Source organism: Spermophilus citellus, assembly GCF_964194105.1.
Source record: "Spermophilus citellus genome assembly, chromosome: 13".
Taxonomy (NCBI): Eukaryota; Metazoa; Chordata; class Mammalia; order Rodentia; family Sciuridae; genus Spermophilus; species Spermophilus citellus.
Window position 1 is genome coordinate 78,359,342 of NC_138193.1, and position 144,179 is coordinate 78,503,520.

A 144,179-nucleotide genomic window follows, 5' to 3' on the forward strand; every position below is an offset into this window, starting at 1 on the left:
CTCATCTAGTAGCTACTTTTATTCAATTTACAATAGTTACATTACCCTTTTTTTTTTTTAGATAATACGAAGTTTACTAACATATTTTGCCTTGAGGTATAATACTAACAAAAAACTCCACAGTCTGGCCACTGGAACCAAAGAAAGAGGCTACTCAAGGAGTGTGAATAAAAGGCTCAGGAGTCTGAGGCAGAAGGATGGGGAGTTCAAAACCAGCCTCAGGAAAAAAAGCAAGGTGTAAGCAACTCAGTGACCCTATCTTTAAATAAAATACAAAATAGGGCTGTGGATGTGGCTCATGGTACCTGAGTTCAATCCCTAGTATCAAAAAAAAAAAAAAAAAAAAAAAAAAAAAGTGAGTTGTACAAGTCCATGTCTCAGATAATTCCTGAGAAATTTATTTTTTTCAAAGTCAACCAATCCAATTTTTAATAGATGTGGGACACTCTCTAACTGGGTATAACTACAAGTTCCTTGTGCTATGATTTTAATTGAAAATCCCAAATTGATTAAAGCATAGGAGAATACTTCTTGCTTCAGAGATACTACTTATTTTGCATTATTCTTGTAATCTTTCTGGGAAAATAACAATGTATCTTAAAAATACTATTTGAAAAATAATGTACAGTTAAAACTTTAAGTATCTTGCATAGTAATTTTAAGACAATAAAAGCAATGTCTTTACCATATAAATTATCATGTTATCTATAATATTCTACATATTTTATAGTGACACAAATTTATACATACTGCTACTGGAAATAGGGAATATCCTTTTGGTCACCTATAGTAGGTTGCAAGTTTTAAAAGGAGAAGTTTTGAATTTGTGAAGGCAATATAAGGAAGAACTTTATTGAAACCTCAAAGTAATCTCTCAATTTATCTTCATTATTTATAGCAACACAATTCACAATAGCTAAACTGTGAACCTAGATGCCCTTCAGTAGATGAATGGATAAAGAAAATGTGGTATATATACACAATGAAATATTACTCCTCAATAAAAGAGAAAAAAAATCATGGTAAATGGATGGAGTTGGAAAATGTAATGCTAAGTGAAGTTAATCAATCCAAAAAACCCAAAAACAAATGCTGAATGTTTTCTCTGATATAAGGAAGCTGATTCATAGTGGGGTTGCGGGGGGAGCCTGGGAAGATAAGACAAACTCTAGATAGGGCAAAGGGGTAGGAGGGGAAGGGAGGGGGCATGGGGGTAGAAATGAGGGTGAAATGAGATGGACATCATTATCCTAAGAACATGTATGAAGACACAAATGGTGTGAATATACTTTGTATACAACCAGAGATATGAAAAATTGTGCTTTATATGTGCTTAATATGACTTATAATGCATTCTGCTGTCATATATAACAAATTAGAATAACATTTTTTTAAAAAGTTATCTACATTATAAAAAAGAGTCGAGATGTTTGCTTTGTTCTATTTATTTCTTTGAGGGGTGGGAAGGAGGTTAAAAAAAGAAAGTTTGTTATCTGCTTCAAAGAGCTTTTCCAAAGGAGGGGGGATTCATGTTCAATACACATCAACATGGATGAACACCGTTCTCATAGCTTTCATATCAATTTGAATTAAAGCGATTAATATGTGTAATGTTTTCGGAAAACCAGTGTATTCATATGGACACACAGGTACTCCTTGTATTCTTGTTCACATATGAAAGGAACTGGCACTTTGACTTCAAAAACAATTTTTTTTTTTTAAATCACAAATCCAACTTGTCTTTGATTTGGGTCTGAATTAATTACTAAGGAACTATTCAGCAATCAAGTGGCCTCAAATATTTAAATATCTTCTGAAACTACAATTCATTAAGGGACTGCTGACTCTTAAGAGCTATGCCATCAGTAAGGGAATGAGGTATGAATTTTCATTCTGGATGCCAAGTTCAAGGCAAAGTATCAATAATCTCCTCACTTTTAAAATATCTATAAATAAGAGTAGATGGAGGGTTAAGATAAAACAATGTTAAGTTAAAAAGTGCATACAGAACTCAGAAATACTTTTTCATTAAATTTGCCACTTTAGTTAAAAAATGCTCATAAGAAAAATAACCACTTAAAGGAACATATGTTACATTTTTGCTGTTTAGAACATTTTGAGAGCAAAAGAATGAATACTGAACAACTTTCCTGGCTAAAACTTAATCACTGTCCTGAAATAGGTTATTTTTAAGTTGAACATCTATTTATGCCTTGAAAATTCAAAGCAGAAAGAAAAATCACAGAAAGCCAGTAACTTCATCAATACATCTACACAGATGTTTGCTTGTAGTTTTTGGTATCCAAAACCTTTTTTCCACACATTGCACAGATGCCTGAAACAAAAGAAAACATGTAAGCAATCAAATCATAATACCAACTGAATGGATTATTTACCGTCAATCCTGAAGCTTAAAATATTATTTACCAGCATCAGAAAATTGAAAAATAAATATCTACTTTTAATCATGAACATGCTTTAAGTTCTATTTTGTCATGAAGTAGGTTAGGAATAGAAAAATGGTATTTTAAAAAACTTACCCTTTTTGTAGGCACAGCCCTGGCAGTAATGAGAACCTGGTTGGTGCACAGAACTTTTACAAATTCTGCAAGTGGAGAACTTATTCTTTCCATATGGATCAAATCTAGGGTTTGATTTTAAAGAAAGAAAATTGTATGTTACAATAGAAACTTTCAACTTGCTTAAGCAACATGCAGGATTAAGTCATACTCATCATTCCTTCTCTCAGATTCTATAGCTGACAGGCAGACCTCTCCTGGGTGACTATGGTCTAATAACTCTGCTCCTTTTATGTAAGCTGTATGCTTAGGAAGAGCTGTATTTATTCTCAAATGTGGTTCTGTCAAATTTGTCATTCTATTTGTGTGACATAAATATTATGAAAACTGATAAAATGTGAATACAAAGGAGTGAATGATTCCATAAAAACCAAGTACGTACTTTAGGATGACTGGATATATGTGAACCATTAACTCTGCTATGAAAGTAGGTATGAGTAAACAACTGTTAAAACTGGGGGAAATCGTAAGTGAAAGGGCTCCACATTTTCCAAGTGTCGATTTTTGCTCTAATCTAAAAATACAAAAAAAAAAAAAAAATCGGTTATGACTTATGTGAGGTAGATGATGTAGAACTTGTCAGAAGAATCATACTCCAAAGGTCTTTTCTCAACACCAAATGATGGATGAATTCATCTATACTTATAAATAAGTAACTTATAAATAAATAAGTTATATGCACCTAAATTTATCAATAACGTATGGGTATCTTTTAATGATTGCCTGCTTTGATTGACATTTTCAATTAACTGGCCTAATACCTTTGGATAACAGGGCTTCTTCTGTATAAAAATAGTGATTGGAGTGCAGAATAACCTTAGAAGAAATAGTTCCTCTTAAATGGACAAGAAATACTTTGATTTATAACTGCTTCTCTAACTACAAAATGATTTTTTATAAATCCTCACACAGTGTCCTAGATGCTGGTGCTTTTTCCTAGGGTACAGCCCAACAGCTAATTTTCAGAGGTTAACTTTTCCAAACCCAGAAGATTATTATTTTACTCCTCACAAGAGAAGACAGACACTATTCTTCTTTTCAATAAGCTCTTTGTTTTGACCTGTACATCTAGAGATTACTTTTTTAAAAAAACTGTATTTTATAATTCTAAATACATATTTTAATCTCTGAAATCTTACAATTACTTGGCAGTGTTTTTTCTTTATTAAAGTAATGATGCACCTCATAAATAATGCTAGTGTAGATTCAATGCAATATAGTGGTACACATTCCAAAAAGTAATAGCTACTTTTTAATGATAATAGAGTTAAATTTGGGATCATAAAGGAAAGTATATAAAACTATATAATCTAAGCAAATAGCTTAAGTCAAGAAAAATTGATCCTAGTACACACTAATAAGTTGGTCAACTATACAGAGTTTGATGCTGTACTGAAGAGTAAGTCTACTGTGTTGTTTTGTATTAATTATTTAATAAGTACCCAGCATGTGCCAGATATTGTATGTAGGAAAAGCTTTATTATTTTTATTATTTCTAATCTTTGGGATAATGTCAAAAAATATCTATTCACTTAGCAAATAAAGTCTTTGCTCTCACCAAACTGATATGCTAGTGGAAAGTGGTGATTAATAAGTAGTAACAGATAATCCAATAAAACAAGTGTTTTTCAAGCAGTAATGACTCTTATTAAGAAAATTCAACAGAATACTGTAGTGGAGATATAGGGAAAGAGCAAAGACTAGTTTAGATGCTGATTACGGACCCATCTGTAAGGAGGTGACATTTCACCTTCGACTCAAGAAACAAATATGTAAGTTTTGAGAAAGAAGCAAAGGAAGGAGCAGCAGTACAAACCTTTTTAGATGGAAGTGGGCTTGTAATATCGAATGAGAATGGTATATAATAAATGAAGAGGAATGAGGTACAACAGAAAGTCCAGAGTGAGGGAGAGGTCACATCATGGAGCACCCTTTAAGAACATGGTAGGGAACTTAGATTCTATTCTACATGAAAAAGAAAATGATTAAAGAATTTTAAGCAAAGAAATTACAAGACCATTATGATTACTATAAGACAACTGCAGAAAATGAGAGAAAAGGCAGGATGATAGTTAGAGTATTATTTCGGTATGCAAGCAAGAAATATAGTGGTTTGGAATAGTGCAGTAACACTGAAATGGACAGAAACAGATTTGAGTTATATTTTAGAGGCAGATCCACAGGACTTGCTGATGGATATGCAAATTGGGGGTAAAGGAGGAATATGAGTAGCTTTTAGGCTTGAACGACTGAATTGGGCAGTTTATTATGAGAAGACTGAAGAAAAAAGAGGCTCTCTGTTAGACATCAAATTAGGTGATTCAGGTAAGCAATTGCCAAAGAACTGAAGTCATGCTAGGACAGTTTATAAATTTATAAATGGGGGAAACAACTATTAATACTGAGTCCTGAGTTACTCAATTGAGAAAGAATAGCAAGAATTGAAAGGAAAACCATGAGAATGGGGTATTTCAAAAGCCAAGAGAATAAAGTGTTGCCAGAAAAGAGTTATTAACCCACTTTGTCCCAATATACCAGATATATTTTCTCTAAGTGTTATAGAATGTTTTATAAATATAAAAAAGATATTCATATTGTCTCAATATCCTATTTATAGGACAATGTACTTTTGGTTCTTAATGATAATAAAAAATATATAAGTGCTAGATTATGATTCCCAACCACCTTAATCCATCTTGTCAATTTAATTGAAATATTCAATTAAAATTGAAATTGAATTAGAATTGAAAACTTGGAACTTAATGGGTTAATGAAGTAAGATAAGAATAATGGTTAAATGGTTCTTAGCTTTAAATGTCATTTCTGACCCTGATAAGCAGCTTTAAGGTTGTGGTGGGGATGAAAGCATGACTAGAATGGGTGTAGGAGAGAATAGAACTGAAGGATATTCAGAAAGTATCCAGATAAGGCCTCTGAAAACTTCTGACTTGAAGCAAGCAAATGGTGGCACCTGGAAGAGTTCATGGAATTTTTAAAATTGGATATAATAAAGCATAGTGTCAAAAAAATTTTTTTTAAAGATAGGAGATATTTTTATGCCCATTCTCTAATAAAAAAGTAGAAGTTCAGAAAGGTTAAGAAAATGGTTTAACTTAAGGTCACAGGGCAGGACAGTGATAGAACCTACACTCAAATTTAGTTCTAGCTCAAAAGGTTATGATCTTTCCACATTTCCCTAATTCTTATGATCTTTGGATAATTAAGAAGTAGATAAAAAGGTCATATTTTCTGATAAAATTATATAAAAGAAGTAGCACTAATATCTTAATATATTGATACAGTAAAGATACAGTGAAACTAGCAGGTTAGAGCAGCTATCTTGTCTCTGGATACCAAGAACTCCCTAACTCTGTTTTACCATAATGGAGTGATGGATGACATATTTACTTCAATAAGCTTAATAGTAAAGGAGTGTGGAAATTTACAACTCCTCTATGTATGATCTTACTCACCTTGCTTTTTTTGAAGTTAAAGCTTTATTTTCATTCAGCTTTCTTCCACCACTTTCTGTATCAAAATATACATATGTTTTAGTGAGTTATTTCTATGCATTTTACATATAATATCTAATAATAATTAGAATAAAATAAATTAATAATAATTAATTTAAAAGTCCATTCTTTGACCTCTTATCAATAGAATGGCCTATTCTAAATTTTTAAAATACTTATTTAATAGCCAAGTTCTTAAGACACTATTTAAAAAGAAAACAACTATTAAGGAAACTGAAAACTTATATAAAATGCAATAATTTTATTTCTTAATCAAAGTAGTACCTTTAGAAGGTTCTCCATTTTCTCTGTCTACTGCAGAATCTATAAGTTTCTACTATGGTGTCATAGACCTTGAATACAGTGAAAGTACTTCTTTTCCTTCTCTTTGAAAATATATTTCACTACATGCATTTAATGATAATAAAGATGGAAACAGTTTAAATTTGTTAAAAAATATTAAAAACTAGGTGAAAGGGGGAAATTAAATACAAAACTGAGATGAAATCATCATTTGAAAATCACTTAATAATTTTGCTATCTCTTGCTTACTATATTATTCTATACATATAACTCAGAGAACTAAATGAAAAGATATTAAATTATTGAGGGACTCAGTATTCTTTAGTGTTCAACAGATGAAATATACTAAACACATAACATTTCATATTACAAATAATGTAAAAGCTAAAAACGTATTCATAGGAAGTACTTGATTCAATTTCCATTTTCTAAAAGAAAAAAATACCTGTGGTATTCCTTGCACCATCTTTCCACGTATCTGGAGTGATAACAGTACCAAGTTTCTTTTCACCTGTTACAAGATAGTAAAAATGAAAGTAGAATTTACTATTTAATAAATATTCTACATCATGCCTAAGGGTCACAATGTTATCAACAGTCATAGTATAGTAGGAGTCTGTGAATGGTAAAGGCCAGTAAATTGAGACTCAGGATATCAATTGTAGCCAATAGATAACTGACCCTTAGTAAAATTTGTAAACTAACAAGATGTTTCTTTTTTCTTTCTTTGTTCTTTCTTTTTTCTTTCTGAGCTCAGGGGCACTCAACCACTGAGCCACATCCCCTCTAAGTAAAATTTTGTATTTTACTTAGAGACAGGGTCTCACTGAGTTGCTTAGTGCCTCGCTATTGCTGAGGCTGGCTTTGAACTCGCCATACTCCTGTCTCAGCCTCCCCAGCCACTAGAATTTCCAGAGTCACTGGGATTACTGGTGGACTTCACTGCACCCAAGAACAAGATGGTTATAATAGACTTTCACTGTTTATTTATACTTTAAAGAAATTTGATAAATCAACTCATTTCGTAGACATTTACTAAATAAACATCTATGATCTAAAAGCCACTACACAAAGTGCTGAGAAAAATAAACCATGAATTGGACAAAGCTCTACATTTCAGGTAACTTATATTTAATTAAGTTCATTAGTTTCTCTAACAGCAGTCCTTAATTTGAGTTCCACAGGCACACATTAGGAGATAAATGAACAAAGTAAAGTTTGTGTTTGTGGTGTGTGTGTGTGTAGGAAAGATATAGATCTTTACTAGAAAAAAATATATACACAAAAGGTACACACATACACACACACACACACACACCTTTTATGTGTATATATATATTTTCTTTTTTTTACAATTTTGACTTTTTTAATTTTTGCAACTGATACATTAATATATATATTTTTTCAGTAAAAGTCTATATCTTTCATCAGAGTCTCAGGGGACCAGAGACTTCCAAATAGTTAAGAACACTTCAACCCAAAATATAAGCTAGAAAATAAAAAGTATAATTGTGAGCTAAAATAAATTAAGTACTAAAGTAGTAAGAGAAATTCCATGCAGGAAGAAATAACTCTGATTATGGGAAGCTCAGGAATGCCTTGTGGAGAATATTACAGAGAGGGTTTCAATATATGGAAATGGGATGGTGAAAAAGGAAGCAAGAGGATGAAGTTAAACTAGAGAAAGGATGCATCCTAAGGAAAGGCATGGAAAGTTCAGGGTACACACGAGCACAGAAAGTAGTGTGGCTGGCTCAAGTGTGAAGAGGGTAAGGGTCAGTGAATATGAGGCTGGAGAGATATGCTGGGGCTTTATTGGAAAGAGTCCTGAATATGAGGCTCCAAAATAGCCAGGATTATTTCTTCCTGCATAAGAATGAGCAAAGTCAGGCTGGAGATGTGAAGTAGACATTCATTGGAATGGATGTGCTACTTGAAGTCAAACACGTTGGAGAATAAAATAAGAATCCCCCCAAAAAGCTCTTGAACTTGGTGATAAGGAGATCACTGAAAAACTTCTGAAAGTTATTTCAGTGTTTTGTAGAAAGTCAGTTTGTAAAGTGCTAAGAAATAATTCTGAAAATGTGAAGACAATAAACAAAACCAAGTCTTTAAAAAAATTAAGGTACCAGGAAAGAGACAGTTAAGAGTGTAAAAGGGAAAGCTAAAAAGTGTAGTTTTGTTTTGTTTTGTTTTGTTTAATGTATGAAAGAAATCTAAGTTTACTTATAGGGTGAGTGGAACGAACTGATTGAGAGATCAAAAACAATGGAATGTTAGACTTTTCAGAAAAGCAGAGAGGTAGAAAGTAGTAATAAGAGGGAATGACCTTCATAACACATATCATACTCTAGAATCAAATATATCAATTTTATTTCAATAACTACTCTGGATCTTGGATTCTCAAAAATTTTATGTGCCTTGAGAAATTAACTCTCATAAATTCCCCAGGATTCTTAATTTCCTTTGGGACAAAGTACTTACAGTATAAAAAGATTTATAAACAAGTAAAACCAGGCAGAATTCTTATCTCCCCAAATAAAAATTATAAAACTGACGAAAATTACAAAAAAAATATTTAAAAACTCTACAACATAAAAGACACCAGAGCAGGAATAAAATCTAAAGACATTTAAGCCACATTTAATCTAACACACAAAACCCCCCCAAAACTGCTTACGGGTGCAGTAAAGGTATCAATGCCAAAAAGGATGATGTGAGGGGTGATGAAAATGTTGTAAAATTGTGGTAATGATTGCACAACTCTGCAAATATACTAAAAACCACATTTTAAATGGGTGAATTGTATGGTGTATTAATTACATCAGTTATTTTTATTTAAAAATTTTTTTTTGGTGTTGGGGATTGAACCCAGGGGTACTTAACCACTGAAGTCCCTTTTATTTTTTGAGATAGGGTATCACTAAGTTGCTTAGGTCCTCACTAAATTGATAAGGCTGGCTTTGAGCTTGCGATTCTCCTGCCTCAGCCTCCTAAATTGATGGGATTACAGGCATTCGTTACTGTGTCTGGGCTTTAAATTTTAATGTAAGATGATAATTGTATATGGTATGTAATCTAAAAAGAGGAAAGTGTTATCTCCACTATGTCCACACAGAATGGTGCAGTTTAATTCTGAATGCCACATACACAAGGAATAGGTTATGATAGAAATAATCAGTTTTTGAGTACATATTAAGCTTACCATTTTGTATTAGACATTATCTAAGTTATTTAATTTTCACAAAATGACATAAATTATGTTTTTCAGGTGAGAAAATGAGGTCCAAGAAATATTAAAAGTGGCTCATCTGAGAACATTCTTTAATACAAAACTGAAAACCATGGGTTTCTATGTCTCAAGTTTTACCTACTGAGGAGATATCAACAAAATGGATCATGTTCATTAGACAGTAAATGGCATAATAAGAGGAGTTGAAACTTTTGTCACAAAAGAACCAGATATATCTAGCCTGAGGAAACAGAGACTTGGAGATATGAAAGCTGTTTTTAAACATAAATAGATTGCAAGGTTAAAAAAAATCCAATCTTTTCTAAAAATCTCAAACAGTTTGCAATAGAATCATGGGTGGTTAACTACAGGGGGGAAAGACCTTTCTAAAAGCAAGGGATGGCGGCGCCCGCCTGTAATCCCAGCGGCTAGGGAGGCTGAGGCAGGAGGATCACGAGTTCAAAGCCAGCCTCAGCAATGGCGAGGCGCTAAGCAACTCAGTAAGACCCTGTCTCTAATAAAATACAAAATAGGGCTGGGGATGGGGCTTAGTGGTCGAGCGCCCCGGAGTATAATCCCCAGTAACCTCCCCCAATAACAAAACAAAAACATAGTCTTCTTTGAAGATGGTGAGACTTCCGGCTCCCCTGTCCCAGTGCTGTAGGGATTCATGCCAAGCGTTATATGACATTGGACTGGATGCTGACTGTGGGTTACCAAATAAAATAGAGGATGCCCAGCTAAATTTAAATTTCAGGTATACAATTTTTAAATTAAATACTGTACGGCACAAGGCAGTTACTGAAGTTAAAAACATTACACAAAGCCGTCTCAACTATTGCACGGGGAACTTAGTACTAAAAAGTCATTCGTTGTTGTCAACTGAGCATCCGGGATTCTTCCTTGCTGTATCTTGCAACTCCCGATGCCACTGAAGCGATTTTGAAGATTCGTTTGAAGCCTGAGAGCGCTAGTCAAGAAGCTGAAATGGATGAGATTCGTGGGTAGGGGGAGGAAACGGAAATAGAAGTGCAGAACAGAGACCACTCTGAACACAAAATAAATAGGACTAAATGGACACTGGGGAGGGGCACCGCAAGAGGACAAAGGTTAGACTCGGAGCCCTGTGAGAAAACAGATTCAGCCAAGTTCCCAATAAAATCCAGTCAGGTTTTCCTAGCCTGCTCCTCCTCAGAAGCGGGTCCTTAACTCACATTTTTCGCACACCATCCTTCTGTCTACGGTTCCCTCAGTCGCAGAAGCAGCAGCAACTCAAAAACATCAACACTACCGCCGGAGAAGGAGTCCCCTTCCGGCTACGTCAACCTACTTCCGTCTCTAAGCCCTCGATTCCCGCCTACTCTACACCTGGAAAACCGCGGGAGGAATAAACGCGAGCAGGTGGGTGGGGCTTCCTATTGACCCCACCCACTCCCTTCTGCGATTGGCTGCGCGGTCCTGGGTCTCCACCTCCGGGTCCAGCGCCTGCGCGAGGGTCAATGGCAGCCCGTCGCACCTGACAGTGGGAGGCAGTGCCTTCCCCTTCCCCTCTGCGGGCGGGACAGTTAGGTAAGCCCTGCTGGACGCCCCCGGCACACTCACCTCTCGCGGCTGCACATCACCCCGCCAACTGCTGGAGTGGCCGCCAACCTCCGCGATCCGGCCTGCCCTCGGCGGCCGGCTGCTTGAGCGCCACCCTTCCGGCGTTGACCCAAGGACTGCTCTGATAAGCGACCCTCTTTCGAATCCGAGTTTCTGTCTCTGTCCTTCAGTTTTCCCTTGTGTCCAGCGCCTGTATTTTTAGATTGTTGCCCCTCCACTAATTTATCTCCGTTTACAAGCCGGCCGGCTGAGGCTGGGGTAGTGTCCCGAGCGACCCAGCCTGAGGTGGGTCTACTGCTGAAGGTCCAGCATCCCCGCGAAGGCTGCTCTGGGATAGCTCAGAAGCGCTTTCTCCGCTGCCACACCTGTAGACCTGGGTCTGGTCAGCTCGTAACGCGGAGGCGGCGGCCTCGCGATGGAAGGCGTGCTCGGAGGCACTCCCAGGCCTGACAGTGCCGGTGTCAGGAAGGGTGCACAGTTCACCGACTCCATCCAGCAAGCCTCTGAGCCTGGGTGCTTAATGATCACTCTTTTATTTTTTTTCTTTATTTATTCTAATTCAGTATATATGACAGCAAAATGCATTTTGATTCGTTGTACACAACTGTTCACTCTTTTGGGTCCACATCTGCAAATGGTAGCTGGGATTCCAAGGGTGGCCCAGAAGGAGTCTGTTTACACAGGAGTTTCCTGATTTCTCCCCTGCCCTACCCGCCATCAGTGGAGGGTAGAATCTTGAAGAAACTTTTTTGTCCCATTTTACTATCCATTGTTTTCCCAAACCCTGGTGTGTATCATCATATTAAAGAGGCTAGGAGTTGAAATGACTAGCATGTGAAACCTTGTATCTGGCACCTAACTAGTTCATCCTGTTTCCTTATCAGTAAAGTATGCGCCTTTGAAAAATGATTTGTGTGAATTAAATGAGAACCATTAGGACAAATCCCAGGTTTTTCCGGGATGCTTTTTTTTTTTTTTTTTCTGGGATGTTCACCACAGTGTAACCTATTGATAAATACTTAATATAAAGTCCTCACTTAATACTAGTCAGTAAATACATAAGCTCTCTGTAATTTAAATATATGTATTTAAACACAGTAAATAGCTCATTGCTTATTTTGGAGGTTGAAACATGTAGAACAATGGGAAAATCATTTACATGTTTTTCTTAAATATTAAATATTTCTTAATTCGTTTTTTATTAGATAGCCACCAAGGAAAACACCATGAAAGATACAGATATCAAGAGACTACTGTATGCCCATCTTTTGTGCATATTTTCAATTATCCTAAGCATCTTCATTCCATCAGTATTCTTGGAGAACTTCTCAATATTGGAAACACACTTGATGTGGTTGTGCATCTGTTCTGTTTTTGTAACTGCTGTCAATCTAGTATTATATTTGGTAGTGAAACCAAATATATCTTCTAAAAGAAATTCATTATCACATAAGGTAAGGCTTACTTCTTAAGCAAGTTTTGGATGGAAGTTGTGTTTCTTTTAATGAAAGAATAAAGAATTTGTCCTCGTTGGCATGTAAAGAAATCTGATTTTTTTTTCAAATCAGTAGCTTGTTGGTTGCTGTACCCACTATGTTTGATAGATCCTTACTGTGCATTCATTGTGAAATTATGACTTCTTCAGTGGATATTATATCACTGTGAGCTTGTATAATCCATTGTTTTACATCACCATTGAAGATAAGTACATATGGCTGCCTTGAAACCTTATTTTTTAAGACAATGCAGTTCATTTTCATTTACTTTTACATTTCTGAAAGAAAGTGGGCTTTTCAAAAATTACAGAAGAATTCACTGTGGTAACTGTTGTTTCAAACATGGTCTTCCTTGACTAAACAGTTTTCAGATATGACGATCAATTTTCTGAAATATTCTCTATGTTTGACTATTACTTTAATAAAGTTCTCACTTAACATTCAATATCATATATAAGCTCTCTATTAGGTAATTTAATTTAACATCTTTACTGCCATATGGTTTTAAAAGCTTAATGTGTATTTTATAATTATACCTTCTTAAGTTCCAAATCAAGTGAGTCCTACATGTGCTATTTGTAGATGTTCAGGTCTTTTTTCATATGATTCATACAGTAATATGAATGTGGCTTAGAAAATTATATAGTATTTTGTTTTTGTGTTGCAGTTGTCCCGGGAGTTTTGTTTTAAAATGAAAAAATAAAAAGTTATATTCTGCAGTGATTTCATGTATTATTATATAACAAGTACTGTGTGTATTTTATATTCTAGCACTCTGTTATCAACAAGTATTTCATAAATATGGATTAATAGCATAGCTCAATACATATTACAGAAACAGAAATCCATTTGACTCATGGGTGGGTAGAATGTGGGTGTGCATTGTATTTACCTTTTAGAACATTAAGCTATTTCACACATTATGGGAAAAAGTTGTATTTGTAGATAAAATGGAAGAATTTATCCTTTGTCAGTGTCTTGAGTCTTCAAATTATTCGTTTATTTTTTAGGTAACCAGAATTTTGAAATGTTGTATCTACTTTCTTATGTCTTGCTTTTCCTTTCATGTGATTTTTGTTCTATATGGAGCACCACTAATAGAGTAAGTTTGAAATTTTTACTTTTAACTTCATATTTAAAAAAAACTTAATATGTTAACTCTGTTGGCAATAATAGAAAAACTGTGGTGTGATTAATGAATCAAGGCAGGAGAAAACATAATTTTTCTTCTTTAGCATTGTATTCTACTGTATTTTAAAAAGTAGAATAACAATTCATAACTTAGTTCATTAAATGCTTCTATTATTTAGCCTTCTGTTGCCCAAATACATGTTGGGAGGAGGAAGGGCAGGTGAGGAACTGTGTGTGTATGTATATTTAAAACATTAATTAGTATTAATATGCTAATGTGTCTCTTTTAGACCTCTAAGGGAACTCACTGTCATGATATGTGTAAGTTAGTTATAACATATCAGTTCTTAACAAATGTGATTCTGAATTAGTTGAAAGAGTTTGTTTTCCCAAGGAAAGTCAATAAATTTTTATATTAAAATAGTTAATAAGCTAATATTTATAGGTCAAATTAAACTCAATACTTTTTAAAAACTAACCAATTTCAAATCAGTGGAATGTTTATTACAGTTTGGAAAACTTTAGTTTAGCAGTGATTAATGATCATGATGAAATTACTTTTATATATATATATATATATATATATATATATAAACACATACATATACACACATCTATAACCATGTATATAGTTATATATATTTATATATAACTGTATATATATACATATTTTGGGGGGGAGGCAGTACCAGGGATTGAACTCAGGGGCACTTGACCACTGAGCCACATTTCCAGCCCTGTTTTATATTTTATTTAGAGACAGGGTCTCACAGATTTGTTTAGTGCCTCACTTTTGCTGAGTCTGGCTTTGAACTTTCTGTCCTCCTGCTTCAGCCTCCTGAGTTGCTGGGATTACAGGCATGTGCCACTGCACTCAGCTTATATATATATATATATATATATATATATATATATATATATATATATATATATTAAACTAACAGATTTATTCTTTTTTAGGGAGAGGACAAGATCTTTGTCATCAGACATGATAGCGTTTGCCTGATCCAGCACAGACTAGAAATAAGAGTTGAATCATTGGTTGTAGAGAAAATTCTAGAGACTGTTGAGGAAGAAAGCTAACATCCAGAAATGGAAGTTTCAGTATGAATCTTAGGGTTTTTCACATTTTTGACATTTATCATTAAAACTAGATATTTCCTAGATTGGCTTTTAAAGTTTGTATTTTAGCAGTAAGATTATTTATAGTCATTTTGATGGGACTCATGTAACTTTTCAAAATATCAGAAAATATTTTTATATTAAATCTGTTCATGTGATAAAGATTTTGTATGTGTGTATATGTGTATCTTTAACACTTTTTAAGAAATTAATGAAGTTTTGTTTGTTTGTTTGTTTGTTTTAGGTTGGTGTTGGAAACATTTTCATTTGCAGTTCTTTTGTCTACTTTTACTACCGTACCTTGTTTATGTTTGTTAGGACCAAACATCAAAGCATGGCTAAGAGTTTTCAGTAGAAATGGGTAAGTTTTAATTTTATATTTTACTGATTAGTAATTTTTTAAAAATTAAGAATTGTTTTTCTGTTCTTGGCAGTTTGCTGATTATTCCATGAATGTTTCTCAGCACTGTGTGGTTCTCAAAGATGCCAGAAGGGGCCAATGCATTTGGGGAATGGAGGCAGAGAACAGATGGTTTGAGAGGGACCCAAGCAGGCAGACTACAGCCCTCTCCCACCACATTAGCAAGATATATTTTTTGTTTTTTTCCATATGGTAGAATTCTACTATGCTTTTTGTTTGGAAAAAGAAAAAATTTTTTTTCTGCTACCAAAAGAAAGCTTTAAAAACCACTGGGATAATTTGGCATTATGATAAAGTGCTTCAAAATAAAATTGCTTACATATATTTCATAATATGCAAATGCCTACTTATAAAAATGTTTCGTGTAATAACAAGAATTTCTTGTTTGGCCTTTGTCGTGATAAAATATTGGAGTGCAGATTGAACAGATTTTATTTCCTTAGCAACCATAAATATTTTCAGCAGAGCCAAGTTAAAATTTTAGCTTCTTCAAAGACATTGAAATACCAGAGGTGGTGGAGTTCTAACTAAGAAAACCAGAAGATATTTTGGTACCTGTAATTTTGTCTTGTTTGTTACCTAGCAGCAAAAACTCCTTGAGCACTTACTCTGCTCCACATGCTAAGCTCTGTGTGGATTTCAAAATATTAGGAAGATTTTTTTCCCCCTTGAGGAGCTTACACATTCAAGGGATAAGAATGAAATGAACAAATAGTATGAAACTAAAACTATGTAATTGAACAAAAATCAGGGCTGTAGGAACTCAGAGGGATAGGGAGCAGTGAAGAATGGAGTTGGTGAGGGGAATAAATGATTTGATGAGACCAAGAAGAAAAGATACCTTGTGCAAGGGGAATGGATGAAAACTGAATTGAAATTGGTATTTTTGTGTGATTTGGAGGAAACAAAAAGCCCAAGGAGAGCAGGGTATGCATGCTGAGTAGTTTGGTTCCATAAATTACTGCCTTAGTCCTTGGGAAATGACTGTGTTCTTTTTCTTAAGAACTATCTTCTATTCATTAAAAACTCCAGAAAACAAAAGTGTAACAACTGAAAATGTCTTTCCACATTATTATCTTAGCATTTGAAATTAATTTCTTTTAACTTCTTAATTTGCAGTTTTTAAACAGTGAAAACTGGTTGAAATCTTATTGGTTTGTATTGCTGATTTATCAAGCTTTGAATTTTTCTAATAGTTAATAGATGTATTTGGAGAGGATATTGTCATTTGATTTTTTACAGTTAGTTCTGGTATAAAAGGGTGTATTTGTCCATAAAAATCACTGAATTTAGCAAAATTGGACAATAAAAATCACAAACCTTGTGAGAAAGATGGGGCTAGGGATGTAACACTTTGCCAGTGACACATAAAGAGAAGATATAAACTTTTTTTTATTGGTACCAGGGATTGAACCCAGGGGCTGTTAACCACTTAACTATGTCCTCAGGCCTTTTTTGTGTTTTATTTTGAGAAAGGGTCTCATTGAGTTGCTTAGGGCCTTACCAAGTTGTAGGGCTTTCTTTGAACTTGCAATCCTCCTGCCTCAGCCTCCTGAGTTGCTGGGATTACAGGCATGAATGAAGATAGGAATTTAATGAAAATGGTAGCACCATTTTACACATGTTAAATAGTTACAAAATACATAAATATTGCATCAAATCAAATATAGCTCTTTGCTTAAGAAAAGATTTGAAGTTTGCCTTTGAAAGTAGATATGGGAAGAATTGTCCCTTGTGAGTTACTGTGAAGTGGTGAAGAATGGTTGTTGGAAATCTGAGCCAAAGTTAACACCAGATGTGGATGGGTAAGACTTGATATATTTAGTAAACTGAGGTTGCTGTGAATTGACTTTTTAAAAAATAGCATTGAAGCTGGAGCATGATAGTATTCGCTAATAGTCCCAGCTGGTCAGGAGGCTGAGACAAGAGGATCCCTTAAGTCCACGAATTTGAGGCTAGCCTGGAAAACATATGCTAGGAATTTGGAGAAGCAAGTGTCAAACTCTCTGGAGAGTAAATTGGTTCAGACTCTGTGAAATACAATTCGGTAACATTTATAAAAATTTCAAATGAACATCTTTGACCCAGCAATTCTTCTTCTGGGACTTTATTCAGTAGTTATACTTGCACATCTACAAAATGTTGAGTGCATAAGATTACTCACTGTGGCATTGAAAATAGCCTAAATGTCCATTAGAAAAGGGTACCGTTAAATAGCATTTAATGCACACCATGAAATATTATGCAGCTACAAATACATACTGTCCTACACATTCTCTCTCAATTTTTTGTTTATTTACTCTATGTTAAGTAGAAAAACAGTGCAGTTAAAAATATGTATTGGGGGGCACTGGGGTTGTGGCTCAGTGGTGGAGCGATTGCCTAGCATGTGTGAGGCACTGGGTTCGATTCTCAGCACCATATACAAATAAATAAAATAAAGGTCTGTCAACAACTAAAAATATATTTTTAAAAAATGTTCATGGGATGCTACCGTCCTATGTAAAAAGTTGGTAGGGGGGAATAAATACACCAATGTATCTACAGGATTTTTGGGTGCTACCTAAGCTTCGGTAGACTGCAAAAGTTATCCTTCCAAAATTTCCATCATACGATCAGAGAACAATTCAGTAGCTAGGACTGTGCTAAAAATAATCAATTTGTAATACAAAATATTTAATATCATACAGGACATGATATGAAATGGTAAGAATATGAAAATATTTTAGTAACTTTTAAAGCATTTTCATGAATTTTATGGCATTTCTCAGAGCAATCAAGTGAGATACTCCTATTTTCATTATTTTATACATGTGCTGGAAAACTAATAAGTGATAGCAAATAACTGATATAACTAAGACTTGAGTCTAGATCATCTGATATACCATATACAAGTTAGATGACTCTTAATAATTAGGAGTCAGACTTCAGAATGGCCTTTTTTTAAAAAAAAAGGAAGTGTGATTTGGAGGAAACAAACAGCCCAAGGAGAGCAGTGGCAAAAAAGTGGCATCTTTAAAAAAAATATTTATAAATATAAATGCATGTAAATTACAAATTATAAATGCATATAATTATAAATGCATAAAAAGGCCACACTAAAGGCCAAAAGTGGCATCTTTTAAAAAAATATTTATAATTATAAATGCATGTCATGTATTCATTATTACAGTAACATGCAGAATAGGTTCTCTGACCTAATAATACCCTGTGTTACTGGCCTTCACTATTCATTGGCTAAATGATCTTTGACAAGCTCTTTAGCTTCACAGATCCTCATACATAATATGACTAGAATAAAACGAATATGTACTTAGCAGGGTTATTGTCAGAACTGAGTAAGCTAATAAGTGAAATCAGTGTAGGTGCTCAAAAAATGTTTGCCAAATGGATTAACAAATGTCAGGGAGCATCTTTATATGTCATATTTCTAATCCTAATGGGTTTGTCTCAGTACTTCTTAGGTCAGATAACAGACCAAGGACAATAGTCCACAGACAACTACAGAGGAGTAATGGTTTTTTCAGTTAATTTAGTGTGAAGTTCATTTGAACTTTGTTGTGAGAGAGAAGCCTCAGTTTTCATGTCTCCACCATACATAATAGTTTAACTAGTGATAGTTGAGTTTCTTCTTAGCATTTTTATCAGGAGAATTTAGTATAGAAAACATGTCAATTCTTTAATTATCTAGGAAATAACTAATGTGGTAGATTAACTTATTTAACTTTAGAGTAGCCTTCTTTAGAATATTTTTTATAGTTGTACATGGACACAATACCTTTATTTTATTTGTTTGTTTATATGTGGTGCTGAGGATTGAACCCAGGGCCTCACACGTGGGAGGCAAGTGCTCTTATCACTGAGCCAAAACCCCAGTCCCTAGAGTGTCCTTCTTTAATCTTCACTTTTTTAAAAATTCTGAACTTTATTTTTTAGTACAGTTGTAGATTTACAGAATTGAGCAGATAGTTCAGAGTTTCCATATACTTCCTCCACTGGCAGCTTCCCCTATTAATGTCATGCATTAGTGTGGTATGTTTTTTATAATTAAGGAACCAATATTGATACATTGTTATTAACCAAAGTTCATTTACAGTTCTGTGGATTTTTATAAATGCATGTCATGTATCCATTATTACAGTACTATGCAGAATAGGATCTCTGATCTAAAAATACTCTGTGTTTCACCTATATATCATTTTTTGTTGTACTGGGGATTGAACCCTAGGACTTCCCACATGTTAGGCAAGTGCTCTAACACTGAGCTACACCCCAACTCTTTTATTTATTTATTTATTTTTGTACCAGGGATTGAACCCAAGGATGCTTAACTACTGAGCCACATCCCCAGCCCTTTTATGTATGTTATTTAGAGACAAGGTCTCACTGAGTTGCTTAGGGCCTTGCAGAGTTGCTGAGGCTGGCTTTGAACTCTTGATCCTCCTATCTCAGCCTCCTGAGCTGCTGGGATTATAGGTGTGCAACCACCATGCTCTGCTGATTTTTTTATTTTGTTAAGTTGCCGAGGCTGGCCTTGAACTTGCAGTCCTCCTGCATCAGCCTCCTGAATAGCTGGGATTACAGGTGTATACCACTCTACTTGGCCCACTGATCTTTTTACTATCTCTATAGCTTTTCCTTTTCCAAAATTGCATCTTATTGGAATCATATAGTATGCATATAGCCTTTGAAGAAGAGCTTCTTTCATTGAAATATGCATTTAAGTTTTCTTCAGGTCTTTTCATGACTCAAGATTTCATTTCTTTGTCACTGAACAATATTCCATTGTATGGAATATAGTTTGCTTATCCATTTACCTATTGACATCCTGGCTGCTTCCATGACTTGGCTATTGTAGTAAAGCTGCTATAAACATGTGTGTAGATTTTGTGTGGGCATAAGTTTTCAGCTCAATTGGATAAATACCTAGGAGTGCGATTGCTGGCTGGTATGGTAAGATTGTATTTGGCTTTGTAAGAAATTGCCAAATCGTTGTTCTAATCAGCCATACTATTTTGCATTTCTATCAACAATGAATAAGAGTTCCTTGCAAATATTTGGTATTGCCAGGTATTTTTCTTTCCCTTTAAATTTTTCTTTTTTTTAATTGGTTGTTCAAAACATTATAAAGCTCTTGACATATCATATTTCATACATTTGATTCAAGTGGGTTGTGAACTCCCATTTTTACCCCAAATACAGATTGCAGAATCACATCGGTTACACATCCATGTTTTTACATAATGCCATATTAGTGACTATTGTATTCTGCTACCTTTCCTATCCTCTACTATCCCCCCTCCCCTCCCCTCCCATCTTCTCTCTCTACCCCACCTGCTGTAATTCAATTCTCTCCCTTGTTTTTCCCCCCTTTTCCCCTCACAACCTCTTATATGTAATTTTGTAAAACAATGAGGGTCTCCTTCCATTTCCATGCAATTTCCCTTCTCTCTCCCTTTCCCTCCCACCTCTCGTCTCTGTTTAATGTTAATCTTTTCCTTATGCTCTTCCTCCCTGCTCTGTTCTTAGTTACTCTCCTTATATCAAAGAAGACATTTGGCATTTGTTTTTTAGGATTGGCTAGCTTCACTTAGCATAATCTGCTCTAATGCCATCCATTTCCCTGCAAATTCCATGATTTTATAATTTTTTAGTGCTGCGTAATACTCCATTGTGTATAAATGCCACTTTTTTTTAATCCATTCATCTATTGAAGGGCATCTAGGTTGGTTCCACAGTCTAGCTATTGTAAATTGTGCTGCTATGAACATCGATGTAGCTTTGTCCCTGTTGTATGCTCTTTTTAGGTCTTTTGGGTATAGTCCGAAAAGGGGAATAGCTGGGTCAAATGGTGGTTCCATTCCCAGCTTTCCAAGGAATCTCCATACTGCTTTCCAGATTGGCCGCACCAATTTGCAGTCCCACCAGCAATGTACAAGTGTACCCTTTTCCCCACATCCTCGCCAGCACTTGTTGTTGTTTGACTTCATAATGGCTGCCAATCTTACTGGAGTGAGATGGTATCTTAAGATGGTTTTGATTTATATTTCTCTGACTGCTAGAGATGGTGAGCATTTTTTCATGTACTTGTTGATTGATTGTATGTCCTCCTCCGAGAAGTGTCTGTTCAGGTCCTTGGCCCATTTGTTGATTGGGTTATTTGTTATCTTATTGTTCAATTTTTTAAGTTCTTTGTATACTCTGGAAAAATATACCCTGTTCATGGATAGGCAGAACTAACATCATCAAAATGGCGATATTACCCAAAGTTCTCTATAGGTTTAATGCAATGCCAATCAAAATCCCAACGGCATTTCTTGTAGAAATAGATAAAGCAATCATGAAATTCATATGGAAAAACAAAAGACCCAGAATAGCAAAAGCAATTCTAAGCAGGAAGTGTGAATCAGGCGGTATAACGATACCAGATTTCAAACTATACTACAGAGCAATAGTAACAAAAACAGCATGGTACTGGTACCAAAACAGGTGGGTGGACCAATGGTACAGAATAGAGGAGGACACAGAGACCAATCCACAAAATTACAACTTTCTTATATTTGATAAAGGGGCTAAAAGCATGCAATGGAGGAAGGATAGCATCTTCAACAAATGGTGCTGGGAAAACTGGAAATCCATATGCAACAAAATGAAACTGAATCCCTTTCTCTCGCCATGCACAAAAGTTAACTCAAAATGGATCAAAGAGCTTGATATCAAATCAGAGACTCTGCATCTGATAGAAGAAAAAGTTGGCTCCAATCTACATATTGTGGGGTCAGGCTCCAAATTCCTTAATAGGACACCCATAGCACAAGAGTTAATAACTAGAATTAACAAATGGGACTTACTCAAACTAAAAAGTTTTTTCTCAGCAAGAGAAACAATAAGAGAGGTAAATAGGGAGCCTACATCCTGGGAACAAATTTTTACCCCTCACACTTCAGATAGAGCCCTAACATCCCTTTAAATTTTTCATTTTTTTTTATTTAAAAAATTTAATGTATGTATTACAGTCAGATGTAATAGTGGAGTTCATTTTGACATATTCATGAATGCATATAAGATAGTTTTCTCCGTTTCAATCCTCAGTACTACCCCCTTCCCTCCGCCCATCTCCTTCTGCTACTCTTTTGATCATCCTTCTATTTATTTACTTTTTAAGTTGATGTATTATAGTTATATATAAAATTGGAATGAATTGTGGTATATTCTTACATGCATCTAGCATAATTTAGTCAACTTCATTTCCTTGTTCTTCCCTTTCCCTCCTGTCCTCCCTGCCCCTTCATCCCCTTATTTCTATTTACTGATTGCCCTTCTGTTTTTGTGAGATTTCCTCCCTTTTTATTCTTTTTTTCCCTCTAGCTTCAACATATCAGAGAAAACATTTGACCCTTTCTGAGTCTGGCTTATTTCATGATGTTCTGCAGTTCTATCCATTTACCTGCAAATGACATAATTTCCTCCTTCTTTTTGACTGAGTACAACTCCATTGTGTATGTACATTTTCTTTATCCATTTGTTTGTTAGTAGGCACCTATGTTGGTTACATAACTTGGCTGTTGTGGCTTGTGCTGCTATAAACATTGGTATGATGTTTATAGCACTATAGTAGGCTGATTTAATTATTTTGGATAAACATCAAGGAGTGGGATAGTTGGGTTATATGGTGATTCCATTCTTAGTCTTGCTTTCAAAGTGGTTGTACTAATTTACAGTCCCAACAACAATGTGCAAGTGTACCTTTTTCCACATATCCTCACGAGCAATTATCATTATTTTTATTCTCGATGATTGTCATTCTAAGTTGAGCTTTTAGTGTAGTTTTGATTTGTATCTCCCTGATTGCTAAGCATGTTGAGCCTTTTTTTTAATGTATTTGTTGAATATTTGTATTTTTTCTTTTTAGAAGTGACTCTTTAGATCTTATGTCCAATTATTGAGTGGCTTATTAGTTTTTTTTAGTTCTTTATATACTAGGGTTATTAAGCCCCTGTCAAAAGACTAACTGGCAAAGATTTTCTCTCATTCTGTAGGCTTTGTCCTCACACTCTTAATTATTTCTTCTGCTGTACAGAAGTTTTTAATTTAATGCTGTCCTACCTATTGATTCTTGGTTTTATTTCTTTAGCTTTAGGAGTCTTATTAAGTAGTTGCCAAAGTTTGGAGTGTTGCCCCTATGTTTCTTCTAGCAGTTTCATTGTTTGTGGTCTAATTCCTAGGTCTTTGATCCACTCTGAGTTGATTTTTATGCAGGGTGAGAGGTAGGGATCTAGTTTCATTCTTCTACATATGGATATCCAGTTTTCCTAGCATTAGTTGTTTCCCCAGTGTATGCTTTTGGCACCTTTGTCAAGGGCCAGATGACTATTTTTGTGTATTTATTTCAGTTTAAATGTTCACTTATATGAAAAAATATTTTAAAAATTGAAGATCTGATGGTTCTGTAATGATAATATAAAATATATACAAAACCTATTTAATTGTGTGGTGCACTGCACTTGTCCCACTGTGTTGTTACCATTATTCATATAGAACTTCAACTTTTTTTTTTTTTGGTACCAGGAATTGAACTCAGGGGCACTTGGCCACTGAACCACATCCCCAGCCCTATTTTGTATTTTATTTAGAGACAGGGTCTTACCAAGTTGCTTATCGCCTCACCATTGATGAGACTGGCTTTGAACTCCAATCCTCCTGCCTTAGCCTCACGAGCCACTAGGCATGCACCACTGTGCCTGGCTTGAACTTCAACTTTAATTCCAAAGAATTCTATTGTTACTTAAGGAAGTTATACAAAATAGATGAATAATGCATTCTTTTTCTTACCCCCAAACAATTTAGAGCAGAAATTAATTTCTAATTTAAAAAGTTCTCATGCTATGGTTTGAAGGTATTTTAAATATGTTGAAGTATTGATTGCAGATTTTAGAGACTTAAATATTATTAAATATTATTTATGCTGTGTTTAAGTAGAATACATACAGTAGAGTTTTGTAGTTTTTAAAATTTAAAGCTAGCTCTTTCAGCGTTGCAATATTGAAATAAGATTTCAGTAGGAACAGGCCAATTTTGAATTGGCATGACATCTCTCATAATATTGAGTCAATATAAATGTGTTATGCTGTTTAATGTATTTATTTGCATATTTATAGGAAATTTAAAAATCATGAAGACTGAAAACATAAAAACTTTGAAGTTGTAAGCTTTATGGTAATCAATGTTGTAAGAATAAAGGATCAATTATGATACTTTTGACATTTAATATAGAATTAAGTGACAATATTTTAACAAGATTTTTCCTTAAAGTAAATGTAAAGTTATTCCAGGAGAACAAAAGAATGCTATCATAAAGAAACATGAAGGTAGGAAAGTCATTCAGCTTCTTAAAATATTCTGCCAATTTCTTATTGATATTTTTTTTTTACTGAATATACTCAATTTGTACTAGTATAATTCAGGTTTTTTTTTCTTGCCTTAGTGTTATAATTGGTGTGAGGTTTTTCTTTTTTCATTTGTAGACTGTCTTATAAAGGAAAGTAATAATTTGCTTACCATAGACCTGTTATTCAGTGAAGTTTGCTTTTGGATTTATTAGTTCTTTTATGCTGCTCTTGTGAATGTGTAAGTTAGAACCTGATTGATTACCTTTGGTGAACTGAGAAAGTTTCTGAATAGGATTAAACACAAATCTGGGATTTTGGAAGGTGAAAATACTCAGATCCATTTTTATAGAGAAAAACACTTTGTATTAAAAAACCACAGTGGCCAGTAAGAGTGAAAAGATAGTGAATGACCAAATACACAAATATACAAAATATGTAATTTAGAGCTGGGTATGGTGGCATACCTGTGAGGCTGAGGCCAGAGGATAGATTGAGCCTACAAGTTTGAGACCAGCCTGAGCAAAGTAGCAAGGTCCTGGTCCCTGCCCTGCCCTCAAAAACAAAGGCAATTTAATCTGAATATGGATACAAAAATTTAGTTCTGAAGAAGCATTGATTTTAATATTCATTAAGTGGGAAATGGAAATTTCTATTAGAATTGCATCAAATATCTTTAGCCACTGGGAGGAGTTGTAGAGTTTCTTTTTCAGATGAAAAAAATCAACAGTTAAGAGGATCAAATCCATTCAAACAAATTCTGTTTTCATGAGTAGATCTAAGCCACAGGCATTTACTGTTAACTACTCTCAGGTGCATGATACACAGTCTGGCATATAGGAGGCACTCAAAATGGCCTATTTTAATTAGAATTGGTTTAATGAATTTCAGTAGTCAAATAATTTGGACAGGTACTTGGACCCCATTGTCATGAATACTGATCTGTAACACTATTTTAATCACTTTTTAAGTTTGTTCACAGTAGAACAGCAAGCCATTTCTGTTCTCAGACCTATTGGCTCTATGTACAAGTTCCATTACTGTGACAAAATTAGCCAATAACCATACAATTTAAATGACATTTTTATGGAAACCTATGAAATGAGAATAAACAAAGTCATTGCTGTAAGAAATTAGTTAATCAAGTCGAATTTATCTGTTTCATTTTATCTTCATTCTTTACTGCAAAAGAATGCATGCATTTTTACTACATATTATAAAAATTTATTCATTTTTATATATTTCAAGTGAAAATTTCCAATAATCATAAAACATAGAAAGTTAAAGATCCTAATAATCTTATTGAAGAGTCAGTGATTACAAATAGATTTTATATGTTCTTCTAATTTTATCCATGCATAAAACAAATGTAATTTTAAAACAAAATGGCAAATCTAATCACTGCTTATAACTTTTTGTTCCATTAATATATTATGAACATCTTTATTTGTGTAAATATAATCTACCACTTCTTGCATAGTACCATTAGTTGGTACATCCTTAAGTAACATAAAAGTCCAGCCTATATTGTTTTGAACTGATTATGTCGGTAATAGTTTGGGTGGTTCTAAATTCAGTTAGGGTGTGGCTATGCTTCTTAGGGATTCTCCTGGATCCTCAGGATGGGAGGGAGATGAAAGCAGTTTACCTTTCTTGCTTATTCCTAAACTCTACATTAGGAAGAATGGGATCACCATGATTGAATTAGCCTAATTATCAGAGATAAGATAAATATTGAGCAGTTCATTTCCATTATGACTGCTCCACATACTACAATTTATTTAGTTTGCTATTGGATGTTGTTATCAGATTTTCATGATTATAAATAATCTTTTTATGAACATCTTTGTTCCATATAATTTTTTTTTGGGGGGGGGTACGAGGTATTGAACTCAGGGATACTCGACCACTGAGCTACATCTCCAGCCCTATTTTGTATTTTTATTTATAGACAGGGTTTCACTGAGTTGCTTAGTGCCTCGATTTTTGCTGAGGTGGCTTTGAACTCCTGCCTCAGCCTCCTGAGCCACTGGGATTACAGGTGTGCATCACCACACCTGGCTGTTCCATATAATTTTATATACCTGTGCAAATATTTCTGTCAACTCTATTCCTGGAGTTTGGAAATCAAAGGAAGTTCATAGGTACTATGAAACTTCAGTTTAATTTGAAGAATGTGTATATATCTACATAGATATTCTACCAATAGAGTGCTGATTCCCTCACTGACCATCAGGCCTGTTTACTTTTTAACAAAACAGAGCAGCTTCTTACTGAGGCTCTACTGAGAAGGAAGACTATGTGATACTGGTTTCTAGTGGAAGGCATAGCCCTGGCTGGCTGCTAGTTTTTAAAAGTTTGATTCATGGAGCCACCATTTAGTAAACGTCAGCTGAATATTACTGATTGAATTGCAGAGGTAACATTAACCTTGCCCTATCTCTTCCATTGTCTCCCTTTACCTCCAAGTTACAGAAAACTGGATAGAAAATAGCATCCAGTTCTCAAAATGCATCTTTGAGACAGCAAAAATTGGCACCAGTTACATGGAAAGACAGCTTCAAAGATAATTCACTCATCTGAGCAAATAGGTGGTCTAGACAGCCTGCCAACATGAAGTGTGAAAACGATGAATAGAAATGGCACAACAGCCTTAAAACACACCATAGAAGAAAGGGTGCGGGGAAAGTTATGCAAGACAAAGAATTCAGTATGAGGGAAAATGCTACCCAAGGAACAAAAATAAACAAAGAACTCCTCAAAAAAATGTTATTGATGATATGATGAATTCAATTAAATAAAGGCAAACATGAAAAAGTGAAACAAATGAAGGAGAGGAAGAGATCGAAAAATTGATGAGATAAATTGAAAATCCAAACCACCTTACTATAGATCATAGATTATAAACATCAATAAATAGACAAGTTAGAAAATTAAATTTTACCATGGAGGAAAGGTTTGCGCTAATCAAAATGAATGATGAGTAGGGAAGGGGTTGGAAGGAATAAAGTAATTAGAGAATATATGATGGATATAGAGAAGATATAAAGGAGTGTCAAACATAAGACCAGTTAGTGCCCCTATAATACAAAACAAAAAATTCAAAGATGTGATAGAAGACAATTGTCCAAATGAAGGAGCTGTTCAATTTATATATTAAAGGGGCTTACTATGTCAAGAAAATAATCAAATGAATTAGCATCATAGAACAGAATGTAAATACTATAAAAATAATATAAGCAATAAAAATTGTACCATTGGGGAAGAGATAGAGAAAATATCTTTGTATTCCTCATATCCTCAACTATTCTGGTTATCCCTAGAAGCTAAGATATTTGTTCAAACTCTTTAGGGAACAGATGAAGTGAAATTCTACATACTGTACAATGAGTCGTCTTACTCATGTAGGGCGAGCATCCAGTCAGCTGTTCAGTATTTCATTTTGTTGTTGTATTAAAATAGCTTTATTTAGATGTAACTACCTACCATAAAATTCACCTGTTTTAAATGTATTATAATTCAGTGATTTTTTTTGTATAGACACAGTTGTACAATTATCACAATATTATAGAAAAAAATTAGAGACAAAGTTGAAAAGGTTCTTCAAGCAAAAAAGAGAAAGATATGAAAAATGAGGGAAAGGTAAGACAAGCAGAGATTAGTTCAAAATAATAGTATTTCCAGCAAGAGTAGGGAAAGCAAAATTTCTAAACGTTTTGGGCAGAACAAGAATTTTGGTTTTTGCTTTTTTGGTACTGGGGATTGAACCCAGATTACTTTATCACTGAGCTATATCCCTAGCCCTTTTTATTTTTTGACAGAGGGCATCACTAAGTTGCTGAGGCTGGCCTTGAACTTAAGATTCTCCTGCCTTAGTTTCCTCAGTTGTTGGGATTATAGGTGGGTACCTCTGTGCCTGGTCATTTTTGTTTTTTGGTACCAGGGATTAAATCCAGGGGTGCTTAATCACTGAGACACATCCTTGGCCCTTTTTATTTTTTATTTTGCGATACGGTCTCTAAATTGGTTAGGGCATCGCTAAATTGCTGTGGTTGGCTTTGAATTTGTGATCATTCTGCCTCAGCCTTCTGAGTTGCTGGGATTACAGATGTGTGCCACTGCTCCTGGTCCAAGTTTTTAAATAAAGGAAAATTTCAATAACCAAAAGAATTAAAATTCTAGAATGAGGCCCATATATTTCATATATAATGATTGAAAGATACTTCAAGATACATTTTTGTGAAATACTAGATGCTTCCAGAGTAATAGGAGCAAGTTACCTATAGAGGATGGGGACCTAGAATGGCATGGAACCTCTTAGGTGAAAATCAGAAAACAATGGAGCAATGCTTTCAAAATTTTGAGGCAAAGTTATTTCCAAAGTCATTTTCAGTTTTAAAAAATCTCTAAAAATCTGAACAGCTGACTGCATGCTCACCCTACATGAGTAATCTATTTAATTAACTGAGAGGGTGAGGAAAGAGAGAAAGAAGGAAGGGAGGGAGAGAAAGGAGACTTAGAATCCAGGAGAACCAGAACCAAGACAGGCAAAGGGAATTTACAAGATGATGGTCTAGAGACAACCTAGGACCCAGCAAGTCTGCAGGCCTAGAGAAGCCAGTTCAGATAGGAACAGGTGAAGGAAAGGAAGAGAGAGCATTTAGCAGAAGTACTATTGTGCTTTTTTGGATATTTGAAGATGATTTAGTGACAAGTACATAAACAGCTAGGAGAGGGGAGAGGCGGTTTTTAACATCCAAGAACAATTAAAAATCATATTTAAAATCATCATAACAAGAGAAAAAGAAATGTGATTGTGGTTTACTCTGTGGTTCATTGTGATTAGCATCTGTGGAATCACGGCCATGGAAACACTGTTATTCAGCTGAAAAGGAGAGGTGTTACCATTGAAGTAGGGGCAAAGAGTCAGGGAGAAATGTGTCCGTGGAGGTGGGGTACAGGCCAAAAAATGCTAAGCCATCTCCTGTAGTAAAATTCAGGAAGTAACTAAATCTTGAAAAAAATCAAACACTTAAAGTATATTTTAAAATTTGAGTTAAATAGAAGAAAAGCAAGAAGAATTGAAAGTATTTGCTTTGGGTTTAGAAGTCAGGAGTAGGGAGAGATGGAAGGGGAGAATATTTTTATTATTAGTCTAATTGTCCTTTACTTCAAAGATATTGCATATACTGTTTCTATAAATATAATTTTTTATTTTAAAAAGATAGGCTTTGGAGTATTTTTTAAACTAGATCTTGCTTCCATTTTTTCTATATTCATTATATGCAGGATCATAAATACTCTTGAATATACCATACAACCAAAATAGAGGATAACCTCTTGGATGTTTGCATTTTTATTTTAATAAACATAAGTTAGCCACAAGTGTGCTAGAACAATGAGATATATGAAAATTTGTGTTTTGCCCTTAGTCCAGTAAACTTGGAGCCTAGAGGGTAGAGAAGATATGTACATAAATCTTATTGAAACAGCATGATCACATTGCTGTCTTCTTTTAAAACCTTCAATGTCTCATTTAGTATTGCATTTGACTTTTCTTAAATCTTAAATCTGAATCTGTATTGAGATATATTTTCACACCCACTAGGATGACTATAATCAAAAAATAATAACAACAAGTGCTGGAAGGATGTGGAAAAATTGGAACCCTCTTACACTACTGGTGGGAACATAAAATGGTTCAGCTGCCTTGGGACACATTCTGCAGTTCCTCAACTGATTAGACAGAATTACCAAATGACCCAGCAATTCCACTCCTAAGAATAACCTGAAGTGAAATTTAAACACACATCCACGCAGAAACTTGCACATGAATATTCGTAGCAGCATTATTTATAATAGCCCCAAAGCAGAAACAACTCAGATGTCCATTAGATGTTGAATGGATTAATAATATGTGTAATATCCATATAGGGCAATATGATTGAGCCAAAATGTATGAAGGAACGAAACATTGATGTATGCTACAACACAGATGAACTTTGGAAGTATTCTAAGTCAAAGAAAAACAGTCACAGGTGAAAGCATGTATGATTCCATTTATTTGAAATATCCAGAATAGGCAAATTCACAGAGATAGAAAGTAGCTTAGTGGTTGCTTGGGCCTGGGGAACAAGAGAGAGGGGAGGAGAGTGACTGCTAATGGTTTATTTTTAGAGTGATAAAAATGTTCTGAAAATGACTGTGGTGATGGTTATACACAACTGTGTGAATATACTAAAAACTATTGAATTGTGTGCTTTAAGTGGGTGAATAGTATGACTGAAAAAGGATTTTCTGGCATTTGTGCTATACTTAATAAAGATGTTATTTTAAAAGTTCCAACTCTAACTTGCTTTTCCAGGCTTATTTACTGTTCTTCCACTTGGCCTCTACCAATTTTATGTATGTTCTCTTGTCTGCATTGCATCTCTTTCTCCAGTTCAAGGTCTAACCCTACCTGTTCTTTCAAATTCAGCTGAACTTTTCTCTTTTTTCATAAAACAGAAAAAGTAAACTCTTCCCAGCAGAAAGGGAATCCTGCTTTCAGTCTCTCCCACACTTTGTCTCCTGGCACCTCACTTTTTTTTTTTTTTTTGTATTGCAATGTGGAAGAGTCAGTCATGTGTGACATAGGGGCTAGGCACTGTTTGTCAGTCACATGTAGGCAAAAATTACCCTACAGAATCCTTAACATTGCCTGAGCAGTATAATTCTCTTTTTATATTCAGCTCAGTTAATTCTTTTCTTTCTCTAATATTGGAAGAACTCTCTGTTCTGCTGAATGCTAACTGAAGAAACTGACTAGTAATTTTTGACTATATGTGGCTGACAAATGTTGACTAACCTGTATGTAATACACGACTCTTCTATATTGGAATACAGGAAATGATGCGCCTGAAATACTATAATAGCTGTTAACAAAGGAAAACAAAAAAAGCAAATTTTGGTCTATAATATGATGCATTTGAGGGGTTTTTTTTTGCTTTTTAAAAATTTAAAATTTTTTTTAATTAGTTATACATGACAATAGAATGCATTTATGCACTTTGATATACATTGATGGGATATAATTTCTCATTTTTTCTGAGTGTACATGTTGTAGAATCATATTGGTCATACAGTCACATATTTACATAAAATAATAATGCCTGTTTTGAGTTTTGTTTTAAAGCTTACATACACAATTACACTTCATTTATGCAAATATGCATAAATCCTTCAAACAAAATTGTGTGTATATTTGTACATGTATAAAATATCTCTTGAAGGTTATGTAGTAGTTTAGAAATAGCAGTTGCCTCTGGGGAAAGGAACCAGAAATTGATGATAACAGGTGGGAAGAAGATTTTGTTGTCATTGTATAATGTTCTTTTGTATTGCTTGACTTTTACTGTACCTTTCCAATTACTTTTCCAATGGAAATACATTTTTTTTTACCAATTAGTTTTTAATAGTTCATGGTAAATACCTAAATCAATTTGAGATGCTCATTTTAAATGAACAGAAAATGTATGAATAGTGTTAATTTGTGCTATCTGATTGGTTCTCCAGCAGCTAAGATATAGACCACCAATGATTTGTATCTATGTGTTTTACAGAGTTACATCCATTTGGGAGAATAGTCTCCAGATCACTACAATTTCTAGTTTTGTAGGAGCTTGGCTTGGAGCATTTCCTATTCCACTGGATTGGGAAAGACCATGGCAGGTTGGTTTTAATTATTTAAAGCAACAAAATATACTTTGGTATAATGATAATAAAAGTAATAAAGAAAACTAGTATGTAAATATTAAATTTTGTTGTTCAGTTAAGTAGGGATACCAATTTTTCTGTTGGTATAATCTAGGTGGTTTCTTATTGGGGCCTGTCCCAGTTCCAGGGCATCTAGGTTGACCTTCATCTGTTTTCCAACACTATTTTGCTACATGTAGAGGTGAATAAACAAACTTATTTTGTGAATATATATAGGAGGGTTTTTGTTTGTTTGTTGTTTTCACCATTAATCTAGAAGTTGTAGACATTCCCTGTTTTCAACTTTTTTTTTTTTTTTTTTGTACTGGGGATTGAGCCTACGGCGCTTAAACACTGAGCCACATGCCCAGCCCTTTTAATATTTTTATTTTAGAGACAAGGTCTTGCTGAGTTGCTTAGGCCCTCACTAAATTGCTGAAGCTGGCTTTGAACTTGTGATCCTCCTGCCTCAGCCTTCCGAGTAGCTGGGATTACAGGTGTGCACCACCAAGCCCAGCTCTGTTTTCACCTTTTATATTCACTGTAGCATAATTTTATTTTCTCTTTAAGCCTAAGTTCGGATGGCTATCTTGCTTGATGGCAAATTGAATGTTCATCTTGAAATATATTTCAAAAGTAGATAGCAAAGTAATTTTTAAAATATGTGGTATCAGAGGAAGCTCACAAACATCATATTTTTCTTTTATTATGATAGGGTAAAGCTGATATGCTAGGGAAAACAGAACCAAGTAAGAGCTCTTTACATCCCCCTTTTTACTGACAAGGAAACTGACCTGTAGAGAACATTTAAGTAACTGAGCTTCGAGATGATGGATGTATTTTTAATTTTTAATGACTTTTTGGCATGCTATAATTTAGTTTATTAAATTTCCCATTGATCATTTAGATTATTGCTAATATTTTCTATTAAAAAGACTGTTGTGAAAAATGTCTTTGAGTCTGTAGCTTCATGAATTTTTCTATTTTTTTAGGGTAATTTGTACCAGATTGAATTATAGTATTAAAAAATAAATATACTCTTTTCTTTTTTTCTTATTTTTTTTGGCTGTAGATGGATGCAATACTTTTTTAAATTTTTTTATGTGGTTCTGAGGATTGAACCCAGTACCTCACATGTGGTAGGCAAGCACTCTACCACTGAACCCCAGCCCAAATATACTCTTTTCTAACATGAAGATAACTTTTTTTCTGATCAGAAAGAGAATATATACTTATTTTAAAAATTTAAGCAATATGAATCATTAGAAAGAAGAAAATTTAAATTACTGTTTAATTTTTTCATCTACCCAAAGGAAACCGCCATTAGTATCTTGATGGTAATTTTTGCATCTCTCTCTCCATGTGTATAATTGTTCATAATGTACATGTTATTTTTAATTTTCTTTTCCCCCCCACCTCAACAGTTATATTATGGAACTCATTCCATGTCAATGAAAATTTACACATATGTAATACTCCAGTATTTGCATAAAATAATATACCAGTTTCTCAAACAAATGAACATTTAGGTTGTTTTCACTGTTACAATTTTTTTTTTTTTTTTTTGGTACTGGATTGAACCCAGAGGTGCTTAACGACTAAGTCATATCCCTAGCCCTTTTTTTATGTTTTATTTAGAGACAGGTCTCGCTGATTCACTTAAGGTCTTGCTAAGTTAATGAGGTTGGCTTCCAACTTGCCATCCTCATGCCTCAGCTTCCCAAGCCACTGGGATTATAAGTGTGTGCCACTGCTCCCAGCTCACTGTTAATTTATTATTATTATTATTGTGATTATTGCCATAATTAACCATTTATCTTTGCATATTTGTGGGGTCTGGATTCTGTGTTGTGTTCTTCATTGCTTATTGTTAGGTCCATTCTTTGTGCTTTCAGGCAGATGTTGTATCTCCAAACAGTTGAGTTGTTCTTTCACACTTTGTAATTCTGGTGTGTATACTTTCCCTATTCTGATTATTCATTCACTATCCCTGGAGGTTTGGAGTATGTAGTGTCGCTGATACCCTTCCCAAGGTTTTAATACTAATGAAGGGTTCCTTTATATTTTCTTGGCCATCTTAGTGATCAAGTTGGCATCTACTAGACTTCATTCATACTTGATTTTATTCAGTAGAGTGTCAGTGATTTCTAAACTGGAGGACAACAATATTGAAAAGTATACATAGAAAATTGTTTTGAACTGTAGTAGATGATTACTTTCAAGTAATGCAATTAAACCTAAATACAAAGGACTGAAAAACAAATACACCATGGGCCATCAGCTTTAATAAGCTAGTAAAATAATGTATAATTAATTTATCAGTCTGTATATACATGGAATATTTTAATTTTAGAGTGTCAAAGTGTGATGTTTTACACACATCATGTCTTCTGTTTGTAAGACTATATGGAAATACAAACTGAATCATGGGGAGTTGCTATGATCTGTAAAATGTGGATTTGGTTTGCTTAGAAAATATATGTTAATCATTTATAATCCAATTATCCATTTTTGGATTGTTCAGGTTTTTAGCAATTGGCCCATATTTCAGCCTCACTGCTTGTTTACAATAATGGGTAAGCTGGATCCAAATTGATATATCAGATTTTTTAAGTTAATATAACATTTTCACTTGAAATATTAACCTTTTAAAAAGACTTTCTAGCTAACCAATTTAAATATGTAACAAGTTGTTGGTCTTCATCCTTAAGATGTTTCCTTCAGCTGGAATCTTACTGGCTATTTAGTTATTATTACTGTTGTGTTGTTTTTAGAGTATTCCAAGTTAACAATCCACTTATTCACCATCATACTTTTAAATTGTGATACATACTGATGGGGGAATGATGAATTGATGTGTAATTAAAAATCTTTTGTTCATTTAATACTTACCTGCCCCTCTTCTAGGAGTTATTTACTAATAAACCAGAGAAATTATGAGGTTTCATTTTTCTTTCACCTTTTACTTTTAGCAAACAAGTTTTTCTGTGTGTATTCTTTGTTGTTGTTGTTGTTATTATTATTATTATTATTATTATTATTATTATTTAAAAATTATGGCTATACAGAACAAGGGCTTAATGTGGCTCATAAAGCTGACAGAATCTGCCAGAGAAGCAATAAATCAGATAAGGGTGATATGACATTCCATAAAAATGGAGGTTTTGCTAGAGCAGAATTTCATGAGAAGATAATACTGTATACTCTTTATTATCTAAAGTATAACATGTATTAAAAGAGATCTTAGTCCTTTGTTCCTTGTAGCCCAATACAGGTTTGATATTTGTGGTAAAGCAAGCTTTTCTGGATTGTGATCTGTTTTTTTCTAGTCAGAGAAACAGGAGTATTTAATCAATTACACTTTAAAAAACACATGCACACATGGAGCCCCACAAAAACTGTTTTAATCCCTTTTCTCTACCTTTAACTCAAATCTGACCTCATGTAATGTTCCTGAGGCCAAGCATAAGGTTACAATGTGAGTTCCATAATGAGAAATTTCAAGCATGTTTTTTTTAATTGTTTCTTTATTAAGTGACTGGAAAGACCCATTGAAAATATGTAAATGTTTTTTCACTTAATATGAATTCTAAGTGATTTTAAATAATGACAAGTGATGAAAGATAGTAGGTATCTTTAAAGATGGAGGAAGCCTTCACATTATGGAAAAAAACAAGAGGGTTTGGTGAAAGAGACTGGTAGGGTGGGTACCTACTACATCACTGGCCATCTTTGTTTTGTTTAATATTCAATATGAATCTTACCCTCTTCACTGCTAGAGAAAGCTTATAGATATTGATAAATATTCAGAATGCAGAAAACTTTCTACATTATAATTTTGATTCTTTATCTGATGTAACTAAGTAATCAATAAATACATTACTATGTGCAAAGCATATACTTTATGTAAGAATTACAAGATACTTTAATATTATCAGGACTGGAATTAATGATTTGATAACAATAATTAGATTCAGATTTAATATGCTTTATATATTTTGTAGAATAGGTAGCTATGAGGTTTTTTTAATTTTTCTTTTAGTTGTAGATAGACACAGTAGCTTTATTTATTTATTTTTATGTGGTGCTTAGGATTGAACCCAGTGCCTCACACATGCTAGGCAAGCACTCTACTAATGAGCTACAGCCAAAGACCTAGCCATGAGTTTTTTGCCTGGAAAATGTCTTAATTCTTTATCAAGCATGGGCTAGTATTTCATATTGTAAAACATCAGTGGGAAGTTAAGAAATGTTGGTTATTCTCAGCAAAGAAAATTGACTATGAGGTTTTTAAAACCCACATGTGTTATTAATAGGTAGGCAGACAATGATTAAGAGTTTTGGCATCGTATTACTGGGTTCAAATCCTGTCTGTACCACTTGCTGATAAGGATTAAATAATAAAATTCTGAAATTCTTAGTTCAGCATTGACACATAGTTACTGCTTAATGTTCTAGGCATTTCTGATGTATAAAAGGAGTAGTTTAAAGATTGTTTCTTTGCAACCCAAAAAAATGCAAATTCTATTATTTATTGAGTTATCATGTGTTAGTGCCTCACATGTCTCAGTTTGTCATTGTCTTCTTCCTGCCCAGCAGTCCACCAGCTGTTAGAATGGACTATTAAGTTCTTTCTCAGGTATTTTGTTAAGCCAATTTAGGGTATTTGGTTTTCACATAATTTTCAATATTGTCTGACATTTCAGATAACAGTAGGAAAAAAAAAACGTAATGTTTATAGATCTCTCTATGTACCAGACAGAAGGCTTGGCACTGTCACAGAATAATTTGATCCAAAGAACTGTAGTGCAAATAAATTTGAGTCCCATTTTTACATGCTGGAAAGTCAGAGTGTGGTGGGGAGGAGTAAAAGTATTTTTGACATTACTAAGCTGCTGAGAGGAAGACTTAGGATTCAAACAGAAGCGCCACTACAGCATGATTCTTCTCTTCACTACTAGAGTATTAGAGACTGAAACAGCTTTTTTTTTTTTTTTTTTTAGAATGGTCATAGTTTTGGTCTCTTTGTAATAGCTTGAGTAGTTTTTAAATTGCTTTCTTTCCCCACATTGATTCCTCTAAATGCCATGAGCACTCTGGTGATATTTGTATTTTAGAACATAATTTAATACATTTGTAGGAGAGTATTCAAAGCTAATATGCAATGCTTTTGTGCCTGAGAACCCCACAAATGCCTTTATACTGTGGACTTCAGTGCAACTATCTCTAAAAGGAATTGAACCAGATACAGTCTCCTGTAATATACTTACTTTTTAAAAGCAAAATGTATTCTAAACAACAGAATTTGAAACTTTTAAATTTTAGATGCTGGAGATTGAAACAATTTTAAATTGTTTAAAAATATTTGCCCTTCTTCCCAGTAGATAACAGATAAATGTGTCTCTGTTATATTTAAAAATCCTTTTGTGTGTATGTGTGTTGTGGGGGTAGGGGGTGCTGGAGATTGAACCAGGGCCTTTGCATGCCAGACAAGCACTCTACCAACTGAGTTATATCCTCAGCCCACTAAAAATTCTCTTTTTTTCCTTCAGTTTTACCAGATCAAAAATTTATTATTTGTGAAACATATATTCATTTTAAAAAATCACAGATAATTCTTTTATAATTTGAAACTAGAGATCTTACGGGATTATAACGAATTATTACAAAATGCTAGAGGGAGGGATAAAACTAAGATTATGGATTTGATTGATTGAAGAGTTGTATGTTTTTAGGTTAATAGGTATTACTTTTACCAAAGGTATTATACCATCTTAGACAAAAATAAAATATTCACTAGTTTGATTTATATGTCTCATGCATGGGGAAAATGTATAATAAACTTACAGAGATGGTTCTGGATTTAAAAAGTGTGTGTGTTTACTGTAGGGTAATTGTGTTAATATGCTCTGCTAGTAGTACTCTCCTCTGAAAGAGAATAATGCTGGCCAGGTTAACTCTTTATATGTACATGGCCAAGACCATTTAGTGTGCCTTTAACAAGAATTCCAGTCCAGTAACTACACATCTCTCCACAAATAATTTTTCCTAAATCTGTCTTTGTCATAGAGTGGACAGATCAGTAGATTTATAACTAGAAAAATGTAGCCAAGTGAGCAGATTCATCCATACATGTATTTCTCCATCAGAGAGGCAACAGCATTTTCTTGAGCTTTATTAGTTCAAGACCAAATTCCAAGGAAAATATAAATGATTGTTTAAAGCCAGTATAAAGTCAACAGGCTTTGAAAGACGAATGCTATCACTCATGCAAAATCAAGTTTGTGGTAAGCACAATAAACAAACACCCATATTGAAAAGTGGCATGTGAGATTTAGAACTAGCTGCCTGGGTTTTGTCTTCCTTTATCAGAAAAGAAAGTAGGTAACCCTAATGGTTGGGTTGTCCTAAATGTTTTGAGGTATGCTCATCAGCTGACAGGTCTTTCCCTTGTTATTTGTAATGGTATATAACCCACTCCCCCACACAATTGTAAGTACTTTATTATATTGGAGCACATATTGTTAAGAATTTATATTAAAATTTACTCTAAATTAAATGCTTTAATATTAATTTTCACCTTAATTGCTTGGATTATAGATCAATAAATAATTTTTAATTTTGAGTGAACGAAATCATTAATATGAGACTTTAAAAATTATACAATGCTGAGAACAGTGGCACCTGCCTTTATTTGTAGGTGCTAAGGAAGCTGAGACAAGAGGAGCTCTTGAATTCAGGAGTTCAAAGCCAGCCTGGGCAATTAGCAAAATAAGAGAAAGAGCACAAATGTCTACAAGTATTTAGTTTAAGCCCCATATTAATACTTAATTTTGCTTCTTAAAACTTATGGAAAATGAGCTGGGTTTGGTGGTGCCCTGTCTCAAAAAAAAAAAGACAAATGTTTGAAAAATTATAACTGTTTAAAAAAATATTTTTTAGTTGTAGATGGACACAATACCTTTATATTATTTATTTTTATGTGGTGCTCAGAATCAAACCCAGGGTCTTGGACATCCTAGGTGAGCACTCTATCCCTGAGCCATAACCCCAGCTCCTGAAAAATAACTTTTTAATCCTAATGGTTGAGTTGTCCTAAATGTTTGAGAAAAAAAATATAACTTTTATAAAAAGTGATAAAAAGAGCAGGGAATTTCTCTATTTTTGAAATGAAGCTTCAGATGGTTAACATACTGCTAGTATGTTGTATAGCTGAGAATTTTATTTTGTAAGCCTTATATTCCTGAGACAGTTAATGTGAATAATGGTATGTATTAAAGATGATTACATAAAAGGGTAAGGGAATAGTTCCTACCATACAATATAACATTACTCGTGAACTATTTTATTTCTTTAGACTGAGGGTTCTACTTATTAGCTAGCTGTGTCAGTTACCTAAGAAATATGTGTTCATGAAAGTTCAATTTCTTTGAGTTATAATATACAGGATAATAGTGGCACATGGTACTTTACATTTTTCATGACACATTGCAGAATATTCATCTAATAAAACAGTCTACATTTTAAGTACAATAGGTAATACTACATCTGTTTTGTAGATTGGGAAACTAAGTCTCACAATAAGTGATCTGGCCAAGGTCATATGGCTGAACTGGCCCTGAAACTCAGGAACACATTAAACTAATTTCAAAAATATTATCATTTCATAATTTCAAATAATCATCATTATAGGAAACCTGTGTCAGCTTATATCTGCCACAGTCAATAATGATATACCAAAGCACTGCTATGTAGAGGATCAAAAGTTGTGGATATCACAAGTTTTAAAATCTGTTTGGGGCCTGGGGTTGTAGCTCAGAGAGAGAGTGCAGGTAGAGCACTCCTGGGTTCACTCCTAGCACATGTGAGGACTGGGTTTGATCCTCAGTGCCACATAAAAATAAATACATAAAATAAAGGTATTGTGTCCATCCACAACTAAAAAAAAATTTTAAATCTGTTTGGTTTCTTCTTAAATCATGCAGTTTCATGACTTAAAATTCTGAAACCCAAAGGTAAAGGGTCACTATTAATAAAAATACTTGTACTTGTTATGGTAGAATGATGTAGAGTACAAGGATTCTTAACCAAGAGTCCTTAGATGAGCTTTGGAGGTCTGTGAACCCCTGAAAATACATGCAAATTTATTATCTGAGAATTATATTTGGCAAGTGAGAATCAAGAATTCTGGTAAGTGTAATTATAAAAAGTATTTTTAAAGTACTTATAGGAGCAATTCTAGAGGTTGTATATTTGGGGAAGGATGCTACTCTGGATTGTGGTGGCAATTTAAATGTGCCTATTAGGAATAAGAAGTAAAAGATTATGATAAATTAGAGTTCAGATGTACTGGTCACTTGTGCTATATGCCAGATACAGTTATAATTATGGTTATAGAATGCATATGCATTACCTCATTTCATCATTATAGCAACTTTGAGGTAAGTTTTATGGCAGTCCTCATTTTTCAGATAAGGAAACCAATGCACAAAAAGGTGAGATGACTTGCCCCAGGTCACATATTTAGTAAACACCAAAACTCAAATCCACTGTCTGGTACGAAATCAGTGTTCTTAACCACTGTTCTGTACTACTTAGAATATGCTTTGAGGAATATTAAAAAGTGCATAGATATGTGGTGCATTTTCCTTTCCTAAAGTGTAAGCAGAAAGTTCTGTAGCAATGTCTGATCAAAAGAGAAGTATGGCCAGGCCTGGTGGCACATGCCTATAATCCCAGCTATTGGGACACTGAAGCAGGAGAACGGCAAGTTCAGGGCTTGCCTGGTCAACTGAGCGAGACCCTGTCTCAAATAAATGAAAAGGGGTGAGGATGTAGCTCAGTGGTAGAGCACTCCTGGGTTCAATCTCCAGCACCACAAACACAAAAGAAAAAAACCCCACAAAACAATAACAAAACAAGCAGTATGGTCTTCAGGTAGAAATACACTTTTATAATTTTGAAGTGTTTTTCAATAAGTGATAAAACTGATTTGTATAAAACAGAGAAAACAAATAGATATTTTATGTATTATGATGTTTTTTAGCTTAGGAAGGAAAATTATTTCTAAGAGAAAAAAGCTTATTACTAGTACTGTGTACTCAGACCCTATTCTATGGAATATAAGACCTTTATTACTGTTGATTATTTTAAGAGAACACTGGACTTTTTTTGGCTTAAGTGATGAAAAATACATAAGGAGTCATTTGATTTAGAGATCAAACCCCCAAGGTGACTTATGGCAGTCTTCACTTTGCAGGTGAGAAAAACCAAAGCACAGAAAGGTTAGATGGGAAGGACAATAATGGTGCCCCAGGCACAAATTTTTTTTTCATATGATCTAGCCACTTACCTTTTTAAATAGGTTTTTCTTTTTAATGGCAATTTTAATAATTATAACCAATTGTATTGTATTATATTTTGTTATGTAATATGAATTATTTCTTCTATATAGTGATTAAAACATTTTAAATTAAAGTGGATAAAATAATTGTCACTTCAATGGCTAGCACCTGTGAATGACTTCCTTTACCTGAATGTCTATTCTCAGTTTCCTACTTTCCTTAAACAAAACAAAATAATTATATACAGCCATCTTAGATTACCATAATTTGGAGAAATATTTGTACTTATGCAGTTGAACTGTTTGATACCATGTTTTGTTTTGTTTAATTCCTATTTATGGCATAAACAGTATTAAACAAAAACATCTGTATATAAGACAATGACATAATTTTAAATAGCAAACTTTAAGATCTAATTATTAAAATACATAATCAAACCAACATGATTTATGTTACTGTGAATTATATTGCCATGATGTAGTTTTTAAAATTTTAAAGCAATGATAAGCAGGAAGAAATTTCTCAGGAGTGTTTACTAGTAGGCAACTTCCCTCAGCTACCTCTTTTCCCATTCCCTATCATGGTCTACAAAAAACAGGAAAATTGCCCTTAGATAAGAAAAAGACTACTTATTTCAGGAAAGTCACCCAGGTTCTCTTGTAAGTACAAAGCCTGCTCTATCACTTGCTGTCTTAAAAGCCAGTGCACATTTTAATTTGCAGATGGCATTGATTTCTTGAGATTGACATAACACAGAAACACAAGTGTTCCAAGCCTTAACCCCTCATTAGACAAAACTTTCTAACCAACATGATTTCATTTTTGGCATTCCATTAGAGGTGAAGTATGGCAGCTATTGAAAGAATGTAGCTGAATGTGTATGTATGTGTTTGAGAACAAAGAGCCATACTGAAATTACAAAGTGACTAAAATAGAATTTAGTAACCCAAATTGGAATTTGGCTGGAATTCATGAGGAATTATTATTCTTTATACACTCTGACAGTGAGATTTTTTAACTGAGGGCAGGTGCTCACACTTTGCCAATGATGAGCAGTCCTACAGCAGAGCAAAGAGGGGAAACAGTATTTTTCTAAATGTTTTCTTAGGGTATTAAATAAAAACTACTAAGGTAAGAAGTTCAGTGCTTTACATAGAGAGTAAACTATACAGATAATTTTATTTGTAACCCCATGTGTTAAGAAGGGACACTGTAAAGTAACAATCAATTAGAAAGCGACAGTCAACAAACCAGCATTTAATTTGGTATTTAAAATTAATAATTAAAAATCAAATGGAGCAGTGCTTAAAGTAACTAAGATAATTCATGACAAACACCATTAATTCAAGCTCTAATTATTGGAAATATGATAATTCGACATGGGTAACTTAAATGTACCAGTAGAGATAGAATAAGGGCATATGTTAGCAAAGTATTAAATAAGTTTTCAGGGAGCCTCTAAAATTATCTTTAAGAACCTTAAAACTAGTTCTCTATATGCAAAAACTGATTAACACAAATTTCTTTGAAGTTCTTTCATACATGACCTTATTTGAAGCAATGCATTTGCAAAATTCATGTCAAAATATTTTTTAATTATTTCCCAGATCACTAGTTTGAATAGTCACTCCAGAGATTTGTCTCAATTTCTATTGAAAACCTACGCTTTAATGAAGACATGCTTCTGAAAATAAGGCAATTTTTCTACAATCTGCTTATGAATAGAAAACAAATCTTTGGTTTTTAGTTAAAGTGACAGGAAGGGCTTTGCAAAAAGAAATACTAAATAACCAAAACAATTAAAAAGCTCTTAATAAGCAATGGGAAACTCCAACCCCATCAAGGTCAATAGAGTACCTAAGGCACCTCAGGTGCGGATGATTCAGTCATCTCTGTTTAGAGTTCTAATAATCTATATACATGATTCTGACCATCTGGAGAATGTGAAGTGAAAAGGTGATGTCCAACAAAGATTACTGTGAATTAGAAAGAAGAGAATGATAAGAACTGATAAATGGGAGAGACACTGGAGATCATCTGTTCTACTTCCCATATTTATAATAAGATGAGGAAACTGAGGCCCAGTCAAGAAACAGGTGACACACCAGCTTGCATTTCCAGATTCCTAATCCATTTCTCTTAGGGAAGAATATATTCTAGATTTTAACTTTCAATGCCAAGTAAACCAAGTGTGAATGGTTTCAGAGATGTAAATTTGGAAAAAAAAAATCTCCATCAAATCCCCAAAGGCAACTTGGAAGTGTATAATACTTTACTGTCTTAATTCCTCTATACCATGTGTCTAGCAACTTAACTAATATGTTAATTGATTTATACAATCCCTTTTGATTCTAACTAAAAGGATGAAAATTAAATGAGAAAATTACAGAATATTCCATTCAATACATAAGGCCATGACAATGTGAACCACTATTTCTTGTAAGAAAGAAGACATCCAATCAATACCCAATTCCACGAGAAAACACCTGTTATCCAATAGACTCTCCACTCTTCAAAGAAGAAGATGATGCTTATATTTTAAAAAATCTCTACAAAGCTCACATACAAGACAGTACATTCTAGATTTGTGACTGATATGAGCATTTAAGGCTGTAAATTTCAAGTATAAATGTTTATAGTGTTCCATTACCCAATCGGTGCGCTAGACAGAGCTTTAAGCATAAATCCTGGAAGTTAACAGAAACCCACCAAAGACAAAGAAAGCATAGTTTAGGCAACAGCAAGTTTAAATGTAGGAAAGGCCAGGGGAAAAATTATAGATTAGATTATGCTTCTCTAAACTGCATTAGGTGGTTCGTGCTGAAGCTGTGTCTAACACTACTGTCGGTTGCATGGCATTTGGAGTAAGGCAGATCCATAGCAGACCAAACAAGGAAGTTGAATTAGGTAACAATCAGTTAATAAGATGGTTCACCTCTACCACAGTTCTCTGGCCTGTTTCCACAGACAAGATTAGAAATGGCTCCAGTACACCAAGCTTTACAGATGAAAATGAAGATTTGTTTCCAACTGTTTTTTTTTTTTTTTTTTTTTTTTTTTTTTTTTAAGCAGAGCCTTTCACCTAGGGACTAAAACATATTGGCTGCAGATTAAACAAGTCAACATTATTTACTACTGGCTTAATGTTATATTGTGAAATGTAATACAGCTGGAGAAAGTGAGTATTTGGAAGCCAGTACTATTTTGTTTAATTTACACTCTAGGTGTGTACATAAAAGCTGTGGTTTATAACTTTTGCTATGGTTCCAATATCTATATCTGAAAGGTGATATCAATTTTATTGTGGAATCAGCTGCTCTATTATAAATTCCATGTAACATGCTTAGATTCTAGGTCTTTCCTCTTTAATACAATTTACTTCCTTGGGGTTTGGTCAGCATACATACTTCTTATTTCATTTGATGTATACAGCCAATGTGGGAATTTTAAAAAAATTACCAGCTAGTTCAGAGAGCTAAATTGAGTCCAGGATTATGGCAAAGTCTGATCCAAAATTTTAATTTGTAATTTCAGCATGTTTCTCATGCAGTTTGGGGAGCATCAAACTAAATCTACAATTGTCAAAAGCCTTGTTACAGTTTAATGCACATTAACTAAAATGTGTACATTTTTAGTGTCATGATAATGCAGTTATGACCTTATTACACTTTTGGCATTCTTTAAGAAAGCACATTAAGCTTTAATATAGAAATATTTAGGTTACACTTAACTTGTGCTCAAGTAATAATAAAACATTTGTTCTTTTTTGATCTCATACATTTTTTTCCTCAGGTTTGGCCCATCTCCTGTACGCTTGGAGCGACCTTTGGCTACGTGGCTGGCCTTGTTATTTCACCACTCTGGATATACTGGAATAGAAAGCAACTTACATACAAGAACAATTAATTAGAGCAAAGGGAGAAGATATTTCTTTGTGCAGATTCCACAGGGCTGTGCAGAAATGTGTGTGGTCAAAGCCAAGCAGTTCCATTTACAGCACTGTTTTTTTTAATGTAGTTTCAACATGATGTGATTGTAGCTTTTTAAACTATGAAACCCCTGAGAGATTGTACCTTCTAGTTGAAATAAAGTATTTATAATAGACTGTGGCTTCAGATGCTGTTTGCTGCTTCTTAGACCTTTAAGAAACATTCTTAATGAACTTGATAGAATTCTGAGGACAGTTGTTTTTTTCTTTCAAGTTTTAAACTGCTTCATTATCTATGAGAAGTCTGATAAGCTGTACCATTTCACACACTTTCTGAGAGAAATTGAGTTTCCTTGGCCACTGAAGATGTGTCTCACGTAATCAAACAACAGTTTATACATCTTGATCCTATTCTTTTTTTAACCGTGTGTTTCTTTGGAGTTAAAATGGCTATGATAGCCTCATCGAAAACAGTCTTCAGTCCCTTCTGGGTTAAAGCTGAACATTCCACATAGCAGCATGCTCCTATCTGGGAAGGAGAAAAACACATTACAAATATATAAAATTGTATTACATGCAATTGGTATGACACATCTCATTATAAAGAAAATTGTAAAATATAGCTATGCAACAAGAATGATAAACTCATTATCCATATTTATAATACCAAGAGGTAGCCATACTAGTGTATGTCCTTCCAGATGTTCTTTATGAAAAATTCTTTCATTTATCAAATATTTATGGTTACCTACTATGTGTCAAACACTGTTTGGGTGCTAGAGATACTTCAGTGAACTGAACCAAAAAGCAACGGTGCTCTGCTGTGTGGCACCTACATCTTCCATGGAGTAGAGGCAGACAAAGAAAGGAAAATAGAGCAGATGGTGGTAAATGCAGAAAAAACAGAGTGAGGGAGGTGGGAGTGCTGAGGATGGCAGTGGTTGGGGAAGGTTCTCAACAGGCCAAGTTTGAGCAGTGAGGCCTACCAAGAGAGACAGCTTCAGAGAGATGGGCCACAGACACAAAGACTGAGTTGGAAGCAGGCTTGGAGCACTTCAGAACAGTGAGGGAGCCAGAGTAGCAGCAGACCGCATCAGGGAGTGTAAGAGATTCGATTGTAAGAACTTGCATCTGACTCCTAAATGAATTTGAACATTCCTATCTTAAGGGTAATCTGCATTTTTTGGTGAATTTTCTATCAATGTCCTTAGCCTGTTTTTCTATAGGGATATATTTACTTTTCTGATGAATTCACTTTATACAAGGGGTTCCTATATACTAAAGAAAGTTAATGAATTTTTCTGCTACATACATCAAGTTTGCTGTGTGACTTTTAATTTCTGGTATTTGATATAGTATTAAATTTTTATGTAGCTAAATCATCAATAACTTAATTTATTACTTTTATCTTTGTGGTATTTAGAAATTCTTTCTTCCCCCATGTGTACGAAATTGAATATAAGGAATTCCTAAAATGATTTGTTAGTGACACCATTTACATTTTTTCTTTGAGAAAAAATTGTCCCCCAGAAAGTTTTCCTGCTTTCTTTTGCCTCCTAATAGTACATTTTCAAAGGCCTTATTAGATTCTGTTTCCACAGAAGTCCTATTAAAGTCATAATATTTAAAAAATAGAATCCAATAATGGTAGGACTGACTGGAAAAAAAAAGCAAACCTAGCTTCAGGATGAGGAAGAATGTAAGTTAAAAGGCTTATGTATGTGATATATTTTTTAGAAATCGGGACATAATTTTATGATTGTAGCCACAGATTTAAATTGGCTTTCTCTGTCACTCTACCACCTAACTCCAGAGTCTTAACTGGAAACAGTCTGATCTGGCACAGTTCAGATGTTTAAGTAATTATCAGGGGCTTGAAGTCTCAGCACCGGCTTCTGATGCCTCTTCCTGTGTGCCTTTTAAAGAAAATACTATAGGCAGGGTAGCATAGGTAGAAGAGCCTTTTCCCTGAAGTCAGGCTCTGGAGTGAAACCTGACTCTGCCACTACTGCTGTGGGGCCTTGGGCAAATTCCCTGCCATCTCCAAGCCTCTGCTTTCTCTTTACAACAGGGGGAACAGTCAAACCTGGCTCGCTGAGTTGGCACAAGGGATAAACGAGATCATGCATGTCAATCAATCAGCAGAGGAACCAGCATACTGTAAATGCCAGTTAAGAGTTAGCTTTTACTATGATCTTTACAGTTATTTCTAAATTCTGCAAATATTCCATTACCTCTTTTGCTAGTTTCTGTCCTTGTTCCACACATATAGGTTTTTCTTTCATATCATTCAGTCTTGCTAAAGTTTTGGGGTCATCTCGGAGATCAATCTAGTTAAGAAAAATCAATAATGTCCCACAATATTACAAGTCTTTAAAGAGAAATCAATGCATATAGTCCTATTTGATCCCCCTATACCCCCCCAAAAAAATCAATCAATCAATAAAAGAATTGGACTTTTAAAAACTACCAATATAATTGTTTTCATTTGGCACTAATTTTTCCAAAAATAAGAAATGGCTTATTAACTTGCAACTGAGATAAACACACATATATTATTTGGAAACCTTGGACTATTTGAGAGCAACCCCCAAACATTGGTAAAATCAAAGGAGACATACCTGAGTTCCTATTAATAAAAAGGGTACATTTGGTGCATATTCCTTAAGTTCTGGTACCCATTCCTCTTTCACATTTTGAAATGAGGCTGGGTTTACCACAGAGAAGCATATGAGGAAGACATCAGTCATTGGATAAGATAAAGGCCTCAGACGATCATAGTCTTCCTAAGGAGAAGAAAGACAAAACTCACTGTTCACATTTACATGTCTACAGTCCACAATGAGATGTATATTAGGTCCTATGGCCAAGGAAGCAAGTCAGGCGTACTCCATAGATGCAATGTATGGCATTCTACATAAAGCAAGATAGTTCCACTTGTTTTTGTTATTTCTCTTTTTTTAAATTATTTTTTATATATTTATTTTTTAATTGTAGTTGGACACAATACCTTTACTTTATTTATTTATTTTTACGTGGTGCTGAGGATCAAACCCAGGGCCTCACAAGTGCTAGGTGAGGAGTACTCTACCGCTGGGCCACAACTCCAGCCCTTTTTAATTCTTTTATTATATTTTTTGGGTTTTTTTTTAATGTTGTTTCTCTTTTTGAAGTCCTGAAAACCAGTGGGGTAATATTATGAGAGTATCATTAAAAGATTCAATGAAAAAAGAAAATTCATTTTGATTACTAAAGTTGTCACTGGGAACCTTTTTAACTGGAAAGTCTGCATAGAGAATTGAGGAGAACTAGACACTACATATCATAATTTAATAACAAACATATCCTGAATATTTACTTATATGTCAAGTACTGATCAATAGGGTCTTTCATAGATTACTTAATCCTTGTAACAACTGTATAACACAAGCCTTATTTATTTTTTATCCTTTTGTATAAGTGGAGACACAGAAGGTAAGTAATTTGTTTTAATGATATACAGCCATAAGTAAAGGAACTTGGATTCAAACCCTAGCAGGTTTGACTCCAGAGCCTCATCTTATCTATACACCTCCAATAAGACCTGCAATTTTAGCTTTCTATGTAGTTTTCATAAAATTGTGTGTGTGTGTGTGTGTGTAAGAGAATTTAAAGAGAAATATACACTGTAAATCCTAAAAGCCTCCCTTTTCTCCCCAACTTTCATAACCTTTCCTAATTTTTTTCATGTATATCCATCCAATTCTTTTTCTAAGCATATATATATATATATATATATATATATATATATATATATATATATATATATATATACCTGCAACTATATATGTTCAGTCATCTGGACATAAACTAGATCACGCAGCACATGTTATACATATCTCCCTTGCTGAGTCTACCTTGGAGATCTCTCCAAACAGACCCCCCTGGACCATCACATTGTTTTAAACTGTTGCTGCTTAGTTATCTTTTTGGAAGGATTTTTAGTCTCTGTCATAAAAGGCAGTGAATGTCCCATTTTGCACAAACTGTTCTGTGTGGCACAAAATTCTGCTTTTACATTCTAGTGAGGGAACAGAATCAGAATTCCACTTTTTTCATTGGTAGACTCACATCTGGTTTCAAGGAAACTTTTTGGCCTAGGACACCTGCCCTCTTAAATGACCTACTTAAGTACAAAACACCACAAACATAAAACTAAGAGAACATTAAAATATCTTCCACTCAGTGTTTAGCAGTACTATTTCCTTCATAGGACAGTTTTTATTTCATATTATCATCTGATAATTCTTACTATAATTTTCAACTCAAGCATACAATAATCCCCGAGTATCTGTGGGAGACTGTTTCCAGGCCCCTGATGATCAAATGTTCACGTTCCTTAAACAAAATAGCATAGTATTTGCATATAATCTCCACAATCCTCCCATATACTTTAAATGATCTCTAGATTGCTTATAATACCCAGTACAATTCATACACTGTGCAAATCATTGTTATACTGTACTGCTTAGGGAATAAAGACAGGGGAAAACGTCTGCATATGTGCAGTACAGATTCTTTTACCCGCAAATATTTTCAATCCTCTGTTGGTTGAATCTGCAGACATGAAACCTATAGATATGGGGGGCTAACTATTCATCTTAAACTCTATGTTTTTATTGCAAAGGTTTATGCCTATATCCTGGAGTCGTGGGTACTGAAACATTTCTCAGGTGATGGCTATCTTATGACAATGGAGAAATGCCCTCCCCAAGCTTCTACACCCTTTATTTTTTTTTAAGAGAGAGAGAGAGAGAGAGAGAGAGAGAGAGAGAGAGAGAGAATTTTTTTAATATTTATTTTTTAGTTTTCAGCGGACACAACATCTTTGTTTGTATGTGGTGCTGAGGATCGAACCCGGGCCGCACGCATGCCAGGTGAGCGCACTACCGCTTGAGCCACATCCCCAGCCCCCACCCTTTATTTTTAAAGTGAAGGTCTCTAGTTGGTTTTCACTAAAGCTGTTCCCTGGTGTTAAGGCATTATTAATGAAGAGATCAAGTAGAATGGGTATGGGACACATCACACCTCAGTCAGTTATTATGAAAGAACTAATATCAAAAAACATAACATGTTTTAAACTCCAAGTTTATGATCAGGTGTAATGAATATATTTTTTACATGCTACTGCCTATTTCAAACTACAAATCCATAAAAGAATCAAAAAGAACAGAATTTAGTCTCAGCATCCTACCCAGCAATCCTGTGATTGGCCTGGTCCTAGAATGGGATGTTCTCATTAAACATCACTCCTTGTCCATTTTTAGATTTCCAATTTTCACAGAAACAGAAATGGGGGTACTATTCCATAGGATTGTGAGGGAATCAATGAAATAATACAACTTTATAAAGCACTCAGCATCTCCCATGGCATATGAAAGAATCTGTTAATGCTTTAACACAAATTATTTACCCAATGGCAAGCTGACTCTCCCATTCCTCTGCAAATCCACACAGGGTTCCAGGAGTTCCATGCCTTCCCAGCTTTGTATCTCCCTCCAACCCCAGAAGAAACTCCTTTACTGAGAAATAAAAATTTTTACCTTCCCAACAAAACACACAAACTAAGGTCTCTTGAAGACAGTATAATTTTCAGATTAATAAAAAGAGAATGATATAGATTGACTGTACTAATTAGTCATTTTGGAATTCAACAGCTTTAAGATGACCTAAAACATATCCAAGGAAGATTCACATTTTTCAAGAATGCCAAATTATGTGCTGGGGCTGTAGCTCAGTGGCAGAGTGCTTGCCTAGCATGTGTGAGACACTGGATTCGATCCTTAGCACCACACAAAATAAATAAAATAAAGGCACTCTCTATCTACAACTACAAAATTTTTTTTAAAAGAATCCAAATTAGGTTTTTAATGAAATTTTTACTTTTGAAGCAAGTTTACCTCACGAGGGAAACAGAATTGGGCACTCTCTTCTCTAGGAGGCTAGGACAAGAAACTTCAAAAAGCTAAATTCAAAGTTCCCTAGGAATTAATACTTAATAATATTAATCCAAATATTCCACAGAACATAGGTATATTACATTAATTCCTCTCCAAACCACAATGAACCCTGATTTTCCTGGCTGAGAAATATGTGGGCACAAAGGGGGAAGGCAATTAGGCCAACCATTTCCAGGGATCTGCTAATTTGCAGATTTGTTAAAATAATTAAATGTGAAGAACTGGGGTTATAAACAAAACCAAAAACACATTTAGAATTCTTTTGAAAGAAACGTTACTTCCTAAGTCTGATCTACCTAAACGAACTCCTTCTGCCTGTCACCTCCAGCTAAATAACTGGCAGTTATTATAGGAATAAAACCTTTCTGCTTCTATCTAGCCTGAGTAATTAGAAGTCTAATAATACACAGCAAATTTAAAAAATAAATTATCCCCTGTGCATACTGTACCAGCATCATAGAAAGTTATTTCTACTCACTGCTCCATATCTTGAGTGAACTTAATGTGGAATGTCAGATTTGGAAATAAATAGGTGGAAGCTTATAGAATCATTTTGAGCTATGTATTTTAAATCTGATAACACAAAAAGATTTAAAATGGAGGAACTGCCCTGACTTTTTAAATGACTACTTATCAAAGTCATAACTTCTCCCGACAACTCTCCAGTGTCGTCCTAATTAACAAACCAATTAGATATTTTAGTTCTAATTTAAAAAGTAGGTATTTAAACATTTAACTGGAACATTCTTAGGAGTACAGAAAAGAATATTAAAGACAACTGTCTGACATCGAAACCATTTTTCAAAAAATAGTGTGGTCACTGTGTTTACTGGCCACTTAGTTAATTCTTTAGCTTCTTTCTTCTTTAAGTAGCAGAGGTATGAGTTCCGGTAGCTCAGTGATGAGGCTCTGCAATATTGTCAAGAATCCTCCATCTGTGACGATAACAACCATAACCCTTAAAAATATCACACACCACCAGACAAAAATCACAGACAAGGAACCAAAGAAATGCACTCTGAGAGGAAATAAAAAGATCTCCAGGAACAACGGGGAAACACAGCAGATGCCCATGAATCATGACCCCTATTTACGAATGGCTAGCCAGCAGGGCCCATGAGTGTGTTTATGCCCAATTCATGAGGATTTGAGCATTCCCTCCTACTTTGCTGGTCTTTGTTTAAAATCCATGTTTCAGGTTGTGAATGTCTATTTAAAATACCCATCTAGAAGGTACATTTAATATAAACTCATTCACGCTGGACAAGCTAGCCTTGGTTGTGCTTTGTTAGCTGGTGTGCTACCATACATGGGCCACTTGAAAGTAATCAATAAGGATTTATTGGAAGATAAGACTTGATACACACAGATAAGACAAAACTGCACACTTTGGAGCTTATAGTTTAGTTGGGAATTCAAGACACAAACAACAGGAGAGACAAAGGTGGAGGTGGGAGAAGGTGAACAGATAAATGCTTAATCTGACAATCATTTATTAAGCCACTACTATGTGCCCAGAATGGTGCTATATTCACCAGGGACATGAAGGAAGGGCAAGATTCAAATATCTAATTTGAAAAACACTTTGCAAACATTTATAAAGCTTTTTCATAAGATATCTGTTAAAAATAAAGCAAGGAGCTCCAGTGAGCAACAGTACCCACAATTGCTTATACACCTCTTCAGGGCTTTGCAGACCACAAAACCAAAGCCTAGAAGAAACTGCAAGCTGCTATGGAAGGACACCTTAAGATTAGTACCATCAAGGAAGAATTCGGATTGGTGGGGAGATATACTCAAGTGTGTAACAGTCTTTGCTCTTAGGAAGTTCATGGTAAGAGAGGAAAACGTGAACACGTATTACAAGTTAGAATGTGGTACATGCCAAAAGTGGTAGTTAGGGCCCCCAAGAAAAGACTTCTTCAAGAGGCATTTGAGTTGGGCCTTGCAGAATGGAGAGGATTAGAACATATACAATCAGTGTGTCCTTGGGTAAGACCCTTCTTTCTTGGAGCCTTTGTTTCTCTGCTTATAAAGTGGAAAGATGTCACTGACAAATGCTCTGAAAACCGGAAGGTTCTATAAGAATGTATTATACTCCCAAATAACCCAGCATGTCGATTTAAGAAACAGTCATCAATCACAACCTCTGAAAGTCTTCCTCTGTATTTTATCCAAGTCTTTGCAATGACCCAGCATGAGAAAAAGTAGGACCACAATTAAGTAACTCTTTCATAGGCAAGCCCAGCCTTCCAGAGTCTAAAAAGGCTGCTGGCTACTTTCAGAGACAATATAAAATGTCCGACAACTAAATAAGAATACCCTGACAACTGGTGGCTTTGTGGTGTATGAATAGTAGCAACTCTGTCATTTCTAAGGCATACAGTAGAAATCGACCTCTAAAACATCTGTTTCCAGTGAGAAGCCCAAAATAGGTATCAAGCCACAGCTCTTGAAACACCTCAGCCTCAAAGGGGATACGTGTTGAAACAAGTTCCTGAAGATGGAAAGTGTCTGGTCTAATTCAATGTTAAAGACATTTCTATAGTAATCGGTGGTAATGGTACTCAGTGAGACCTCGTTCCCTTGGTGTAGTCATTTTGCCACTTTTCAGTTCATTTTATATTCACCTATGGGAAATGAAAACATCACTTTTTAACCTCCTTAAAAATAACTCTAGGGCTGGGACTATATCTAAGTGGCAGAGTGCTTGCCCACCGTGGGCAAGGCCCTGGGCTTGATCCCAACACCTCAAAACAACAGCAAAAATCTGTTTTGCAAAGAAGCTGAGTTGAGTCCCTTTGGGAACCGTTTTGATAAGTTTGGTTCAGAGCTCATCACTAACAAATGTATTGACTTTGTCTATGACCTCGTACTCCCTCCCACTACTGTTGGACCAAAGAACATTTGGATATGAAAAATAATTTTTTTAAAGTGCTATAAATTCCTAAGAGGTAACTATTTTTCAAAATTTTTCATTTATCTGGTCTTTTTTCTTCTTTTTCTTTTTAATCTTCATTTTGGTTGAGAAATGGTATTTATGTCACAAGCCTGATTAGCTCTTAGTAAAAGAATTCTCAAAATTTTAAGGTTTAGCTTCTAACTTTCAGCAACTGTCCTCTTCACATTATTCTTAATGTCAGTCTCCTCGTTAATGTTCCAATTCTTTAGGAGTTGGGGACCCAGATGGTGGGCTGTTTCGGTGCCTACCTTCCTTTCAGCTACTTGACTGATCATAACTCCTGTCTAGGTTAGTCTGAGAAAAAGGAGAGGAAATGTACATCTGATGGGGCAGGAAGACAACCAGGGAGGGGACTGGCCTTGTGGTCATCTTACTGTGTATCTTTAGGAATGAGCACTTCCTCATCTGAAAACTAGCAGATCTCCACGTATCAAACAGAAAATGCTCAAATTAACTTTTTATCCTGTGAGCAGTGCTAGTAACAGATTGAATGTGGGAGGAGATTTCAACTCCTGGATGACACTCAAATCTTGGGAGTCTGTTTTATCTAAGCTGACCCCCACAAGGCAAAGGATCAAGACCTAGCTAAATACGGCCCTCAGGCAAGCTTCATTTCCCCATCTGTGAAGGGAGAATAAATATAGCATACACATGTTGAGAGAAGAGAGCTGGTCAAGTGCTTTGAGCTCTTCTAGCAGACAAGGCTGCCTTTCCAAAAAAAGAAAAGCCACAGCTTCAGAGCCAGTGCTTTCTCTTTTGTGCACAGTGAGGTGACTCCCCTGGTTGTAAAAGGACTGAGAGCTGAAATTCTACAATGTCTGGAACTATAATTATAAGTCTCTTTCACTAAAACAAAGGTCGGCTGGCCTAAGGCACACAGAAAGAAGGCAAATGCCAGGTCACACTTCCAGGGGGTATACTTCTTTCCTAACTTTGTGGCACAAATTTCACATTGATGAAATCACCATTCATATTTACTGCCAGATTAAAAATATCTGGCAAAAAAGGTGTTACACACTAGTGGAAAGTAGACGTGGACAATGCCCCTCCTGGAATTTAGCTCATGATGGGGGAGTGGGAAAGTGGCTCTCCAGCAGCAGTAGGGCTCTGTGTCTGGAAATCTGGGAGGTGCCTTTGATTGTTAAAATGAATGGAACTCCACTGGCATTTAGGGGTGGAAGCTGGGGGCTATACAACCTGTACACTGAAAAATAGTTCTGGACCCTGCATGATTATTGAGTGTTCTGTTAGGCATTCAAGAACATGAAAAAAAAAAAACTTTCATAATTATATGAATCCAGGGCCTGACTCAATTGAATATATAAACACATTTTTTTTAAGCTTGGTTTTAATGAATTTTCTAGAAAGCCAATCTCAGTCCAAATTAAGGAGACTATATTTTGTTCAAAACATCTCAGGAGTTGCTTACCATCACAAAAAAATCATATGCCACTGGCAATACTGTTCTTAGTCTCTGAATCACCAATAAAACACAATATGTCGGTCAACATATTAGAGCCAGGTACAGCAGTACACGCCTGTGATCCTAGCAGCTCGGGAGGCTGAGTCAGGAGGATTGAGAATTCAAAGCCAGTCTCAGCAACTTAGTGAGGCCGTATCTAAAAATAAAATATAAAATAGATCTGGGGATGTGGCTCAGTGGTTAAGTGCACCTGGGTTCAATCCCCGGTATAAAAAACCCAAAAAACAAAACAAAAAAAAAAATTGTGGCTAGTACATTCATGATAATTGTACCTATTATACCCATAGGTATAGGCACCTCATTGGTTTATTATGATTTCTGGAATAATAAGCCCTGGGAATTTAGGAATTTACTACTGAAATAAATATTTTTATAATGAATTGCTTTCCTTTCATTCTATTTTGTGTTATTGCTAGGATGTTATGCTGATTTAAAATTATGTGTTGGAGGAGGGGGTTTCTATTATATAGATTTCACTTGGAAGAAAAAAACAGGATAAGAGTTAAAAGGAAAAGAAAAAGGGTAGGTGGATGGTTCTGATATAGTTGATGTCCTGAGGTAGGCAAAACTGGGACAGAAATGACCATAATTGCAAAGTGGGATTGGTGTTGTTAAGGAAGAGCCAGGTACTAGGAAAGAAAAACCAGGAGGAGCAGCTGCCTCTGCACAGTCAGGACAGATTCCTCCGAGGGGACAACCTCCAACCAGAGAACTGACGGGGGCCTTAACAGTCCAGGTGCAGTTGCAAAAGCCCCAACACAAAAGGCCATGAGAGATATCAAAGGCCCTGGGAAGGGCCAGAGTAGCAGGTGGGGTTAGAGATGGAGCTGGCCTGCCATGGAAGTCATCACAAGGTGAGAAAAGGGACCCATATCATTTGACTTTGTAAAAAGACTATCCAGGATGCTTTGAGGAGGCACTGGAAGTGGACAGGAACATAAGAACAGAGGTTGCTACAGGAACTCAGGGGACAGAAGGCAGTGGCTTAGACTATGTGAAAGCAGCTGACAGGTAGAGAAATGGAGGCTTCTAGACCTGTTTAGGAAGTGGACTCAGGCTGGGGTGATGGACTAAATGTGAGGCAAAGGAATAATCCAGGTTCTGGCTTGTGCAGCTGGCAGAATCTTTTACAGAGATGCAAAAGACAGAGGATGGAGAGAAGCACATTCAGGAAAATATTTGAGGCCCATGCTGGGTGGGTTAGGGTGGAGAGGTCAAGCAGTGAGAGGGACGGGCTGCCTGAGTTCCAGACCCAGCCTTTTGTTCAATGCCTCCTTCAGGCTGAACCAGAACATCTCAGACACCACGCCTCTAAACTCAACTCCACCTTCTCCTCAAATCCTCCTGTGTTGACCATCTTGATAAACGATATTTCTACCCAATCAGGCAGCCCCAAAAAACCTGGAAGTCCTCAAGTAACCTCAAGTGGACACAGAGCAGGAGCCCTTCACCCCATCATGCGTACCCAGCCAGCCAACTGCCCATCCTCACATTCGTCTCCCACTCTCCACTTCCTTACTCGGGTAGCTCCTATTCATTTTCCAGGTTTTGGTCTAAAAATTGCTTTGTCCAGCAGTGTTATGGTTTAGACATGACGTGTCTCCCAATAGTCCATCTATGAGACAATGCAAGAAAATTTAGGGGTGAAATGATTGGGTTTTGAGAGTCTTGTCCTAATCAGTACATTAATCCACTTGAATGGATTAACTGGGAGGTAACTGAAGCAGATAGCATGTGGCTGAAGGAGGTAGGTCACTGGGGAGATGTGGATTGGGTGTATATATTTTGTCCCTGGTGAGCCCAGCTTAGGCTCTCTCTGCTTCCCGATCGCTATGACCTGAGCTGCTTTCCTCCACCATACCTTTCTATCATGATGGTCTGCCTCTAAATCCGTGATCACCAAATACACTTTCCCTCCTCTGAAATGGTTTTTGTCAGGTCTTTTGGTCATAGTGGTGAAAAAGCTAACTACAACAAACAGATCTTAACCTGAAACCCCAATTCAGATCAAGCACCCCCACACTCTACTTCCCTAGCACTGTGGGTTTGCCTCCGTTTCCAATACGAAGTGTCTATTTTCTTTTCTGTTTCCTCCACCACACTCTCTGAGGGCAGGGGACTAGTCTTTAATAAGCAGATACCTGGCTTCTGGTATCTGCTTATTAAATTCTTGCTGAATGGAGGAGGGGAGCATTTGGAAGACTAAGTCGAAAGGGAGGCTGCAGCCAGGTCACTGGTGGCTTGCCCTGTGCTGGCCTACACCCCCTTTACCGCTTCAGAGCTGGAGAGGATGGATCAAGTGTCTGAGTTCTCCAGTGACAGGCTAATTTCTCAGGTTGCTATTGTCATTTTCAGTGAGAAATCAAACTGGTTCCTGTGATCACAGTTATTTTTTTCTGTGCACACTGATGGATCCAACCCACCTGCCTGAATGAAGTCAGCTGTAAACTCACTCTACTGTGAATTAATTTCACATTTTAGTTCCTGTGACTGTTTTTCACCACAGCCTTTTTGTCTTCACATTTATTTTTCCTAATATGGATGGCATTGTTGGCTCTCTACCCAGTATTCTTCTTCCTCCTTTCCAAAGTCCTGACTTAAGACAGGGCCCACCCAGACACATGGCCCTGGAGACCTTGACTCCATATTTGACTTAATCCATGGTTGGATTAAGCCAATCAGCATCCATTCCCCATCCTTCCCAGAGGTAGGCACGGATCTTGGGTAGATAAGTGACCTAAGCTGTCCAATTAGAATGAAGCATTCCTGGATAGTCCAAGGTGGCCACTGCCTCTTCTTCGATACTTCCCTCAGCTTCTCTCACACTCCCCTTAGCATTCAAGGATTTGACCCATTATAAGCAGCTCATGGAGACTATTCAGAGCACCCACAGGTCAGTGCCGTGGTCTGTTTTACCACTGGTGTATACAAAAATAGCTCAGTCACAGAACCCACACCAATCTCCAGAATTAGCAATGAAAGTACCAGGCCTGACACTGCCCAGGGACAGTCTTCTCACCCTGACCCACACCCAGTCTGCAGAGACTGACATCTCCCACACTTGCACCTGTCCTTTTATTGTACTGAGAAGACAGGCAGCCAAGAGGCCAGGAGAAGACTCCAACAACAGCCAGCCCTCCTTATCCAGGGGCTTTATAGCCATGGGTTCAGCAAACTGTGGATAGAAAATATTCATACACACCAAATTGTCTGTACTCAACATGTACAGACCTTTTTCCTCATCAAATTTCCGAAAATGACAATTAACATTTATTAGATATCATAAGTAATCTAGAGATGATTTAGAGTATAAGAGAGGCTGTGTGTAGGTTATATGCAAATCCTACACCATTTTATATAAGGGCCTTAAACATCCATGGATTTGAGGATCTGGGGGGGTTCTGGAATGGTGCCCCAATGAGACCAAGGATCAATGGTACTCTCTGATTAAGCCTGAAATGCTGCTTTTCTCCACGTAAGATGATGCAGCCAAACAGCATGGAGGAGTTACACTGTGACTAACAAACCCATCTAAGAACATGAGTCACACTCTGCAGGCCAAACCATGAGTGTGATCCACTGTCTGTGGGTGAGGAGAGCTCTGAGCAGGTAGGCAAGATTGGGATGACCTGACACAGCTCACAGACACTTCTGCATGAACAGACCCCTTAAAATACATGCAATTTCTATTGCAGTGAAGATGTTTTGGAACTAGATGAGGTGGTGGCTGTGTAATGCTGTGGCTGTATTAAATGCCACTGGATTGTATACTTCAAAATAGTTAAATTTACATTGCATGAATTCTAACCTCAAACTTAAAAAAAAAATGTATATATACACAAGTGTGCATGGTGTGATATTGCAGGTACCTTCCCCCAAACACTCATATAGATTTCTTTAAAAACTTAGAAAGGTGCTGAACACAGCAGAATCACCCTGTAGGAAGAGCTGGGGGCCCCCACACTGATCCCTCACAACCTGCATAACTCACCAATTACATGCTGCAGAGTGTGGCTTATCCTCCAGCACAGGTCTGATCTCCTCCCCTCCCCCTGCCCGTTCTGAATTACTTCCTTCATCTCTCTCTCTCTCCAGCTCTGGCCTTTCTGTACTACAGTAGTTCCCCGCAGAGCTCCTGCAGCCCTGGAACAAGAAACCCCATCACACTACTATAGCCTATTCAACTTCACAGCCCTAGGAGACTACCTGCTTCCTGCTTTCACATGAACCCCAACTATCTTACTGGGCCCTCACTATTAGCCCAGGAGATAGGATGGCTTCCACTTTACTGATGAGGAAATTGAATCTCAAGAAGGCTCAATGCTTGTCTAAAGTCACATGGTCAGCTGTGCAGAAGTGGAGCTGTTGGCAGGTCTCCTAACTCTCACCTTTAACCAGGCAGCATAGCATAGATCCCAGGCATGGACCTTGTGAATCTGAGTCAGCCTTGCTTGCTGTATGGCCTCCAGCAAGCCTTTCCTGTTCCTTTCATCTATGAAATGTACTACTGATGGATCCTCCCCTTAAGCTACTGGGAAGAGTAACTAAACTGAGGCATGAAAGGCACTTAGCCCATGTGATAGCTGTTAATTTATAACCACACCTGCCCAGGTGTGTTCCTTCTCCATTCCGTTCCAGATATGGGACAGAGGAATAAATAGGCAGAAAATGAGAACTGAGAATGACATTGACTTTGAGAAAAACACACCTAGAAGTTTTGCTAGTTTAATAAGTGCACATTTACATGGCTAGCTAGAAAACAGCAAAACCAAAATACCTCAAAAATGTGCTCAGAACATTGATAGTGAAGAACTTCATGGAAAAGTGAAGAGTCAAGGTGCACACAGGCTATGGTGAGGCCACAGGTCCTCCCCTGGCTCCTGCTGCACACAGTCACAGTCATTTTCAGTGGTTGAAAGGATACTCATTAACCCCAGTACCCTCTGTCTTCAAATTCAGGCAATCCAGGAGCTGATCGTCTATTCTAAAGACCTGGCTAGGGAAGCATGTTGCACTAACCACAGCAAACCAGGAGTCTGCAAAGCGAAATCAAAGGGAAGCAATGCTCAGATGATGAGGAAACCAGGAACCACAATACTTGACTGGAAAAGCACCAGACAAACTTTGCTTTCATACGTGCAGAGGTTCAAGCCTGTTCCCTTGTGTGCTGTCCCATAAAACTCTTGGCATTGGCACCAGGACAGGTGCAGTAATCCCTGCCTCCATCCTCCCTCAGGGCAGTGAGAGCAGCAGCTGAGCTCAGGCACTAGGTGAAGTGGTGGTGAAACAGTCCCTGGAGCAGCTGCACCCACAGGGGTGGATTCAAGTTTGAGATTGAGGCCTGTGGCCTGGCCAAATTGCACAGCAGCCTGCTAGCTCCGGCTCTGAGCCACGCCCTGAATTACCCACTAAGCAAGTCTATGGAAGCCTGCAGTCCATCATTGGAGCCTGGGTTCTGTGCCTCTTGGAAAATGAAACAGTGGCTCTCTTTAAAGAGTCACTGGCTTACTTAAGGAATCTGGTGAGATCCAGGCAGCAAGGGGAAGTCACTAAATAGGGGGATGAAAATCTGGAGTTGAAGGCCTGGTCTGAGACCTCATGTTGACTCTCAAGGGCCACATATGTGACCTTGTGCAAGTCGTTGCAGTGTCTCTGAGCCTGCTTTTTTTTTTTTTTTTAAACCTATTAAAAAAGAAAAAAAGGCAAGGATCGGTAGATGATACTACCAGTCTCATGGGTCATGTTATGATTAAATAGGATAAACAGGTCCAAGAAGTCCTCAAATGCAAGCTCAGATTAATGACACAAGATAAAGGTGCTATGTGCCACAGAACTCTTGAGGACTAGAAAAGGCTAAACAGAGAAACCACCGGATGTGCCTCTCTGTTACCTCCCCTCATGGCACCAATCTTCAGAGATGTCACTAGCTCCCAACTGCGCCCTTCAGAAAGCATACTCTTCAGCCGAGTGTTCCAGGCCAGTCACAGCTGGCATCAAGCTTCTTTGCCAACCTTAGCTTCAACAGCTTCCCTGATGCCACCCACTCTGTTGTCGAAACGGACACAGGCTGCTCCCCCCAACCTCTCCTGTGCATCTCTTTTATGCCTCTTAGCCCACAATACTTGCTCCTCCCCGCCCCAAACCCATACACCCATGCCATTTCTTCACCTTGAAAACTGTCCAGACCTGCCCTCACACCAAAGCAGAATGTATTCTTTCCTGCCTCCCAGTCAGTGTCCTTGCACTGCAGGTACAGTCAACATGTCCTGGGGGGCAGTGTATAGAAAGATACCTAACCATTTGAGACAAGACTACATTTTGAGAATTACATTAATAAAAATCAAGCCATATAGTTATGACCCACATCCATAGTGTGGGTCATATTAAGGAGACTGAGACATAAGAAAACACCCAAATCTATTCAAAGTGACTGAAATGCAACCGAAGAAAGCTGTAACCTGTTTTGGCCTGTCTGAAAAATATGTTGACTGAAAGGTCATCGTCCATACAGACCCTACACAGAATCTAGCACAGGATAACTAGAATACTGGCACCATACAGCTTTGCCCAATGGTAAGATTAGTGGACAGAGTTCCCAGTCACCAGAATATAGGAAGAAAAAGGCCATCATGCATTGCCAGGCCCCAAAGGAAACAAACCCCCTCCATGACATCCAACTTGTTTGGCTCCAAAGCCTGAAGGCTCAGCAAGCTTCTTACAAATTCATTTTTCCAAATATCTCGAGGCAGGCCCTGAACAGAAGAGCCACCATTATAACTATGTTCTTTGTATTTATGTTTCTAATAATATAAAGTGGGGAAGACTTCAGTTAAATCCCAGCTGACTGAACAGAAACATTTATCTCTGATCCCTCCAAAATCCTGTAACACGTACAGTAATTTTTTTTAAGCATAAAGCCAAAAGGACAAAACAAACAGGAAAGGAGACAACAGCAAGAAAAATTTAGAAGCTAGAGGACAAAAGAATGAATGAACTGACTTAGTAAACCTAGGGAGCCATGCCCAAGCCAGCAATGAGGGCAAGTTAAGTAGTAGCTCATTCTGCATAACAGGCTCTGAAGGAAGGGGAACTGGAGCAGCACGTCCTGGATACGGAACAAAGGCAGAGTCACAAACCAAGGGTAGACTCAAAGTCTACTTATGAAGCAGTTTAACCCCAGATCCCATTTTCTATTGTGATAAACTCCCCAATCCTGGTGAAAAGCAGAGGATATTTATTCTCTGGAAGGGGCAGAACAAAGGCTACCCAGATGGCAGGATACAAGGTCCAGTTGAACACACTGAACACACAAGACAAGAAAACTGAGATTCCCCATCCTGCTTCTTCTACCTATCCTGAACACTGCCAGCCTCGCATAAACCCCTGAGGCAGAAGAATATAAGATTATTTTCTGGGGAATATGATCACCCCAAGAGGAAAGATTACACATACTGACCTTACAGGTTCGCCCAATTAACAGGTTTAGACATATCATAATACAATAGTGAAGGAGGTGTGAGGTGATATGGCCCCACAGGTAAATTTGATAATGTCTGTAGATGCCAAGAAACATCCTACAGCGCGCAAGGCAGCTCCCGATAATGAAGAATAATCCATCCTACATCAACAATGATGAGTTGAGAAACCCTGATCTACAAGGAGGACCAAAATCAACCATTCCACTCATATACCACTTCTCACATGATGACGTTATCTCTCATAAACATGTGGAAATGTCAAATCAACCTTCATAAAAGGCAGAAATAAAAATGAGAGACTGTACAGGGAGATGAAAACTTTGAAAGAATCACAAAACAAAGAAACAAGAAAACAAGGTCCATTCAAAAGACCAAAACATATCTACCCTGACCATCCTTGAAGAAACATAGACATTGGACTTAGTTGAAAAAAGACTTTACTTAGATTTAGTCATTCCATACTTACACAGTAGTCCTCCCTTATCTGCAAGGGATACATTCCAAAACTCCAGAAGATACCTGAGGTTATGTATAATACTTAACCCTATATAATCTATGTTTTTCCTATATATACATAATAAAATTTAATTTATAAATTAGATACTAAGAGTTTAAGATAATAGCTAAGAAAATAGAACAATTATTACAATATCCTAGAACTTACAGAAATCTGAAAGAACTATCAAAATACTCAGAGAAATCACAGAAGATAGTCCATCAAAAAAACAAGCCAAATAGAAAAGGGGGTGCAGGGGGAGAGATCGAGAGAACAGGAAAACCTCTCGTACATTAAAAATAGAATCACATTTTTAAAAAAAAGAATATTAAGGTGGAGATAACAAAGTTGAGGAAATCTCCCCCAAACAGAACAAAAAGAGACAGAGTGAGCGGAAATGTAAGAAAATTAGAGGACCATACCAGGAACTCCAGCCTCTAAATCTGGGTAATAGAAGTGAAGTAACAGGAAGTAAAGTAACCAAAGAAATGAACCAAGAAAATTTCTCAGAACCAAAAGACATGAATTTCCAGATTGCAAGGGCCATAATAGCCAGCTAGACCCCACCCTAAAGTCCATGTTGTGAAATTTTAGGATGAGATAGCAGATCCTAAGAGTTTTCAGAGAAGAAAAAGAGGTTCTTGAAACAAATCAAGAATCAGATTGGGGGGGTGGGGGCTGGGGTTGTGGCTCAGTGGTAGAGTGCTCGCCTAGCAATGTAAGGCACTAGGTTCGATCTTCAGCACCACATAAAAATAAAATAAAGATACTAAAAAATTATATATATATATATATATATATATATATATATATATATATATATATATATATATATAAATCAACCATCAGTCAGCCTGAAAATACGATGCAGCTACTGGAACCGGATGGATGGGAAGTGCAGGGACCAGTGAAAGAAAGCTAAAGCCTCATCCTTGGTGTAGGATGTGGAGTCAACACAGGGTGTCTGTTACCAAAATAAACAAGAGTCAAAAGTGGATGTCTGAGGGGAGTGGGTCACTTCTTTTCAGTAGGGGGAGTAGAGAGAGATCTTTTGTGTCTTCACATAGGACCTAACAGAACTGCTAATTCTTTAAATTAACTGCATTATAACTTTCATTAAAAAAAATACAATTACTTTTTTTTTTAAGTTGGAGGAAAATCAGAATGAAGTAGAAAGAAGTAAATTTCTAGAATTATTTCATATCACCACTTGGAGTCAACAACTTTAACATTTTGACTATTTTGTCCCAATTTATTCCCTGCATATTATACATGTACCTATTCTTCAAAGTTGTAATCATGTTATATATAGTTCTGATTCATGCTTTTTCACACTTAACACTTCATTAGCCTTTTATATTCCTTCAAATATTTGTTGAAAGCACAGTTTTCAATGGCTGTTATTATTCTAAAACACATCATTCTAGGATTTAACAATTCCCTTTTTACTATGCATCAATGTGTTTAAAATTTATCACTATTATTAATAACAGTGTGAAAAACACAATTTTATGTAAATCTTTTTGTACTCTGAATGTTTTCTTGGCACAAATTTATAGAAATGGACCACTGCAAATTCAAAAGCCGTTTCTAAATTAACCTTCAAACTGGTCGTGTCAGTTTTTACTACCTACAACAGTGTACAGTATCCACTTTCTTGTCTCCTTGGTATTAATTTTTCCCATCTTGTATAACTTGATAGGGGAAAAAAGGTTTTATTTGCATATCTTTGCAGAGTGTGTCTACATTGGCCATTTGCTTTTCTTCTTCTGTGAGCTACTAGTTAACGTCTTTTGTCCATATTTCCAACAGGGCCACATACCCTTTAGCAACCTCATTTATACTTTAATCTCTTATGAAATAACATAAATCACACCAATGTATCTAATGATCCAATAATGCTCCAATAAAACCATTTCAGAATCAAGGTGGCCCTATGGAGACCCTGAGTATCGGGTAGTACCCGGCCAAGTAGGCAGGCAGTTGGGCACCTTTATAACATTTCTCACATGTTATCATTATAACATGTCCCATTTTTTACTTGCATTTTGGTCAACTATACACATTTTCTCTTCCCAATGGACTCTATAAACCATTCCTACAGGGAACAAACCCTAGAGGATGTATTTTTGTGATCCTTGCCTCACCTGTGTTTAACAGATTCTTGTTAAGTTGATGAATTAGGGTGTGGATTGGGGAGAGACTATGAACACAGGCACAGAGGGAATAAGAATACTGGAAAGGAAGAGGGGAGATCCCAAGGCTCAGGAGCAGAACTTTGCTTTCAATCTTAACCCCGACCATGATTCCCAGATCTGCTGGTAGATTGACTATGGAAGAAAGACTGACACACCACATATGGTGGTGCATGCCTGTAATTCCAGTGACTGGGGAGGCTGAAGCAGGAGAATCACAAGTTCGAGGCCAGCCTCAGCAACTTAGCAAGGACTTAAGCAACTTAGTGAGACTCTGTCTCAATACAGAAAATAAAAAGGGCTGGGTATGCAGCTCAGTGGTTAAGCACTGGGTTCCATTTCCAGTATCAAGGTGGGGGGGACGTGGGGTGGGGGGCGTAGACTGACACAAGGAATCAGAAGGAAAATTCAGTCAAAAAGGAATGAAATATTGATACCCTCCACAGCACAGATGAACCTTGAAAACATTATGCAGAATGAAAGAAGCCAGACACAAAAGAGCAAATATTGCTTGATTCCACTTATATGAAATGTCCAGAATAGGCAAATCCATAGAAACAGAGAGCAGATTAGTGGTTGCCAGGAGATGGGCAAAGGGAAAATGAGGAGTGACTACTAGTGGATATGGGGTTTCTTTGGGGGGGTAATGAAAATGCTCTATAAATTGTATCTTAATTTTAAAAAGGAAGGAAGAGGAAATGTACACATCAACAACCTGATCTACCAGGAATACCCCTGTCTAATCGTTTTCTTCATAGGGGCACTTCCTAGCTGCTGATGCTTCCATGTGCCCTTTTGGATCACAGGAGACACACAGGTCTCCCTCCCTGGCAAGGCACAGCCCAGCAATTCATCACCTTCCACCTTCCCTCCTCCCCACTTGTCACAGTGACAGGACACTCTGGAGGCACACCTGACATAAAACATAGAAACGGATTGCTGCAGGGCTAGAGCTCCTGGCACAGCACACACTCACCACCAGTATTTCACACAAATGGACCAGATAGCTTTCTGCAAAACAGCCCCACAGTAGGTCCCATTGCACTCAAATGAACAACGCATTAAAACCTTCCTTATAACTTGATTTTAAAGCTCTTCAATAATGTCTAGACAGGTCAGAACCCCCTTTCCAATGAGCTGATAAGTCACTTAAAGAGGTGATAAAGTTAGGTGAAAGTTTTTTCCATAATAATCTTGCCAAAATTCACCTAGTTCCCACCAAGGCTCCAAAACCTATGCCAAGTGCAATGTGCCACCTGCACTCTGCCCTCAGGGGTTCTCATCCTCATAAAGTACAGATCTATGCCCGAATAAAACCAGCTCCCAGATTGGAGCACAGACACAATTGACATAGTTGAAATTCACAAAAGGAATCGACCTCTAGAGGGGAGAAAGCCATGGGTCCCTGAGCCTCAGAATGATCTTCTCACTTTCTGGATGAAAGCTGGTTGAAGATCTGAAGCTTCTGCCTGTTGGACAACGAAGACAGTCAGAGGAAGCAGAAATTCTGCCTCCCACCTCTGTCCCCTCCTCACAACCAATTCTATCGCCATCTTCTGGGGACAAGGAGGCCGTTAGAAACACCTTCCGGTTAACAAGTGTGAGTCCTGACCTGGCTGGCTGGGGAGCAAAGCCCTTGGAAAATTAAACTAGAGTAATGGAATTTTAATTGAATGGGATGGTCAGAATTAAATGCCTCTTGGAGAGAGTCTACATTGAGCCAACTCATTTATAATCCCAACCATCATGACATTTGAAAGAGGATGGTTTCTCTAGACTGGAAGAGGAGAAAGAGAGAAAAGGAAAGAAAAGGAGGGAAAGTAAGAAAAGAAGGAAGGAAGAAAGGGAGCATTTTAAAGGAAAGGGTCAGGAGAACAGAGGAAGGGGAGGAGAATGGCAGAATGGCACAGAGTGCATCCGTCAATCACTGAAGAAGCAGTCACTGCCAAAGTATTGGTGTAACAAAGCCCTTCCTCATCCTCCACCCATTCCGTGGGACCTACATGGGAATGCCATGGCCCATCTGATGCTTTGGAACTAATTCAGCACAAACCAAGCTACCATCCTGCTTGGGCACAGGATCTGATCACAGTCAGGGTGCCAGCTTCAGCCCCCATGACCAGAGTGTATGTCTGGTCTCTTAATGAAAAAGGTTTGGCATTTAGGCCTCATTAAGGAATACCTGCAGAGCCTAATGTGTGCACATCCCTAAGCCAGATGGCACTCTGACGGAGCCAAGGAAGCCTCAGGAAATCTTGCTGTTTTCTCTTGACAGTGCCCTGGCCCATCTCCACAGGTGGGCTGGATAGGCAGCCCCACTGGCTGAAGGATTCAATTCACTGCAACAAATGAAGAGAGCCCCAAATGTGTAAGATCTAAGAAGGAGGAAGTGGGGGCAGGGAGGGGGTGTCTGGTACGTTAAAGGGTTAAAAAATAAATAAATCTTCTGCACTCTTGTATCTGCTTCTGCTCTCTCAGGATGGTGTGTGTGTGTGTGTGTGTGCTGGGGTAGAGGTGCAGGCAGCTTGCTTGGTAAGGGAAGGTATGTAAACACACAAACATTGCCTCAGTCCCTCTGAGATTTATGTATCAGAATCAACTGGAGGACATTTCCTAGAGCTTTTGATTCAGGAGATCTGGGTGGAGCCTAAGAATTTGGATGCCTAACAACTCCCCAGGAGATACATATTGGCTGGAGGATCACACTTTGAGAACCAGTGCAATCATTCAAACCCTTGCTGAACAGCCAGCACATGTGGGAATCTGATCGGATGCTCTCTCCACCTGGAGAACCCTTACCTGGCTCTTACTAGATGTTCATCTCTCCAAAAGAGCGGACCCCAGCCTCCTCTTGCCCTCATGAAGAGGCCCCAGCTCCCCTCCCCCTACTACAATGTGAGCTCCTCAGCAAGAACTGTACCCGACCCACCTTGTAAACTCTGCCCCTAGTACAGGTCCCAGCCCAGATTTGGTGCTTAGTGCATATTTGCTGAATGAAAGAATTTTCTCATCCAGTCTTGACAGCCACCACGGAAGCAGCCCAGGCAGGAGGACTTGGGAGCCCATGACAAGAGGATGGTGACAGGGATGGCCAGGAGGCAACAATAAGAGCAGAGGAAGATTCTGGGTATATTATGGGAATATTCAGGTGAATAGGGCAAACATTTTTGAAGAGGCAGGTTTCTCCTAAATAAGAAAGTTTTCAAAGAGAGAAGAGAAAGGCCTGGGGTAGCCCCCATGCTATAGACGACACCTATCATTTGCTCCCAAACAGTATGCTTACATCAGTTAAGGCTAGTGAATAGAACAGCCCAAAGGGACAGAAAGGGCACTGCCTCCTTGGCCTGAGGAAAGTTCACATGCAGTTCAACATAGGACATGAGGCCACACCTTCAAGCAAATGGCACCAAGGTTCCTCCACACACTCATCAGCAACGTGCACAAGCGCCACCCCAGGCATGTCCCTTTCAAGGGGTTTATGCAAAATGACAGAACAGCCTCAAGTTCATGGGGGCAACAGTGTTTCTAGGAGCCATTCTGGCAGCAGTCCCTTTGTATTCCACCCAAAGAAACCATTCCACCAGCCCTCTAGAAAAGCTATGTGGTTCAAGTGTACTTTTTGCATGAAATATTCAACAACATAAGGGAATGTTTGCTCTGGTCAAGGTGATTAGTGTAATCAGCTTGGTTAACATAAAGAACCCAGGACCTAGAGTCTGAGGCCCTGCCTCGAATCTTGGCTTTGACTTTTAACAGTTGTGGCCTAGAACAAGTCACTTGAACCTCCCTGAACCTACAAACACTAGTAATTTCCATTAGTGATGGAGCAGGTGAAGGCCCCAGGGAGGTACCAGATGGCACACGCTCTGCACTCTAAAAATGCCATTCTGAAGCCCCTAGCTCTGCCCTGAGCCTGGGTATACCTGCAATCTGGGGTCCTGGGAAGCAGCAGATTCACTTCTCCCACCAACCACATGAAAAGAAACAGTGACAACAATAAAGGCCTCCTCCACCCCAACTTTCTTTTCCTTCTATCAAAATTGAAAAGCAAGGCAGCACCAGATTAATATCTCTCTAATTACTAAGTTGTCAGTCACGGGGTGAAAAACTCCATAATTTAGCTCTCAAGCGTACTCCTCATATTGACACTGATAGCAGGGATCTGAGGCCCACCAAGACACATGGGAGACACCCCCGTGACTGCTTTCCCCTCACTGCTCCCCCTATCCAGAATATAAGCTCCCCACACCCTCTGCCTGTATCATACACCATATTCTGCACACTTAGGGTGGGGGCAGGAGGCCATGGGGAAGAACTGAGGTAGACTGCTCAAACCAGAAGGAACAACTGAGCCCCTGGCTGCCCCAGGCCCTGGCCAGCTGCCCTGAGAGCTGAGGAAGTTCCTCCTCTGGGAGCTGAGAAACTCTGCTCTGGTCCAACAACCAGAAGTATTATTAAAAATCCCATTTTCCAGATAAGAAAACTGGCTTCCAGAGGTCAAGCCCCTCACTGGGAAGTGGAAGACCCCCCAACAAAGGAAGTCCATGTGGGGGCTCACACTGGCAGTTAGTGCTTTCCTCCCTGCCCCTCTCCCTGCAAGACCAGATCTTCCAAACAGCCCTTTCTACCACCTGTCTCTTCCCATCTAGGCTCCTGCAGCACCCAGGTTCACAAGCACATTCCCAGTTATGCAGTGGACCTTCTTTTGGTATGATCACACTTTTCCCCCAGAAGGTTGAATGCAAAACAGGCACCAGAATGGATACCAATGGAACTGAAGTCATGTGGAGAACTTCCCTCCACAACTGGCCCAGGACATCACTCTCAGTTGCCAGCACACCATAACTACATACAAAATCTCTAATCCTTACAGCCACTCTGCAAGGTGGAAACTATCTCCCCAACTCACACAGAGGACACAGACTCACAGGGGTGAGCTAGTTACCGATGGACACAACTACAACAAGGAATGTCAAACTCCATCTGCGAAATCAAAACTCAGTCTTTCCATTGCCAGACTGCCTCCTGCTCAGAAGACCAAGAGCAGGTGGTCTCTAGAAAGATGCAAAAGCCTGAGCCTCGGGAACCTCAAAGCCACTAGCCCTGTGTAGGAATAAAACTGGTGGCTTGCCGCATATCTACTTGCCTGGTACTCCTTGGACCCTTTTTCAGGAAAAGGGTTGTGCCTGCTGCTATTATTTCACAGCTATCCCCATAGTTACTGGGTAGCCTTTCAGCACAATGAACTGACAGCTGAATAAGAATGAATTCATTTTAAAACATATTCACTTCAGGCCTCACACACACCAGGGACCGGGCTAGGCACTGGGATGTGATGGAGAAAGGCACATGGAGGCCAGAGAGAGCATGAACTAGCCCGGGAAAATCTGACAGGAAGTAGTCCAGGAGATCTCCACTGGGGAGCAGGGAGGGCTGGGCTACCACCCTAAAGCCTCTATGCAGAGCAGCTGTGCACAGCACTAAAGAGGAACAGCAAACTGCTGAGGGTAAAGAAAGCTGCTCTCCCATCCAAGCAGGCCAAATTAGGGCAAAACCAGGCCCCTAGAGCGAAAGGAAATTCAGCCTACCATGGTCATAAATTTTAGTTTTTTTAAAAAGCCATGTGTGGTCTTTCATTTGGTTTCTTTGTAACTGTTCTCCTTCCTCCTCCTTTGCAGCACCCTCTGCTGTCTGAGGTCACTCAGTAGTACCCACTGCTGCCAGCACACGTGTTCTTGCTGGAAACTGATACCCCCACGGAGAGTTACTTTAACACCATAAGGTAACATCTCCCGGAAACCCCCAATTCCACAACAAAAACCACAAAAGCCATGGGTTTGATCCCCAGCACCAGGTAAATACATAAATACTCATTTTTGTCACACCACGACACACACAACAATGACAAGCTACACTCTGCCCCTTTGAGGCTCTCTATTCTCTCGGTGCTCCAGAGCTGTTGGGAGAGCATCTCAGTACCCCTTATGCCTGGTATACCTGTTAGGAAGCTTTGGTTTAAAGAGTGGAAATGTCAACAAACCTCAGGAAAACTCTAATAGAAGTGAAAAAGCCAAATAGATCAAAGGGTCTCAAAGGGGATGGGACACAGCTGGGAAACAACCAGAAGCCCATCAGCACTGATGGTCCACTGCCCCAACCTTAAGGTCCCCGACTGCCAGCCCACAGTCTGGGATGGTACATCCCAAACTGATATCAGAGTCCCAAGGAGGGAACACAGAGCATTCTGATCAGCAAAGGCTTTGGAATTGAAAAAGGCCATTCACCTTCGCAACTCAGACAAGGAAACGAGGAAATGAGGAAACTAGCATTCCTGTGTGGTGCAGCCTGGAGATATTAATAGCTTCTAAAAAGGTTAGCAAAATACACGATGAGAAATCTACAGTAGGTTACTAAGGGAAACCAGGATGCTTAGTACCAGCATCTCACCTGTTGTGGCTAATGTCTGGAACGAACCCTGTGGCTCCTCCCAGCCTCTGTTCTCTGGGTCCCTCAGGAATGCAATGTGGGGTTGCAGGCACCTGGGGCCTGATGACACAAGTAGGCATTTCCTAAGTCCTACCTGTGTTCCATGCAGGCCTTATCTAAAAAGGAGTACCTTTTTCAGAATCACATCTCTGACTGGTGTTTTATAAGCCCACTCATTTACTGTTTCCTCCACAGGAAAAAGTCTACCTGAAGGATATTGTGAGCATGTTTGACTTGAAGGGAAAAGGAACCTGATGAGTGGCAATACCCTCATTCTTCCTCCTGCCCTTTTCTCATCATGCTGGGCCCTTGGGTACTGCCCCAGGAGATGCAGGAGGGGCCTGTCGAGGGTCCCTCAGTGGAGATTCCGTTCTCTAGGGGAAGTGCCTCCCTGGGCACCCAGAGGGCTGGCAGGGCAGCCACAGCTGCTGGGCTATGTCATGTGTGAAACAAATCTCCCCTTTCATTGAAAAAGCTATCCCAGGGGACAATGGAGTAAAGGATATTTATAGCTCTCATGTATGCATCCCTGAATCTGTGTGTTTAAATTAAGAGACATAGAAAAAACTTGTCCACAGGCTTACAAATGGAATTCCACAAATCGAGACAAGTGGCTACAGCTGGAATTCTAGGGATCCCACACTCAGCCCAACACACATCCTCCTAAGTAAGGGTATTCTGGGACCTGGGATAAATTGGACCTCAGTCCTTCTCTCTTCAGGGTATCAAGTTCTACCTTCCTGCCAAGGATTAAGAGATCAGCCTGGAGCCCAAGCTGGAGAGCAGCTTGCCAAGCAGCTCCCCACTGGCTTGTCTGGATAGAAGGAATTCTTCCCATTTCCCCCTTGTTCCAAGTAGGGCGGAGGCAGAAGGGAAAATCCCACCTCTCAGTCCCCGAGAAGACAGTGGGGATAGAGCAGAGCCCCTGCCAAAGTTCCAAACACTGGGCAAAAAAGGAGAAACTCCACGGAGACCTTGGCCCAAAGCTAGACTTCCCTGCGAGACTCCCAGTGAGGAGGGAGGGGCTTCCCTTAACTTTCACTCCAAAACGCTTGGCAGTCCAAATGTCACACTGCCTTTGGACCACCCATGGGCTCAGCCAAGAGCAGGGAGGACTTCCCTTTGGCAGTGATGCTAGTGAGTAAGTTGGGACGATGAGGAATGTCCCTAGGCAGAGCAAATGATGGGCACTGATATCCAACACACTTTCATACTCTCTCTTTGTCTGTCTGCCTATATTTCTCAGTTTCTCAATCTTTCTCTCTCTCTCTCTCTCTCTCTCTCTCTCTCTCTCTCTCTCTCTCCCCCCTGAACACCCCCCCCCCCAACAGCAGCAGAGGTCAAATGAAAAGCAGTTTTCTCTAGAAGAAAAAAGTTCACCTTACTTGGATCATTCCTTGATTGGTAGATTCCAAATATGTAAATTGGGTTGTAGCTTTGAACTTGACTGGAGTCACTGAGAAGGCCAAGAGGAAGCAAGAAGACAAGAGGGGCCAACCTGGGGGAGGAGCTGCTACGGTTATTTAAACAGGTCCAGCAAGTGCCCATGTGCATAAGCAACATTTTGGAGAGAAAGCAACTGCTTTCCAGTGCTCTGAGCTTCCTCCTCATCCCATCTCACCTCTCTGAAAAATAAGCCAACTAAAGCCTACATATGCCACTTGCTTCTCAAATTCCACACAGAACTCTTGGACATTTCTCTTCTATAAACAGGGGTGAGGCTCCATACCTCCACTGAAAAGATTCTAGACCTGGCCTTCTAGTGGACTTTCTATCAACTCCAGGCATAATGCACTGTCCTCTTCAACCTGTGGACCCTTCCCCCATTACATTGCCCATAGTAGAGCACAATAATTTCTTGTACTATCTTTTATACATCTATTGTACATGAAGAACAGTGTCAACTACTTTTACATACATTAAAGAATTTAAGATAGCTTACAGCTCTGAAGCTTAGAGTCTCACCATTCATGTGTTTACTCTTACAAAGAAGGTAAATAACAGCTAGAATCACATGACTGGTGGTTTCAAATCCCATGGGCTTTCCTCTGCTGCCTACTGGGCTTAAATTTATATATAATATATATATATATATATATTATATATATATATATGTGTGTGTGTGTGCGCGCGCGCGCGTGCGCGCGCGCACCTATGTTTGTATATGTATTTATTTATAATTATTATATAAGATTCTTCTGATAGTGATTCATAGAGGCATGGGGTCTTTATGATCAAGTATAATACAGAAATCTCCTACATAAGACATATGAACAGGCATGTGATTCAGATACTTCCACCTATGCTGACATCAGATCCCTATCTTAAATTTACCCTTTTGCATTCCCCAGATGCTTAGCATAATATTAGGTGCACAGAAGGCACTTATCACTTGGTCTTATCATTTGCTTATTAGTTAGAGAGATCAAGTATCACTAACTTTGATCCAAAAACAAAGTCTTAGCCACTAGGAGAAACACGAAGGGGCCTAACATATATTTGGGCCAACAGAATGGTGTCCCACAACTGAGTAAAAACAGTACTATACAAGCCTTATGTTGATCTTAGTATACATATTATAATCCTCTGCTGGAAATAGCATTTAGAATGACATATGGGAATCCCTGATTCTCTGAGTGGGCTTCATTTGGGGTATTCGTTTGGATTTAAGTTCTCTGGCCTGTAAAGATGGCATACAGCCCCCATTCTGAGAATGGCTGTAAAGACTCCAGGTATCATTTCTATGCACACAATCTGACCAACCAAGGGTGGGGAGGGGGGGGCACATCTCAGCACTTCTCATGACTTCCTGTGTGCATAACCACCTCAAATGGGTGTGGATTCAGACACACATCTTAATCCTTGCAGCACCTCACAGTAGCTATGTGACCTTAGGCAAGCAACTCAGCTTCTCTGAGCCCATTTCACCATCTGCAGAAGTAAATAAGGTAATTATTTTCAAGTGGTTGCCTCAGAGTGACATGTAGAAGGCACTCTGCAAATATGTTGGCTCTGAGAGTGCACAGAACAGATCTGACATACACATGTTCAGCTGAATAGGACACATGGTCAAAAAAATGATCATAGTGACAGGTAAAAGAGATAAGAGAAGGCGAGGTAGTGAAAGAAGTTAAAATTAGAGACAATGTTTTAAAACATTTCTCTTTCAACCAATCATGCCAACCTTTTGTTTATTGTACTTCTTTTTAAAATTTTTTTAGTTGTAGATGGACATAACACCTTTATTTTATTTGTCTATTTTTATGTGGTGCCAGGGATTGAACTCAGTGCCTCATGCATGCTAGGCAAGCACTCTGCCCACTGAGCTACAACCCCAGCCCCTTAACTGTACTTCTTAAAAATTGGTCTTCTTTGATTGAATGAGCTCTGCCTCTTGCCCTCCATACCTTCTCACAAAGGTAGAAAGAGCAACAACTACAAGGTAGGCAACTAAAAGGAGCCCTGGGAAGCCAAGAACTGTTATGTGGAGTTAGACCAGTAAAAGGGGGTAACCTCTGGCACCTTGAACTGCCAGCAGTTCTCCATCTTCAGATATTCCTCTATCTTAACACTCCCCCATGTCATTTTTCAGAATCTAACACAGAAGCCAACTAAGTACCACAATTCTGAAAGCCAAATATAGAAAGCTACAAAGAACAGTACTTCTTTTACTGAGTACCAAGTATGTGCTGGGCTCAGCACCTGGCATATGGCGCAAAGTATCTACAGGGGGGATGGTCTTTTTTTTTAACCTCATTTTACAAATAAGGAAACTGTACCCTGAAAGATCTCAAGGCTTTCAGTTGCTCATATACCCTCACCAATTCAAGTCAGCCTGACACCAGAAAACTTCTGCTTGAGTCTTCAGGTCAAATCATAGAACTGGATTCTGCAAAACTTCATCACACAATCATCTGAGCCTTAGAGCAAAAGAGGGTCTGGGAAGAGGGTGGAGCTGGGAAAGGGAGAGAGAGAGATGGCCTTACTCCTTTAGGAGCACTGTCTGGCCACTTCTGATTTGCAAACACTGGCCAGAGGCTGCAGCTGGAGAAGTGTGCATTTTCCTTCTACACAGTAATCTCTCCAAAGAAAACCCAAACAAAGTCATCTGGCCCTCCTGAGGGGAAAAAGCTTTTCCTCTAAGATTCACACTGAACTCCTAACCCTTCTCCCTCACACCCACCCCAGGGAGTGGCTGGATGGTTGTTGTTTCTTTTCTTTTTCCCTGTGGTATCTGGTGACACCACAAATTACGTTTTCAGGGACTGGAGTCCCAGAGTGCAATGATGTTGTAATAAACATAACCAGGACCAAATGCCTTCCCATCATGTTAGATGATGCCATTTCCCACCAATCAGGCTCCTCCGGCAGGCAGACCACTCACCAATGAGGGACCAGACAGAGGCTGTGAGGGGGGGACCTGGTCATCTGCAACTAAAAATAAGGGCGCTTCACCATTGGCCACTGCCACTTTGCAACAGGAGTTGGGACCCACACAGAAGGACCCACACAGGCAAAAACTTTCACAGTCCAGGGGTTCACACGGCCCCGTCTCTGAGTTTTTTGTTTGTTTTCCTAATGTGCTGACTTGAGAAAAGACCTGATCCAGATGGACACACCCTCCCACCTATGCACCTTAGTTTCCAAAGGCCCTTCAAAGCCACAAAGAATCCGGGGAAAGGAGGAGATGTCGGCCAGAGGCCAAGGCACTCACCTGTCCGGCCGTGTCATAGAGTCCCAGGAGGTACTGCTTGCCCCCCACGGTAACGCTGACTGCAAGGACAGAAGTGGGGGTGGGGAGAGAAGCTCACAATGATCTGGACTCTGGGGCAATTTCCCTCCCCACCAGAACCCTCCTCTCCCAACCCAGCTGGTGGCATGTGGGCATTCCCCGGGAGATGTCACCCCCTTTTCCTTTGCGCAAGTCTCGCTGTGAAGTGGCAGGAGTTGGGATGTGATATGGCCCCCAGCTATCCAGCCACTGCTCCCAAGTCCCAAAGACACGTTTCCCCGGGAACCCACAAACGGTTCTCCCAGGGGCTTGGGGCAATAGGGGAGGCAGCTGTGGGAAGGTCAAGGAGGGCGCGGAGGGGACTGGGAAGTGTGGGGAGCAAGGGCGGGAGAGGGGGCGAGAAAGTGGGGTGGGAGCTGCAGCAATGGGTGGTGGGACACACAGCCTCGGGGGTGGGGCCGTCTGCCTAGTGGAGGGCGCGGCGGGGGAGGGGTGGGGAGTGCGCTCAGGGGAGGCAGCCCGGGGGCTCCGCCAAAGTTGCTCTAAAGTTCCCGGCCCGGGGAGCTGGCCCCTTAGTCAGCAGTTCCGAGTCTTACCTGCGTAGTGGTCGAAGACGGTGGGCACGTACTCCTCCGGGAAGGCGTCGTTGGCATAGCTCATGAGCAGGCACGTCTTGCCCACCGCCCCGTCGCCGACCACCACGCACTTGAGCATCAGCGCGCCAGGCCCGTGAGCCATGCTGCGGCCGGCCGGCCTCCGGGCATGGTCCCCCCGGAGCCCCAGCCCCGGCCCCGGGCTCAGCCCCAGCCCGCCTGGGGGGTCCGCCGCCGTCGCCGCCGCTCGGCGCAGCAGGGCCGCCCCCCCGGCCCCATGCAGCAGCTCCCCTCACTGGAGGGGAGGGGGCGGCGGGCCCGGGGCGCTGCCGCCGCCTCGGTCGTGGCCCGGATCCCCGGCCCGGCCCCGGTCGCCGCGCCCGCCCTCTGCCCCCGCCGCTCGGTGCCCGCGCCCTCTCCCCGGCCCGGCTTCCCCAGGAGGATCCGCTGGATCATAAGACTGTCCGGCCCCGGGGGAGACGGCAACTTTGGGGAGGGCGGCGGAGGGGAGGGGAGGGGCCAGGCGGCTCTCCCCGCCCCGCGCCGGCCCCGGCCCCCGCCCGGCTCAGCCCCGGAGGAGGGCGGGCCCCGGCGCCTCCCCCGAGTGCGGCCGCCTGCTCCGCGCCCCCGCCCTGCCGCCGCGGCCGCCGCTCGGCCTGCCGCTCACCCTAGCTTGACTCCCCGCGAGGACGGCGGGCGCGGAGCGGCGAGGAGGAGGAGCCCGGGAGGAGAGGGAGGAGGGCGAGGCGGGGGAGGGGGCCGGAGGGAAGCGCTGGCTGGGAACCGAGGGCTCCTCGCTAAAGTGCCCGCAACGCCGGGAAGCGTCCACAGGACCCGGTGCCGGGAGATGGCTAGGAGGCCGCTCAGGGAAGCACGACGACTTCAACGATGATGCAAGAGTCATGCAAAATTATACATATATATATTGAAAGTCCACCCGGAAGGCAAGAGCCGTCCTATCGGCCTCTAAGTGCACAAGGGAACTAGAAATCAAAGAGAAAGAAATGCCAAGAGGATTAAAAAATAATTTAGAAGGCGTCCTGAGTGGGGGTGGGGGTCCTGAGCTGGAAGGCAGGGACTCCTGGTTTATTGCTTAGTCTCCTCCACCACCCCCACACCTTTCACAGCACGAGCTTGAATCATTTTCTATAAAACTGGTGACTAAGAGAGAGACAGCGTGTCGAACCGTTGAAGCACCCCCAACCAGCCAGAAAAGGGACTCCGGTCGCGGCAAATGTACCTGTGCTCCCCCTGGAGGTGACATTCTCCTAGGCCCCCTTTAGGTCTTAAGTGTCCCTCCTAGGGATTCTGTTGTGATGTCTGAGAAGTGATACCCTCACGTGCCTGTGATCCAAGCAGCATCCCCCGCCCCTCTGTCTGGCAAAGCAAGAAAACACCCGTCTGGCCAGGTCTGGTTCTCCAGCCAACACTGCTGCTTTGAACATTGGGAAATGGAGGTAAGAGCATTCCACGCTGACACGGCACCGCACCCCTGTCCCCAGCTTGCTGACTTGAGGGAAATTGCTTCCTTTCATCGATTCACAGCATTAGAAAATGCTGTGTTGAGAAGCAGCATGGAGGTCACTTGGACCATGGCCCTTAGGTTTTAGGTGAGTAAACTGCTAAGAGAGGTGATGTGGTTATCCAAAGGCTTCCAGCTACTCTTGGCACTCAAGGACTTGATGCACAATTTGATGTCCAATTGATGTCCAATCTCCCAGGAAGACTTCAAGGGTTAATGGAAATTTCTTGTGGATCCATATTAAGCATCTCTCCAGATCCCACCCATTGCATCTGAGAGTAGGTATATGCCGCCCTTAATGCTGTGAGTTTGGAAGATACTTTGTATGCATTGATGACAGGAAAAGTACAATGCCTCAAATTCAAGTGTTGCCACTTTTTCTTAAAAGGAAAGAGAGGAGGGCTTGTCCCACTATTTGTTTGCAGTACCATTTGCTCAGGCAGCATTTTGAGGGCTAGTATGTAGAAGGAGGATCTACCAGAAGAAGTTAAGGAACTTCTGGAGGGCACTGAGCCAGAAGAGCTGAATTTGGTCCCAGCTCTGACATGAGTTAACAGGGTTACCTTGAGAATGTCACTTCCCTTCTTTGGGCCTCAGTTTTCTGTTCTATAAATATAAGATCATTTCACAGGGACCCTGGGCTCTGGGTGCTGTGGGAAAAGCTCTGGGAATGTCAGTGCACTCCAAATGGGGAACTGATGTGGGATGAATCATTCAGTAGTGACTTCACTGGTGACAGTGACCTCATTCCTTTGGCCCACAGTAATGCCAAATGGTCTGCCAGGAATACTTAGAGCTCTGGGACCAATCCCATCTTGGTGTGGAAGTGAAGTAGAGAAGGGGTTATTTGGAATGCCCCCATGTCAGCCCCTGACTGCTTTAGCTGGAGGACCAAACAGCCCTGGGCAGTAAACTTGCTCTCCCAGGGGCAAAGAAGATGATGCCCCAAGTGGTCAAAAAAAAAAAAAAAAAAAAAAAAAAGGCAGTTCTCAAATGTTGGGATTTGAGGAACAGGAAGGAATTCTGTTTCTAAGCATCTCATAGGATCTCTGCTTGCCTTTTTCCTTTTGTTCGAATTGCAAGTGTTGAAACAGACACAGGTCTGTGTGAGAACAGAGAACTTTTCTACGTGGCGTTCTCCTTCTCTTTTCCCCCTACTCCCTCCTTCCTCTTCGTCATTGATTCATTCAGTATTCTGTTTAACAAGTGTGTATTGAGGTCTACTAGAAGCCTCACTTTATTCCTGGACAGGGGACGAAGAGCTGGCAAGCCACAGTCACTGGAGGGGAGCGGAAAGGAACTGATGAGCAAACAGATAATTACTACATAATGTGATCAGTGCTGTGGTAGAGAATAAAGAATGGGCTTCTGGAAATGCAGAGGAGGCGGTTGTGCATAGCCTGGGTGTGCTAAAGGATTTGTAGAAGCAGTGTCATTGGTCTGAGGTTTTTAAAAGGCTAATAGGAGAAAGGGGGAAATGCCTGGAGGGGAAGTCAGTCCTGCTCCATGACAAGAAGCAAATACAACCTCCTGGTAATGGTGAACTATCTAAGGTGAACAGAAGGCAGGGTTAGTGATGCATGGGAACCATTTGTACGTAACTGTGTGTCATATGATGCAGCCAGTCCAGGGGCTTCTGAAAGCCACATGAAAGCCTCCTGAAGGCAGGACCCCATCTGGTTGGACGGTCTGTGCACTGTACAAAAGTGAAGGCTAGGACAAAGGACACCCCTGACCCATAGCTCTGGCTCAAGGCTGTGTCCATTACAATAAAGAGCAGTTTTCTCTTTTTACAGATGTGACTTCTCTTTGTCAAACTCTGTGCCCATTACGTGTGCATCTACCCAGAGGGGTGACACTGCCTAGCAAGAGACGAAGGCAGTACTGAGGCAAGCAGTGGTCGCAAAAGCAAGGATGTGATGGATGGACGAGACAAGAATTTGCAGTGCAGTTGCGTTGTTCTGCACCCAGCCACTGTCCTGGGGAGCTGTTGGTTTATCTCTCCGGAACACCACCATTTGCTTCTGCTCAGTGTTCTTTCTGATTTCATCTCTGTAATTGTGTGGTTTACATGGAAGCTGCTCTTTATACTTCTTGCCCTGATACCTGTGGATTGGCCCTAGGAGAGTACTAATGTAAGATGAGATAAGCAAAACCCTTTCCTGAACATTTTGAATTTGAGATTCACAAGAGTGTCCTCTCTGTTACTAACTAAACTGGATAATGTGGGCCTGGAAGATGTTGGCCATTCATGAAATAGCCAAATAGCTAAGAAAATGAAACTAAATTACAAAAAGAAGTAAAGATGGAAAGATGACTGGGGTTGTGGCTCAGTGGTAGAGTGCTCATCTAGCAAGTGAGAGGCACTGGGTTCAATCCTCAGCACCACATAAAAATAAATGAAATAAAGGTATTATGTCCATCTACAACTTTAAAAAAATTAATAAAGAAAAAAAACTTGCCCAAAGTTACACAGCTATTTCAAAATGATATGTTGTCAAAGTTCATACTGCTTGCCTTGTTCTATACTGATCAGGGATCAAAAATTTTTGTAGGAAAGTAGCAAGTTTGTGTCTGTCATTTGAGAACATTCTGGGGCTGAAGTATAGATGTGGAAAGTAGGAGAGTGATGTGGAGAGAGATCATGTGAGTCTGAACCAAGCATGGCCATGAACAGGAAGAGGAGAGCATGGGTTTCAGTTGTATTTAAATGATAGAATTCATAGGGTTTCATCACAGTGTGGAGAGGGTTTTCATTACTACCTTTATTACCATACTTCCAGGAGGACTATTTCTTGACCCACTATTGAACAAAAGCCTGGGACTTTCTCTGATCATATCAACTTTGTTCATTCCTAAACCAATCATGGTGGCCAGCAAAAAGTCAGGTGGCTGTTGCCTTAGGCTAGGGGTACTGTCCATCTCTAAACTCATCATGGTGACAATTGGTCCTGATTTGGTCCATCAGTCATTTCCACCCAGGCATGAGATTTCACTCCTATCCAGATTCTATGGTTCTTGCAAACGGGGTGGCAGGTGTGTGCTGGGGGGCATCTATGCTGGGGAGGCAACCAGCAATATCCATTATACCTAGATATTGCCCACCTTTCAATGTAGCTCCCCCACCCAGCTACAATGGAAATAAAGGATCTGAGGAAGAAGCCGATGTCAAGGTAAGAAGGATCCATGTAAATCCATGGTTTGTTCCAGATATCAGTTTGTCAGTACTGGAATCCTTGCTCTCTCCAAATCCCTCATTCTAAGTCTACCTCCTCTTCTCTCTCTGGCCCTCCTTTCTTAGAGATTATTGATAAGTAAATAAAATGAATATCACCATTTTACCCTGGTGCTATGTTACTTGTCCATGATGATTCTTTCTGCCACTCATGCCCCATATCTTCAAACTACAGCCTCTTCACTCCCCAGGGCTCTCTAGGATTTCCTTCATAGCATTGTGCCATATGCCATACGTTTTTCTCTTTTCCTTCCCACTAATGCCTCCCATCTTCATCTTTCCTCTCTTAAGACTCAGATTTCATGTACATTGTACAATATTTTGAGTTAAGGTATTCATGTAATCTTAAACACTGCAGCAATTGCCTAAAGCTCAATGGTCATTAAAGATCAGAATGATTGGGAAAAAAAATTCAACAAGATTGCCTCACTTTGGGGCTGGGATTGTGGCTCAGTGGTAGAGTGCTTGCCTAGCAAGTGTGAGGCACTGGGATCAATTCTCAGCACCACATATAAATATAGAAAGGTCCTAATAAACTAATAAAATATTTTTTTTAAAAAAAGGTTGCCTGACTTTAAATGGTTTGCCATCTTCATTTCTGTCTGCTGAGGCAACCTGAGTTCAGGATACCAGTCTTTAGGACTGGTCGCATCACAACCCATTGCTGAACTAATTATAGGAAAGGACACATTCTAGAGGTTGCTGGAGTGAAATATGTGATCTGAAGGGGTGATCCCCTTCCATAAACTTCAATATATCACAGCCACCCTTATAGGAATTAAATTATCAATTTTACCCTATACTTCAATTCCAAGACTCACTTGGCCTGTTCCTCCATAATGGATGTTTTGGCCACTGAATATCAGAACCACCTTTCAAGTAGGAGAATCTTCTACTTTGCAAGGCTTTGGAGTTAGCTCTCTTCTAAGGCTAATTTAGTCCTTCTGCTTATATGCAACACTTATGTGGTTTCTATTGAACTCTGGACATTCAAAATTCTTGATTTCCTTGACAGACTCAAGAGCTAGTATCACTGGGGTTAAATACAAGGCATCCTCTCTGCAGGGGCAGCTTCAGTGGTGAGTACACAATTCAGTTCCTGACACAGGAAGTGGCACATCAGGGAAGGTAGCAGTGGTAGATGTGGTATAATTGAGTTTCTGATTCAGAAGTGACAACTGTACACATGTATTGTCTAGAATTTGGTGACAGCAATGGTACCAAAAATGGTTTTCTTATCAGAACCCTTCCTGAGTCATGGATTGGACACCATTCCTATCTTGAGCAGCTTCCCTAGCTCTCCCACAGTCCTGTGAGCTACCTACGACCCTTTTAAGATTTCTTTTCTGTTTAATCAGCCATAGACAGCTCTGCTGCTTGCACCCAGCCTCCTGAGAAGGGATTGGAGAAGCAAATCATTATATTGAATGTTCTTCTTGTAGAGAGACTATAGAGATTTCCACTTCTACCAAACCCAAGTAACTGACACTGGACTTATTTTCCTATTGTAGACAACTTAAAAATTGCACACAATGTATGAAATCATTATGTTCAGAAATTGTTCAACAGGACTGTGATGGCTAAAAGAAAGGAACCAATGGGGCAAGCCATATCATCGTCTGTGGGCAGTCTTTCTGAATGGAAGCACCCTGAGAAGGAACCCAAGCAGAGCACAGTGGTCTTTCTTGGCTGGCAAGATCATTAGGCAGCATAGCATAGAGGAGGGAATATGATAGCAGAAGGGCTAAGTTGCTGAATACTAAGTTGCATATGCAGAAGGTGGAACTCAACCTGGCTAGTCAAAGAACTGCCGGGGGAGCTGGGAATCACAGAGTTGAGAGACATTTGAATTTCAACTGGTCAATGTGAAGAGACCTTTTAATAGAAATCACATAAGTGTTGCACATAAGCAGAAGGACTGAATTAGCCTTAGAATAGAGCTAACTCCAAAGATGTCCCCAACAAAGTTCAGAAACAAACCTCAGAAAGAGGAAGTTCATCCGCACTACCATGTGCCAGCCAAACCAAAGGCATCATTTTTTAAAGGACAACAAAATACAGACATCCAATGACATAAAATTTAGAATGTTCAAAACTACCAGACATGCAAATAACGGGGGAATTTAACCTAAAATCAGGGGGAAACTCGGTAGGTAGAAAGAAGCCCAGAAATGACAGCGATAATGAAAATAGTAGACAAGAAAATAAAAAGAACCTTAATGTGCAAAGGATTTAAAGGAAAACATGAACATAGGAGGGAAATAGAGGATATTCAAAAAGAACCAAATGATACTTCCAAGAGCTAAAAAATACAACACATGAAATAAATAATTCACTGGTGGGGCTTAACAGGAATTTGGGCATTGTAGAAATATCTGAATTGAAGACATGACAATGAAACCATCCAAAGTAAGGCACACAGAGAGAAATACACACACACACACACACACACACACACACACACACACACAGAAAGAGGGGGGGGGGAGAGAAAGAGCCTCAATGACCTGTGAAACAATGTCAAATGATTTGACGTTATACACAAAAGTGGAGTTCTAACAAAGGACCGGGAACAATGGCTTATAGACATAATAGCCCCAAACATTTCAAATTTAATGAAATTATAAACTTATAAATCCAAGAAGCTCAATATATCCAAAGCAGGGAAAAAAAAGTAAACCACATCAAACAAACACTTCATAATCAAATCACTGGAACCCAGTAAGAAATAGACAAAATTTAAAGCAGAAAAATACACTTTATGTACTGGAGAACTGAGAAATAATTGCAGACATCAAAAACAATTCAAATTAGAATTTAATGGAATAACATCTTTACAATGATGAAAAGAACAAGCAGAAGGAGAAGGGGAAAGCACTGCAATCTAGAATTCTATATCTACCTGTAAGTCATGACATAAGTCAGAAAGCTAAGGCAGGAGGATTGTAAGTTTGAGACCAGCCACAGCAACTTGGTTGAACCGTGTCTCAAAATATAAAATACAGGGGGCTAGGATTGTGGCTCAGCGGTAGAGCGCTGCCTAGCCCAGGTGGGACCTGGGTTCAAACCTCAGCACCACATAAAAATAAAGGCCTTGTGTTGTGTCCATCTACATCTAAAAAATAAATGTTAAAAAAGAGGTTTTTTAAAAAATATATATAATACAAGTGGGTCCAGAATGTAGCTCTGTGGTAAAGTGCCCTGAGCTCAATTCCTAGTACCATGGAGGAAAAATGGGACAAAGAAAATTTTTTTCTCAGACAACAAAGAGCTAAAATTTTTTTTTTAACCAGAAGATCTGCACAATAAAAAATATTAAAGGAAGTTTATGAAACAGAAAGGAATGATACCAGATAGAAACTTGAATCTATACATAGCAATTTAAGCTCTAGAGATAGTAAATCTGAGACATTTTAAAATATTTCTTTAAAATATAATCTAAAGCAAACATAATAGCAATATATTACATAGCTTTAACATATGGAAATAAAATCTACAACATCAATAACACAAGGATAGAAAAACAGGAGTAGAAATATGTTCTTATAAAGTCTTTACATTATACATTAAGTGATAAGATAGTATTTGAAGTTGTCTTTGTCCATTCCTGATGTTATAACAAAATGCCTTAGGCTGGATAATTTGTAAATAATAGAAATGTATTTCTCAGAGTTCTAAGAGGCGGGGAAGGGCTGGGGATGTGGCTCAAGCGGTAGCGCGCTCGCCTGGCATGCGTGCGGCCCGGGTTCTATCCTCAGCACCACATACCAACAAAGATGTTGTGTCCGCTGAGAACTAAAAAATAAATATTAAAAATTCTCTCTCTCTCTCTCTCTCTCTCTCTCTCTCTCTCTCTCTCTCCTTAAAAAAAAAAAAAAAAAAAAGAGGCGGGGAAGTCCAAGATCAAGGTACCAGTGGACTTGGTGTCTGGTAAGTGCTCACTCTCTGCTTTCAAGATTGCGATGGTGCCTTGTTGCTTCATCCTCCACAGGTGAAGAAACAAACACTAGGTCCTCACGTGATGGAAAGGCAAAAAGAGAAAAAGAAAAAGGATAAACCAGCAAGTGCTTTTATAAGAATATTAATTCCATCCATGAGTTCTTCACTTTCTTAAATCACCTCCTAAAGGACTCATCTGTTCAAACCATCGGGTAAATTCCAACATGTATTTTGGAGGGACACATACACTGAAACCACAGCAAAACTAGACTAGAAAATATCAAAGATGCACACTGTAAAATTAGAACAACTAGTATAAAAATAATAAAAGAGGTATAGCCTTTAAGCCATTAATGATGATAAAATGGAATACAAAGTAAATGAATTAATAGACAAGAAATGCAGGAGGATGGCAAGACCATTCAATGGGGAAAGCACAGTGTCTTCAATGAATGGTGCCACAAAACTAGATACACACACCCACACAGAATGAATTTAGATCCTTACCTCACAAAATATGCAAAAAATAACTCAAAATTGATCAGCAACCACATAAAAGAGCGAAAAGCATAAACTCTTAGGGGAAAACACAGGGGTACATTTCATAATATTGGATTTGGTAAGAGTTTCTTAGATATAACATTAAATGCATAAGCAATAAAAGAAGGACAAACAACTTCATCAAAATTAAAAAAAAAAAACTTGTCTGCATCAAAGGACAGTATCAAGTGAAAAGGCAATGTAAAGAATGGAGAAAATATAAATACTATGTCTGATAAGGTCTGGCATCTAGAGTAAAGAACTATTATTACTCAACAATAAAAAGGCAAATAATCTAATTTTTTTAAGTGGGCAAAGGACTTAGCCGACATTAACATGCCTGTAATCCCAGCGTCTCAGAAGGCTGAGGCAGGAGATCACAAGTTCGAGGCCAGCCTCAGCAATTTAGTGAGACTCTGTCTTGGAATAAAAAATTAAAAGGGCTGGGGATATAACTTGGTGGTAAAGCACCCCTGGGTTCAATCCCTGGTACCAAGACAAAAAAAAAGGGGGGGGGGTAAAGGATTTGAATATACATTTCTCCAAGCTAAATCTACAAATAAACAATAAGCACATGAAAAGATTTTATCATTGTCTTTAGATGAATCAAACAAAAGCCACAAGGAGGTCTTCTTTATTCCCACTAGGATAGCTATAATTAAGGGTGGGAGAGAAGGGGAAAAAATTAACATCTGGTAAAGATATTAAATTGTAACCTAGTATATTGCTGATGAAATGTAAAATGGCTTTTCTGGAAAATAGTTTAATGGTTCTTGAAAAAGTTAATCATAAAATTAATTTATAACTCAGTAACATTGCTTGGGTATATAGCCCCCAAAATAGAACACAGGTACTTAAATATTTATGTGTCTACCCTGTTCATAGAAGTGCTATTAAGAGTGAAAAAGTGGAGAGAGCCCAATGAATAAATGGATTAAAAAAATCGTGGCACCTACATACAATGGAATGTTATTTAAACATAAAAGTAACAAAGTCTTTCTAGATGTTACAGTGTGATGAACCTCAAAAACATTATGCTAGGTAAAAGTAGCCAGACACAAAATACCACACATCGTATGTTTCCATGTACATGAAATATCCAGAACAGGTAAATTCATAGAGGCAGTGTACATATTGATGTTGCTATGGGCTGGGTGGGAGGGGAAAATGGAGAGCAATCACTTGATGAGTACAGAATTTCCTTTTAGGGTGATAAAAATAATTTTGAATCTAAAGAGATGTGTTCAATGTACTGAATGCAATGAATTATGTATCTTAAAATGGTTAAGTTTATGTTATTATGAAATATTATGTTATGTGAAATTCACCTCAATTTAAAAAATTGTACCATCACCACCACCACCAACAACAACAAAAAGTCAGGAAAAGAGGAAAAAAAGAAATAAAGAACAGCTGGAATGAATAGAAATAGGGCTGGCCATGTGGAAAGTTATATCCTATATTACAACACTAGGGAAGGGTCAAGGGCAACTGGCCCTACTGTCCAGGGGAGGAGAGAGAGTGTGTGTGAAGTTTTGTGTTTGAGGACTTGGAAAAACAAGCTGTTAGGGGGCTGGGGCTGTAGCTCAGTGGTAAAGTGCCTGCCTCGCATGTGTGAGACACTGGGTTCAATCCTCAGCACCACATTAAAAATAAATAAAGATATGGTGTGTTCATCTACAACTAAATAAATATTTTTTTAAAAAAGCTGTTTGATTTCTGAGGGCGGGGAGGGAGGAGGCTGGTAGTTCTGGGTTCTGGAGCAGTGGGTGGGTGAGTGATTGACTTACCCTGAGATAGTGGCAGAATCAAGGGGCATGACTGACTACCCTACCCATCTCCACACTGTGCACAGGCCAGGCCCTCCCTCAGCTTCTGTTCAGCTCATCCTCCTCTCCTAGAGCCACTCTGGCCTCACATGCTCCAGGGGCCCTGGGAATCCTGGACTCAGCAAGGGAGAGGGTTCTGGGCGTAGGTGGTCTGAAGCTGAGCATCTGCACTCTGGAGATGTGGGAGACAAAGAAGCTATGCAAAGAGTGTTTCTGAGACTTTCAGGTAGAGGTGAGTATTTTTGCAGATGCCACAGGGCCAAGGCCAACCTTTAACCCCTTTACAACAATGTGACCAAACAGGCTGTAAAAATGTTGAAATAATTTTGCCTTGCATGGTAAACACTCCTTGCCGTGAGGATTTTGCCTGGCTCCCTCTGACCTCCTGATTCAACATCTAAAGGGCTAATGCCTGGCTGACCAGGGGGCCTTCAGGATCCTGTTCCAACTGAGGCAGGACCACTCTGGTTGGCCAACAATTGTTAATAACTGAGTTGTTAATAATTGCATGTCATCTTGAGTAAGGTAGAGTTTAGAATCATTGGAACAGTTATGTACCTTCAAGTCACTTTTCTGAGTAGAATAGACTTACCTGGAAGACCCCCCAAGAAAACTCATTTAAATAACTTACATTTAAAAGTTCTTATGAAGTTCTGTGATCCAGCAATGTGGGCAGGACAGGAAGAGGTGTTCCCCTGGGATAGGCCACTGTACCACCTCTTCACATCCCTCTTTCCTTATGAAAGATTTGTAAGGTGGTTAGCAGTTTATGGGGAAGGGGGTGTCCTATGTCCTCACCATTCATCCATTCATCCATGGGCCCCAAAAGGAGTTATGATCAGGCCTCTGCTGTGTACTGCACTCTGTGGGAGGCGTGGAGATGAATGCAAAGGAGATTAGAAAACAGTACTCTTTCCAAAGAGGTCCCCAAGAAAGTCCCTAGACATGGTTGGTGAGGGACTGCACTGGATGGATACTTATATTCTTTGTCTTGGAAACCAGAACCTTCCTTGGTCCAGGAGCAGAGCTGTCTCCTTGCAGAGGTGAGGCCTGCCAGAACCTAACATGCTGAGAGTTAAGATGGTATTAAAGCAGAACTTGGTATCTGCATGTATCACCTGTGGCTGAGAACCTAGAGCAGATATTGCTCCTATATGTCCCTGAGCAGGTGGAGCATTGCACTCTCCCTGAGGCTGTCCCTGCCCAAAGATTGCAGGGCAAGGGCTAAGTCCCATGGCTCCCTGCAGACCTCATCCCCACTCTCAGTCCCTGGAGGCTGCCTGGGGCTCTGGGAGCTAAGGTCAGGGAAGTGGTAATTGGTGAATAACAACATCTGACATTCACCACTTTTCCAAGCTTGGTCACTCCTTTGTCCTTTGGTCTTGACAGTTTCATTGTGGATATTAACTCCTCATTAACATCTTGGTTTCAACAGATGCAGGTTGGTGTCTTCATTGGAAAAAGGATTTGGGCAGATGGTGGACCTTGATCCAAGTTGTCCAGTCTATTCAAACCTCTAATCTAAGTCCAGTGCTCTTCCTGCGACACAATCTACTTCCCAGGCAGCATCCCAGGCAAAGGACACTTCCTATCTCAGGGGCAGCTTTGTTCTTGTTCTCACAAAGGGGCAGAGGTGAGTCCTACCTCAGAGGAGTTTTCATCCTGCGATGCCCCACCTCTACCCAGCACAGGGCACCCTTGCTATGGCCATTCTTATGAACTGCTTGTACACCATGTAGCGGAATTTCAGGCCACTCCCACTCACCCCACCCCCACCTCAGCAGAGGCCTGTTTCTTAGGGCGAGTACTTTGATAAGTGGATCAAGGAGATACATGAGAACTTCCAAGGTGAGTTATGCTTAAGTAACAATAGATGGTTACTTAACCGTTTTCCAGGAGGGCAGATTCTGATAACTTTTAGGGTAATGTTTTTCAAACATTTTGTACTACAAATCACAGGAATGAATCCATTTCTTTTTCATTGTGAACCAGAATACATGACGTATGTATATGTATACAGATACATATGACAAAAGTGTGACAAAATGTTGCTTCATCTTTCTACCTGGCAGTGAATTCTGGATTTTCTCATCCCATTCGGCTTCATTTCTATTTACACAGTGGTGACCTACAAAACGACTTCACAGTCCACTAAAGGATCCTGGGTGGGAAACCCTCTGTAGGCTGTTTGCTGTGTAAGTATAGCACTTTGAAGTTGAAGGTGAGTGTTCAGAACCCCAGAGGAATAAAGAACTCCTACAACTCAACAGAAGAGAAAAAACCAAATAAAAATGATTAAAAGAATTAAAAGATGGGCAAAGAACCCAAACAGACATTTTTCCAAAGAAGAAATATAAATGGCTGATAAATATACGAAAAGATGCTTAATATCACAGTTGTTAGGAAAATGTAAATTAAATCCATAATGAGATGCCATTTCATACTCATGAGGATGGATGTTAGCAAAAGCAAACACCAGGGCAAGGTGTGTAAGCACCTGGTGGAGCACTTGCCTAGCAAGCCCACCTGGGTTCAATTCCCAGTACTGCAAAAACAAACAAGAATCCAGAAGATAACACGTTTTGGCAAGAATGTGGAGATATTGGAACACTGATGAATTATTGGTGTGATTAAAATCCTGAAGCCTCTGTGGGAAATGGTATGGAGGTTCCTCAAAAACTTGAACATGGAACTGACATGTTGTTCTAGCCCATTCAGGCTACTATAGCAAAATACGTGAGATCATTAATTTTTTTCACATTTTTAAATTGGTGCATTATAGTTGTATATAACGGTGGGATGTGTTGTTACATATTCATCCATGCACACAACATAATAATATAATTTGAATATCACTCCCTGGCACTTTCCCACCCCTCTCCTCCCACGCTCTGTTCCCGTTCCTGTTCTACTGATCTCCCTTTAATTTCCATGAGATCCACTGCCATCTTTCTATTTCTTTTTCCTCTCTAGCGTCTACATATGAAAGAAAACATATAACCCCTGACCTTCTAAATTTGACCTATTTTGCTTAATATAATTTCTAGTTCCATCCATTTTCCTGCAGATAATATAATTCCATTTTTCCTTATGGCTGAATAAAATCCATTGTGTACATATGCTATATTTTCTTTATCCATTCGTCTATTGATGGACGCTAGGCTGGTTCTGTAGTTTGGCTATTGTGAATTGTGCTGCTATAAACACGTATATAAACATTGTAGTATGATGACATTAATTCTTCAGGATAAATACTGAGGAGTGGCATAGCTGGGTCATATGGTGGTTCTGTGCATAGACCAGATAATTTACAAACAGTAGAAAATTATTGCTCACAGTTTGGGAGGTGGGGAAGTTCATGATCAAGGTGCTGGCAGATTCGATGTCTAGTGAGGACCCATTCCTCATAGGTGACACCATCTGTGCATCCTCACCTGACAGAAAATGTAAACAGGCTCCCTGGGGCTTATTTTCTAAGGGCCCTCATGTGGTTTCCACTCATGTGGATTCCATCCTCATCACCTGATCACCTTCCAAAGACCCCTTCTAAATACAATTGCATAGATGGTTTCAATACATGAATGTCAGAGGCACAAGGTTTCACTTTGAAAAGATGAAAAAGTTCTGGAGATGAACGGTCTGGGTGATTGCACAGAAATGTAAATGTACTTGAGGCTACAGAACTGTACACTTGAATATGGTTAAAATGGCACAATCTATGATATGTATATTTTAACACAATCAAACAAATAGGATAGATGGGTTTTACTTTTAAAATGAGATTCCTAGCTTCTCTAAAATATCAGATCTTAGGATCCCCAACTCTACATTTCTAGGGTGGTAGAAGCCTGGGCCTGGGTAGTGTTTGCCTCTTGAGACAGAGATAGAAGTGGGCTTTTCTTTCCCTGGAAAGTTTTATGCAAATTTGAAGCAAATTGCCCATAGGGAGAACCCCAAGGCTTTGAAGCTGCAGATGTCTTTGGAGAAGTGAAGTTGTAAATTGTCAATGTAAATTATTTGGGGAGAAATGTGTCCGTGACTGCCTGAACCTCCAGCCTGGACCAAAGCCTCCTTTGCCTCTGGGGTGGAGTTCTTGGACTTACACTGTCACATAGCCCTTAATATCAGTACAAAAGCAGAGGGAAAGCTTCTCAGGCACTTTTGATTTCCTCTCTAGGTGTCTCCTTTTGCTTCCCAACCAAATGAACTTTCTCACTCTTGCTTTCTCCCCAGCTTTCTCCCTAGAGAGCAGGAGGAAGAGTTCTCTCTGAAATTCTATTTCTTGTTGAGCTTTCCTAAATTGCTGTATATCCTCTTTTATTCTTCATCATCTCCTTGCTTCCCCATTGGAGTCTTATTGTCACCAACAGAATGTCCCAAACCATCCACTGCAAGATTTAACTGTCTGAAGGATAAAATATTACAAATGAGCCTATGATAAGCTTGGGAGGGGGGCTTCAGGGTTGGAGCCTTTCATTCACTTAGCTCTCCTGAAATTGCTGATTCCCAACACACACCTGAGGTGGGATTACCTGCTCAGGGACTCCTCTCTCCCCTCACACCATGGGATTGGGAGGCAGAGCTGGCATTGGTTTGTTCTCTGCCATTTCTGGTGCTTGCACAGAACCCACTCCACTACTTACCAAATATTTATTGAAAGACAGAAAATGGAGTACTCCCCTCCCACATATTTAATATTTGAAATTGCCAAAAGGATTTCCTAAATTTCTTCACCCACTTCCTGAGCCCTACAAACTGCCCCATGCTCCCATCTTTGGAAAGCCCCTTGCCTTCCTCATGCTGTTTCTGAGTGTCTGGAGGCCCACATTTGGTTCTGCTTCCCTTTTGTCTGAAGTTGGGGGAGGAGGGATCCCACATCTGACAAATCTGACCTCAGACTTGCTTACAAACCCAGCTGGAATGAAGCACAGTTGCTTCAGGGTCTGGGCAGGGGTTTGGGGCTGGCAGACACCCTATGCCCACCAAGCACTCCTCCTTCCTCTGGCTGCCTCCCATGGGGCTGAGGATCTCATACCTCCCCAGGATGCACACAGCCTCACTTAGGCTAGGACCCTCCAAAAAAAAAAAGGTTTCAAAGTTCCCAGTTCCTCTATAACCACAAAAGTTTCCAGTTTTGAAACATCTCCTCCAAGGTTATAGGAAGGGATTGCTGGCAATATTCTCATCCTTGACCTAGGTGGTGGATACAGGGATATTTGCTTTTTAATAATTCATTAAGTCATACATTTACATTCCGTGAACTTTTCTGAATGTGCACTACATTTCACAATAAGAAGTCAAAGGATAGTGGGTCCCAAATACAAGGGCAAGAAGAGGAGGGTGGTAAGGTGGTCCCCAGCAATGCCTCTGATGTTTAGGAAGTGGGTGGATGGTGGTTGGCTTCAGAAAGATCAGGTTTTATATTCACCACTCATTAGCTCCAAACCCAGCTGGATTTTATATTCACCACTCATTTAGCTCCAAGATCTTGTGAAAGCCCCAGATGGGCTTGGCACCGTTGCTAACTCTGGCTTGCCTTCTGATTCATCTGTAAAATGGGAACTGCGGTGACTCACTGGTGGTTGTGTTCTGTTTATAAATCACTATTTCTCAATCTCAGCACAATTGAAATTTTTGACCAAATAATTTTTAGCCATAGTTCTGAGGATCTGTCCTGTGCATTGCATAATGTTGGGTGGCATTCCTGGCTCATACCCAGTGGACACCAGTAGCACAGACCCACCCTGGAACCCCAGTTGTGCAAACCAAAAATATTCCCAGATATCTGCCAAATGTCCCCCAGTTGAGAACAGCTATCTAAAAATGAATCAATACAACTTATTTACCAATAACAACATGCCCAGCATACTATCAGCATTCTCTTACTTTATTCCCAACTTGAAAGTTTTCCATTTCCGTTTTAAGAAGGATGTTGAGGCCCTAGAGAGCTAAATGATGGGCTGAGGACACAGTGCTATTTAAAGCTGACACATAAAATTATAACAATCTGAGCAGAACCAAACCCCTCCCCCCAAAACAAGGCAGAGAGAGAGGGTTGGGGGAAAGATTTCTCTCCTTAACCCCACACTCTTAATCCAATCAACCATGGTTACTGAGCATCTATGTGCCCCAGCTCCTGCTGGAGAAGGAGATCCTGTTTTCCAGGTGTTTTGTGGAGGAAGCAAAATTAGTTGGAACATTTCACAATAAGAAGTCAAAGGAGAGTGGAACAACAAAGGGCACTGGATCCAGCTCTGAAAACGGACCATGCTGTCATTATTTTAATAGGTATTCAAAGGCCCAGGAAGTGTTGAGGCTTAAACTGGCCTGAATGTGAGGGTAGGATTTAGCAAGTGGAAGGAAGCAGAGCAGGGACACACACCTATAATCCTAGCAGCTCTGGTGGCTGAAGCAGGAGAACCACAAATTCAAAGCCAGCCTCAGCAAGTTGGTGAGGCCCTGAGTAACTTAGCAAGACCCTGTCTCAAAATAAAATATAAAAAAGCCTGGGGATGTGGCTCAGTGGTTAAGCACCCCTGGGTTAAATCCCTGGCGAGCATGTGTGTGTGTGTGTGTGTGTGTGTGTGTGCACGAGCACGCGTGCGCGCACGCACACACACACGCAAAGAAGAAAGAAAATATAAATAGTCAAATAAATAAATCCTGTTTCTGAATAGACAGTGGGAGGTAAATCTGGCTTGGAGGGACCTACCTGCTGCTCTCAGCCCCAAAAGTGGTCAGTGGGGATGCCACTTCCAGGGAACCTGCCTCACTGGAGTAGAGTGGTCTGAGTCCACTTGTAAGAGCAGACATGTGTTTCTTGGTTTCATTTGTTGTTTTGCTCAAGTCACAGGCCCATGTGGCCTTATAATCCCCATCCCAGACTGCCTGGGAGTTACATCTGCCAGACACATTACATGAGCACCTGCATTCCTGCAGACATTTGCTCAAGCCTGACTTTTAACCCTGCCCCTCCCTGTGGCTGCCTTCAAGTCCTGGCACTAAAAAGCTGTTTAGAAGAGGGGGGTTCAGGGAGGGCAAAAGAACTGGGGACTGCAGAATCAGGGACAGGGATATATGACAGGCTACGAGATGACTCTACCTTGTCCCTAGTCAAAAATCCTGGAAATTGGGGAAATTCAACCACCATCCTCATGGGTGCTGCTGGTGTCTGCGACTGGGGGTGAAGGTGCCATGAAGAATTGGGGCATCCCTAAAATCCAGGCAGGGCTACTAAGATTCAGAGGCAAGACTAGGATATGTTTCCACTTAGCAAGTGGAAAGTCCTAGGTTTTTGGTTACACACAGAGCAGAGTAACATTGACAGTAGTGATGTTGATAACTACCAACATGTAGATTAAATATATGCCTAGTATTTTGATAAACATTCACTTCTTTCGTTTAATCCTCACAATAACCCAACAATGTAGCTGCTACAATTATTCTCATCATACATGAGGAAACAGAATCTTTGAGGGCAGGGCTACTTTGCCAAAGTTTTACAAACGGTCAGTGCAGAACTTGACGTTCTTCAATCCAACCCCGGGGCCCTCACCATGGATGTGGGCCATGCCCATTTAAGCCCTGTCTGGGCATGAAGAGGTGCCTCTCTCGTGGACTGAAGCATGGCACCCCAGTGGTGGGTGTGAATCTCTTGAAGACCATCTGGTGAATTTTGCTTGTGCTGTTTTCTCATTAAACAACCCTCAGACTCAGCTTCCCAGGCGACGCACATTCTGAGAAAGGAGGCCACAGCACTGCCAGCCTGACAGCTGTATTTTTCATTCGTAAATTAATAAACTGGCTGCCTGGGTCCACACACACATCTGTTAAGGTGAACCTACCCCCGAGCGGAGCCCACTGTGTGCCAACTTAATTGAGATTCGGAGTGTGCGAGAAAAAGCCCCGGTCATGGCCTGGTTGCCAAGGAAATCCCTCCTGGCCTCCTCTTGGCAGATTTGGCCATCAGTCCCCAGTGACTGCCTGGCTCTGTGGATTCAGACTGCCGGTCAGATTGTGAGGGTCGTCTGTACAACGAAGGAAGTGACAATGCCAAGTTCCAGGGTGAATTCCAAGTTCCACATTCTGTGCCCAGACTCCCGGCGCCAGAGCAAGGCAGTCCTTGGCTGGGGAATGGTAAGGGTTTGTCTGGGGATGCTTTTTTCCCTCTACACACATAACCTGGGGCTTCCTGCTTCTTGCACTTTCTCTGCTTTCATCGATTGTGGCTCTCACAGCTGGTGATCAGCAGGGTTACTCAGGGGGCTGTATTTTTTTTTTTTTGAGTCATTTAATCGACTTGTCTTAAGAGCAGAGAATAATATTTTTCTCCTTTTACAAAAATATAATTTTTACATAAGTACATCCCAAGATAATGGGAATAGATGGAATTGAAAAAATGTACTCTTTGGCTTCTAATGACGGTGTAAGATTGAACCCAAGGGCCTGATCTTCGTCATGAGCAGTGGGTTTGATTTTCCGTGAAGCTCAGTGAGTGGTATATCTTTCTGTAACAGGGCTAGTGTGTGTGTGTGTGTGTGTGTGTGTGTGTGTGTTAAAAAACACAGTGTGAGATCTACCCTCTCAACACGTGTGTAAGTGTGTAAGTACAGTGTTGTTAGTTATATGTACATTATCATACAGCAGATCTCTAGAACGTCCTCACCTTGCCTGACTGAAACTACACACATGGAACAGCAACTCTCCGACTCCTCCTCCTGTCCAGCCCCTGGCTACCATCATTGTTTTTCTGCTTCTATGACTTTGATTATTCAAATAGCTCATGTAAGTAGAAAATGCAGTATTTGTCCCACTGCAACTGGCTTATTTCACTTAGCAGAATATCCTTAAGGTTCATCCATGTTCAATATTTCCTTCCTTTTAAAGACTGAACACTATTCTATTTTATGACTATAGCTCATTTTCTATATCTATTAATCCTTCAAGGGACATGTAGGCTGTTTCCTACTCACCCAATAAACATGGGTGTGCAAATGTCTTTTTGATATTCTGTTTTCAATTCTTTTGGATATAAACCCAGAGGTGGGATTGCTGGATCACATGGTAATTCTATTTTTAATTTAAACACATTTTTATAGCTACTTATTTATTTTATGGTACTGGGGATTGAACCCATGTCCTCATGCATGCTAGGAAGGCACTCTACCACTAAGCTATATCCTTAACCCACTATTTTTTATTTTTTGAGGAACCTCCAAACTGATTTTCGTAGTGCTCCACCATCATACCTTCTCAAGAATAGTACACAGGGGATCCCATTCTACACATCCTTGTCAACCAACATTCGTAATTTTTCTTTTCCTTCCTCCTTCCCTTCCTCTTTTCCCCTCTTTGTTTCCTCCCCTCCTGACTTCCTCTCTTCTTTCCATCCTTTCTTTCACAATGGTCATCTAACAGATATGAGGTGATAATAGCTCATTGTGTTTTTATTTTATTTTTTCATTATGGTTTTGATCTTTATTTTCCTCATAATTAGTATTAAACATCTTTTCATATACATGTTAGGTATTTGTATGTATTCTTTTTTTTTTTTTTTTTTTTGGTACCAAGGATTGAACTCAGGGGAACTCGATCACTGAGTCTCATCTCCAGCCCTATTTTGTGCTTTATTTAGAGACAGGGTCTCACTGAGTTGCTTAACACTTCGCTTTTTACTGAGGCTGGCTCTGAACTGTTGATCTTCCTGCCTCAGCCTCCTGAGCCACTGGGATTACAGGCCTGTGCCACCACACCTGGCTTATTTGGACGTATTCTTTGGAGAAATGTCCACTCAGGTCCTTTGCCCATTTAAAAGTAATTATTATTTGTTATTGAGTTGGAGAGGTTTCTTATACATTTTGGGTATTAACCCCTTGTCAGATACACGCTTTGCACTTTTTTCCATTCCAGAGATTCCCTTTTCATTCTATTGATGTTTACTTTGTAGCTTTTTAATTTGATATGATTCCATTTGTCTTTTTTTTCCATTTTTTTGCTTTGGTTTGTTTTTGGTATTATATCTAAGAATTAATAGCCAAGGCCAATGTTTTAAAGATTTTCTCTGTTTTTTTCTAGGTGTCTTATAGTTTCAAGTTTTATGTTTAATTACATCTTTAATCCATTTGAGTTGATTTTTGTGTGTGTGTATGTGTAACATAAAAGTCCAGTTTCATTCTTTTGCATGTGGATATCCAGTTTTTCCAACACCATTTTTTGAAAAGGTTATCTTTCCCCTATTGTATAGTCTCGGTGCAATTGTGGAAGATCATTTGATTGTAAATGTGTGGGTTTAATTCTGTGTTCTCCATTCTCTTCCATTAGTCTATTATTCTGACTTTATTTCCAGAACTTTTGATTACTTTAGCTTTAGAATATGTTTTGAAGTCAGGAAGAATCAGATTTAAGATCTGTTATTCTTTCTCATTTTGGCCATTTGATGTCCTTTTGTGTTTCTTCTGTAGGTATTTTTTTCATGGTAGCCAAGGGCTTACTAAAACATTTTATGTGTCACTTCTCAGTCTTTTGACTAAAATCAAGTGTATTAAAGCATCTTATAATAATCAAATTTAAGTTGATAACAACTTAATTTCAATAATATACAAAACTGTACTTTTTACCCCACACTCACTTTGTTATTGATGTCACAAATTAGATCTCTTTATATTTTTTATAGTTTTTAAATACTTTTTGTTGTTTACCTTCTAAACAAGAATTAAAAGTGATTTATAGTTTTTCATTATTATAGTATTCTATATTTGCCAAAATATTTAATGTTATCAGTGAAGTTTATACTTTCCTATGTTTTCATGATGTGTCTTTTACTTCAAATTGCAGGATTCCCTTAAGCATTTCTTGCAATGCAGGTAGGGTTCAGTGGTGATGAACTTACTCAGTTTTATCTAGGGAAGTCTTTGTATCTTTTTTTTCTTTTTCTTTTTTTTTTTTTAAACATAGGGTCTTGCTGTGATGCTCAAGCTGCTCTTGAACTCCTGGATTCAAGCAATCTTACTGCCTCAGCCTCCTAAATAGCTGGGACCAACAGACCCTCTTTCCTTTTTGAAAGATGGTTTTGTTGAATGTAGTATTTCTTATCTGAAAGTTTTTTTCTTTCAGCACTTTGGATATATCATCCCACTCCTTCCTAGCCTGCAAGATATTTTGCAGAGAAATCCATTGGTAGTCTGACAATCTTCCCTACTGTGTGACAGGACTTGTTTTCTCATGCTGCTTTCAAAAGTCTTTCTCTTTGACTTTTGACAATTTGATTATGTCTTTGTGTGGACCTCTTTGGTTTTATCTTAGATGAAGTCTGTTGCATGTCTTGAGTCTAGATATCCATTCTTTTCCCAGTTTGGGGAAGTTTGGGGACATTATTTCCTCAAAAGCTTCCTGTTCTTTCCTTACTCCCTTGTCCTTCCGGGACTCCCATAATGCAAATATTGGTTCACTTAATGGTTTCTCATGAGTCCCTAAGGCTTTTTTCACTCTTTTCAAATTTTTTTTCTTTGCTCCTTTAACTGGATCATTTCAAGTGGATTGACTTTGAATTTACCCGTTCTTTCTTCTGCCTGATCCAATCTGCTATTGTATTCCTTCCACAATTTTTTAATTCAATTATTGGATTCTACAGTCCCAATATTTGTTTGGCTCTTCTTTTTTTTACATTTTCTCTTTTTTAATATTCTCATATTGTTCATTCATCATTATTCTGGGCTTATTGAACATACTTATTGACCCCTCTCCTGGGAAACCTTTAAGAAATACAGCTTTCCAGAACCCTCCCTGGCGATTCAGATGTATATACAGGTTTGGAATCCATTCCCACTAAAAAGACGATTTTCAGCCTCTCCCACCTCCCAGCTCTTTCCAAGGCACTATTTCTGGCCTAGCAGGTCTCTACCTCTTTGGATCATTTAAAGGCTCTTGAAATTCTTTCACCTCCATTCAGCCTTCCTAGATTGAATCCTACAGTGTCTTGTGATTCTTCCTGGTCCTCTCCAGCACAAAACGTGCCAATGCTTTCCCTTATGAATGAATTTGGTATGTCCATTCCCTTGGCTTCCTATCTGAGTCTTAGATTGTAACTGCCCAGGGAATTTCTGGACTAGGTTTGCTCTAAATCCTTGATGACAAAAAGACAATGAGTGAAGTGTGAATGGAACGCTGAGACTGAAAGTCCTTCTGGGATATGACCTCTGACAAATTTCTTTCCCTCTCTGGACCTAGCTTTCCTCATCGGTAACATGAGAAGTATGTAGGTGTTTCCCTAGCATCTCCCCTTTAGGTTCTGACTTTCTCTTTCATTCTCTGTGTAATTCCACAGCTGAGGAAGTGGAACTTCAGAGACACTTCTGAATCTCTGCCCTAAATCCAAGACACCAGAGAGCCCACCAACTCTTCCTCTATCTGCCTTTCTGGGAGCCACCATGTCATTGAGCGATGTCGACGTGCAGAAGCAGATTAAGCACATGATGGCTTTCATCGAGCAGGAAGCCAATGAGAAGGCAGAGGAAATAGATGCCAAGGCTGAGGAGGAGTTCAACATTGAGAAAGGACGTCTTGTGCAAACCCAGCGACTGAAGATTATGGAGTATTATGAGAAGAAGGAGAAGCAGATAGAGCAGCAGAAGAAAATTCAGTTGTCCACCATGAGGAACCAGGCAAGGCTGAAAGTCCTGAGAGCCCGAGATAACCTCATCTCAGAATTGCTCAGGGATGCAAAGCTGAAACTTGGTAGAATCGTGGCGGACCCAAAAGTATACCAGGATTTGCTGGATAAACTAGTGCTCCAGGCTCTGCTCCGATTGCTGGAGCCCGTGGTGATTGTGCGCTGCAGGCCACAGGACTTCCTCCTGGTGGAGACCGCAGTGCAAAAGGCCATCCCTGAGTACCAGAATGTAACCCAAAGAAATGTGGATATCCACATGGATCAAGAAGATTACCTGGGTGTGAATGCCGCTGGAGGGGTGGAGATCTATAGCAGCAATCGGAAAACAATGGTTTCCAATACCCTGGAAAGTCGCCTGGATCTCTCAGCCCAGCAAAAGATGCCAGAAATCCGAATGACATTGTTTGGAGCTAATCCCAACAGAAAGTTCTTTATATAAAGCTCTGGAAAGTGAAGCTTGGGTTAAACTGCCAAGTCATTAAAAGTAAGTTATTTGGGCAAAGGAAACTAGTAATGTTTCCTATTCTTTGAAAGCTCCAATATGGTCCTATTTTCTTTCATAAAAGAAAGATTTAGCTTTGAATAGCTAAAGGCCTTATGTGTTTTTAACTTTGGAATAAAGCTCAAGTTGATGCTCATAAATTAAATTCCAGTTAATTGACACATACAACAGCTTCTGGACCATTCTGCGGTCTGAGATGAGGCGACTGAAGATATCTGCTTGTTAGCTTAGCTTTGGGTGAGACATGAAACGCATCCTTAGCCTGTAGGCTCTGTGCTCTGTTTTTTCAATATGCATGTGTAATGTGTTTCCATTCTTTTGTTTCAGCTTCAGTCTCTGAACTTGTGTTATGTGAAAAGTTTTGAGGCCTTCCTCAGGCACACAGGGCCAGCTTCACAGGCATAAGATCAGTACTGTCACAAGGGCCCAGCACTTGCAGTGTAGCTCTATAGTCACTGCCTTGAAATCCTTAATTTTATCTTTGGAATTGTGTTTTGAAAGTGAAGCCCCACTGGAATATGCACCAAGGGTTTGGAGCTTCAGTTCATGCATCTAATGAACCCTACCTATCTCCCCAAGTCACCTACTTCTAGCTCCCTTAGAGCCCTGCGGCCCAGCCTTTCCCTTCTTGGTCCAGTGAACATTGCCACCTTCTATCCCTGGTGAGGGCCTAGTGGGCATACAGAGGGGGTCAGAGTGAGGTGTGCATTCTCTCTGGAGTCTCAAGGCCAGTCATAATTGTGGCCATCCCTATCCTAGTCCCAGTCAATGCGTAGGTCTGGTGACTGGTGGGAAGGGGATTCCAGCTCAAGTGACAAGACAGGACCCTCAGGAGTTTATGAGAGTCTGTGCATCACCTACAAAGTATCCCCATGCCTGGTAAGGTGCTCCCTGGGAGAGTTCAATGCCTGGAGGCCTTCAGCTCATCCCTTCTGGAAGAAGTCAAGAAACACAGATCATGCAATTTTGCTGCTTTTGCATATGGGCATTACACAGCATAAAATGGTTAAATTCATCCTAACAATTTACAATTTTAAGTTTTCTTTACTTAGGAAGACAATAGCTAGGAAATAAACACCATGAAGAGTGGAGAGAGTGCAGGAAAAAGGAAAGCACTTTGTGTTGAAGTGCCTTAACTGGCACCTTTTCCTGCTTTTTGAACAAAGGATCTCACGTTTTTTTATTGCGCAGTGGCTCCTGCAAATTATATGGCTGGTTTTGCCTAGGTCTATTCTGTGTCTGAACATACTTCATAGATTAAGGTTTTTGAAGAAATCCCAACCATCTCTCTTAGGGCAAAGGTTGTAGCCTGTGTGATTAGGACAGTGTAAGGATCAGAAACCCCACGGAACTCATCATGAAGTAGGAAACAACTTATTGGTAAACCAGGGGCCTCACAGGACTCTCTCATGGCTCCAGCAGAGGGCTGGAACTGGGACTCAGACAACCCCTGAACTCCTCTGTAAGGCCACTTCATTTTCTTTCTTCCAAGAGTGACATTCTCTATTGTCCTGTGTCACTGGTGAAATTGGCATGTTCCACAATTTCAAGGTTTACATATGACAGTTCCAGAAACAAACTTGCTTCTCTTGGAGCCAATTCCACTTTTCTGAAAGGGAACTCATTTGGCCGAGCTTGGGTCAGTGTCCACTTAGGGTCTAGTTGGTGTCTGCTGCAGTTCCCAGGGTGGGGGTGGGGCCTTTATCAGCTGAATGGGCTCCCCAAAGAGTGACTTATGTGTTGGCCCTTTAGAGTTTCAAACTCAATCATTTAATGTCCACTTGCTAAGTGTCATTGATGAGCTAAGCGCCATTATGGTGCTGGACTGCCATCCTGTATTTTAATGGATCATAGATGTAGAAACAGATGATTTTTTTTAGATTTTTTAAATTTATTTTTTACATACATGACAATAGTGGAATGTATTACACTCATTATTACCCATTGTGGTAATGGGACAATATAGCGAGTGCCGGCCTAGTGTTGATTCAAGACACCATGGGAATACAGGGACAGGCAGGGAGGATTGCAGGGTACTGCTGGGGTGCTGGCCATTGTGCTGGGGGAAAGAGCTGCAGGCAAGGGTGGGAGATCCTGGATGCAAAGGCTCTGAGGTGTGAAAAGCAGGATGTATTAGAGGACCCATGGGCAGGTCAGTGCTATGGATGGAGGGTGAGGATTAAAGGGGCTGTGACCTGGTGTCTGTGTCTTAGGCCTTTTTAATTCTGTTGGGTAAAAAAATGAGGGGCACTACAGGACTTTAAGAGTGAAACAATGAGAACTAGACTTTGGAAAAAACTTTTTTCTGAGGCAGATGAAACTCCAGGATACTTAGGCCTCTTAGGAAAGAGTAGGCTCAGACCCCGTGTCCTATGAACCTTCTCCCTCCCCCATACATCTCTTCACTTGTTCAGGACTTAAGGTCTTATCACCTTACAATTTTTTCTTGTAAGTCCTCCGACCCTTGGAACCATCCCCTTCTCTCCTAGCCAAGCCATCAAAGTGTCCCCTTCCCAGCTGACCAGGCCTCCAGCTGCCTTGCCTTTTGGGAACTGTTCCCCCACTTCCTGCTATAACCCAGGAACGTTTTGGCCAGCACCAGTCTGGCCCTCTGAGCCAGCCTTATCTGTGATCTGCTCCAGCTATTGATTCATCCCCTGCCAAAATGGTTAGTCACGTAGGTTTTTATGGAAGTTTTGTGGCAAGTAGAAGCCCATGGGACAAACGTTCCCCTAAGACCCAGCCAAACATCTCTCTTTTCCCAAATGTTCTTTCCAGAGCAGCCACACATTCTCTCTGACCTTTTCCTCCTCAGATTCTCACCTGTGGCTTCCAGTCTCCTCCTTCACCACGACCCCTCAGCAACCTGGTGGTGAATCAAGCCTTGACCTGCCCAAGGCCCTGGGCACAAGGACTGTGCCCGTCCTGAGGACTTTTCACGTGCTGCCTCTGCTTACTGTTAGCTACTTTCCACCCACCCGATCTTTCCTGACCTTGCTTCCTGGGCAGGGACTGATCTTTGATCTTGGTGTCCCTGCAGCCTCGTCACTTTGGTGCGTGACATTGGGTACACACATGGGAGCTCTAGATGAGCAATGTTGGTTGCTGGTCTTCTTCCGGAGCCTGGCCCTGGTTTCCAGATGGAGGACTCCAGGGTCTTGCTTGTCCTCTGGTCCATAGAAAGTGGCAAGAATATGATATGGGGGTCAGCAGGGGGTTGGGGAGGAGAGGCATCTGACAGATCTGGGGACTGATCTTTGTTTCTAGAAGAAAATTCTTTTTTGCTACTCCTGGGAAAGACTGTGGATGGGAGCAGCCCCTAAATCCAAGGAAGAATATGCTGGCTGTCACTTCAGTCCTGGATTGATGACCCCCTGGCTGTGCCTGGGGCTTACTGCACCTCTTCCCTCCCTGGGAAGCAAGAGGGGAGGGCTTTGCTCTGGAGCAGGGTGCACAGGCAGGATGCTCTGGGGGGGTGGGCCTGGACTGTGTCCTCCACAGGGGCCTTAGCCACAGCAAGGCACATCTCAGTCTTCTGTCTGTGTGGCCTTCTGTCCTAGACTTGCCATCTGGGCTAGGCTGCGATCACCATGCTGCAGAGCTGGGACAGCTGCATCCTGTCAGGGTCTTCACTACAGAAATGCTTGCTCTGGGCAATTCAGTCAAATGGTGCAAACCCGAGTGCGAGTGCGTTCTTTGTGTTAATGTTCTACCCTTAAGAAGGCGGAAAAGGTACATAAGATATGTAAACACTAACGGAAATAAACACAGCTATATTAAAAAAAAAAAGAAGGCGCATTCCTGTGTAAGCGCCTTAGTCCCCTGAGCCAAAAGGAGCGAACTGTGACAACCGCAGCCAGGCACAGCCCTTCCCATCCGCTCTCTTCATTAACACTTCCTCCGGAGGTGCAAGGGAAGCTGTTGCTGCTGAGGCACAGGCTCTGCTTGTGGTAACGTGGTGTTGAAGACACACTCCCGGCTTCACTGCTGGGGAGCTGGGGGAGCCAAAACCGGAACTCACAGCAGCGGTTTGGTCTTGCCCTTCTCAGGCACCTGCCAACCTGTGGGTCAAGTCCCTCAGCCAGGGTCCCTTGGTGGAGGGGAGGATAGATGGAATTCTGATCTGGAACTTTCTGGCCATCAGAGATGGGACTGAAGCTTTGACCATGTGTCAGGCCCTCAGAAAAAGCAGGGAGAGCAGACCAGCAGCACAAAAATGCAGGGCTTTCTCTCTGACCCTGGGGTCACTGCAACTTCAGAAGCGGGTCAGTTGATCTACTCTCGGCCACGGAGTAACCATGGCCCCTTGCTGCACTCTTTGGGAACACTGCCTTCTGCCCTACTCCTTAACTCTCCCAGGACATCCCTGTATCCCTTCCAATTCATGATCCCTGAAGTCACACCTGCTATTGGAGGACAGGGAGAGGACCTCTGTGTCTCCTCCTATGGCCACCTCCCACACTCTGAAGTCTGAGAATCCTTGCTCTCAAGTTGTCATGCTTCATGAGCAAGCTCACGGCTCACCCAATGGACTTGTCCTACAGGACAGCACTCTTTTTATTGAGAGGCAAATTACTTCTCTCTGCAGACACAGCAAAAGGGAACCCCAAACTCTGAGATTCAGCCTTGGCAAACCCTTGACCCATCGCCTGCCTCAGCTACTTCTTTGGAGGGAGGGAATTGAGCACAGACTTCATCACAGGGAGATGAGTCTGCAAAAGGTGATGCTGGACTCATCCTGGCCACTACCAGACCTGAGCAGATTTCATGTCTTGGAGATTACAGAAGGTTCAGAGCTTTAGGGAAACTTGAGAGCAGAATGGTGGTTTGAATCCAAAGCCCAGAGGAAACAAGGACTTAGCTAATAAGACTCATGGGACTACAAACAAAAAGCCTGAAAAGACCTCAGTTATCATCACTCATTTAATGAAAAGCATGCCATATAGAAGCTCGAGAACTTTGGCCAACAGGATAGATATGACGAAAATACACGGTCACAGAGGGTCCTCGGAGAAGGCTGCTTCTGTCCTTCCCAGACCTCATGCTGACCTCAGGGCTCAGTCACAGTGAGGATCCACAGAGATGGAGTGCCTGTGGGTGACTGCACAGATATGCGACTTGAGGAGCCAGGGAAAGACCAGGTCCCTGTATAAAGAGTGCTGGGAGCATGTCAGGAGATGAGTGGGTGGGAAGTTGAGCCCCACATAACAGCAAGCTGGCTCAGGGCCAGGTGTGGGTGAACCTTAGAGTAAGAAAGGAAAAGGAGGGAAGGAAGGAAAGGAAGGAGGAGCAGGCAGAGAGGGGGAGGGCAGGGGAGGAAAGAATGGAAACGAGATGGGTAGAGGTTTCCCTGGTGGAAGGAGAACAATAGGGGGTATAAAGGTTCTTGTCTTTGCCCCTTTGGATTTTGAGCTCTGAGTTCTCAGATTCAGATCAGCAGACCTCTTATCCATCCATTCATTCTGCAAATATTTATTGAGTTGTTATCAAGTGCCAGGCATTCTGCTAGCCCTGCATCCTTTGCAGGGAACAGGATAATTAAGATCCCAGACTTCACAAAAGAGAATTCTGATATGGATGGGGGTGGGCACAAGTGGGAGGGGTCAGGGTTCACCAGGGATCACTAAACAGGTAGGCAGTGGATGATTTTAGGTCTAAGCTAGAAAAAGTAAAAATTTATGGATGGAGAGGACTTCTGTGACCCCAGCTCAGGTGGGGCTCCTTTCTAAATGTCCCTTGCCTCTAGAGGATGAGAAGGAGGGTAGCTGGGTATGAATGGTGAGGGCCCATTCTATATAGATGACACCTTCTATGGGTTCCCACATGGTAGAAGAGGCCAACAATCTCCCCCTAGCATTTGTTTGTTTATCTTTCCACAATTTTTAGTTCACATTATAGTTCACATGATGGTGGGATTTGTTATTACAGATTCATACATGCATGCACACAATACAATGATATAATTTGGCCAATATCATTCCCCAGAACTTCCCTGGCTATCTTTTAAAAGGACAATAATTCCCTTCATGAGGCAAGGGCCCTCTGGACCTAATCAACTCCAGAGTCCCCACTTCTTAATACTGTACAATCTTACATTTTTTGGTCTGGAATGTCCTCCAGAGTCTCATGGGTTGAAGGCTTGGTCCCTAGTACAGCAACATTCAGAGGTGAAGCTTTGGGGAATTGATTGGATCCTGAGAGTTCTGAACTCATGAGTGGATTAATCTACTGATGGCTGGAAGGACTGACTACTGGGAGGTGGCGGAGGCTCTGGGAGGTAGAGCCTAGTTGAAGGAATGGGCCCTTGGGGACACACCCTTGGGCATTATATATTGTCCTTGTCCCTTTCTGTTTTCTCTTTCTGCTTCATGGTTGCTGTGTGATGAACAGCTTTCCTCTGCCATGCCCTTCCACCATGATATTTCTGACTTGAGCTTGCTGACCATGAACTGAAACCTTTGAAATCATGAACCAAAGGAATCTTTCCACCTCTAAGTTGTTGTCCTCACGTATTTATTACAGGGATGAAAAGCTGACTAACATGATCACATGGTGATTAGGTTTCAACATAAGAACTTAGGGGGACACAAACATTCAGATGATAGCAACACCATCTGAACCACCTTGAATTATGAAGGCATCAAGGCAAGAAAAGCTGTGCAGTTTTGAGAAGCATAAAGGTGACCTTCAGGGCTTCCCTGAGTGAGTGGAGGACAGAAGGGAAGGGCAGGGTCAGATCTCACAGGGTCCTGTGAGTGGTACTGAAGGCCTTTGGATTTGTTTTACGTATGAGGGGAAGCCATTCAGAGTTTGTAAGTGTGGAAGGGATATAACCACATTTTACTGTGTGCCCAATTCAGCATTTTGCCCCTCACCTTCCTAGCTCAAAAGCCATCTCACCAGCTCCACAGAAATGGGAAGCTAGTGTGCAGGGAGTAGCCAGCTCAGACCAATACACAGGTCTCTTCACAGGCAACAGTTTTTTTCAGTAGCAGGAACTGGTAAAGTTCAGGTGCTCCACCGCTGGGGTGGAAGCAAACACTTAAATGCACCATTGGCAGAATCCTTAGGTCTGTCAATCCCATCGTCCCCACACTCCCACATCCTCTTCTCCTTATTGGGGACCCTGCCTTGCCAACAGGATTGATAAACCTTGGCCTAGTGCTCCCTCTTAGCCTTTTGTGCCATAGCACATCTGCAGTGTCCTCAGGTTCAATTCCCCCAGACCCTGCCCCCCATTGCTGGCCAGCTGTCACTGACCATTGACCACTTCTGGTCTCTCATTCCACACTTGTGTTACTGGCACCTGCCTTGTTTGTTCCTGGCCTTTGACAAATAGTCACTGGTGGGGGTCTCTGCTCCTCCTACTAGAGCTGTGGGCACCAAGGGATGTACCCTGAAGAGCGTGGGGGAGGATGAACTGCATTTAATGGCCTCTCCCTCTATCCTAGGGCAGGGCAGGGCATGTTCCCAGAAAGCCTGCTTTTGGGGACAAAGGTGGCTGTGTGTTTGTATGGTTGGGGGGGGGGAACGGCATTGGGAAAGGTGGCAGAATGCTTCAGGCTTTATGTGTTCCCACATGAAGACAGTATGAATAGGGCATGCTTCCTGCCTCCAGGATCATGCCCTGGAGAGATCCACATTTATGTCTCAGAGTTTGGGGTCTTCCAGCAGCACCAAGTAGCCCTTTATATAAAGAAATCAGTGTGTGTCTAGGCCAGAGAACTGGGGCAGGAGATGGCTGAGGGTTGCCATTCATCTGCTGGTTGACTCCAAGTAATTCAATCATCTTCTCTATGCCTTAACTTGCCTATTGGTAAATGCAAGATAAATGTTTATTTTCCTTGGGGCATTTTGGCAATGAAATGATAAAACAGAAAGTTCTCTTAAAAAAGCAAGAGTCCATGTGTTCTATGCTACTTTTGATACTAAACCTGAACTTAGTAATTAATTGTTTTTATTACAGTATCATGCAAGAAATAGAAAACTCACAGAAGTTCAAAAAGTTTCAAAACTTTTAGCTTTTTCAAAATTTTAACTACTTTTAGCTTTTTCAAAATTTTAACTTGTAAACATCATTTTTAAAGTTTTAAATTTCACCATTTGTTCCAGTTATCATTTTTCTCTTTCCTTAGAGGTTTCACAATGATAACCTCAAATAATTATGCATATTGTACCTACTATTTTGTGCCTTGATTTTTCACAGAATGGCATCACTGAATCTTTGTGACTTTCATTTCCAATATCTGCAAACTATTGCAATGAGTTATTTTTATAATTTAACTAGTCTAATAGTAATTGACTTTCAAGCTATTTTTAAGGTTTCATTACAATGAATTAAGCTGTAATTAGCCCATGGCTTTTTAGCGGAATCAATCTGTGTATGACATTTTGTCTAATTATTCAATTAATACATATACATTGTAGAAAATTTAAATCCCTAGTAATTGTGCCACTGATAACACAGTGAACATGTGGAGTCTGCCTCTTCATTCTTTTTCTCTTCATGTGCATATGTATATACATATATACACACACATCACTGGCCTGATGGTATGTGCAATATTATATGGTGATTTTTTTGATACCGGGGATTGAACCCAGGGATGCTTAACTACTGAGCCCATATCCTCAGACCTTTTTTCTATTTTATGTTGATATAGGGTCTCACTAAGTTGCTTAGGGCCTTGATAAGTTGCTGGGGCTGGTTTTGAACTCACAATCCTCCTGCTTCAGTCTCCCAAGCCACTAGGATCACAGGCATGCGCCACTGCCCCTGACATATGGTGATTTCTTCCTAGTAAACTATTGTGGCAGGACAGTTAAGACCTAGTTCAAATCCAGCCTCTGCCATTTAGCCCTTTGAATAAACTCTGAGCCTCAATTTTCACACTTGATTAAGCTGGTTAGCTTTAGTTAATTTCCTTCTCTAGGTCACAGTCTTTAGAAGAAAGATAATAATAGTATCTGTCTCTGAAGGCTGTAAGAATCAATCCACAGAAAGCATTTAGGAGAAAAACTGGCATATAGTAATTTTTCCACAAATACTAGCCATTGCCATTTTTCATGCCTGTTCCACGTCAAGAAAAAAAAAATTGGAAATCATTATTTTTAACGCCTTCCTAGTATTATGTTGCTCTTTTATACATTTTGTTTATTTCACTAACAAGGCAGTGAATTGTATGTACCTAAATCTTTGCCCCGCTTGGGCAAAGATTTTTTCCATAGGAGAGCATTCTAGAATTGTAATTAATGGGTTAAAGATAGTATGATGAGTTTTCAAAGACTGTTAATACCTATGCTAAAATGCTTTGGCCGAAAAGATTTTAAAGAACAGGGACTTAAGCGTGGTTTTCAAACTGCAGCCATAAGAATTGCAACCTCGGACTTCACCACTTTTCCCTCCTCCTTTCTTACGTTGTAACATTGAGAGCCATACATTTGAGATTGCTAGAGTTTTGAGACGGTCCCTTGGTGCGAAAGGGGCCGGTTTAGGGGAGAGGCAGGTGGAGGAGGAGTAGGGAGCAGGTCTGAATGTCAGAAGCGCCCAGTTTTAGTAATTGTATCGCGGCTGACCGAGGCAGCCGCGGTCACGTGGCCTGAGCATGACCTCAGAGCTCCGGGGCCGGCGCCGGGGGACTCCGCGGCTGCAGGAGGAGGGGCAGGAGGGCATTCTATCACCCCAGCTTGGCGAGTTATTTAAAGGAGACCTGGGGCTTGGGAACTCTTCTAGGTTCTCCGGGAGCAGAAGAAGGAGGAAGACGCTGCGCAGCCCCGGCTTCTCTATTCGCTGGGAAATGAGATTTAACCTACCATTAGCAACTATTTGCTAAATGCAACTGGCTGCAGGCCAAGCTCGGTGCCAGGTGCTTTACCCATTTCATCTCACTGCTTTCTGACCATCCACATCTTACTGCCAAGGAAACAGAGACCGGGGGACGGAAAGTTTATAATCCAGCCGCAGAGTGAAGACTGGTCCAAAGACAGGGGACTGGGGCAGCCGGGCTGGGGCCAGGTTGGCTGAGTGTACTGTTAGCTGGAGGGATCTTCCTGGAAGAAAGGGAAGAATGAAGGAGAATGGGAAAACGCAGAACTCCCCAGGACCTGACAGAGCATCTGGAGTGCGAAAATGGAATTTTAGAGAAAAGCTTAAAATAAAACAAAAAATCCAAAAGACCAGAGCAAAGCATTAGTAGGATGAAGGGAAAGCCCCTTGCCTCCTTTCCCACTGTCAGTGAGAGTGTGGCTCTGCCCCTTTGAGAGTGCCATCCTGTCCTTCAAGGCCCAGGGTTGACCAAAGTCCTTGGTTTTCCATTCATTCTGGACCCTCATGCAGGCAAGTGCCAGGCTCCATGACCCGGTCCTCTCAAATATTTTTCTCGCAAACTCCTAAAAGAATTTTAAAAATCTATGTACCCCCCTGGCACATTTTTAGGCAAGAACATTTAAACATTTTTCATAAGTTTAAATAGCTACATAAAGTCTCTGTTGCTTTACAAATATTGACGTTTTAAAATAAAACTGTTATAGTACTCTGAAAATGTTTCTAAATATAATGCTATAGTGATTGGATACTTCATCATCATCTCTTTTAAAAATACATGAGAAGGGGCTGGGGATGTGGCTCAAGTGGTAGCGTGCTCACCTGGCATGCGTGCGGCCCGGGTTCGATCCTCAGCACCACATACCAACAAAGATGTTGTGTCCGCGAGAACTAAAAAATTCTCTCTCTCTCTCCTCTCTCACTCTCTCTTTAAAAAAAATACATGAGAAGTCGGACATTTTTCATTTCTTTTTTTTCTCTTTGAACGTATATTTCCATTCTACTTCTCTTACAGAATTTCAGCACAATTATAATCTTATGGCTGACAGTCTTTTATGTACCATCCTATCATACTTCTTTCCAACAAAACTACATAAAATGAACTTATTTCTAAAATTTCCTGTGACCATAGACTCCAGTGTTAAAGATTATTTTGTCTGGATTTATAGCATAATAACTAGTATACATTTAACCAAAACAAATACTATTATGATTTTTTTGGGTGCTGGGTATTGTACCAAGAGCCTTGTGCATGCAAGGCAAGCACTCTGCCAACTGAGCTATATCCCCAGCTCCTGATTTTTAATAAGTAATAAGGAAGCATAGAAATAAAATTCATCTCTCTCCTTTTTTTTTAATTGTGGTACTGAGGATTGAACCGAGGGGTGCTCTACCACTGAGCTCCATCCTTATCCCTTTTTATATTTTATTTTGAAAAAGGATCTTGCTAAGTTGCTGAGGCTGACCTTAAACTTGGGATTCTTTTGCCTCAGCTTTCAGAGTAGCTGGGATTGCAGGTATATGCCATTGCACCTGGCAATAATGTGCATCTCTTAAAGAGATGAAGTATTCCTCCACCCTAGTTAGTTCATGTGTCCATGAATGAATAGAATATTATTTATTGCTAGAAGGAGAGAAGATTCAGCGTTATTTCTCTTTCTTTCTCTCTGTTTTAATTGATACCAGGGGCAAGCTCAGAAATCTTTTTCACATAATTACAAAGGAATACAAGGACTTTTGTGATAGCAATGTCACTCAACTGTGTAAATTCCTTTTGAATTACATACCAATATGAGTAGATAATTAAAACCCCAATATATGACAACTAGAATGGATTGTCCTTCATTTTGAATGACAGCAGAGAACTGGAAGCCATTTGATTTACCCAGCCATGAGATTACTCTCCTGACACTAGGATTTAGATTGTCCCTTCATTGCACCAAGCATTTTGTCCCCAAGTCTCTGCACCAGGCTAAGATTTGGGATGGGTAAGTCTACCTTTCTTTTAAGGAAATAGAAGAAGGGAGGGGGGCCATGAAAGGGAGGCAGGTTCATATGCATGGGCTCAATAGACCATCTATACAAAAAGGCTCTTGCGAAAGTTAAGAACTTGTCATGTGATTCTCAAAATGAGCCAGGGCAAAACCTGCATCCTTTGGAAAAATCTTCCCGTATCCCCGCACCCCCCCACCCTCAGTTGGACTGGTCCATTGCTACACTGTTAACAAAGGAGGGGAAGGCGAAGGGAAGGGCTGCAGGTTCTGAAGGTCTGTTTATAGGAGGGAAGGTGCTTAAGTAACCACGCCCCCCAGGTGTGGCCTTATCCCAGCAGGGTCTTTCCTCAGAGAGGGCAAAAGCAATGGTGAGCTGATACCTGGCTGCTGTCTGACTCAGACTTCTCTCAGAGCCTGCCTTCTCCTTTCGACCAATTTTAGCTTGGAAAGCAGTTCTCATTCTCCCATGTGGGGCTCTGGAGGGCAGGGTGCCGTCCACTCCAGACTAGTCAGAGAGCAGCAGAGAGGAGTCAACTGGAGCCAGGAAATCTAGAGTCTTATTGGACCCTTACATGAGTGCAAGCCTTCTTCCTTTGCTGGTTTGCCTCTCCTTGCCATCCTGAGTATGCTCACTGGGGTGGGGGTGAACTTTGCTGGCCTCTGAGGCACCGTTGTGCCATTAGAAAAAGGCCCCTTTTAGGCAGATGCAGTACCTTGAGCCCAGGGGATGGGGAGCACAAGACACCTTTGTACTAAGAAAAAGGCTCCCCTTCTTCCTGACAGACGATGCAGCCAGTGCTGAGAGGCAAGGCCTGGGGGGGGTGGTGGTGGTTGTATTTCAGCCCCCACTTGTCCCCTCAGCTGGACACCTTTTGGTGTTGCACAACTTGAACCATTTGGGTGTTGTCCTTGCTGCTCTGCTTTTGAGCACGCTGTTCTACCTCTGGAGCGCTGTCCCTCTGGCTAGATCCTTTGAGATCCAGTTCAGGCTCCCCCAGCCCACAATCACCTCTACCTTCTGTGCCTTCCTGCGGTACTTTGAGTCTATAGGCATTGATTACCCTGGAAATGATGGGGTCTCTAGAGCAGTGTTTCCCAACCGAGGGGGACAGTGAACTTCTGGGGGCATTGGGCAGTGTCTGGAGATATTTTTAGTTGTCCCATCTGGGGCATGGAGTCTGCTGTTGGCATCTATTAGGAAGAGGCTGCCAATGTCCAAAGCACATGGCAAAACAAAACAAACAAAACCTAAAAAAACAAAAAAACGAAGCACAGGCCTGTCCACCAACACACCAATACAGCCACCACAAAGAATTATCTGGTTCCAAATGTCACTCATGCTGAGGTTGATTCTGGGCTAAAACTCTAGTCTTCAAAACACTTTCTTATCTACCTTAAATTACATTTGTGTGTGTGTGTGTGTGTGTGTGTGTGTGTGTGTGTACATTTGTGTTTTAATGGGTCAGTGTTAATTCTTCAACCAGATGGTGACTTCTTCGAGGCCAGATCGTGTGTCTTGCAGGTCTCTAACCCTGAGGGCCCTTTAAGCACCACATCCCCCAGTGTTTATGGACACTCAGGAAAGATGTAGAAAAAGGATGGACAGACATTCTCCGGCCTGCCCCTCTCAGACAGTTCTCAGGAGCTTCTTTGGGAATTTCCTGCCAACTTGACTCTATGACATCCGATCTTTAAAAAATAAAAGTCAGGAGAGCCCAGCAGACCCAGAATTCCTTGGTACGACTCATGGAACCACCCCTGCCTCAGTCAGTGCCTCACTATGTGTCCAACTCCTTGGGCTCAGCCGAGAGGAGAGAAGACCTGGATGAGAGGAACCACTACTCTTCAAGGTTGCTGGCAGCCACGTGTCAGCTTTCTCATTAGCCCGGAGTGAGAAATCTATAAATCGTTCTCAAATCTGTAAATGTGGCCTGGGAAAACCTCACACCGTGATTCACTAGAAAGAAAAGCTTGGATAAGTTTCTCTCTTAAACACAGCACCTATCCTTGGTGGGGTCCCAGAACAAGAGGACAAAGGGAGGTCCACAAACCCTTTGTTCGAGTATGCTACAACTATAAAGTGAACTAAAAACCTCCAGTGTTCTAGTCTCCTGTCTTGACAAATTAGTCTTCCTAATGGCCTGGAAGGTCAAGTTTGAATTTAGAATTCTCAGACTTCACATATTCCTTGCTGGAACTTGGTGGTTGTGAGGAGAGCTGGCTCCAGGCCCCCTTCCTACCTGCCGGCTGCCTACACTCACAGCTAGGGGCCTGCCCTCCTCTCCTCTCGCCCTCAATCCTGCATGCTCCTCGAAGGTCGGTGATTCCAGGCATCCAGCCTACGTATCCAAGTTCCCCAGCCTCCCTACCAATGTCTACTCACTGGTAATTCACTCTTCCCTGGGGAGGATGAGGTGGGGAACAGGCTGTCAGGTCCTAGAAACAGGTTCTAAGTATTTGGGGGTAAGAAATTCCAGAGTTCTGTAGGCTCAGAGTAAGGTCTAGGAAGAAGAAAGTGTGCACATACACTGAGTCCCTTAGTTTCCTTATCCCATTGAGAAGGGCAAGGCAGGGGAAGCCGGAGCAAGGGCTTCTTAAAGCCTCTTAAAGTGCCAGCCCATAGTAAAGTCTCTCTTGTCCAGTTCTAAGGCCAGCACTGCCTCCCAGAGTGGCAGCTGTCACGTGCCTGGGCTTTTGGAGGGTGACACCCTTGCTTTACCACACCACACACCGACTGGGCAGGAACCTCAGAGCCTTGTTGCCTTGTTTTTATTTTATTTTGTATTTTTGTTTTGGTTTTAAATAGCTTTATTAAGAAATAATTCATCTGCAAAGTGCTTGTTCAGTTCCTTTGACCCCTTACTGATTAAGTTTAGTGGTTTTTTTTGGTGTTAAGTTTTTTGGGTTCTTTATCTATCCTGGGGATTAATGCTCTGTCTGAGGTACAGGTGGCAAAGATTTTCTCCCATTCTGTAGGCTCTCTCTTCACATTCTTGATTATTTCCTTTGCTGTGAAGAAGCTTTTTAGTGTGATGTCATCCCATTTATTGATTCTTGATTTTACTTCTTGTGGTTTAGGAGTCTGATTGAGGAAATTGTTCCTGAGCTGACATGATGAGATTTGGGCCTTCTTTTTCTTCTAGTAGGCACAGGGTCTCTGTTCTAATGCCAAAGTCCTTGATTCACTTTGAGTTTCGTGCAGGGTGAGGTAAAGGGGTTCAAGTTCAATCTACTACATTTGGATTTCCAGTTTTCCCAACACCATTTGTTGAAGAGGCTATCTTTTTTTCCAGTGTATGTTTATGGTGCCTTTGGCTAGTATAAGATAACTGTATTTAGGTAGGTATGTCTCTGTGTCTTCTATTCTGTTCCACTGGTGTTCAACTCTATTTTTGTGCCAATACCATGCAGTTTTTGTTACTATAACTCTATAGTACAATTTAAGGTCTGGTATTGTGATGCTTCCTGCATTACTTTTCTCAATATGGGTTGTTTTGACTATTATGGACCTCTTATTTTTCCAAATAAATGTTACGGCTGATTTTTCTATTTCTACATGAGGAAAATCCTTGTAATTTTTAATGGGAATTGCATTAAATCTGTATACTACTTTTGGTAGTATGGCCATTTTGACAATATTAATTCTGCGTATCCAAGAACATTGGAGTCTTTCCATCGTCTAAGGTCTTCTTCAATTTCTTTCTCTGGTGTTCTGTAGTTTTCATTGTAGAGGTCTTTCACCTCTTTTGTTAGATTGATTTCCAAGTATTTTATATATATTTTAGAAGCGATTGTGATGGTTTTCCTTATTTCTCTTTCAGCTGACTGATCACCGATATATATATAGCTGATTTATGGGTGTTAATTTTATATCCTTCTACTTTGCTGAATTTGTTTATGTGTTAAAGAAGCTTCTTGGTGGAGTTTTGTGGGTCTGTCTTCTAAATATTGAATCATGTCACGTGCAAATAGGGATAGTTTGAGCTCTTCTTTTCCTATTCATATCCCTTTAATTTCTTTTTTTTGTGTAATTGCTCTGGCTAGAATTTCCAGGACTACGTTGAATAGGAGTGGTGAAAAAGGACAACCCTGTCTTGTTCCAGCTTTTAGAGGGAATGCTTTCAATTTTTCTCCTTTTAGAATGACTCGGCCTTGGGTTTAGTATATATAGCTTATATGAGGTATGTTCCTACTATCTCTAGTTTTTCTGGTGTTTTGAACATGAATGGATGCTGAATTTTATCAAATACTTTTTCTGCATCTATTGAGATAATCATGTGGTTTTTGTTTTTAAGTCTATTGGTGTGATGAATAACATTTATTGATTTCTGTATGTTGAACCAACCTTGCATCCCTGGAATGAACCCCACTTGATCATGGTGCACTATTTTTTAAATATGCTTTTGTATGCAATTTGCCTAGATTTTACTAAGAATTTTTGTATCTATGTTTATCAGGGATAAGTTTTCAGAAATACAAATGGTTAACAAATATATGAAAAAATGTTCAACATCTTTAGCAATTAGAGAAATGCAAATTAAAGCTACACTGAGATTCCATCTCATTCCAGTCAGAATGGCAATTATCAAGAATATAAGTAACAATAAATGTTGGAGAGGATGTGGAGAAAAAGGTACACTCATACATTGCTGGTAGGGATGCAAATTGTTGCAACCACTCTGAAAAGCAGTATGGAGAGTCCTCAGAAAACTTGGAATGGAACCACCATTTGACCCAGTTATCCCACTTCTCGGCTTATACCCAAAGGACTTAAAATCAGCATACTATAGTGACACAGCCACATCAATGTTTATAGCAGCTCAATTCACGATATCCATGCTATGCAACCTAGGTGCCCTTCAACAGATGAATGGATAAAGAAAATGTGGTATATATACACAATGGAATATTACTCAGCTATAAAGAAGAATGAAATTATGCACCCTATGTATGTATAAAATGTCAAGATACACCCTACTGTCATATATACCTAAAAGCAACAAATAAAAAAGAAATAATTCATATGCCATATAATTTCACTTCTTTGAAGTGTACAATTTAATGACTTTTAATATATTCAAACTTGTATGGCCAATTGGCATTACAATCAATTTTAGAATATTTTATCACCCCAAAGGAAACTCCGTACCCTTTAGCTGTTACCACCTCCACGCCCCCCACACAAACCTATCTCCCTGTCACCCTGGTCCTAGGCAACCACTAGTAACTTTCTACTTATAGATTTTCCTGGATATTTCATAAATGGAGCCATACAATATGTGGCCCTTTGTCCTTGGCTTCTTTGACTTAGCATAATATTAAACCTTGTTTTCAAGGTTCATCCATGTTGTAACAGGAATCAGTACTTTATTCTTTTTTATTGCTGAATAATATTTTATAATGTAGATATCCCACATATTTTTTTTATCTACCCATCAATTGATGGATGTTTGGATTGCTTCTAGGCCTTTTTTGGACCCTCCTGTGAGCGCAGTGTACTGTATGTTGGCAGTGCACACACACACTGGCCTGTGGAGTTGCCCCCTGGGCATCACCTCTTAGCCAGTCCCTGCCACTCACTATTTCCCTTGATCCCATTGTCAATGATCCATGCCCCCATCCCCCAAGAATTAGAGCAGGCCTGTTTTCTCTCAAGAAGTGAGGAATGGCTCTTTTCCCTATAGAAGGGTACGTGTTCTCACATGTGTTCCTATAGCATCTCCCTGTGCCCCTGGAACTCCCTTGTTCAGGGTCAACTCCACATCTTTCTCTGTGTAACTCTCTGGGAGCAGAAGGTATGATATCTCCTTCATCAGCTGCTGCAGAGACCAGGTGACAAGTCATGTAATGGGAAAGTCCTTGTATGACTCAGAGCTTTTGATTGCAAATGATAGAAAGCCAATTCAATCAAAGTTTGAAAAAATGGAAGCTGAAAAAACTTAGGGATGTCTTTTATTTCAGGTGGATCCAGGGGCTCAATGAAGACTCCTTTCTCCCCCGATCTGATCTATGTCTTTCCATTTCTTGGCTCTGTGTTCTCTATGTTGGCTTTATTCTCAGGGAGGGTTTCCCCAGGTGGAACAGGGCTGCCACAAGTAGCTCCAAACATATATTTTTACCAGATTATGAGTTCATCTTTCTCAAGAGTTCCAGCAGAAGGTCCTATGTTTGAGATTCATTGGTCAGGCTTAGGTCATGTGACCACACCAGAACCAATCATTTTGACCAGAAGATGGAATGTTTTGATTGGCCATGTCTGAGTCCTGGGTCCAACTCTTGACTGGAAGTTAGTTCACTGGAATATCATGAACTAAGATTGAGGAAGAAGGAGCTCCCGAAAAGAAAATCAAGGGGAAACAAAAGTTGGACACACACAGCAAATGTCACTGGAATTCAACCCAGGATATGGCCTAGCTGGGGTCTTACAGAGCCAGATATGCCTAAGCTGTGGTATGGACATCCCCAGACCAAAACTGAGATCCATGTTTCATATGATGATAACCTCCTTACAAGAGTCTAAAAATTGATGGCCAAGATATTGAACCTCCTAATGAGGATTTATAACTGAACGTGAACAAAGTCTTGGTCTAATAAATATTGCCCTAATGGTGAAATCATAGTCTTTATGGCAGGACAGGGAAGAAAATATTTTGAACCCAGCAGGACTTTTGGAGACCCAAAGGCTCACTAAATAGGTACCCATTCATCTCCCTTGTTTTTAAGATCTAACATCCTTGACTTAATTTCATAGTAATTACTTCATGTCAGCAATGAGCTGTGTCAGGTGGGGGAGGTATGAGAGGGGCTGCAGAATCCTTGATAAAGGTCAAGGGTGCAGGGGTAGACAGAGCAGTGCAATAGGCTCTTCCCCGAGATCCTCCCTCATTCTCCCCCTCCCTTTCTTGTTCCTTTGTTACCATGGCAACTAATGATGCTCCCTCCTCCTCTTCCCCGTTCTGGCTCCCTCAGATCCCCAAGTCCCACCAGTCTTTGTCTGACCAACTTCACTGAGCAGTTACCAGTCCCTTCCCAGATCACTCAACCTGGGTAGCCAGCTTAATTCTTTTGACTTCCACCCTAACACGCTCCCTTCTCCCAGGCCTCTGCTTTGCACCTTCCTTAATCTTGATCTAGGGTTTAGCTAAATTCCCATCTCCCTTCAAGAAGTTGTATGAAAATTAGATTTTTGCCACTCTAACCTGATTTGAAATACATTAGGAGATCTGTCTCTTGGAACATCTCAAGGTGAGGCAATTTGGGATGGGAAGAAGCATCCCTTCCTGCTGCTTCTGGGCTTCAACATTGTTAGGGAGTGAATCACATTCTATTTTTGTACTGCAAGTGTTTTCTGTTTAAAGAAATCCCCCAGCATGTCTCTGAGTGAAACAGAGACTCTGTCATAAAAGAAATAACATCTCAAGTTCAGAGATTGTGAGCCTGTGGCCCTGAAGGCTTTTGGTAGGTTCATAGAGTGGCCAAAGAAAATGGAACCAACATTTAAAAACCAGCAGGTATCACATGAAAGCCTGGATTTCTGGCTACTGTTGACTTGGGCATGGGGCCTGGACCTCCACATGGTGAAGGTGGGGGCTGCCTACTTTAACTGGCTCTTCATTTCTGTCAGCTCTACCTGGCCAGCTTGCCTTAATTATCTGACCCACCTGAGCCCTCCTGGCAATGAGTGACCCTTGCCCTGATGGTTCTGTTTAGATCTTAGGATTGTCCTGTAGTATATGAGGTTTGCTTAGGGCAGTCTCCTGGAGTTCCTCTCAAGTTAACCTGACAAGGTGAGCTTTCTACTACCCACGGTGCTTTCAGAGTCTTCCAATCAAATATCATTTTCTAGGAACCAACTCAGGCTGGCTCATAGCATGTATGTGAGGGTAATGAAATTTGCCAGAAGGGAAAATCGGTGAGAGTGAACTCAGATTTCTCTCCTGCCCTAATTACTATACCTGATCCTATCTAAGAATGTGCCATAGCATCCTGGTCTTCAGAAAAGAAGGAAGAGCCCTGTCCCCAGGCTGCCAGTTACAGACTCACTGTCCTGACTAGGGAACCTGGTAGAGAATGTGGTGTAGGGCACAGAGGAACAGATTTAGGCCTATAAGTATGGCTTTCCTGTCGATCAAAAATGTTTTACACCCTTTTGAGGTGTGTAGAAAAGATGTATGTGCCTTCTAACCCCTCTCAAGGACACTATTAGGATTTACATCTGAGATGTCCCCTCAGGGCTCAAGTGTGAGACAATGCAAGAAAGTTTAGAGGTGAAATGATTGGGTTATGAGAGCCTTAACCTAACCAATGAGTGAATCCACTTGAATGTATTAACTGGGTGGTAACAGTAGGCAGGTAAGGTATGGCTGGAAGAGATTTCCCATTGGGGACATGCCTTTGGAGGTATATATTTTGTCCCTGGTGAGCACAGTTTTCTCTGCCATGTCCTGGGCTGCTTCCCTCCTCTACACCCTTCCAGCCATGATGTTCTGCTTCATCTCAGGCCAAGAACAATGAAGTTGTCTGACTATGGACTGAGACCTCTGAAGCCAAGAGCCCACAAAGAAACCTTCCCTCCTCTAACTTATTGTTGTCAGCTGTTTTGGTCACAGTGGCAAAAAGCTAACTAAAACAGACATGTCCCTCCCTCCTCAGCCTTCAGTGAGGGGAAATGGGAGAATTATAATAAAGGGTAGGCTTACAGGTAGAACAACTTTGAAGCTTCTGCTACCCTAGGACACTTACAGAGAGACGGATTGTGTCTATCACCTGAAATAAATAAGTTTCTTCACATGTGAGCCAAGCAGCTCTGAATGTGTGAGCTCAGGCGACTCCCAACCATCTGGTGGGTGTTACAGGCTAAACTGTGTTCCCCCAGATTCAAATGTTGAATCCTTAGTTCAACTACTGCAGAACTTGACCTCGATTTGGAGACAAGGCCTTTAAAAAAGTGGTTAAAACGAGGCCTCAATCCAGTTTGATTGGTGTCCTTATAAGAAGGGGGATTTGCACACACAGAGACACACTATCGATGCAGGCACACAAGAAAAACCATGTAGGGACTCAGTGAGATGGTGGCCACCTGCAAGCCCAGGGGAGAGGCCACAAAAAAAAAAAAAAAAAAAGATGAATGTCCATTGTTTAATCCACTTGGTCTATGGTATTTGTTATGGCAGCTGGAACAGATTAATACACTAGGACGAGTAACAGTGCTGCTTCCCAGGGTGACCATGGATGAATGCCAGACAGCACACTGGACAGGGTGCAGCACATTCTAAGTATTTGGTAGAGGGCTCGCCCTTCTCCCCTTTCTAGAAGCCTGCACAGAATATTAGAGCTCACAGGGCCTTTCTGGCATTGCCTGTCACATTTTTTCTTTTATTCTCTGATGCATTTAGGCCATGGTGAAGCTTTTGCCGACTCCGATGGCCCCCAGCAGTGGGGTGGACTATGAAGCCACACTTTGCTGCTCTGGGCATCTCCAGGGGCTGAAGCCAGAGCAGGGTGTTCAGAGAAGAGTTGCCTGTGGAGGAGATGTATCTGGCACTGACACTTTCTGGGGTGGAGGGAACCCTGCCCACCCCACCTCCTCTACCCAGGGTCTCCTTGCTCAGCACTTTCTGTACAGCTTCCTGATGGCTCTCTTCCAAGGCTTTCTGCCCCAGGATCTTACAAAGGCCCCTTTGATGAAAACTTTGAGTCAAAGTGACTGTGCCATTTGATACAGGAGGCTCGAGAGGGTAAAAAGTATAGCTTTCTTCTCCTATTTTTGGATTTTCTAATCCACAGAAAAATGGTCAGCTGAATGGGTCTAGGGGCGGAAGCCAGGAAGGAGAGGAAATGCCACCAAGCGGAGACTTCCTAGCTTCTTTAGCCCTATGATTAACAGCTGGGAGCCCCTGAGTGTGACCCGATTACCAAGAGGTGCCTCCTGCCTGGCAGATTCTGCTTCCAGATCTGGGGAGTGTAGGAAGGGCTGCTTGACTTGGAGGGGTTTTGCCCCATGCCTCAGACCACCAGACTCAGTGTCCTCTACCCCTGGGCCTACTCCAGTGGTCCCCATCTTTCTCATTATGCTCAGAACTGGCTCCCTCCCTCCTGTTGATGGAGTAGGGGCCAAGGACAGTTTCTCTCAGAGCGGGATTTAAGAGTCCCCAATCCCACAGTCTCCTTCATCTACCCCCAGGGCTTGTAGCATAAGCATGCAGGGGTATAGTTGACATGCAGGGGTACAGTTTGGCTTAATGCTCTATTGTCACTCTCTGGGAATTGTGGTTTTTTGTGTGTGGTATTGGGGATTGAATCCAGGTGCACTCCATCACTGAGCTCCATTCCCAACATTCCCAGCCCTTTTTATTATTTTGAGATAGGGTCTTGCTAAAAGTTGCTGAGGCTGGCCTTGAACCTGCAATCCTCCTGCCGCAGCTTCCTAAGGAGTTGCTGGGATCACATTCAAGGCTGGCAGCACCATGCCTTGAAATTCTTTATAGAGTTTTGAACAAGGGACCCTGCATTGCCTTCTTGTACTGAGCCCCACAGATTCTGGAGCCTATTTTTCCACCTCTCCCAGTTTTTGAAATTCAGATGGTCAGTCACTTCTCTTCCCAGCTCATCTCCTGCCAATCCCTCTCTTCTGGGTAACCCGCCTTCACGCTGGTCTTTGGCCTCATTATCACAAGGCTGGTCAATACAACCCTGGGAGGGGCTGACATCCCCCACTGCAGGTCTTTTGTGGGGATTTCCCCAGTGAACCTGGGTCACTCTGGTTCTCTCTGAGGAACAAATAATGCCTACCCCTACACCATCTGTGATCCCCTCCTAGTTTAGCTGAGGGACCTATAAGTCCAAAGCCTGTCCTCCATTTGTTCTTGGAGCCCACAAAGCCTCGGAGGGTGCTTAATAAATACTAATGAACCTACCACTGCTGTTCCCTTGGCTAATTAAATCTAAATAAGTCACAGCCTTTGAATTATGCAACAAGGCCCGGCCAAAACAGCTTAAAAATGTGAGTCCTAGGTTTTCTGCTGCGCCTTGTGGAAAAATCCCGTCTTTTAATCATGCTTATCCTTCCTGAAGGAACAGTGTCGACCTTTAAATAATGAATGAATGTATATTAGCAAGATTTTCCCTAAGCCACACACAAGAGCCAGATCAAAACAGGGCAAAAGGCAGACACAGGCCTGGAGGGGTTCCAGAACTTCATGGTGATTCCTGGGGTGCCGGTCGAAATCACTTGGCTTCTCAGAAGCCCTGAGCAAGCACAGGTGAATGAGCGCAGAGGGGTGGGCTGCTGCTTCCGGCCTTAGCATCCTGACATCACACAGCAAGCTTCTGCTGTCCTTTGTTGGTGCCTGGTGTTGATGGAGACTTTCAGAACACCTCTAAGGTGCCTTACTCACTACTGTCCCTCTCCTACTTTTCTATCTTGACCCCTCTTATCCTCCCAGAAGGCCCTTGAGGCCGAGAGCAGTGCCCTCACAGCAGGGGGCTGGCGGGATGAAGTCTCATCACTGGAACAGCCTTCCCAGCCTGGATCGTGCCTATGAATTGCCAGGGAGATTGTCAAAATGCATCTGATTTAGTGGGTCTGGAGCAAGGCCTGGGACACTGCATTCTTAAGTGGCTTCCCAGGACATCCTGAAGCTGCTGATCCACAGACCCCACTTTGAGGAACAAGAAGTTAGCTTTTCAACTGTGATTGTACATTAGAATCCACTGGGGCACTTTCAAACACTAGGCTTTGGTCCTTATTTCTTTACTTTTGCACTGAGTTAGAGTCTAGATAATTTATAGGTCACCCAAATGAAGAAAACCTAGTAGTGAACTGCTAAACTGGGATCAGAAGTCTTTGGAACCAAGCCTGCTTCCCTGCCTGCCTAGAGATGTCAGCTCTCTCCTGACTCTAGCCTGTCCCTGGGCTTGGGGTTGCAACCTGAGATTCCACTTGGGGGACAAGCAAGAATCACCATCTTTATCTCCCCCTATGCCTGCCCTGAAATTTTACTATTGGCACTTCATTATTTGGGCTAAAGCTGAGTGTAAATCATTCCACGTGTTATAGTCTTTAGCATCTCAGTGTCAGGGGGCTGAGCAAATCCCCCACCTGGGCCTGGATTGTGTCCTGTGGGATCTGGGATCAGGAGAGGGAGGGATGCTTGACTTCAATTTGCTTCCTCTTGCAGCTTTGTAAGGGCACAGAGAAGCATGTCTTTCCAAGTCCCCAGGCAAGGCCACTGGCCCGTTGGTGGAGGTCATGAGACCTCAGGCAGAGGTCAGGAGGGTTGAAGACAGAGTGGCTCCAGGCGTGTGTCCAGGGAAAACCATGACCTCCCCGCTGTGGCATGCGGTTGTGGCCTGTGGTGCTCCTCCTGAGACTAGCTGCAGCTGTGCTCCACCCACTTGTTCAACCCCAGGAAGAATCAGGCTCTGCAGCTCCAGGAGTTGGAGCTGGGTCTTAGAAAGTAGGAATGGTGGACAGAGTTATTTGCTTATGTAATATCTCCCACAACCCATACTATCAGAATTGTAATTTTGTTCAAAGCTGCAACAGTGCCCAAGCAAAACACTATCTTAGATGCAATGCAGTGTACTTATCTATGAAATGGTGATAATATACATTGCTGTCTCCCAGGATTTTGGCAAAGATAACCTCCATCATAAGCATTGACCGGGGTTCCTGATGCATTAGTGGTACCCAAGAAATGCTTGAGTGTTGAATATCTTTCTCTCTCTCTCTCCCTTCTCTCTCATTTTCTTGCTTTGCATTTCAACCAGGTGACCTGTACTAATTTTCAGGGTTGACCAAGAATTGTTCTCATTTTCTTAGCGGGCGGATCTTGAACTGTTGTCTTCAGTTTTCAAACGCAATAGCAAAGATAGAGGGAAAGCGTTCACGTCTCTGGCTATGGGTGTGAGATGCCATGCTAACTTAATTATTCAAGAGAGTTAACTAAATATTGCTCTAAAGATTTTTAAGGAAAATGGAAGTGTTTCCATTTAGTGATACTGGCAACAGGAGGATTGACTGAATGGCTGTATAGCACTTGGGGGGTTTTTTACTTTTTGATTTTTGTTTGTTTTACAAACTTCTATTTCTGTCTGTGATGACCAGATGAACTCTTTGCTATTGCAATCTCCTCCTTTTTCTCTCAGCTCAATTCCACACCAAAAAGCAGGATCAATTGTGAGACATGACCCATAGCAAAAAGTGCTAACATAGAAAATTTAATGAGAAGTGACAGTTTTACCACTTGAGTTAAGAACCTGTCACACACAGTGATCCACGGTGGTGGATGCATTGAATTGGGTGGAAAATGAGAAACGGACATTAATGATGCTAATTTATAATGGCAGTGCAGCCCCGAGTAGGCTTCTTTTTTACACTGAGTGTCAGTCAGAGCCCAACCAGACAGAAACTTATTCTTTGGTCCCTCTTAAGGCAGATCCCTATGTGGGAGACGGGGAGACGGTCAATATAGACTTCCCTGAGTGCTCAGCTGTGCCCAGCCTTGTTTGGTTTGCTGCATTATCGCCACATTAAAGTCTCCTGTGTCTTAACCACCCACCTTTCTGGACCTGAGTGGTGGGGCCTAGCAGCTGACAGTCGGAAAGCAGGTGTGCCTTGGAGAAGAGGGAAGAGGCGGCAAGTGGAGCTGAACTCCTCTTCTTTGTGGTGCACATGCTGAACAACTTCTTGTCCTGCCTCCTTCTGAGCCTTCTAATGTCCACAGTGGTCCTTTGCGTTGCTGCTGCATGTTTATTTGGTGGGGGTGGGGTGGGAGCTGGGGTAAACATCTCTGTTGCTAACAGCTGCTTATTTGCTTTGCATCTGTGGGTTTGTAAGCTAATATATTGGTTTCTGAGTTAGCATCTCTGCATTTTTGCAAGTCTGAGTACTTGGGCTGGTGGTTGGGGGGGCACCTTGGGTTATGTGTGTGTTGCTTTCTATTTTCCTCTCCTTTTTTTAGTAGAGTACCGCTGATAACTTCCTCTGGGCCCCATCAAGTGCTTAATTCTTCTTTATTATGTCCCTAGGAGTGTGCCCCACCTGCCTTACCAATGGGATGCCCTGCTGCTTGGTGATAAGGATGCTCCTTCCCACCAGGTTCTAAGAAGCCCATCCTGAGCTCCCTGGAGATTGGCATCTCTCCTTTACAATCAGATATTGTCTAAAGACAGGCTCCCAGTCTGCATGGCTGACTGTGTGCTGCTCTGCTTCAGGCCCAGTGCTAAAGGGACCTTGCCAGTGTTATCCTGACATGTTTGCAAAACAGCCTGGTAGTCTTGGCTCCTGTATAAGTGTCTTATTGCTGCTGTAACAGACTACCACAAACTTGGGGGCTTAAAACAACATAGGTTTTATTATCTTTCAGTTCTGTAGGTCAGATGTCTAAAGTGGGCTGGTTGGGCTGGTTTACTCTAGAGGCTCGAGGAAAGAATCCATATTCTTATTTTTTTCCAGTTTCTGGAAACTATACACATTCCTGGACCTGTGGCCCCTGCATTCCTCTGACCTCTGCTTCAGTGGTCACTTTCCCGTCACACCCTGCTGCCTCACTTATAAGGATGATATTACATTGTGTCCATCTGGATAATCCTGGGTCATCTCCCCATTTCAAGACCCTTAATTTAATGTGTCTCAAAGTCTCTTGCTGTGCAAGGTAACAAATTCACAATGCTGGGGTTTTAGACATAGACATCTTTGCTGGAGGGCAGGGGGAGCTATCCTCAAACCTACGACAGGCTCCCTATGTGTCAGAAAATCATGAATGTGTATAGACGTGGTGGAACCCAAGCCAGCTTGGCCATAGTGTGAGTCTATGATTCTGGAAAAGCTTTCTGAATCTTTCTTCCCCACAAATACCTTCCTAACCTTCTGAAATCCTGCTGGGTATAGCACGGTTAGCCACAGTGAGAACCAGGCTCAGGGCCAAGGGCTTGGACATGTTGCTTCATACTCAGGTGTCAATGGCTGACAGCTGCGCCTGTCCTGAGGGCAGGTTCTGATGGAAAGAGGCACTGTGTAGGAAGATCAGCCAGGGAGGCTGGGCATAACTTGGATCTTAATAGCACTCAATCATGGGGGTCCCCAGTGATGGAGAGAGCAAAGGCACTTGGAAGTAGGACCACAAAGTTTTAATCAAACACAGCAAAATGGCCGCGATGCAGAACAGGTAGTGCTTGGAGAAGAGAAAGAAGACCATCTCCTTGGTGACATAGATTATGTGTATAAAGATGAAGCAGTACAGGAACATGGCAAACTGGTTCTGGGGGAGCAGGAGGTCCTGGAGGCCTCCCGAGAACTGTGGGGGAAAGAAGACAGTGGAGCTGGCACCACTTCCTGAACGTGACTTCGTTATCAGCCTCACCTAAGGAAAGGGTAATAGCACTCCCTTCCCAAAAGCATGAGGAAGAGAAGGAAAAAATAATGAGACAATTCCTGGTCAGGTCACTGGCCCATAGAGGGAACTCATTCATTTTCCCATCTCGAGTCTGCCTTATCCCTCCTGGGGGGGCCCCAGGCCAACACCTTGTTTCCTCTTCACACTCCACACTGTGCATTGGAGCACACGTGAGCAATTTCTCTCTCAGTCCAATATTTTCAGATTTGAACTCTGGGTTTTGGGAGTGTTCTCTGGACATCTGGATATCAACCTAGATTTCTGGACAGGCAGAATGAGAGGGCATCCCTGGGGTATGGATGACTGTTTTTTGACTCCCTGGGTCCTGGCATATACCACCTTGTCCAATCCATTGGTATGTTATTTAGTGCAGGGTTTGGTTTCTTGTGGGGGCCAGTGCTGAGAGATGAGCCCTAGGGCCTCCTTACACCCACAGGGCAGGCACTGGGCTTGGGAAAAGCAGCTTGAGTGATTTGATTCTGCCTCTAAGTTGCTCTTTTCTGGAATCTGTATAACTGGGATCTGACAGACCTATTTTAACTGTAGAGAGCATCAGTGTATAAGTAAAGCAAAGCTGATACAATGACTCTGATCTACAGTTAAGGCATCAGACATGGTTTATTCTTTAAAATATTTTTTAAAAAATCATGTCATATTTTTAAAAGCAGCAGATAACAAGGACTGAACTAGCAATAAACTAGCAATAAATGCCCTAAACTAGCAATAAACACACTCAAAGAAGAATTTTCAATGTAATGAAATCTACCCATTCAACCATCTTCCTTCCTAGCCTCCCAGAAAAAGAAAAGAGGGGAAGACCTGAAGCTTACAAGTAAAACACTTTGGGAAACTATTACTAATGATCTGAGGGCTTGGACATACCAATTGTTGAAACTGCTACAGGGCATGTGAAGGTGACTAAAACTCAGAAGGGTTGAGAATGGCTCTGGTGGTGAGCCTCTAAAGTGAACAGGAAGGTTGGAGACCCAAGAAGAAACCCAACATTCTCTTAGCAGGGGCCATGCTCTGCAGACACTGGCTCTGGACTTGTGGGCACCACCTCTCTCTGCAGTCTGTATGTGTTTTCAGTCTGAAATGCTGATGGGGTAGGAGGTGGAGTGGTAACTGTGATTTTTAATAACAAAACATGCATTTGTAAAACCCTGTAGACTTTTCAAAACACTTCCAATGGCCTATCTTTTGAACATAAGACTGAGGATGGGTAGGACAGAGGATGGATATACCATGGGTTCCCATCTCATCTAGCAAGGAGAAAGATTTTCAAATGAAAAAGGGAAGAATATAGTTAGGAGGAGACAGACCAAAGGCACAGTACATCACCATACCTACTTTCAGTAGTTTCAGGCTCAAATTTGTGTCAAATTTTATCCTAGGATACTGTGAAAACTTATGTGAAAATGGAACTTGCAGAATTTAAAAAATATCAGGAAATGTGCCAGAATATTAAAGACAGGCACATATTTTCCAGACTTTCAAAAAGGGAGAAAAAGATGGATATGGAAGTCCTGATTTAATAAAGCTTTCTTGGCTCAGTGACATAATTTAATATATAATTAAGAAGATATTTTGTGAGAGGAAAAAAGATAATTAAGAAGTCAGCATGTGTTCATTGAGAAGAAATCATGTAAAACCAAGTCTATTTTCTGTTTTTTTTTTAATTGACCAGTCCATTGGAGAAATGCTATAGGTAATATAATATCTTAATTCTGGGAATCCATTTGACAGTGTGTCTTGGGATATTTTTTTTGGCCAAGCTGGAGAAATATGAGCTGGATAAAATGTAACTCCAGGGTGTTGATTAATGCAACATTGCTAACCTGTAGTGAGATCTTTTAGTGGTATTTACTTTAGGTCATATCCTCCTCAACAATTAGAGCAATGACTTGGAGAAAGACAGAAAGCAAGCTTCTCAGAATTGAGGATGACTCAGAGCTGGGAAGCATAGCTAATACATTATATCCCAATAAAATTGAAAAGTGATGAATGTAGGTTGTTGCATTTGGGTCAAGAAGTGAATTGCATGAGTACATAAAAATGGTAATAGCTAACATTTATTGAGTGCTTACCTAATGCATTGTGCTCATTGCAAAGCACCTTACATGCATTCTCTCCTTTAATCCTCATGACCCTACAAGATAGGGGCCACCTTAGGGATGAGCAAACCAAGGCTCAGTGAGGATGGGTGACTTGCCCAAAGGTTAAGTAGCTTACACAAGGTAGAGGCAAGATTTTAACACAGGATGGACTTGAAAGCCCAGGAAATACTGTGTGAAGCAGTTAACTCTTTCCTTATGGAGTGCTTATGATGACCTAGCTACTGTGCTAAGCATTTCCCATCCCATCTCTTCTCATCAGTCGTTCTTATCCCCGTTTAGTACAGATGAACATCGAGTGTCCATTTCTTGTGAAATTTCAGTTGTCATCCTATAGCAACCACAGCCCTGGTCAGGGAGGTGGTGGGGCTGGACTTTAGGGGGGATGCTGGGTCTAGTCTCCAGTGGTCACACTGTATGAGATGCAAAGAGGAATTGAGAGTGTTGCAAAGTGTTGAAGACTTTCCCCTGAGGCTATCAAAAGGGCTGTTGAGTAGACCATGGGGTTCCGGGTCCCCTCCTAGCCTTAGAGAGTTGGCTCTCAGCTTAACCTGGAAGCCCCAGCAAAGCCATCTTATGTGGGGTAGTGGTCTCAGTCCATCTCAGGAAGTGACCCAAGGCAGCAGAGCTGGAAGTGGCCTCTGGGATGGTCATTCCACTCAGTGGAGACCCTGGATCTGCAGAGTGGGACACACGGCCAACAGGGAGGGTGGACTCACTCCTGCCCTGGCACTGTGGGGTAGCCTCTGTGCCCTCGCCCCTGGTGTCAGCCCTGCCCCTGGCCCAGTGCCCCTCTCCCCACGTACCGGGCGGGGTGTGGCCTGCTGCTGCAGCTGCTCCATTGCCTCCTCGTGCTGCCGCTGCCGCTCGTTCTCCTCATGCAGGTACTTGAGGCGCGTGAGCTCAAACTCCATGCGCACCTTCTCCAGCTCCATCTCCTTGCGCTCTATCCCCGAGGCCTGGGGAAGCTCCTCGGGTTCGGGTCCATCACCCGCCTGACCCTTGGTGGCAGGTCCAGCATTTGGGGTCTCTGACTTAGGGGGCTCTGGGGAACTTCTCTCCTTGTCCGTTTCCATCTCTTCCAGGTAGTTGGAGTCTGGCCTGGGGGACTCTGCCTCCTGGGGCTGGGAAAGGGAAGATGGTGGGGGCCAGTGGGGAGTCAGGGGGCTGCCCCCACCTCGACCCGATGGCCCTGCCAGCTCCAAGCCACAGTGGACTAGGGTGTGGGAAAGTGTCCTGGATTGCAAAGATTCAGACTGTGTGCATCCTTATTAGACGTGTACGTAGGCAGAGTTATCGGCACCCTAGGGCTGCAGAGGAGGAGGCAAATGCACACGAAGGAACCCTGCCCTCAAGTGGCAAGCCCTAGTGATTTTCAAGTCCTCAGGGAGGACTTCCCACTGCCCACACTGTCCCATACAAGGTGTTCTGGGGGTCATAGAAGATTCTCAAACATTCTGAGAATCTAAACCTAGAGGAACCAACAAGAGGGACGGAGTAGGGGGTGGCTTCAAATGAGGACCCAGATGGGTGAGACCAAAGCCCACTTCAAGGGACTTAACACTTTTGAGCAGGGCCACCTGGTCCCTAGTGACAGTGGGGTGCCAGTTATAGGGGATCGGTCTTGGTAGCTCTCTGGACCTCAGAGAACTCATCTCTTACCCCCTGTTCCGAGTGTCCTTTGTCCCCTGATGGAACCAGCTGGGGCAACCCTCTTACCAATGAAGCCCTGGGCTTCCCCTCAGATGTGGAGTGGCTAGGCACCAACTTAGAGAAGTTGGGGCAACTTTCTCCTGCCCCCCGGGTTTCCATCACTTCTCTGTCCTCTGTTGCCATTTAAATAACCACAGTGGTGCCATCTAAGGCCAGAGGACATCTTTTGAGACAGTCACATTTGGCCTCACCAGATTCCACAGCCCAGCTGCCATCACAATCCCCTCATAATGATCCACATTCTACCAGTTGCTAAGGCCCCTTTGGTAAAGGGTGTGACACCTTTGAGGTGCCATTATTAAGAACTCTCCTCCCTAAGGACTGTTTTGAAAACTGGAATTCCACCCTTTGAAATACAGAATACCACCATATAAAACTAATCTCTTGGTTTCTTGTTTTAAAGGATTTTATTGAGATAAGTCACAACTGGCTCCTTAAACCCTGTTTGGTGCTGAACCCCCTCCTCCCAATCCCTAGGTTGACATATTAACCCCCAGTAACTCAGAACGTGACTTTATTTGGAGATAGGATCTTTACAGAAGTTATTATGTTAAAAAGAGGTCATGGGGGCAGTTATAACCATAACATATCAATGGCGTACAATAAACATTGATTTTGCTCAGATAGCTAAATGTTGGCTGATCTAGACTGGACCCAGCTGGGGGCTTGAATGAGGCGCTTTGTTCTGGGCATCTCTTACCCTCCTCTTGGAAACAGTGGGCTAGCCTGGGCACATTCTTTCCAAGGCAACGAAAGAAGCACAAGAGACCTTGGAACTGACACACCATCACTTCCATCTGATCCAATGGCCAAACCCAAAGTTGAAGAATGGGGAAATGTTCTCTACTCTTTTGGTTGGGGGGACTGCAAAGATACAGGACAGGAAGGTGTGGATACAGAGGACATATCTGGGAACAGTCAGGTAATGTACCCAAGAGCCAAGAGGTAGTGATGATGTGACTGGAAGATTTGGTGGAAGAGGTGACATGAAGGGTGGGCGGGATTTGAGTAAGAGGAAAGGATCAGTATGGCGCAGTCTCCGTTGATGATCATTATCCATTCACCCCTCCATTTCCACTCTTTGCTCTTCCCTACCCTGCCCTTTCCAGGAGGCTGACCTCCATGAAGCAGCATCGCATTCATTAAGCAAAACAGTCTAGGATTCTCATTTTCCCTCTCCCTAAACTCATGGTTTAGGGAGCTCCCTGGGAAGTTGGGGAGATGGGTGTCATGAGCCTTGGGTTGGTTTGCACTTGTGGCAGCAGGAAAAGAGCTTTAGAGGAAGGGGACATGCTGTAAAGCCATGTGAGGGAACATGGGTGACAGGGTCACACAGGAGCCTAGCAGCAGGGACTTGGGATGACTTGGCCTCAGAGGGACAGTTGATGCTGGATTCAGGAGGTCCTGGGGACCAGCAGCTAGGGCTGTGCACCTTCACGTGTGCTTTCTCATTGCTCTGCTTGGCTGGTTTATTTCTGCTGTGTCTTCTCACTTCTCACCTAGGTCCTTGGGTGTTTTCCTACCTCATAGCTTCAGGTTTCTGCTTCCTCCCAACCCAAGGCTCATGACACCCATCTCTCCAACTTCCCAGGGAGCTCCCTAAACCCATGAGTTTGATGTATCCTGGGAGAGGGGAAATGAGAATCCTAGACTGTTTTTACCTGTAACTTTGGCTTCTAGTGGTCTCGAGCATGCGCCTCTCTCTGTGCTTTTGTGTTGTGTTTGTCCTCACCCAGTCACTCATGGATTCCTAGTAAACTTTTCCAAGGGAAGGATTCAGAATGACCTGGCGTTTCATTCAGCCACTGGGTAGCCCAGTGTCATCTGGGAAGCGGAAGGACAGGGAGGCCAGGGTCACATGGTACCACCTCAGGTTATCCACCAGCAGGACTTGCAGGAGGGTTCATTTCCCTTTGCAGGGGCAGATGGGGTGGAGATTAAAGGGCACATTCATAGAGCAATAGATCAACTATAGGGTTGGCAAATAACCAGATGAGAGACTTGTATATTAGTATAGCACTCGTAAACTTTCATGTAAATCATCTCACTGGATCCTCAGAATGCCCTTGTGGGGCAATTTAAAGCAGGTCCAGTTATTGCTGCCTAAAAAGCAGGGAGCCTCTGTCACACAGAGAGATGGGGGATTTGCGTGTGTGGCTGCACAGGATGTCAGCAAGTGACCAGGCTTCCCAGATCCTGCCCCTGTGTTTTAATACCAGATCACAAAGATGGTCTTTGGTGCTCCAACTCTAAAGAGGTGAGATTTATTTATTTTTGCCTCATAGATAGAAAAAATATATGGGCACAGAGGTTTATGGCAACATTGCTTATAATTGCAAGAGACTTAAAGCAATTTAAATTTTACCAGAAGGGAGCTGGTTTTAATTGGTCCTGTATTGATGTCAAGAATACTAACAAGCGGGGTGCAAAGAAAGTGCTCCTATGTGTATTAAAGTAGGAAAACACATGTGTCTAGAACATATCTGGAAACGCATGAGAAACTGGTTCCTGATGGCCGTCTCTGAGGGGATGGAGTGGGGGGATTCTGGGGTTGGGCTGGAGGGACTTATTCTTAACTCTATACCATTTGTACTTCTGACTTAAAAAGCATTCAGATATTATAGTTTCAGTTAAAATTTCCAAAGGTATCTGGAAGATGCTGGTGAAAGAAGTCTAGGATGTGTAACTTGTTGAAGTTGAGGATAGGCAGAGATCTGTGAGCCACATCAAACCTGTGCATCATCTACCCCATCCCTTTGTCCCCCCATTCCCTCCTGAATAACCTGTATTTCAACCAGGGATGAAATATTTTTTAAAATATGCAAATTTTTTTTCTTTCCTTCCTGGCTGCTTTAGCTATGGACTCATGGTGGCTTCATGATCCTGTACACAGGTGTACTGTAGTGTTCAGAGGATTATAGTAGTGACAATAATAATAGCTCACAGTGATTGGGCATTTAACATATACCAGCCACTGGGAATTTTTCATGGATTATTTAATTTAATTTTAAGAGCAACCTCTAAATTAGGTACTGTCATTATCTCTATTTTCATAGAAACAGAAACTGAGTTATAAAGGCTTTACCTATCCACAGTAATACAGTTTGGGAGAAACCAAGTTTTGAGCACCAAAACCAGGATTTAAGCACTAAAGTCCCTGAATTAAATACCTTTCTGCTTGAAATACCTAGAATAGTATCTATTTTCCTGGTTGAATTCTGTTGATAAGGGGGTATTCAGGAGAAGGAGGTGATTCAAGATGCTCCAAGGATTTGGAGGGGAAATGAGCCTGAAGCCTGAGCAAGGAGCTGCCCAGTGAGGGCCCTTCCTGGGAGCTGCAGGAATATGTGTAAATGCAGGTGTGTGAGTGAATTCCTCAGGCCCACTCAGGAAATAGAAACCACACAGCAATTCCAAAAGGGAAAGTAGAGTATAAAGAATTATTAATTAGAAACAGGAGAGAGACTATTTAAGTAGCAGACAGAACTCTAAGAAATGCAAAAAAGAATCAAATTGAGAGAGGTGCTGCCTGAGGCCAAGAGTCTGACCTCGTTGAAGAGAACGTGGCTGAGCCACTAGATGGTATATAAGTTCACTGAGGTCAAGGTACCGCAGGTCATCTGGCAAACCCTCTGGAGTGCCAACAGAACTCACTGGGAGATCACCTAGGGTATACTGAACTAATCAAGAAATTTCTGGAGAGAACCTCAGCTGAGAAATTTTTCGAGAGAAACTCATTTGGGAAACTCAGCTGCCCCCAAAGTGCTACTCAAACTCTCTGGAGGTGAAAGTGTACTAAAAGGCCAGTAGATGTTCTGCACGTTGGCCAAGCACTGCAACATTTCAGGAAAAAGAGCAGCCCCTAGTCCTGTAATGTCTCTCTAGCGCCCTCTACTGAAGAAGCTCAATATCCTGCCAGCAGGCAAGAGAAATGTTTATAGGGATTCGCTTCAGAATCACAAGCAGGGCAATGAAGGGTGGATTTGTAGCTGAGCAGCAATAAAAAGATAATGGGTACAGTGTATGCAGACCAGCAAGTCAATTCCCCCACTCTCCCCGCTTTTTTTGGTACCAGGACTGAACTCAGGGGTGCTTAACCACTAAGCTACATCCCCAGGCCTTTTTATTTATTTATTTTATTTTGAGACAGGGTCTTACAAAGTTGCTTAGGGCATCACTACATTGCTGAGGCTGGCCTCAAACTTTCAATCCTCTGGCCTCAGTCTCTTGAATTACTGGGTTTACAGACGTGTGCCACTATGCCTGGCTCAATTCCCTTTTAACATCTTTGTGTCATTGCCCTGCCTTTTGAGAATTCACCTCAAACCAATATTTCCCAAGTCCCTTCTGGGTTCATGACCCTGTGCAGGGAAGTACCAAGGATGATATGAAACTCTTGCCTCTGTGGAGTATATCACAGCACTGGAGAAAGGGGGAGTACCTCCCAATGCTCCCTAAATACCCACTTGGCCTGCCTGCCATTTCACTGGTGGTTTCCACAGTCTAGAAAATGCTGTCCCCTTATTTCCACATGTGAGCATCCCCTTTGGCCTCCAGCTCCTACTACCACCTGCGAAACTGCGTTATATCTCTCTGGCTGGTGCTTGTCCACTGTCTCCCACTGGATTAGAGGTCAGCTGAGGGCAGAGCATAAGGTCTTGCTTCCAGAAGCTGCCAGTGAAGGGGCAGCTTCATCAATGGCCCTGGCGAGGCTGCTGGCCCCCCTTTGGCTAGTGAGTGCCACACAGGCAAGCAGATGAGAGGGTTGTGGAGACTTACCTTCTCTTTTTTGTGTCTAGACTCCCCAAGAGGAACCAGAGACCTCATTCCCTAACCACCATCTCCCTGCCTTGATGTGGGTGAGTTGGTAGTAGGTGAATCCCACCAAGTTGCTTCGAAATCCAAGTTGGGTAAATTTAATTGGATTTTTGAATGCTTGGGAATAGGGTGACAGGTGTGGGAATTTTGCTATTTAAAGGAACTCGGTGCATAATTTAACAAAACTGCTGTCTCCTGATTTATAATTTATAAGAACTCGGTGGCTACTTATACAGTGGGTTTGTTAAAACATGGCTCCCTTATGGTGACTTCAGAAAAACCTGAAGAAGTACCCTGTGCTAGGTTGGCAATCTCCAAGAAATGTCCCAAGGAAGAGCCTGTGTTGGGCTAAAATCCTGGGTTTTTGTCATTTAGGGCTAGAAGAAGTCCTGAAGACCTTCCAGGCGGGGCTCACAGTAGCGTTCAGTAGCCACTTGCTCGATAATTTGTTTGAGATCAGAGAAGGGGCCCGGTGAGTTCAGTGGAAGGCGTGTACCAGGGGGACCCCAAATCTGCCAACTGGCAAGCCATTGAAGCCCTTTAAGAGTGGAGCTTCTGCATTTAAGCCACCAGGACGATTAACTTGCCCTGTGTCATACAGGCCTGTCATTGTTTCTGTCTTCACAACATGGCTAGAGTACAGTCACACACCTGCTATGGCTCTGCTGTCACCTGACCTTTTAGAATGTACTTTCTTGGCTCCGGGGGTTCAAACCAGCCCGCCAGTAGAGGTGACGGAGGGTCAACCTGATGACAGGTTTGAAGTCTCCCTCAGAAAAGGCTCCTAGAGTGTTTCATCTGATACCTTTTTTTTCATTTATTTAAATTAGCATAAACGTACTCCCATATGGAGTCCTGCCCTCATCTTTGCCTGTCCACCCTCCTGCAGTAAGTAGGAGAGCCACCGCAACTCCTGGAAGCAAGTGTTGGCCAACACTGCCCCCTTGTGGCTATATCTTGTCTCTGTTGGGGTTTCAGCCCAGTTTTTTCCAGGGATTCTTTCTCCTGCCATTTGCAAAATCATTAGGCCACCCCAGAAAAGCTGAACCCACAGAACTTTGGAAGGGGTTTCAGCTCCAGAGACTACCTGGCAGCAATCCTTATCTGGGGAGGTTTGTGTTCCAGGATGGAATGGAGTACGTCATCAACAGGAGTCCCTGGGAGCTGGGCCTGTGAGGCTGACCACGGACAGGGCCACAGGGCATTGGACATTAGGTTACATCAGCAGGAAGCAGGCAGCAGCCATTCCATCAGGTGGGTGGAGTATGACCGCTGGAGGCCATGTGAGCTGTGGCTGTATATACCTGGGATGGTCCTAGGGTTTGGAGTGGGACTAAGGGGCATGGCAGGGGGAAACTGAGGCAGGAAGAAGGTGTGGGAGATGCAGAAGGGCTTAGGCAGCCAGGGCAAGATGGCGAGTGAGTCGATGGGGAACATGGCCGGAACAAAGGAGCATGAGGGGGGTCTTCTGATGAAGTCAACTTCCTGGTTGACAAAAGTGCTCCTAGACATGGAGGGGGACTTCTGTAGTCCTGCTCCTAAGCGGGGAATCCAACAGTAAAACTAAAACAGATACATGGACCCAGGGGGCACCAATCAATAATAGCGAGGAGCATGTGGACAGGGGAAGATAAAGGACAGGAGGGATTCCAGAGACCATAAAAAGAATAAGCCCAAACTCCTCCACTGGATTCCCAGCTCTGGGACTCCTTGTCTCCGAAGTCTATCTCTTTTGCAGTGAAGCTACTTCTTGCTGGCTGTCTCGGTGTTCTTTGCTGAACACAATGAACCCAGCAGCCCTAGATGGTAACAAAGGGAGGGTCTGGTAGGGAGTCTTGTATGGGGCTCAGGAAATAAGGTGAGACAAGAAGAAGTTTTCAGGTCTTGAAATTGGGGTAGCAAGTAGGACTCAGTCACCAAAATAGGGAGGTTAGAGTAGGCCTGGACCAAGGTGACTTGGACCAAGGTGACTTGGGCCTAATAGTTCTGGGTAATCTCACAGGTGGCTTAGAGGTCCCTATGAGGATCAGAGTTTCCAGAGATGAGCTGAATATATAGGAAAGAATTAAGTGGCTGTAGCTGGATGGGAGGGGCTGTCATCCCAGCCCTGGGTTTAGGTTTTTTTTGTAAGATTCCATGTGAGGCTTGAATGTGGCCAATGCTGAAAGCACTTGGCTTGTGATTGTTGCCTATAGTCCTGGCAGGGTACCTGCCCTTTCCTGAAGCTCACCTGTCTAGATTGAGCCTCAGTAGTATCCTTCCCCGGGGAGCTGTGATCTGAGAGGGAGCCCATCACGTAGCTACACTTAGTCCTGGTGGTGAGTAACAGCTCACGGTGCCATGCACCTCTTCTCAGGTGTATTAGCATTTGAACTCTCAACCCAAAGGATGAAATTTTAGGTGCAGAAGTAGAATAGTGGAAGAGGTGATGGCTGAGAGTTAGAGGAAGACTTCCCAGAGCCCTTCATCACGCCCAAGATGATGAACCCCCAGCAGCTTAAAATACAAGCACTTAAGTGGGACCCTCCTTAAAACCCCAAACATCTGCTGGGGCTGTGTTGACTGTCTACTGGCTAAGGGCCTGCCTTGGTTGCTGGTGGGATTGAAAACAGCTCCCGTTTGCAGGTATTGTATAAGTGCCTGGGCCGGGCCTGGGGTTTATGGGAGTTTTGACGCGGCATTGACGTCACGTTCAGCCTCAGGGCAGCATTTCCCAGAGGGCATTTCTCAATACTCTTGGAGTTTCCCTGACCAGATAAGTTTGGAAAGTACTGTACACCGCATTCCTTACTAGGACTTCACTAGAAATTCACATTCACATTGGCATATCCGAGGGCCTGAGAAGCCTAGCAGAGAAGGAGCAGGTGCCCTTTGTTTAATGCAATATTCCCAAATTTCTTTGAGTCTAGACTCATTTTCTCCATGTACTCTGTGTGTTCCTCCTGTGGAACTAGCTGCTTGCAGAGCTCATTGGGAACCTGCTTTTTCCTCACATGAGTCATAAAAAAAAAAAAAAAACTTCCAGAAAGCTCCAGGCCTCTGTATGCACTTCCTGCAGCTTCAAGGGCTCCCAGGGCAGCCCCAAGCCACTTTCACTAGCTCCCTTGATGACCTTGGGTCAAGGTTGTAGTCCCAGCATGGGATTGGAAGTAGGATTGCTAGGGTTGGGAGCTAACAATAGGAGAGGTCCAGCCACATTTGAATTTCAGGTAAACAACAGTGCTTGAAGATGTCCAGGTAATACCCAGAAACCCTGTTTGGAAAATGCCTGAGATAGGTGGGGATGCCCCTGGGATCAGGTAAACCCTAAGCTCTATGGAAGAGACATAGATGATAGGACCTTGTCATCATGCCGCCACTGCCGAGCGTTTATGATGGTGTGTATGACTTGGTCCAGGGGTCTACAGACATGACCTCATTTCATTGCCTTTAGGAGGAATTGTTATTATCTCCCCTATATTTGGTTCAGAGAGGTTAAGCAATTTACCTATGTTACACAGCTTTTAAGTTTCAAAGTTGAAATCCAGAACCAGGTTTACTCTGCTTCTAAGCCTGGACTTTTGTTTCCTCTTGGCCCCAGCACTGTCCACTCACGTGGAGCGAGCTAGTAGACCTTTGGTTCCCCATGAGTTGTTCAGCCTTTCTCCCACCCCTTCCCTGGCTGTAGATACTCTCCACGGTTCCTGGTGACCAAGATTCTAACGATGCAGCAGAGTCTGTGGGTGTGAAGGACTTAATTCAACCTCCTCTGCCCTTGCCTCTCTGCCCACCACCAGACAGATGTCACCTTCCCTCTTCTCCTTGGGCCACTTCCCTTTTGTTGCCCTAAGCCATCACATGCTTCTCTACATCCAGACTCCAGGCTTTTTTGGGAATGGGACTGTCTGATTTACATCTACCCTAACACCTAGAGTGGCATCTGGCACATAGTAGGAGCTCAACTACATGCTTTTGCTAAGTGATGAGCCAGGCAAGATGCACTGGAGACCATTTTTTAAAAAAACATTAAGTACATGTTTGCTGTAGAAAAGGAAAACTATTATTGGTTTCTTGTCTTTCAAGAGTAGTCCCCCGCCCCCCCCCCCCCAATGCCGCCCCCCACGGCCCTCTCCTGGTTGCTCTAGAAGGCTGGGCCCAGCAGCATCTCCTTCTCCTGCAGTACCGCCTTTGTCCAGAAGATGGTGTGCGAGACCAGTGGGCAAGATGGGGATCCAGCCAACCAGAGCCAGGAACCCCGAACATGCCAACTCCATAAATGTGCAGGAACCTTCCAGGCAGGTTCTTTGGCTGATCCCTGTGAAAAGGAGCCATTTGGAAAGGGTGTTTGAGGAAAAATGTTAACAGCAGGTCTTAAGGGGGCTGCGGGAGGACTGTCTCTTGAAATGTCATTAAAATGACCTCACTGTAAAGCACTCAGCCCTCAAACTCTAAATGTGTCAGACGCCAAGCTTCTTGCCTGGAGAGGCATTTGCTTTGGAAATCATTCCCAGCTCCGAGGCCCTGGTGGCTCCTCCTCCAACCCCCTCCCCAGCTGACCAGTAGCTTGTAGTTGGACCACATCCCTCTTTGCACAGGTCCTTCCACTCAAAGAGGTCAGTACAGACATGCTAACTTGAGCCCACTGGAAAGAGGCGACAGACTAACAAAATCCTGGGGAAATTCCAGCCAGGCGAGAATTTGCCAAGTGGCCCCTTTGCAGGGCTAATGAGGCCCACCAACATTTCCTCCTCAAAGTCCCTCTAATTACTAAAGCGAGACCATCCCTTCCCACCCCCTGCCCCAGGGGCTAGGTGTGACTGTGAGAAGAGGTGAAACACCTTCCTAATCTTTAGCTAAAGCAGATTTTAAGGCTTTGGGCACCCCCACCCCCATTTTTCTTCTGACCTAAATCTTCCCCTGAAGCCAAGCTGGGCTCTGGGCCAGAATGTCAGTGGTGGACAAAGGCGCCCTGTTTTGAAGGTCCAGCCTCTTGTGTTTTCCCGATAGTCTGACAAATGGTATTGGCCTCCCCCAAGTCAGTGTGATAACACAGAAATATATAAAGATGGTAGTGGCCTCAGCCTCCCTCCCAGGACACCAGCAACACTGTCCCCTCATGCTTCTGCCTCCTGACAATGGGGCTGTGTACACAAAGCAGCCCGCTCCTGTGGTGGGTACTGGGATAGATTCTTCCTCCAGCTGAGCTTGCCATATTTTTTTTCTGGCTGCCTGGGGAACTGCCCTCAGCAGTTCTTCAGGTTCTTTGGATGTGAGAGAGCAAAGCTCCAATATACCCTGTTCTCCTTCCTGGGGAACTGCCCTCAGCTTCTCCTCAGGTTCTTTGGATGTGAGTGAGCAAAGCTCCAATATAGCCTGTTCTCCTTCCCCTTACTCTCCTCCTTCCCAGGACCCTGGCTGTTCTGTCTCTGACATTGCAGGGCTAATGGTTGAGGAGCCGGCTGGGCTGGAGACCACTAGTTCTGCAGAAATACCTACTGCTGCACACTGTAGGGAGACAGATCGTTCAGCTTTGTAGGAAGTTTCTGGCCCTGTAAAGTGGGAGTAATAACATGTGGCCTGCCTAACTTGCCAGTTATCTGATACCAGGAGCACACAGATGGTGCAGATAAAAGCAGGGTGGACATTTATGACGAATAGGCCAGGACGGTGCACGAGGAAAGAGGGAAGGTTAGAAAGGATGAGAGGGATGTGGACATGTGCGCATGATGGATTGTGGGTGTGTCCGGTGGAGAAATGGTGGGAGCAAAGGCACAACGATAGGAATCCATGAGACACTGAGACATTTATAAGGATCATTCTGGATTAATCAAAAGTTGTGTGTGTGCACACATGGGCAAGTACATGCATGAGATGGAGAAGAGTCTGGAAATT

At 41.0% G+C, this 144,179-nt stretch overlaps 5 protein-coding genes across 9 annotated transcripts; 2 read left to right on the forward strand and 3 right to left on the reverse strand.

The window, feature by feature from the left end:
• Positions 1-524: 524 nt before the first annotated feature.
• CRIPT (CXXC repeat containing interactor of PDZ3 domain) lies at positions 525-11,000 on the reverse strand. The gene is made up of 5 exons (XM_081265451.1): positions 10,841-11,000; positions 6,840-6,905; positions 6,053-6,107; positions 2,541-2,644; positions 525-2,335 (listed from the first exon to the last, which is right to left on the reverse strand). Exons 1-5 carry the CDS (start codon positions 10,854-10,856, stop codon positions 2,271-2,273), a joined length of 306 nt encoding a protein of 101 aa, XP_081121577.1. The 5' UTR covers positions 10,857-11,000; the 3' UTR covers positions 525-2,270.
• A 39-nt stretch (positions 11,001-11,039) lies between these two features.
• On the forward strand, positions 11,040-45,966 carry PIGF (phosphatidylinositol glycan anchor biosynthesis class F). Of its 4 annotated transcripts, none has more exons than XM_081265445.1 (6): positions 11,040-11,195; positions 12,434-12,682; positions 13,735-13,826; positions 15,222-15,338; positions 32,386-32,498; positions 45,655-45,966. In XM_081265445.1, the coding sequence occupies exons 2-6, from the start codon at positions 12,455-12,457 to the stop codon at positions 45,738-45,740; spliced, it is 636 nt and encodes a 211-aa protein (XP_081121571.1). In that variant the 5' UTR covers positions 11,040-11,195; positions 12,434-12,454; the 3' UTR covers positions 45,741-45,966. The 4 variants fall into 4 exon arrangements, with proteins under 4 accessions (XP_081121571.1, XP_081121569.1, XP_081121570.1 ...); XM_081265443.1 differs by lacking the exon at positions 13,735-13,826 and adding an exon at positions 14,035-14,075 and having other exon boundaries at positions 11,041-11,195; positions 32,386-32,494; XM_081265442.1 differs by having other exon boundaries at positions 11,042-11,195; positions 32,386-32,494.
• On the reverse strand, positions 45,848-78,762 carry RHOQ (ras homolog family member Q). Of its 2 annotated transcripts, none has more exons than XM_081265449.1 (5): positions 78,218-78,762; positions 77,604-77,662; positions 48,412-48,576; positions 48,025-48,120; positions 45,848-46,319 (listed from the first exon to the last, which is right to left on the reverse strand). In XM_081265449.1, exons 1-5 carry the CDS (start codon positions 78,357-78,359, stop codon positions 46,164-46,166), a joined length of 618 nt encoding a protein of 205 aa, XP_081121575.1. In that variant the 5' UTR covers positions 78,360-78,762; the 3' UTR covers positions 45,848-46,163. The 2 variants fall into 2 exon arrangements, with proteins under 2 accessions (XP_081121575.1, XP_081121576.1); XM_081265450.1 differs by having other exon boundaries at positions 45,848-46,315; positions 78,218-78,760.
• Positions 78,763-101,704: 22,942 nt separating this feature from the next.
• On the forward strand, positions 101,705-102,385 carry ATP6V1E2 (ATPase H+ transporting V1 subunit E2; the record flags this gene model as incomplete). The annotated part of the gene is made up of 1 exon (XM_081264983.1): positions 101,705-102,385. The coding sequence occupies one exon, from the start codon at positions 101,705-101,707 to the stop codon at positions 102,383-102,385; it is 681 nt and encodes a 226-aa protein (XP_081121109.1).
• Positions 102,386-129,324: 26,939 nt separating this feature from the next.
• On the reverse strand, positions 129,325-133,613 carry TMEM247 (transmembrane protein 247; the record flags this gene model as incomplete). The annotated part of the gene is made up of 3 exons (XM_081265156.1): positions 129,325-129,564; positions 132,584-132,895; positions 133,497-133,613. 3 exons carry the CDS (start codon positions 133,611-133,613, stop codon positions 129,325-129,327), a joined length of 669 nt encoding a protein of 222 aa, XP_081121282.1.
• Between the last annotated feature and the right edge of the window lie 10,566 nt (positions 133,614-144,179).

Bases quoted from the DNA above. Each gene is read 5' to 3' on its own strand.
- PIGF (XM_081265442.1), top strand. From the start codon at position 12,455: ATGAAAGATACAGATATCAAGAGACTACTGTATGCCCATCTTTTGTGC. The intron at 12,683-13,734 runs GTAAGGCTTACT...TTTATTTTTTAG, and splicing joins GAAATTCATTATCACATAAG to GTAACCAGAATTTTGAAATG. The intron at 15,339-32,385 runs GTAAGTTTTAAT...TGTGTTTTACAG, and splicing joins AGAGTTTTCAGTAGAAATGG to AGTTACATCCATTTGGGAGA.
- RHOQ (XM_081265449.1), bottom strand. From the start codon at position 78,359: ATGGCTCACGGGCCTGGCGCGCTGATGCTCAAGTGCGTGGTGGTCGGC. The intron at 77,663-78,217 runs GTAAGACTCGGA...CTGTCCTTGCAG, and splicing joins CGTCTTCGACCACTACGCAG to TCAGCGTTACCGTGGGGGGC. The intron at 48,121-48,411 runs GTATGTCTCCTT...TTTCTTAACTAG, and splicing joins TTTTATTAATAGGAACTCAG to ATTGATCTCCGAGATGACCC.
- CRIPT (XM_081265451.1), bottom strand. The intron at 6,108-6,839 runs GTATTTTTTTCT...ATTTTGATACAG, and splicing joins TGGTGCAAGGAATACCACAG to AAAGTGGTGGAAGAAAGCTG. The intron at 2,645-6,052 runs GTGAGTAAGATC...ATCAAACCCTAG, and splicing joins TTAACTTCAAAAAAAGCAAG to ATTTGATCCATATGGAAAGA.